Consider the following 128,567-nt stretch of genomic DNA (forward strand, 5'->3'; position numbering starts at 1 on the left):
ATTTTCTTCTATTTTTTCCAGCCTTCTGGCTTTGTTTTAATATTTCTTGTTCCCTTATGGAATCATTGGCTTCCATGGGGTCTATTTGAATTTTCAAGAAGTTTGTTACTTGGGCAAGTTTTGTTCGTCATGTGCCAAACTGTTAATTTTCTTTCCAATTCTTCTAAGGCTCTCATTTTTTTTTCAATTTTTTTTTCAAGTCCTCATATTCCATTTATAAAAAGCTTCTTAAAGCTTTTTTTTTTAATTCTTGCTTCATCTCTTCCAGGAATTCTAGTTGATTTTGTACCCAAGCTATGCTTTTCTCTGAGGCAATGTATAGATGTGTTGGACTCCTCTTCTGTGTTTGTATCTGGGTATTTGTCTGTATTCTGAGTATCCCTGCCACCATGATATTCCATTATGGTAGTATTCTCTTTCTGCTTGCCCATTCTTCCAGCCTTTTCTCTCACTTCAGACGTGATGTTTAGGCTTGGGTCTGTGGTACTTCTGAAGGAAAGGTCTGGGCTGGTTCTACTGCCACTTTTTTTGACTATTGAAGTTTTGAGGATCTCAGGGACAGGGTAAAGACTTGAAAGTTTTCAATGTTCCCAAAGTGGTCTGATCCAGGGCAAAGTCTGATTACTTCCCTGGGTTTGTAGCTGAGAAAAATAGATATAGATTACTGCTGGACTCAACCCTTATCAGACAATTAAAAAACTCTTGGTTCAAAATGGCAGAAATCTAGACTCCCCTTTGGTCTGAGATTCCTGCCCTGGTTATTCTTCTGCAAATTGGGTTAGATGGTGGAAGTAAGACCCTACTTTTCATTTGAAGTCTAAACCTTATCACTTCTGTTGCTTTTGGCTTCTGAGCTTGTTCCTTTCTCCAAAAAACACTAGCACCTCCTTATCTTCTACAAATTCTCTTCTCAAACTGGATCTACAACTTGGGACTGGGTAGTAGGCAATAAAGATTCCAGCTGACACTTGTCCCTGATGTGGGTCTGGGGGTTCCCTGATATGGGTCTGAGTCCTGATATACAGCATCCCCATGGGCACAAGAGTGTTTCCTGTACAACATGCTCCTTACCCAACCACATCTCTTGTATCCAATAATCTCCCTGTCTGTCTCCCTATACTAAACTGGACTGGTGTAATGGTAATGGGAATTTGAAGATCTTCCCTGCTTTGAAAATAAACTCTGCCTCCTAATAGGCTGAATGTAATCACATGGAGCCTGTGGTGAGAGGAATTTGCTGAAGGATGGAACAGAGCCCACAGGAAGCTTCGAGTCAGAGCCAGTTAGACTGTGAGAGAGAGAGAGGACACTGAAGGCAAGGAGTCAGTCAGACTCATGATTAAAAGTTGTTTTTTTTGCCACCTGCTGTGACAGGATTATATTGGTTTGTGGGAAGGCTAAAGCATGGTGTGGCTCTCTACTACATTGTGGTGCATTAACTTCTATGTTGCTATGATGGATACCATTTCCTGGTGTTGTGATTTGGTTTTCTGGTGTCTGAATAAATGTTTTGCTTCTGTGTTCTACATGAAGAACCTGTTATATTTTGTGATCGAGTACCATGCAGGAATATTTATAGTCATGGTCAGTATATTTATTGTGATTGTGGGTGCTGTGAATATTGCGTTGGTGCTACAACTGTACAAAAGACTCACTGTGATGGTTTTTCAGACTCCCCTTCAAGATTCAGTCTGGTGCATGTTCTAGATCTGTAAGGTAGAGTTTGTGGAGAAAAGCTTGTTTAATTGCTTCCTATCACTCTGCCTTCTTGGTTCCACTCTAGCATATGTTTTTGAAGGGGATCTATTAGTACTCTGTTTGTGGCTATCTCCCTTACTATGAAAGTCCATTATCAGGAATTTTCCTTTCTAGTCACCCATAAGCACATGCAACTCTTACATACCTCCGTCTCAAAGTAGACATTTCTAGTTCTTGAGTCCCATAGGACAAGGCATACTTTATCTCATACTGATCTGTCTTCTCAAATACATATATACACATACACACATTCATACATATATACATAGACATATACTTTTCCTAACAAATTTTACTTCTTATCTCTGTTTTTCTGTTTGTGCATATCTCTTATTTCCTATCCTTTCTAATTTCTCTACTTTACTTCTACCTGCTACCTTCCCCTCCTATCATTTAACGTACCCCTGCCTCCAAAGATCCCTCCATTATCCTCCCATTCCTATAAATCTAAATACACTTCTATACCTACCATTGACCTATTCCCTCACCCTCCCCTCTAAAGATCATCCCAAAGATCTCTCCTTTGTCCTCCCTTTCCCATTAATCTAAACAGCCTTCTATACCACTCCCTTTAACCTATTTCCTCACGCTCCTCTCTAGAGATCCCTCCCTTATCCTCTGCCCTCTCCCTATCCCCTTAGTGTTTAATTTCTTTCTGAATTTAAAAGACTTTTATACTCTTCTAGCTATATATGTATTGTTCCCTCTTGAACCCACTCTCACTGAAAGTAGGTTTCCAGAACTAATAGCCCTCCTCCCCCATGTAATTCCTCTGTGTCAGTACTTCCTCTCACACCTCATTTGTATAAAATAATTACTCTTTTTAGCTGTCCCTAAATGATTTTACTTTTTAAAGTCATATCATACTCAGGTCTTCCCAAATCTTCCTTATGAACTACCCAGTTACTAATAACAATCTTAGACATATGTTTTACATTTTACACACATAAAAGATAAATAGTCTGTCCTTATTGAGTCCCTTATAATTAGTCTTTGGTATGTACCTTATATTTCTCTTGGCTCTTCTATGTCAAATCTTCTATTGAGTTCAGTTTTTTTTTTAAACAAAATCCTGAAAGTCTGACAGGTCATTAAATGTCTTTTTTTCCCATTCAGGATTATGCTTAGCTTTGCTGTGTATAGTACTTTTGGTTGGAACCTCAGTTCTTTTGCTCTTTGATATATAGTGTTCCAAGACCTAGGGTCTTTTAGTGTTACTGCTGCTAGGTCTTGTGTGATTTGAATTGTGTCACCACCATATTTAAATTATTTTTTTACTTGTTGCTTGTAATATTTTATCCTTGAGCTGATGGTTTCAGAATTTGAATATAATATTCCTAAGGGTACTTTTCATAGAATCTCTTTTAGGTGGTGATTGGTGGATTTTTTCTATTTCTACCTCCCCTCTTCTAATATTTTAGGACAATTTTCTTTAATTATTTCTCATATTATTGTATCAAGATTCTTTTATTTTTTGGATCATCGATTTTAGGTAGTCCAATTATTCTTATCTTTTCTCTTCTTGATGTGTTCTCCAGATCAGTTGTTTTTTTTAATGTCTTCATTAATTTGTTTGTTTACTTTTAGTTTACAAGATTCAGTTCCACAATCCCTTGAATTTCAAATTTTCTCCCCCTTCCTCTCCTCCCCCACCCCCCTCCCCCATGGCAGTATGCAATCAAGCATAAGATCTGCAAATACTTTTCACATTAGACATTTGTCAGGTTACAAAGAAAGATTGTATCAGATGAAAAAAAAGGGAAAGAGGAAACAAAACCAAACAAGAAAAAAAAAGAGAGCAGGTAATTTGCTTCAATCTGCATTCAAACTCTGTTCTTTCTAGTTCTTTCTCTGAATGTAGACATCTCTCTCCATATGAATCTTTTGGAGTTGTCTTATAACCCTTCATTGCTTAGAAGAGTCCAGTCTATCAAAGTTGATCATCACACATGCTTTGTGTCTGTAATTGTGTACAAATTTCTCCTGGCTCTGCTCTTCTCCAACCTCCTATAAGTGCCCCCAGCCAGTGGTGTCTCCACACCACTGCTTCTGTACTCACCAGGCATGGACTGGCTCTGTCTTGCCTAGTGTCTCAGCAGCACAGCTGGGTCTGTCAGCGGAGGTTCCCTTAGTCTTCTCTGCCTTGGATGCCCAACGCCCCTCACTGTCCCAGGGATAAAAGTTCTTGCAGCTGGGGCCAAGGTAGTTAACCCCAGGGCTCACCACTTGTTGTTTAAGTGGATCTAGGACATGGCATAAAGATGTTTACTCTTCACTGGCACCAAATCGCATCCTGGTACTTTTCTTCAGATTTTCTCTAATTGTCCCGGGAAGACTCCTGTTCTGATATTACTCTTATTTATTTTTACTGCTCAATAATTGCCCTAAGGTGCTATTTCATCTCTTTTTGGGGGGAAAATCTCGGGAGCTTGGGATTTTCTGACCTACTCCACCATATTCTCAGAATCCTCCTGATCTATCTTCTCAACAGGGGAATGTCAAAACAAAGTGAATTAGTGAGAGAGAGAGAGAGAGAGAGAGAGAGAGAGAGAGAGAGAGAGAGAGAGAGAGAGAGAGAAGGAGGAAGCAAGTTGGTTCATCAGGTCAATTTTATAACCTACAGAAAAGGATGGTTGCTCTTATAAAAGTCTGGTTTCCTGAACCCCAACTAGGCAGTCACATTGGAGGCAGCTTCAGTCACTAGGGACCAGTCAAGAATTCTCTCTGCCTTCTTAACAAAATTCTAAGGGCATGACCACTCTCTCCATGGGGATGCAACCCTCAGATGCCTTTAAACAATGTACCATTCACACATTGTGTGGCTATTAATAATACCTTTGTAAAAATAGCTCCTTCTTTTCCTTTCAATTATGGCTTTAAAATACTTCCCAGCAGTGAGATTAAAAGATTAAAGAATATGGGCAGTTTCTTGACAATCATGGCTTACTTGACAGATTGATTTTCAAAAAGATTTCATCAATAGTAATGGATAAATGCACCTGTTTTCCTAAGTCTTCTAACTCACACAAAGGAAGACATGAGGCCTAAGTTCCAGAAAAAAATTACTGCAGTGGATTGGGACAGGGTCCTAGTTCTGACACTTATCAGCTGTTATGACCCTAGAAAAACCATTTTGGTCTCTATGTTCCTCATTTTCCCCATTTACAAAATAGGATTAATAATATTTGCACTACCAACCTCACAGAGTTATTGTTAGAAAATCATTATGGGGGTGGGTGGCTAAATGGTGCAGTGAATAGAGCACCGGCCCTGTCTGTAGTCAGGAGGACCTCAGTTCAAATCCAGCCTCAGACACTTAATATTTCCTAGCCGTGTGACCTTGGGCAAGTCACTTAACCCCAATTGCCCCGCCCTCCCACTCCAAAAGAAGCACAAAAAAAAATCATTATGGGAAATTTAAAGCACTATGTAAATGAGAAATTAATTTCTCTTTTCTATATTGTCTCTTTATGTCATTTGACTCTTTATGCATTGACCTTTTTCTTTGTCTAAAGAGCTGACATATTGGTCATTGTTTTTTATTGTCTCTCTTATTATAATCTCCATAATCAATACTACTGGAAGCCCTTCTGAAATGGCAATCCTAAACTGGCCAATACATTCTTGACTAATGACAGGATAGGAATGGGCCATTTCTGTGTTTATGCATTTCAGTATGTAGAACTGGATCTTCAATTAAATATTCAAATTTGTAAGTAATAGAGCATTCAAAGTCCTGAGCTAATCTTATTTGCCTGGGTCTGTTTGCATGGAATTGCTTGTTTCTATTGATGACAACAACAAGAATAAGAAAAGTAGACTCCTTCCAGATGCCAGCCAAACTTTTGAATGTCTCTAATTTTGAAAAATCAAGGGAAAGTAACGGAATACAGAAAGGCCTTTGACACTCATTCAGAAGATGGTGAATAAAGTAAAGGAAGTAAAAAATTACCAGTAAACTTCAGTTGGGCAGCCAGGCTAGTTTTGAGGTTTCCAAGAACCCAGTGGGATGGTACTGTCTGCCCTAAAGAGCTAGTCTTTACATCAGAAAATCTATAAATCTGGGACCTTTGGAATTTTCTTTTGAAAACATTTCCCTTCCACATGACCTAAGTCATTCTTCTTGAGCATTAAGCCTATTTTTTTTGCATTTATATACAGTGAACAAAGGAAGAGGCAAGCCTGAAAAGAAAGAATAGAGCATGTAATTCTCTGTCTTGGTTATTATGGAATAGTCATAATGTTGAGAATAGAAAAAAAGAAAAAGAGAGACCATCTGGCTTTTTTCATGATTGCCCTTTCTTTTGGTTCCCTGTGATCCCAGTTTCCTGTTTTTTCACTGTATTTTTCATTCACTTTATTTTAAAGAAACAAACCTAGATTTCTCTTGAACTCATTTATAGTTTTGGCTTCAATCACCTTCCCTTGTAACTCAATCCACATGTGTTCATTTCTTTGCTGATTGACAATCTCCTTGAGGTTCCTTCTTAAGCCAATTGGAATTTTCAAACATGTAGATTGGTGGTTCTTCTGGGAGTGGCCTGCCTCTCCAGAGTAATCAAACATTTTATTTTAGTTTATTTTGTTGTTGTTCAGTAGTTTTTTCAGTTGTGTCTGACTCTTCATAATCCCATTTGGGGTTTCCTTGGCAAAGATGCTAGAGTGGTTTTTCCATTTCCTTCTCCAGCTCATTTTATAGATGAAGAACTGAGGCAAACAGAGTTAAATGACTTGCCCAGGGTCACACAGCTAGTATGTGTCTGAGGCCAGATTTGAACTCTGGAAGATGTCTTTTCCTGACTGTAGACCCAGTGCTCTATCCATTGTGCCACCTAGCTATACCCACCCCACCCAGTTTAATTGCACTTGCTAATTTGCTTTGTAGTTACATGATGATTTTTTTTAATTCAGCTCTAAACAGAGCATGAACACAATGTTGATTCCACACACATACCCCCAAAGTTTCTTGGATTCCAAGGTACATACAACATGTACATTACTAATTATAAATATATTCAAAGGCCATAAGGGTATCATATATGGATGAAATTTTGGAGTCAGTTTTATTATATATTTAAATTGTATTAGCTATCAATAGAATTACATTAGGATTCTTGTTTTAATATGGCTTTGTAGTAACTTCATTGAGTCTGAGAATACTACAAGGTTTCTTCACTGAAATCTACAATTAAAAAAAATTAAAAGATTGATCAAACTGTCCATAGTGAAAAAACAAAATGGATGAAAAATTCATATGAAACCAGGCTGACAACTCATGGATATTCACATATAATTTGGATAGTGCTACACTCAGAACTGAGTAAACAGGAAATTGAACTGGATTGCATTTGAAAAATTGTGCAATATTTTCAATTATCACTGCTGTAAAATTTCATCACCCTCACATTGATATTCTCCTTGTGATATTTGACTATAAATCATTCTGATGAATCAAAACTGAATTTAGCCCAAAGGACAATAGCAAGATAGAAGATGGGCTGTGTAGGTTGCAATTTATTACTAATCACATATTAAGGAACAAGAAACGTTGTAAAAGATATCATTATCAAGGATATGCATAACTAGAAAAGATAGACTAGTCATATAAAGAAAGTAGAGGATAAATAGTAGATGGATTGCCCAAAGGCTGCAATGACATTGTCAGATAAAATAAGAATAAGATGAAGACCGCAAATTTGTGAGGTATATACCCAATGGAGGATTTATAGAAAGACACTCATGTAGGATGAAATGAATAGGATGGGAAGGGATATAAATTGCTAGAAAAAAGTGTCTATACAAATGAGAAGACAGATTCATCTAGGCATGTGTATGTTGTTTGTGAGTATACCTATCTATATGTACATATGTATGAATATGTGGATGGATGTATTATGTATGTTTGTATGTATGTATTACACAGACACATATTTCTTTTTGACAGTTTGACAAATCCAGCAGGTTTTATGGAAATTTCTGATGATCCACCATGTAATTAACCCCAACTTGAAAACTCTTGACCTCTATAAAATAATATCTGATCTAGTATTAGATTTGGTCAATGGTAGGGAAGCTATTGACACCACTTATTTTACTTAGAAGACAGAATGATAGGTAAAAGGAAGAAAAAATGAATAGGAAGATGAATAAGCAAAAGAGAAAGAAAAAAATGAAGTCTACATATTCATGTCCCCATCTTCCTTTAAAGAGATATGTAATCTAATCTATCTTTGAGTGTTTTTAAAACGTCATGTACTTAGAGTGAATTGCTTAAAGGAATATTTGTCAATGATATAGAAGAAAGCATCGAATCTGTAGATTATTTAATTCTGGGCAAAAAGAAAAGCTAACACATTAAGTAGATTCACAGACTATTAGAGCTAGAGATCATATGGTATAGTCTTTTCATCTTACACATGAAGAAACTGAGACCTAGGGGCATTTCCTAATAACATTAATAACAGTTGCCATAACTAAAATAAATGTAGCACTTTGTGTTTTCTATAGTTTCTTTCATGAATCATCTCATCTGATCCCCAAAGCACTATGAGATCAGCATTATAAATGAGGAAAATGAAGTCCAGAAAAACTGTTACTCACCCAGGAACATACATGGGAAAGTAGCAGAACCAAGAATTGAACTCATCTTTAGATTCTAGTGTTTCTTTTTCTTTTAACTATAGCAGCCTTCCAGAGTTTCCTTTTCATTCCACAGTACTTTGTACCTTCTAAATAGATGTATGTAATGTTGCAATGATTTCCATTCTATAGTATATAATTGTAGTGATGATGGAATCATGATCCAAAATGATCTTAATAGGTTCAAACAATGGACAATACTCCAGATCTCAGGATTTAAGGCTTGATTGAAGCGTAAAAATCATATTGTCCAAACTTTTCATTTTATGGATATGCAAATTAAGCCAATGAAACTTAAATCACTTGCCCAAGGTCTCATAGGTAAGAAAGTAGCAAAGATGGTATTTTTTTCTCTCCCTCACAGTACTTCTAATAACACAAAATATAATAGGAATAAATGCAAAGTCCTACTTGTAGGCTCAAAAGATCAACTGCAGAAATCCAAAATGGAAGAGGACTTGCTTTTCATATAAAAAACAATAAAAAATAAAAAGTGTTTTCCCTGTCTATAGCTCCAAAAAAGATACAGTAGTATGGCATGGCCTGAGATAGTTCTGTTATCTTGGAAGATGGTCTCTGGTGAAGTCTCTCAGTCATCTGTGCTTGACATTGTTCTCTTGAACATTTTAATCAGTAATTTGGGGGAATAAATTCTTATAATATTTACAGATGATAAAAGCTAGGAAGGATTGAGAATACATGAGATGACAGTATTTTATAAACTATTGAAAGGCTAAACCACTGGGCTGACTCAAATGAGGTAAAATTTAATGAGAATAAATTTGAAGACTAGCACTTGGGTTAAAAAAAACAGCATCAACTATAAGATATGGAAAGTGTGATAGTAGGGTATTTTATCGCAGTGATAGATATTAGTTCACCTAAAAGAGTAACTTGTTCAAGAAAGTAGCAAAGATGTTAATACTAATAAACTTCTGAAGCTCAATATAAAACAACAGACAGCCAGGAAAGCTAATACAAATTAAGACTAATTCATTGTTGGTGGAATTGTGAACTGATCCAACCATTTTAGAGAGCAATTTGGAATTATGGCCACAGAGTTATTAAATTACCTATACCCTTTGACCCAGAAATGCCCCTACTTCACCTATTTTCAAAGATGATTAGGGGAAAAGGAAAAGAACCTGTATGTTCTAAAATGTTTATACCACTCTCTTTGTGGTGGCAAAGAAATGGAAATTGCAGGAATCCCATCAAATGGGGAGTGGCTGAACAAGTTATAGTATATGATTGTGATGGAATACTACTGTGCTATAAAAAATGATGAGTGCAGTGATTTTAGAAAAACATGGAAAGACTTGTATAAAATAAGCACCCCATTAGTGAAGGATATTGAAAAACTGAAGAACATCCAGAGAATAGCAACCAGGTCACTGAAGGTACTTGAGTTCATGCTATATAAGGATCAAGGAAGTAGTTAGGATAGTGAGGGATCTCAATACCATACTCTAGGTGTGATCTGACCAGTGTAGAATAAAGCAGGACTATCACATTTTCTTTTTCCCTCTTAGTACTGATATGTAAATATAAGAGGAATCTATAATTTTAGTCAGTGTGTGGAAATCTCTGCCAATGCAGATTATAGCCTGTCATTTACAAAATAAGATCTAGGCTGGATAGCACAGTGTCTAGAAGATGCTGGACTTGAAGTCAGCAAGATCTGAGTTCAAATCCAGTCTCAGACACTTGCTAGTGGTGTGGTCCTGAGCAAGTCAACTTCTGTCAGCCTCCACCATCACATCCGTAAAATGAGGCAGTTGGATGGGATGCCCTCTGAAATTCTTTCTAGCTTTAAATTTATCATCCTATAAGTTTCTTGAAGTGTAGCAAGTTTGAGTGATTTGTCCAAAGTCACACAGCTACTCTCACAGGTGGGAGTCAAACCCCTATCTTCCAAATCCACTACTCTATCCACCATACTGCATTCCCTTCACCAATAACTTCCAGCTAAATTCAGAGATTTTAAATCCTCTCAAATCTCAAGGGATTAGATTTATTTTATCTAACTTTAGAGGACAGAATAGGACCAGTAGCTCTAAGTTTCAGGGACACAGATTTTGGTTTAATATGAGGTGACATTTTCTAACAATTGGAACTGTCCAAAACGAGAATCTTGTGAGGTAGTGAACTTCCTGTGACCAAAAGCACTCGAGTAAATGCTAGTTAATCCTCTATCAAGAGTGTTTTGAAAGAATTTGAAGGAATTCCCACTTTGAATGATTTGAAGCCCATTTCACCAGTAAGATACTGTGATTGTATGAACCATGAGTACTGATTTCATTTTACCTTGTCTGCAAGTGCTCCCTATACTAGTTTGAAGGGAAAATACGTGATCTGGCAGGAAAGAGAGTGAGGAATAAGGTCCAGTGGGGATTACTCCTTCTACTCTGCCATGGTCTCTCCCAGTTCAGATTTGGCCTTACCACTGGAGACATGGGGAGGATAGGAGGGAAGTTCCTCAACCAGTGCTTAAGCCCTGCTTGTCCTGTGGTTAGTTTTAGTCTGGCTTCTTTCACAAGCCCTGGTTTATAAACAAACAAAAAAAGAGCAAATAAAAACATTATCTCACTCTGGTTTGAGTCAACAGGTCAAGGAGTCCTAGGGGAAATGATAGCAAACAGGGCCATGCTCATGGTGTTCCCAGAGCCAAGCTCAAACAAATACCCTGTAGCATATAAAAACAAATTAGAAACAAATCCATCCACAAATACCCTGGATAGGAACAAGGCAAACACTGGAGAGAGGAGACCTTCTAGGCTAGCTATGGCAGAGGCCAGGAGAAACATACCACACAGCCTAGTATTAAAAGTTTAGAGTAGCTTTCATTGTCAACCTGCCCATTGTAACCAACCTTGGAGTAGTTGGCTGATATTCTTAGTTTGAAGCTCTTGGGTTTACCCTTTGACTCTTTCTGGTGGAGATCCCCTGAGGCTTCTTTCTGGTCACTATGAAATCTCTAGGGGAAGTGGACCCCACTTAAAAAAATGAGAGAATGAGAGAGAGAGAGCTAGTGTTTACATAGTACTTTTCTCAGTGGAATTAAGAAGGGTTTTCCTGATATTATCTATTGAACATGTAAGGTTGGTGTGTGTTTATGTGTATTTTCCCAGCAGGTCTTCTTCCACAGCTGCTGAAGTAACTGAAGCATGAAGTCGTTCAGGGCCTTGTTCAAAATCCCATATAGCAAAAGCTGACAGTGTATCTGGGAGGATTGCTTTGCCCCCCCCCCCCAACTCTAGTATTTATTTCCCTTCTACATGACTTTTCTCCCCAAAACATTTTTCTCAGCCCTAGATAATCCACAGAGGAACCACGTTCAGTTTTCTTCTTTGTCTTGTATTATGGGTCTTGGCCCACAGGAAAATGCCTCTTCTCAGCACCTCATTCTCAAGCCATGATTCACTTGAGGAGTTTCGTTACATGCAAAGACATTTTCCACCCATCTGAAAGTTCTGCCTGTGAGCCCGTTCTGTGGTTATGCTGCTGTTTATTTGTAATTATTAATTAGCACTGGGGACAGGAACAAGAGTTGCCTCAAGCATTTCTGAAAAAGCCAGCCGCCAGAGGATGTGGAGGAAGGAGAGACAGGTCAGCAGAACAGTGAAGACATTTAAAAAGCTCTGTTTGTAAATGGTAGAAAAACCAAATCGAGAATTTGGACAGGATTTGTATTAAAGAGACCCGAATACTGAAGTTGGTATCACAGGAACTGAATTTGAATCCCAGCTCTGCCTTTTACTACCCATGGAAATTTAGGCAAGTGGTTTTTACCTCTCCAAGTCTCAGTTTCCTCATAAAATGTAGTCCTTTCAAAGTTCTAGATCTTTAATTCTGTGACCCTATGATTTTATAATGTTGTATATTTGTGTATGTGTGCATGCTTATACATACTCCTTCCCTTTCAACAAGTCGTTTAAATAGGCATTTAAAGTTTTAAAGGCATTTTAAGTACTTTAGCCCATTTGAGCCTCACAGAAACCCTTTAAGGTGTGTGCCAGAGCTATTGTCATCTATATTTTACTTAGGGAAAAAAACAAAGGCTAATTAAGTCTGATTAGCTTGCTCAGGGTTAAATCCCTAACAAGTATCTGAGGCAGGGCTTGATCCCAGGACGTCCTGACTCCAAGTGCAATACTCTTTCCATGATATTAGAATGTACTGCCACTTCCCTTAGCTCAGAGTGTTTTCTCTTGCCTCAAACACAAATACTTTCACACATACGTTTTAGGGGAAGGAGATAAGTAAAACTTGCTGAGATGAATGAGAGAGCTTAGTGACTCTTTTGAATCCATGGGGAAGGCATAGCACCTCCAGAGAATGTCACCTAACTAATAACAGGACTGATGAGTATTGCTTCACAGGTGGGCAAAGGTATTCTTTCTGCAAATTTTCAGAAATCCTCCAATTTCCCTTTGTACCGTGTTTCCCCGATAATAAGACTTATCTCGAAAATAAGCCCTCCCCTTACTGTGTAAGATTCCTCTAAAATAAGCCCTCCCCCGAAAATAAGCCCTATTGAGATTGCTACTGTAGTGAAGGTTATCCCCTGCGCTACACGCTACATTACAGTACCCTCTGTATGCACCGACCCCCCCACCCCAGGTGAAACGCACGCCGCACTCTGAGCTGCATCCAATCAGAGCTGCAGCAGTGAGTGCGTCATCCTGTTCTTCCCCAGTGATTTGCTTGCTGGTGCCATTGAGAGCAGTGCTGCGGAGGAGAGCTGAGGCAGGACAACATAAGCCCTCCCCTGAAAATAAGCCCTATGGTGTTTTTCTTTCCAAAAAAAATAATAAGACAGTGTCTTATTATCGGGGAAACACGGTATTTATTTTTGTGTACCTACTGATGCACATGTTGTGTAACTCAATGGAATGTAAGCTCCTTGAGGTCAGGGACTTTTTTATTTTTATCTTTGTAAACCCCCTTCCCTCCCCAGCCCCCAAACCATGACTAGCATAGAACCGGGAACATTGTAGGTATTTAACAAATGCTCCTTAAGTGAATGATGGTTCTGTGATACCATCCCTTATTTGATCTCCATGGCCCCAGAAACATCACCAGGGATGCTGTGTAAGAGCTTATAAGCAAGGAATGATGTTGGTCCTTTAGGAGATTGCCATCCTTATATGAAGAGACCTTAAGTAGTGCTGTGATCATGGCTAGATAGCTAGCATGAATATAATGCTTTAAGGTTACAAAGTGCTTTACTAATATAATCTCATTTTATCCTTACAACTATCCTGGGAGGCCATGTGCTACTCTTATCTTAATTTTATAGTTGAGGAAACTGAGGCAGATATAAATTGACTTGCCCAAGGTCACACAGCTATTAATATATCTGAAGCCACATTTGAACTCTGATCTTCTTGACTTCCAGGAAGCTAGGTGGTACCGGGGAGAGAGCACTGGGTCTAGAATGAAGAAGTCCTTAGTTAAAATCTGGCCTCAGACACTTACTAGCTGTGTGAGCCTGAGCAAGTCGCTTAACCCTGTTTGCCTCAGTTTCCTCATCTGTAAAATGAGCTGGAGAAGGAAATGGCAAACCACCCCAGTATCTTTGCCAAGAAAACCCCAAATGGGGTCACAAAGAGTCAGACATTGCTGAAATGACTTAACAACAACAACAATTTCTTGACTTCAGGCACAGCACTCTATCCACTGAGTCACCTTGATATTTATGTGTTGCCAAAAGAAGTTAGTATATATAGTATCCCGATGAAGAATTCTCGGTCCTCAGAAACACTAATGTTTGCCTTAGTGATATGTCGTTGGTAAAGCTGAGGTGAGAGCATTCTCCATTCCTGAAGATAAGGTACCCTGATAAGCATTTTCTAACACTGATGAAATACACTCCAAAAAATTCTCCCAAAGTGCCACCATAAGCTTGGCAATGGGCTATACTCCTAAGAGGGAATCAAAGACAAGCCTCATTTTCCAGGGTGGCTTTTATTGTTGTTGTTGTTTTTTAATGGAAGACAAACTTGCTTAGCATCTCTAAAATTGTCAGAAATGGCCTTTGTCACCAGTCAGGGAGCATTTTACAGACTAATCTACTCAAGACAGACTGAATTTAACCCATATGCCAACATTTGACATTTCAATATCATTTATGATTATAGAGATAACATCCTACTACTTCTGGGGGAGCAGTGGGGTGCTGGAGCCAGCTCATACCAGCTCTTGAGGGCTGTTTACATGTTGGATATTGGCAAATGCTACAAATCAAAGTTTGATGTATTGTTCTGTTGATTGTCTTGACTTAAGGGAGAAAATGTTAATGATTAAGATTAAGCTTAAAAGTATGTTGAACATTTTCAGAAAGTCAGTTTTTAAACTAGGACAACTTTGAGGACTTTTAAAATTTGTGCTAATGGTTAGATTTGACCCAAAGAATTTAGGAGTTTTCCTCTATCATAAACCTATACAGAATGAGCTTTTCAAGGAGGAAAAAAAATAAACCAACCTCCTTCCAAACAAACTTAAGCCAAATATACATATAAATATATGTGTATATGTATATGTCTAGCTATACAAACACATACACACTTGTATAGATATGTGGGTGTATCCTCAAGTTAAATATATATGTATATGTACTTTATATATGTGGGTGTACATGTGTCTATATGCTTTGAGAAATTATTTGTTAGAAATATGTATTTTATATATTAATCAATTAATATACATTAATGTTTTTTGAAGACATAAGAATATTGTTTTATCCCCCATGAAGAAAGTTGTCCTTTCATGGACTCCTGAAAATATGGTACTATAATTCATGAATAAAAGGAAGGAGGGAAGAAATAAGGAAGGGAGAGAAGGAGGGAGAAAGGGAGGGAGGGAAAGAAAAAAGGAAGGAGAAAGGAAGGAAGAAAGGAAAGAAGGAAGGAAGGAAGGAAGGAAGGAAGGAAGGAAGGAAGGAAGGAAGGAAGGAAGGAGGGAGGGAAATATTTTCATAGAAGAATTCTTTTGTAATTTTACTACTTTGCAAAGTGGTTATTTTATTTTTTCATGAAATCCCTGTGTAATTTATACCTAGCCAGTTCCTTAGAAAAAGGATACTTAAGCTAAGGAGAGATCCTGAACATTATCTGTTCTCCAGGGCTACTAGGACAGAATGCATATTACAATAAGGGTATGTTTCACTTTTCCTGCTTTCCCACTCTCCCACTCTCCTTTTCCCCCAAGCTGTGCCTTCCCCCCTATCCCCACCCCAGCCTGGCCTGGAGTTCTTATCCTGGCTCTGCCCTAGATTACTTCAAACAAATAAACCCACTTTGTTGAAAAGAAGAGCGATAATCTCAATTTTTCAATATTTCTGATCAATATTTCTGATTGGGTGAGTACTCTGGTTGGCAAACACTCTGGTTTGATAAGGGTTTCTAATCTAATCTTGGGGTTAGCAGCACCTAGTTGCACCAGGAAATGTCACTCACCATTCACCTGCTCCTTTCCCCCTACCCCCATCTCCATTCTCCATTCATTCTGGATAAGTGGGAATCATACTGTTAATTCCCTGACATGTACAGTAAAATATTAGTGCTGGGAATGGAGTAAACACCTGGATTTTTTTCTATTTCTATTTATTTTATTTTCATTTTATGAAATAAAAGAAGTATTTCCATAACATAGTATAATAAAAAAGATGATTTGTAATTTCATAAACACCTAGATTTTAACATATTGTGGCTACCTGGCTTAACTAGAATGGATTTATGTAGATGAGCTGTATAATATGGACAAAAAAAAAGCCTGTTGACATCAATAGCAATAACTCATATTTATATGATGATCTAATGTTTGCAAAGTACTTTTCTCACAACAATCTTGTGAGATAGGTAATATCATTTTCCCTACTTTACAGATGAGGCAATTGGAAAGTATAAAGGTATGAGATGAGATATTAAACAGTGAATGAAGTCAGGAAGATCTTAGTTCTTATTCTGCACCAGACATATACTAGCTGTGTGACCCTGAACAAGTCACTTAACCTCTGTTTGCTTTAATTTCCTCAACTGTAAAATGTAAAAAATAATAGCACCTATATTGCAGGGTTATTGTAAGGATCAAATGAGATAATATTTGTTAAAAAAAATCTTTTAAGCATTTCACATGGCACATAGTAGATGTTATATAATTGTTTATTTCCTTCCACTTCCCATGATCACACAGCAAGAAAGACTGGATTAAAATTCATATGCTCATTGAACACTCTCTTCCCTATGACATGACATCTCTCTGTCAAAATTAGTGATTTAAATCGATCATTATTTTTAAGTAGTCCCTAACTTTTCAGCCTGAGCCAGATGTAGTCTGATCACATATGGAATTTTGACCAGTCTGGGCACCACATTTTAGGAGAGAAATTAACAAGCTTGAAGAAGAAAAGACCTTGAGTGGGAACATGACAGGTGTCATAAAATATTTGAAGGGCTGTCACAGGAAAGAGGAATTAAATTTGTTCTGTTTGACCCCAGTGAGCAGAACTAGGACCCGTCAATGGAAAGGACATATAGAAAGATAGATTTCCCTAGGTAACTCTCTAAAACTGAAAGTCATAAAGCAGTTATTACATTGCTTTGAGAGAGGGAGTTTCCTTACTGGAAGCTCCTTATACAATTACAGTTCTGAAATCACCAGTCTTAACCAACATTAAAAAAAAAATAAGGAAGAACTTTGAGGAGTGGGGTTTGGGAAGCTTAACTGTCCTATAATGGAATCATATGGCTACAGGTAGTGAGTTCCCCATCCCTGGATGGAAGTCAAGTGGTAAAATATAATCCCCTAGCAAATGACACATAGGCTTTAAAACCTTCACAGTGATGAAAGCACCACTAATGTTTTTGGAGCCACTTAATGTCTGTCACTAATCCCCCCACTGCATTCTTTACTGTATGCTCATGTATTTAAATCAACTATAATTATATTGTCCTCAGGTATGTTTGTCCTCCAAATCACACTGACATAGCTTCAAAGGCACCCAGTAATTGCTTCTGAACCTAGGAGAGTTTTAATGAGCATGTAGAGCTAATTTGGGGTTACTGACCTCAAAATGCATATGCTAGGAATGGAGAGAATAGCACCCAGGCAACTTGGAATTTGTTGTTGTTGTTTTGTTTTTCACTTTATTTCCTTTTGGGCTTGGGAAACTATGGGGCACTGGGGCCAAGCTTAGAGCCATTAGCAATACTGCACCAGAGATAGCTCAGATTCAGAGATGGAAAGGACCTTCAAGCTTCTTCTAGTCCAATCTTTCATTTTACAGGTGTTTAGACAAAAAAATATTATCCCTATCTCTTCGTGGTGCCATGATAATAATTCTATTTCCTGAGATAGTCTTTTTCCATTTACAAAGTACTTTCATAGCCAGTATTTACTTTGATCCTTAGCACAACTTTGTTAGGTGGGCAGGGAAAATATTAGGTCCGGATGGCTGAAGACAGAACAGGCTTAAGTGAATTTAGAATAGCAGTGTCAGGATTAGAACCCAGATCACAGAGTCATAGAGTGAGAGCTGTAAAGGACCTCAGAGGTCATCTAGTTAAATTCTCTCATTTTATAGATGAAGAAACTGAGATGTGAGTTGACTTGTCCAAGATCACACATGTGGCAGAGGCTATGGTGCTATTCCAGATGGAGGTTAATGAATGTTTCTACTACAGAAGGATAGAGCTAAGATATGAATACAAATATTTTGATTCCTAAAATATGTCTTGTACTTGGTCTTCTCTACCCAGCCCAGAACTTTTGTATTATATTATGTTGCTTTTTTCTAAACTAGTGAAATCCCCCCTCTAGAAACACTAAACTCTGCAATGATGCAGGCATAGAGTTCAGGGTGATGATGGGAACTCTGGAGAAAGTAGGGATTATTTTTTCTGCAAAAACCATTCAAAAACCTTTTTATTTTTCTCCCAAGGTGAGTTGGTTTATTTGTTTCCTGACTTATTTACCTAAGGAAAGAAGTGTGTACATGAACACATACACACACACACACACACAGAAAGAGAATTGGACTAGGAACTAGAGTTTCAAATTTTGGCTTCATGCTCTTGATCCTTTATAGATTTTTATTTATAAAAATCAAATTCTTGATTTTTAGATCATTTCTTTAATAATCACCAAAGGCCTATCTAGTGCTAACATGTCACGATTCTATAGAACTTCAAATCATTCAGTCCCCAAATCTTCTCTTCCTCCCCCTTCCTTACCTTTGCTTAGGTGCTAAATGCCTAAAGTAGTTTGAACTCTATAGAATATACTTGTGACTTTTCTGAAAAGATTGCCTCTTTGCCTTTGGCAGCTAGGTGGTGCAGTGGATAAAGGGCTAATTCCAGTCCAGGAAGACTCATCTTCCGAGTTCAAATCTAGCCTCAGACATTTACCAGCTGTGTGACCCTGGGCAAGTTACTTAACCCTGTTTACCTCAGTTCCTCTTCTGTAAAATGAGCAGGAGAAGGAAATGTGAAACCACTCCAATATCTTTGCCAAGAAAATCCCAAATGAGATGGAGAAGCATTAGACACGACTGAAAAGACTGAACAAAGGTCCTCCTAATTTGGACTCTATTATCCTTTGAAAATTCTGGTACTGTCATAACTTGATGAGTTAAAGATAGTTATGCATGGGATAAAGCTCTGTTCATCTGGCTCGACATGAGATAATATATACAAAGTGTTTTGCAAATCTTTAAGTGATACAAAATATGCATTGCTTATTATAATCATTTTTTTCCAAAAATTCCAAGTTCAAAAGATTTTTTTCAAATGTATTCCACCAAAATTAGGTAAATACAAATGGCAAATTTAATGACTTGTATGAAGAATTTGTTTAAACGTAAGTAGCTCAGGTAGTATTTCACTAACTTTTAGTAGTGACCGGAATAGTTCACTTTTAATAAAGTATAATTTGGAATCCTTACAATGAAATTTTTAAAAAAGATTTTTCTGAAAATATCCACTGATAAATATGCAATTTGGGCAGGTCTAGGCATGTCCAGTTTTGCTCACATGTAACCCCTTTTTACCACATGGGTCGAGGTAGCCTCCTTTGATTGGCTGCCTCAATTTTTAAACTAGCAAGACAGGTGTTTTCTCTCTCTTTATTTCATTCTTTGGGGGTTGGGTGGGTGAGTGGGAGAAGCACAATTCTTGTCTGTTATATCCAAAATGTGAAGATCCCAGATCATCCACAGCATGGGTGCATTGAACTAAATATTGAGATGGGAAAGACTATCCTTGTCTGTTCTTTCTCTTTTACCCTCACTGAGAAATGGGCAGAGAGGATGGGGAGTGGAGGAGTGAGAGTGTTTCTTTTCTGTGTTGTTTATCTTCCTCAGTTTCAGGTGCCAGATAGATGATCCTCATGGGACCTAGAAATCTGAGCCATGGTGAATTTGGATCCCGGATTGCATGGCCAAATGGTACAGTCAGCCAATCTGGTACGCAAATCCTGAGAAGCTTGGGTGCCAAGAATTAGAACCCAAAGGATGGTTTGGCCTTGGAATTGGAAATGTGCTCTATAGGGACTGAGCTAAACTGTAAACTTAATTCCCTCACTTTAATTCCAGGATCTGAGGTGTAAGGGAGGAGGAGAATTATGCCTCCCACATGTTGGGGGAATAAGTGTATATTTGTGATTGTAACTTTTGAATTAAATATTTCTGCGTAAAAACTAATCTGACTGCTATTGGCTAATGGAATTGGAATGCAGGGACCACAATTGAGGGAACAGCATCGGAGGAGCCTAGAGGTATTTGCAGAAAGCCTAGGTACACTTAAACCCTCTTCAGGATGCCCACAAACCCTGGAGGGGACAATAAACTATAACAGCCTCGGTTTGAGGCATTTAGTGTTCCAATTTGAAAAACAAACAACAGATTAGAAACAAAGTCGGGTCCTATCCACTGGCAATGTCGACATGAATTGTGTCATTCTAATGTAATAGAATATTATTGTGCCATAAGAAATGATGAATATAAAGAATACCGAAAAGCATGAAAAACTTAGATGAACTGATGTAAGGAAGCACAACCAGGAAAATAACATGTACAATGATTACTTGTGGTAAATGGAAAGAAAAAGAAGAAATTGTGAACACTGTGTGATTGTAACCACCAACTTTGATCCTGGAGGAACTATGGGAAATGATATCTTCCTCCCCTCTTTACAGAGGAAAAGGTAAGGGGGAAGGGAATGAGTAATTATTAAGCACCTACTACAATACTAAGTGCTTTTTAAATATTATCTATTTTAAAGTGGGGGAGCTATGGATTATGGAAAATGCATAGAGTGTCAAACTTGGTTAGCTGGTTTTTACATTTATTTTTTTTATAGGGAATGACTTTCTTAGTAGGAAAAGAGGGACGTATATATTTGGAAATGATTATAATAGAAAAGCAAAAGCTAAGAATAAGTTTTTTTAATTACCTATGGCTAATGGTACATGCATGCACTGTGTACACACATACACACACCAGAAAGCTGTTTTAAAAAAAAGAAAAATATCTTTTCATGTTAATTTTCTTTTGCATCTATCAATAACCGAAAAAAATTAATATGGTATGTTTGGTTGATTGTTTTCAATCAATATTTCAATGTTTTCAATCAATATTTCTTGGGAACCACTTTGTTTATGATAGCTCTTAACTTCTAAGAAGCTTCCCATTTCCCTGCATATTTGCTTAATCTGAGTTTTGGGGGTAAGGGTAGGACAATTGTTTCAATTCTCTTCATTTTCACAAAATACATTTCACTGTGTCTGGCACATAATAAGTGTTTATCAATAATTGGTTTTTAAAATTCTTTGCTTAGTTTGTAAGTGCATCTGGGGTTGAAGTAAGAAAGCAGAACTCTTCTTAATATTGACAATGTAACATACACTGAATGTCATCATCACAAATTGAACCTTAAGCAATCTCAAATTTATATTTTCTCTTTATTTTGTTGTTGAACTAAATTGGTTTATGAATGAACATTTGTTTCATTATCAGCTTCTTGGTCATGAGTATTTACTTTTTGTCTTTTCACATTTCCCATTTTTACCCAATTATTCACAATGGACATTGGTTCCAAAAATACTAAGCAATTAAAAAAAAAATTAACAAGGATATCAAATGAGAGGCATTGTGGAGTAGTAGATAAAAGACCAGCCTTGTAGTCAGGGAGACCTGGGATCAAATTGTACTTCTGACACATACTAGCTTTGTGACCATGGAGAAATCATGTAAAATCTCATTGCCCTAGTCCACTTTCTATAACTTACAAATATGTCTCTGATCTGAATCAGGGAAGGACATTTTCATATTAGGACTTAGCTATACCAAGTAAGTCATAGGTCCAGAACTACCAATTCTTCCAAAAAGAAAAAAAAATAAAAATAGCTTCTAATTATTTCATACATGATGGGCTAATACAGTTCAAGAAGAAAATTTAATAATTATGGATAATAAAAATTAATGAATTAAGAATAAATAATAAAATAATTAAAATTAATTATTTATGGACCATAAAACCATGGGCACACTTAGTGTCTGATTCCAGACTCATGACAAGCCATATTTCCCTCCCACATACACATTATTGATTTTCTTCAATTCCTGATAATTTTCCACATGGGCTGAATGCACACATATATAACTAACACAGAGAGCAAAGTGAATGCATTTCTTCTGTGGTGTTGACTTTCATGATATTTTTCTTTGCACACTCCTTGGCTGGCTTTGATATTATTGGTAACACTGGTGAGAAAGGCTGCTGCACAGTGTGTCACATGGTTGATCACAAATAAGGTACTCCATATGTCAGTCAGACCTCTCCTCACCCCTTTTTCTCTGGTTGTCTCCCATTCCTGGGACACTCTCTCTCCTCAACCCCACCTGCTGGCTTCCCTGACTTTCTTTAAGTCCCAAGTAATTCCCACCTTTTATAGGAAGCCTTTTCAAACCTCTCTTAATTCTAATAATTTCCTTTTGTTAATTATTTCTTATTTATCCTATATAAAGCTTGCTCTGTGTGTGTGTATGTGTGGTGTGTATGTGTGTGTGTGTGGTGTGTATGTGCACATGAATGAGCATAAAATTTGTTTACATATTGTCTTCCTCATTTGATTGTAAGCTCCTTGAAGAGAGAAACTGTCTTTTGCCCTTTTTTATTCATAGCACTTAGTGGTGCCTAGAATATGTGCCTAATTAATGTTTATTGATTTATTAGTTGAAAATACTGTCCCTTAAATATGTTTGTGGATAAGTTTGTTTTAAATTAAATTCCTTAAACATTTACTAAATATGATTCAGGTTCTGGGCATACAAAGAATAAATATCAGTTCCTAGTCTCAACTGCTTTACAGTTGAGGGAAGGATGGGGAAGAATAATGTAGACACACAAATTATTATATCATAAACTAAATGCTATAAGTGCACACAAGTCAAACAGAGAAGCATTACAAACTCAGGGGAAAGGGATTTATTTCTAGCTGAGGACACCAGGAAAGGAATAGTTTATGTGTAGGTGAGAGCTGAGCTGGACAAAGTTGCAAGGGAAAGATTTCAACAGATGGGGAAGAGGAGCATCTTCATACCAGGAATACAAAGTGCTGGATGCAAATAAGCAGAGGTATTAAAGAGCTGGTGGAGCCTGGGGCGTGGTGATTAGTCCAATATAGCTGGAGTGTGGAGTACATGAGGCAGAAGCAGCAAAAAATAAGACTAGAAGGGGAGGATGGAGCCAGTTGAGGGACAGCCTCAAATTTCAGGCAAACTGTACTTTCATAGAAATCACAGAAGCCATCAAATTGAATCCTTCTGTCCTATAGGTAATCCTGAGATACTGATTTTTTTTCTTTTTTTTTTGGACAGGAAGAATGCAAGGTCAGACCTATGAGTAAAGATTACTTTGGTAGCTCTGTGGAAGTTGAATTAGAAAAGAAAGAGATGGCAAGCAGGATAAGTTGGAAGGCTGTAACTATTTGCACATCATAAGAGGGAACAAATGACCAGTGGAGCAAGAAGGCAGGAAGTGTTGCCAATAACCTTGAAAATAACACTTTCACCAATAATCAATCCAGAAGAGCAAAGTCAGCCTGAGTTTCTGGCCTGTGTTTCTAAATGAGATCTTGAATTATGTAGTTGAGCATATCGTTAGGAAGAAGGGTTAGAGAGTGAGATGAGCTTCTGTAGTGTTCTGGATTGTCTGTGGTTCTGGGGAGAGTCTCTTGCAAGCTGCTAAACATATTAAGACACAATATACTGGAAAGGGAGGGCATATCAGATCATCAATAGCTATGGTCTTGCTAATACCTTTGGAATCCTCATGTAGTAGAAAGGATAAAGTCAGTGAACCTACGTTCAAATCTAAGCTCTGCTCCAGTTTGTGTGAGCTTGGGCAGATGATGTCCTCTCTGAGTCTCAGTTTCCAAAATTGTAAAACAAGGGAATGATATTGGATAATGTTTGAGGGCCCTCACACCTTTTAGTCTATAATCCTTTCACACTTGTTTTCTTGAAGATACTTCTATTGATCAGATCCTAATAACTGTACTTGTCTGGGTGAGAGAGGATACAAGCCTGAAGCAGAGTGGTTGTACTGAGAGTGGATATAGAGATATTGTGCAACTAGAAGCAATAGGAATTGGCAATATTTGGCCATGATAGGCAAGGGAGAAGGAAGAGCAATGAGTCTTTCTCTGAAACCAGTTCTGTTCAGTTGTAATGAATTACTAACCTTTCTTTATTGAACAATCAAGGTATAAATGTTCTTGGATATGTAAGCAGCACCATTAGAACTGTGTCTCAGGAGCTCCATGGGGGCAATAATATTTGTACCCTATCTATATTATAAGCATTTTGGGGGGAGAAGGGAAGGGAGAGGGAGAGGGAGGAGAAGGAGAGGGAGAAGAAGAGAGAGAAGGAGAGAAAGAGAGAGACAGAGACAGAGACAGAAAGAGGGGGGTGGCCAGGTAGCACAGCAAGTAAGAGCACCAGCCCCAGAGTCAGGATAACCTGGGATGGAATCTGGGCTCAGACACTTAGCACCCACCCAGAAACACCTGGCCATGTAACCTTGAGCAAGTTACTTAACCCCAATTGCTTTAAAAGAGAGAGAGACACAAAAAGAGAGAGAGAGAGAGAGACAGAGAGAGAGAGAGAGACAGAGAGAGAGAGAGAGAGACAGAGAGAGAGACAGAGAGAGACAGAGAGAGAGAGAGAGACAGAGAGAGAGAGACAGAGAGAGAGAGAGAGACAGAGAGAGAGAGAGAGACAGAGAGAGAGAGAAAGAGGGAGAGAGGGCTCCATGTTTCCTCCTAGTGGTCAAGGGGAGCAGGTCATTTGTATAAGGCCATGTGTTCTAATAGTGTGGAGAATGGAAATGATATACCAACCCATTCTTACAAGGTTGCAAAGTCCAGAAAGAGGCCCTGTTAAATAAGAAGGTTTACCTTAAAACACAATTTAAATGACTTTGTGACACAGTAGCTATAAGGTAAATAACTTCATACTAGATAGGAACTAGTTAAAAATCATTCATTCAACAAATATTTGATGTTGACTATGTGTGAGATGTTCTATTCATCACTGATGCTGTAAAGGTGAAAAAAAAAACAACACAACAACCCATCATGGTCTCTCATTTCAAGTAGCTTAAAATGTTCAAAGATGAGCTGACATAAAGCATATTGAGAGACTGATATAATTTGTTGCTTAGGGGAAGTAGCACAAAATTTGAAAGTTATTTTAACTATTTTCAATGTCCCTAGTCTTTGTGCATAAAACAAAGAAGTATAATGGGAATGTGGGGGGAGATTAAAACCATTTTCTTCACTACAGTTTTACTCACCTTTTTAATTTTTCTTTCATTTAAGGAAATAAAGTCCTGCAGGGAGAAGCTTATTAACCAGTGCATATATCCCCTCCCCTCCAAGGTACAGTACAAATGAATGAGTGAATGGGGGAAAAAAAGCATTTATTAAGACCTTTCTTGAAGGGATCCAAAACATCTGATCCACGAATCAGGTTGGCCCTAGATAAGTTTGCTCCGGGTTTTCACTATGGCCAGTCAAAAGTAACTGGTCTTGGTTTTTTCCCTTGAGAATCAGCCATTATCAGAACCTTTCTGATGTCCTGTGATACAGGGAGGTACCCTGTTCTGGGATTATTGCCAGAAGATGTTCTTTGCCTTTTATACATTTTTAGATACTATATTTTGGGACCTGGTTATCTCCAACGCCTAATAGTTGACATCATTACTTTACTGAACAAATAAGTATTAAGAAAACCAAGTGACCTATAAATTACCTTCTTTGTTTAACTTCTCTATAAAAACCTTGCTCATGGTATCAATAAAAGGATTGCTTGACAATTACACCTGGACCACTATTTCTCACACTTTTATGGGCTAGTGTTGAAGAGGTTACCCACTAAGAGGGTTAGGGTTGCTCTGGAGACCCCAAAGTACCAACACACTGGGTCCTGCCGAATGAATTCGACTTGAGTTTTCTCAGCCAAATAAAAGTAAAGTTTATTAAAAGTTCACTTGTATTAGACACAGAGTAAGTCTGTGCTAGCTCATTCTATGGCGCTCTCACTCTTCTTTGGCTCTCTCACTATCCTATGGCACTCTCACCCACGTGGCATTCTATGGTGCTCTCACAAACATGAATACAGGATGGGGTCTTATATACAGAAGGGGGTGGTGTAGAGGAGGAGTTTGGGGAGGGTCTTCAGGAGGAGTTAATGAGGTCAATGAGTGATTAAGGGTGGGAAGTCCCAGGAGGCCACAGTCAATGGTGGGCTAGGCCAGTTCAAGGGTGGATCCATATTTTGATAGGCTCACGGGTGGGAAGTAGATGAACAATGGAGGGCTAGGCTAGTAACTAGGCTAGAGTTAGTAGTTAGCAGTTAGTAACTAGGCTAGAGGTCTTGGCCCAGCCAGAATGTAAGGCTTATTACCTCATGCAAATGCCTCATCAAATGAGACAATTTAATCAAGAGTCCAAGGGAGGTTCCCAGAGCCTGTACTTCAAGGACTCAAGGAGAGCTCAAGGGGGCTCCCAGAGCCCCTACCTCATCAGTGTTTAGAGCTGGCTTGAGAAACCACTCAAGATATGTCTATACTTTCCATGAACAAAACATTTTTTTCTGATGTGTGCAGGCCCTAGGTTCACTCTTTCTACTGAGGGTCTGTGTATTTGTGGGAGAATGAGCTCCATTTTTGGAATGGTGTTGTTGTTACTTCTATTACTATGAGATCTCATTCAGTGCCTTTGCTTTGAACCAAGTGTACTCTCTAAGTGATTAGTAAAAGTAAACACCAAGGGTTGGGGCTCATGAGATATCCTCTACAAACTTGAAGAGGATGTTGACCCACAAAGGACCTAGAACCTACAATAATTTTCTGAGGGTCGTCTCAGGTTTAACATATTTTTTTTTAAAAAGGGGCAGCAAGATGGTGCAGTGAATAGAGCACCAGCCTTGGAGTCAGGAGGACCTGAGTTCAAATCTGACCTCAGATGCTTAACACAAACTAGCCATGTGACCTTGGGCAAGTCACTTAACCTCAATTGACCTCCAAAAAAAAGCAAAAAAAAAAAACATAAGGAAAGCTGTTATAAGAATAAAAAGAGATCCAGACAACACACTAAAAGACATTTGTGATAAAGAGATCACTTTCAGCTGAGGGGAGCAAGGAGGAAGTGACAAGTGACCGGGGCCTTAAAGGAAGAGATAATCTCATCCTGAAGAGGTGGAGTTCCAGTTATCAAGAAGAAATCTTCATGAATGTTCAGAGACAGAAAAGCCCAGGATGAGTTCAAGGAACAGTCAAATAAGGTCATCTTTGTAAATTGCTTTGCAAACCTTAAATCCCTATATAAATATGGGCTATCATTATAATTATTCTACTTTCAATGGAATATAGATTTTGTGCAGTTGAAAAATGTGAAATGCAGTTGGAAAGGGAAGATAGAATTAATGACCAAAATTCCTCCTGGAATAGTTATCTTTCCTTAGAATTATGGTTCCTCTCACTGTCCTCTATTTTCCTCCCTTCCACTCCTGCTCTCATCCATATCAAAGCAAGCCTCCCTTCTATCCACAATGGAGCTGGCACCCCCTAGTCTCCAAATATCAGACTATGAAAAGTAGAGTTAGAAGGATGATATAGGTTTCTATCCTTCTGTTTCTTTTAGAAGATTTGGGTCTTTTTGAATGAAATATGCCCTCTCATTACCTTATACTGGTGATGATTTCCAGCCTACCAAGTCTTTGTGATACCTATAAGGCCACATTTGCCTCCTTGCTTTAAAATATAAAGGTCCCCCCAATATTTTTTCATATTTATTCATTTATTTATAGTTTTCAACATTCACTTTTATAAGATTTTGATATCCAAGGGTCCCCAAATATTAAGTTGTATGTAGACACATAAGAGTATAAATATTGGTTTAAGCCTTCCTTTTTTTCCTTTTGCAAATTACTTCTTTTTTTCTTCTTATGACCAACCTATTGCCTTCCTCGTTACTCATTTTAGTTTTATTTTGTATTAATCCATCCCTTTCCATTTTCAATTTAAAAAACCTTCTTGTTCAGGGCAGCAAATTTCTACCCTAATGTCTTCTTCCCAGACTTTTCTAAGATGTATTTTCTTGTCTCTAGCCAGGTCATCATTCCAATATCTTTAATTTTTTTCTTAATTTTTTGGAGAGGGGAAGGTAAGACAATTGGGGTTAAGTGGCTTGTCCAAGGTCACACAGCTAGTAAGTGTGTCAAGTTTTTGAGGTTAGATTTGAATTCACTTCCTCCTGACTCCAGGGCTGTTCTATTCATTGTACCACCTACCTGCCCCTATCATCCCAATATTTTAAACCTTGGTTTAGAAAACCAAACCCCATTTTTCAGGACTATCCACATAGCCAAAAATTGACTACCTATGTTTTTCTTTTAATTTTTCATCTTGACTTTAAGTTGCAAAAAAAAAAAAAAAAAAGAAAAAGAAAAATACCACCTTCAGTCCTAGTTTCGTTTTCAAGTTTTCAATCACCAAACATGCTTCCAGGTTTTCTTCTCATAGAATCGTTTCTTCACTTAAGATAGCTATCTGTGATTTCAAATTTTGTCTCAGTTGTCAATAATTTCCCTGGCACATATTCCATTAAGACTGTATACCTCAGGTGCAGCTAGGTGGTGCAGTGAATAGAGTACCAGCCCTGGAGTCAGGAGGACCTGAGTTCAAATCTAGCCTGAAACACTTGACAAACTTATCAGCTATGTGACCTTGGTCAAGTCTCTTAACCCCAACTGCCTTGCCTTTCCCCCTCCAAAAGAACAAAAAAAAAGTAAAAAAAAAATGCATACCTCCTGACTGGTCCTATTGAATAGCTTCATCTGTGGCCCTCAGCAGTGAGTTAGCAACCACCTTCATGCCTATCTCCTTCCTGGAGACAGCAACAGGGTTCCTTACACTACTATCATTTGTGGGTTCTCCTTTTAATTCTGGAGTATATGAGACACTATTTCTTCTCTGAAAAGTCTAGATACACCTTCTATGGGAAGGGCTTGAAACCTGTTATATAGGTATAGTTGCTCAGATTTTCTTTTTCCCCCTTTTTAATCTGCATCATTTACTTCCACTTAATCTCATGGGTCTGGTTTTAATTATCTTTCATATTCTCAGAAACTATATTTCTGGATTTCTGTATGTATTATTTCTTCCATCTTGTCATAAGGATGTTGGCTTCTTCTGCTAGTCAATGTCTGACCTGGTATTCAAACTCTAGTGTCCTGCCTCCAATACCAGCAATCTTTTCTTTGTCACCTAGATTTCAAGAAAGCTATTTTAAAGATACACAGATAAGTGATAAGTGTCATCTGAAGTCCTCCAAAATATAATTTCTAGGATAGGGGACTCTTAAAGGCAGAGAAAATGTTCATAAGGCAGACCCCTTTGTCCTCAATAAAACTTTTTCTAAAAATTACCACATGGACCATATAGAACGAGAACTAGCTGTATAATGTCTGTTCAATCATAGGTGAGAAGAATTAACATTATTTTTTTTGCTTTTTGGAGGGTATTTGGGGTTAAGTGACTTACCCAAAGTCACACAGCTAGTAAGTGTGTCAAGTGTCTGATGCCAGATTTGAACTCAGGTCCTCCTGACTTCAGGGCCAGTGCTCTATTCGATGTGCCACCTTGCTGCCCCAACATTTCTTTATTTAAAAAATGTTAGAGAAATATAGAACCAGAGGCTAGGATGCTTGTGTATGAATCTATCTGAGATAAGATATCCCTCCCAATTGGTTTCTTGGTGGCTCCTGGAACTGAGAATGTATGTGCATTGAGGGCAAGAGGGGGGAATGTCCTGAGAGAATGAAGAGGATGTTTTGTTATGCCTAAAGGCACCCCCTTCTATAGCTCTTCCCCTGCCCTTCCTCACAAAACCTAGTCTGATATAATCTGTTTCTTTTACCTCCAGATTAAAATTGTTTTTATTCATTGGAAATCTATTAACTATTTTATAACAGAAATATTCACATATGATTTGATGTTTAACATATTCCAGTATAGTTCTGTGAAAAAGGAAGATTATAGTCCTCATATTCCCGAATATCAAAACATTAGAGAATCCACCACTTCTGAAATGATTCCAGTTTGTCTACATGCTTATTTTCCCACCCCTCCCCCCTCCCAATTAATTCAATCCTTTGTAGGACAGAAAACAAAAATGTATCTAATGGTTCATAAATGACTGATGAAGCTGATAGGAGATTGGCAAGGTTTCATAACCTGGCACAGACTTACCATTAGAACAAGTGTTGCCAGTTTATTAATTAGGTCAATGGCATACCTCTTATGTTAAACCCAATTTTATTGGCCCTGCCATCCCTAATGGAGGCTATCTTCAGCAATAATTTCCCATAAATTAGATCTATGCTATATTTTATTATGATGCATTGAAAGTTATATTGGATATCTTTCTTTGCCCTCTTATGAATCAGGAGTGAACTTAGAAAATAGATTTTGCTGCTTAGTGGTAATTTTACCAAAGTAATGTTACTTAGTATTGCTGATGATTATTTAATATTAAAGGGTATTGAATTATAGATAGAAATTCAGATGGGTGCATAGGATTTTTAAAAAATACTCTAACATTACTGTTACATAATTTTACCAAGACATTTCCAATGTCCTAAGAGACGTCCTATATATTATCTGTCAGGAGAATCTCAGGATCTCTTGGAAATCTGGTGTGGACTTGAAAATATTGGTGCTTAATGGCTCCATTGGTTAAGTAAAAGAAAAATTGTCAGCCAGCCAATAGCATTTAGCTAAGTATTGGAGATAAAAAAAAGTAAAGGGCAAAAACATCTCCTTCCCTCTAGGAGTTAGCTTACAATCCAATGAGGGTGCTAACATGCAAACAACTAGGTACAATTAGATATATACAAAATAGATTGAGAATAATCTCTGATGGAAAGCACAAAAATGAAGGAAGAAAAGCAAAGTCTTCTTGCAAATTCGTTGTTGTTGATTCTTTTCAGTCATCTCCTCTTGCAGAAGGGTCAGACTTTATCTGAGCCTTAAAGGAAGGCAAGGAAGCTAGGAGATGAGGAGGGAAAGAGTTCCAGGCAAGGGAGAGAATGAGTACAAACTTTTGGAGCCAGGAAATGGAATGTCATGTCATAGTAAGCAACTGAAATTTTTGGTAGCTGATGAGCATTTATGGAATAGCTATTCTGTCCTGAGAATTGTAACAGATGTTGTTTTATTTCAACTATTTTTAAAATTTTATTTAAAAACTACATAAAATTATAAAGTCAATTCAGTCATTTTTCAGCTGCGTCCAAATCTTTGTGACCCTATTTGGGGTTTTCTTGGCAGAGATATTGGAATGGTTTGCCATTTCCTTCTCCAGCTCATTTTATAGATGAGGAACTGAGGCAAACAAGGTTAAGTGACTTGCCCAGGGTCACACAGCTAATACATGTCTAAGGCCAGATTTGAACTCAGGAAGATGAGTCTTCCTGACTCTAGACCCAGCACTCTATCCACTGCGCTACCTAGCTGCAAAATTATAAAAACTGGCATTAATTATAAAATAAAAATGAGCTATGTAAATCTAAAAAGAACATTAACCTCACCAGTAATGTTCTACCAGGGCCAGAACATATCCAAAGCTTTGTATTCAGTTCTGAGTGAATGTAACGATAAATTAGAGAAGAAATTTTTAATTAGAATGGGGGGGGGGGGGACTCAAAGGAAATGGTTACATTTAAACTGGAGAAGAGAAGACAAGAAGTCATGTCTTCAAGTAACCAAAGGGCTACCCCAAGAAAGAGGAATTAGACTTGATAGGGGAGACCCTTGGCTCCCTAGGGGGCAGAATTAGGATGGATGAAAGTGACAGAGGTAAATTTAGGTACCATATAAGGAAAATTTATTAACAATTAAATCTATTAAAAAGTCTGATGTTTTTTCAGGTGGTGGTGAGTTTTTTCCCTCCTCATTAAGTCTTCAAGTGAAAGTTGAATGATCACCAGTGAATCTTAGAGAGACTTATGGACATTAGTTAAATTAATTAATTAAACTCCTGAGTTTTTCAGGAAACTATTTTAGTGGTTAGCCAATTAAATCAACATTAAATGTTATATGAATATACATTTGTTAGGTAACATTTTTGTTAAGTAACATTTCAGTACCATACATGTCTTATTCACTGCTGCCTCCATTGTAGCTCCAATGTTAGATAAAGTTCTTGTCACCATTTGTAAGCTTAAACTTGTCAAGTCATAGTGTTCAATTGTTGGCTTAGATCTTTGTACAATCAATAAAAGGAGATTGTCTTAACAGCACAATAAGCTGCACAAATACTGGAGCTCCTTGTCCCACTTCCAAGGCTACTCCAAGTCATGTGATTTTATCACTTTATGGTTTCAATAGGCATCATCAAGGCATTTAATGCTTTTTTTCCAAGCAGGACATACACTAAAAAGCAACTGAACGTCAAAACAACTCAGAGACAAGAGGAGAAAGACAAAATCCAGGTAATTTCCCATAATGAGGAGTATCCCTTTTCTGCCTGGCCATTTGAAAGCTAATGAATTGAATAGGGGGAGGGGGAATGGGACAAAGATTAATCAGCATTTTGTCTGACCCAATTTGCCTTTACAGTATGCTCATTGAGACCAGCAACACTGCTGACACAAATCATTTGGGTTCTTCTAGTGTCCATTGAGATTTGACAACACATCTTTTTTTTCTGCTGTCTTCTCATTTGCCAAAAAAAAAAAAATGGTTTAAACTAAGGTAACATTTTGTAGTAATGGAAACCATATGAGTTAGTGACTGATGTCAGTAAAAATAGCCGAGATGGTAAATGTGGTCAAGCTGAGAATCAAGCACAGAATGGGAATAGGAAGATAGACAACTGAGTGTATGTCAAAGAAGGTTTGACAAAGTAGAGTAGAAACCAATACCAAGAAACCTGTAGAACTGAGCACGTCTTCTAGAGCTATGGCAATTATGCCAAAAGACTTGTAAACAACTATGACATGTACATGTCACAACAACTCTCTGCAAGGCACTGTTTGCAACACAGTCATACTACAATTAAGAGACAAGAAAGGGTATTCTGGGTCATTGCCCAGTGCTGGTTCATTTTGCTTAGATGAGGCCTTTGAAGATCTTGGATTAGGAAACATAATCATCTCCTATTTTATTATCACATAGGAGAGATAGACCATAATTGTCAGAGCATAGTGTCAGCAAATAGAATGGAGTCATAAGAGTCCAGAAAGGGAGGAAGGGATTGGTTCTTACTCATGAGTTTCCTTTGATTACTAATTGAGTTTCTTTAAGTTGTTTTGGAAATGGGTTTTAGTTTAAGAAGCTTAATAGGTTCTGAGGGATTAAAAGGCAATGAGTGACAGTACTGAGAACACAGAATATCACTCTCAAAGTGTTTAGGAAATTCCATTGTCATATTGGGGGGGGGGGGAGGTATTAACAGTACAGGACCCCAGGTATTAAAAAACAAAAGATATTTAAAAAAAAACTTTTTTAAAGTGAAAAAAGGAAAAAAAAAAGTAATTTCACTATCTATTTTTCCACACTACTTTATATAGATTTAAAAGACATTTTTAAAAGATATGGTTGAAATAAAACAACACCTGCTATAATTCTGTGCACATAGTAGGCATTCAACAAATACTTTTCAGTTACCCGAAACAGGGATAGATACTGCCTTATGACAAATTTCCCCCCAAAACCCTAATCTATTCTTTTCAGATTAGAAAACTGACTTTTGAAAAATATTTCATCCATATTTCAATCTGTGTTAAAGGCCCTGCCAATTACATAGTAGACAGAATCAGTCTGAGCTTGTCTAGTACAAAAGGTAACAATGCAGGAAACAAGAGGTAACGTCTGATTTTTGTAAGGTTGTCAGTTTAAAGAAGCTTTTGGGTATTGTTCAAAACTAGCTGAACTTGGGACATCTAGGTGGCTCAGTGCATAGAGTGTTGGGCCTGAAGTCAGAAAGACCAGAATTTAAATCTGACCTCAGATACTTACAAGCCATGTGATCCTGGGTAAGTCACTTCACCCTGTTTGTAGCAGTTTCCTCATCTATAAAATGAGCTGGAGAAGGAAATGGTAAGCCACTTCAGTGTCTTTGCCAAGAAAACTCCATGATGGTCCGTGGAATCACAAAGAGTTTAACATTACTGAACAACAAGCTGAACTTACCAAAGACTGGATGGTCACTTTTGGGTACTTTTATTGATAAGAGTAATGCGTTAGTTCTAGGTCTGATTAGATGACTGTGATTCTGTGAAGTTATGAAATTTGGAGAAAATTTTAAAAGTTTTCTCTGGCTAGAGGCACAGAGTGGATATGAACCCAAGTTTTATTCCCCTCTGAGTTCAACATACGCATTAAGGAAATAGAAGTGTCATGAGAACAAAACCTGTCCCAAAACCCTGTGGCTGCACAGAGCCTTATATTAATCAAAAATTCCTCCCTTCCAAAACAGCCCACTATTCAATCTCACTTTACCTTGCTTATACTCCACCTCTAGAGTGGTTAAGTAAGCCTAATCTACATTTGAATGTTTCATTATATCTGTGATCCAAAGATATGGGGATTCCTTTCAGTAATGCAGATAGCAATCCATTCAGACCTTGGATGCTATTAGACTTTTGTCCAAGTCCTTCCATAAATTTTCCATAGTGGCTCCCCTCAAAATGCTAGAGAATTTGTCCTTGGCTTTTTACCATAATGACTGTACTCATGCAGCATATAGAATATTCTCCCCTCTATTGCTCTTGCCTTATGACTAATTCGTATCTATTTCTTACACTCTTCATGTACCTAAAATAATTTCAGTAATATGTGGTTGTCTATTTATACCTACCGTACATTACTCTGTTGCCCTTTGGACCAGTCATGATTTTGATTCTTCAAAGGTTATGTGTGTTATTTCACGGTTCATGAATGTATAGCATCACAGCTATAAAATAAAATTAAGGCAATAGTGTGAAAAAAATGGGTTTTTATTTGGAATACAGCTCAGGATTTTGAAAATACTGCATAGTTTTCCAGACGCAGTGCACCCTAGTCTCTTCCTCTTGGGCCAAACCCATTGTCCACCCTCTTTGACTAAGCAGCTCGCTGGGTAGTCCATGTTACCACACACTATAATCTATACAAGAGACATTTTTTGATCCCTTTAGTGTTTTTTGCCTGAATTGTTAGGCAACTCTTTTGAGTGGTCATGGATTTGTAGTATGGTGGACTTGATTTAGTCAACATAGTTTTATTTGCAAATGCATGCTTGAACATTAATAAATGTTGAATGCAAGTAGGAGCATATATAGGATCTCACCATCTTACCATCTCATGGATAGCCCCTATGACAGAGAACACATTTGGCAAGTAAACATTTCCCTATTTTATGTCATGGTTGACATTGACAATCAGAGAATTATTGAGCAAAGTCAGCTCTGTTTTTGCATTAACTATATGAAGAAATATTATATGATCTTAATGGGCATCTTATTGAAGGAAAATCTGTAAGGCTAAATTTTGCTTGACCAAATCAATGTGTATTAATATAAAAAAAATAAGCAACAACAACAAAATAAGTGCAAAAGATGCTCCTTTCAGACAATGACATGAATGTGAAGACGTCTAGTCCATGATATTTTTTAAAAAGACATTTTATTGTTTGCTATATTTTTATGTCATTTTGAATATGCTGTCATTTTATATAGAAAGCCTTTTCTTTTAACAAGTAGGTAGGTAAAATCAATTGAAATAATGACATAATTTAATAATTTATGCAAGATTTTGATACCCATAATATCCCATATCCCTGTTAAAAGAAAACTATACATTTTTTTAGTCAATAAACATTCAGTAAGTGCCTACTATGTGCCAGGCACTGTCATTATAATTATACAGCATTTGACCTTATTTTAGTGGACTTTAAAAAAAAATTACATTCTTATAAGCATTGTATATATTGTTCTCTCAGTTCTGCTTACTCTATATACTTGTAGGTCTTTATTTCTCTGAATTCCCCTTAACCCTTATTTTTTTTTTTTTTTTTGCCTTTAGGAGGGCAATTGGGGTTAAGTAACTTGCCCAAGATTACACAGCTAGTTTTTTTGGTGTGTGTAGGTGTTAAGTGTCTGAGGCCAGGACCAAACTAGGGTCCTCCTGACTCCAGGGCTGGCTCTTTACTCACTGTGCCACCTAGCCGCCCCTTAACTCTCATTTCTTAAAGTTTGATAATATTTCATTATGTTCACTTATCACACTTTGTTTGACCTTTCCCCAATTTATGGACAAAAATTTTTGTTTATGATTTCTCTTTGCCACCATAAAAAGTGTTACTGTGAGTATTTTTGTGGCAACTATGAGGACAAAATGAGATAAAAATATGCAAAGTATTTTGTGAACATTAAAGTGCAAATGTTAGGAATTGCTGTTTTTTGTTATTTTTATTATTGTCTTTGTTTTTTACATCCTGGGGATACATATCAATCTCTTATTTCAAGGATATTAAAAATTTGTTGATTTTTCTCTGATAATTCTGAATTGTTTTCTAGAATAATTAAAATAATTCAGAGTTCTGTCAGTGCATTTAAGTGTGCTTATCCTCCCACAGCCCTTCCAATATTGACTATTTCCATTTTTTTGGTCATGTGTGCCAATTTGCTGCCCTTGAGGTAAAACCTTAAAGGTTTTTACTTTTTGCTTAAATTTTTATTTCTATCCTTATTAGAGATTTGTGTACATTTTACATGTGGTTGTTGATATTTGGCAGTTCTTTTGAAAGTTATTTCTTGTCTAGATCCATTGGACATGACTTAAAATCTTAATTAAGCAATATTAGCTCAACATTTTCCCATTTTAAGTATTCATAATTTATATGAGTTTTTATTTATATAATTTTTATTTATATTATAATATATAATATTATATATTATTTACTTTATATATTAATATATATTAATAATATATATAATATTATATATATTATTTACTTTAATATTATGTTCTAGAATTTTTCCAGAAATTAAAGTCAATTTTATCACCCTATAATCTTAATGTCCTACCTTCTTTACCTTTCTGAACACTGGGACATTTGCCTATTTCTAATTCATTTCAACTCTATATTCTCCACATTTTTTTTAGTCACTGAAATCACACTGAGCAGTTCTTTCAATATCCTTGGGTGTAATCATTCAGGGTCTGGTGGCTTGAGCTCCTTGAGGAAATCTAGTTATCCTCTTCCCATCTCTTTATCTGATTATCAGTATCCTCTCCCTTTTCATTATTTTCATTTTACATTTTGCTACTTGAAGGTTTTCATAGTAAAGAAAAGAGGTAAAATTGAGGTGAATTTATATCTTCCATTCATTTATCATCTCACTCACTTGACAAAAGTTTTATTCTTTCTTCAACCTTCAATCTTTAGCCTAACTTCAAAACAAAACAAAACACAAAGAATTTTAAAACTATGTATACCCTTTTGTCCAGAAATGCCACCATTAGCTCTATTTCCCAAGGTGATCAGGGAAAAAGGAAAAGAATATGTTCTAAAATATTTATAGTAGCTCTCTTTGTGATGGCAAAGAACTAGAAGTTCAGGAGATGCCCATCAACTGGAGAATAGCTAAAGAAATTGTGATGTATGATTGTGATAGAATATTACTGTGCTACAGAAAAGGATGAGCTGGCTGAGTTTAGAAAAACCATGAAAAGATTTGCATGAAAGAATGAAGAATAAAATGAGCAAAATCAAGAGAATGTTGTATATGATAACAGGAATATTGTTCAAAGAACAATTATGAATGATTAAGTCACTTTGAGTATTATAAGTACTCAAATCAAGGACCTATGAAGGAAGATGCTCTCCATCACCAGAGGAAAAAAAACCAATCAATAGAAATCTGTATAGTATGGTTTTACATATACACATACATATGTGTGTGTTGGGGGCTGAAATCATGGTCTTCTTTAATGCAGAGTGGAGAGGGAAGGAAGAAAATAAAAATAAAAAATGCACAGTAGAAAACTCAGAAGGAAGCATAGAAAAGCAGAGTAGTTTTGAAAACAATGTCTAGTATTTATTACATAGTTTAAAAAAAAGTAGTGTGAAATAGAGATTCATGGTTTTATATTGAATTCTCTTTTTTTGTGTGGTACTGTATACACAAAACTTATTTGTCTTTAAGTTTAAAATTAATTTTAAAAAAGGAAAACCAAAACTTTTTATTTGGCTTAATACTCATTAAAACCCATTCACAATGTTTCTGAATATTCTTACCAGTTGATGTCTCTCTTTTGTATTTGTAGCAGAATGTCCAATTACAATCTAAAGGAAAAGAGAAACAAAATGCTAATTTTTCTCTAGTAGATCATTACAAAGATGAGTATCCAAGACCAAATGTACTATATGAATAGTCTCTCTAGTTACTCCTTGCAAACGTCAAAGACCCAATAAGTATCATGCAAAAAGCCACCACAAAGTAATTTCCCCTTTAGGATCATGAGCCCCCACAGATGTGCTTAGTAGATCAAACTTAGTTAGCTTTTTAGCAAAATATACTTGCTAAAATTGGATATTAGTTACAAAACTAGTTATAACCTCGCCCAGAAACAACAACAACAAACACTGGGAGACCCTTTCCTACAAAAGCCCACAAGGTTTCTGGGAAGAGTGGGCACAAATTTAAAATACAAAGGTGAAAAAGTAAAGCACACACGTGGCAACAGGCTGCAAAGGGGTAAAAGGCAATGCCTGGTAACTCAAAGCTCTTTTCTTTCTTCTAAGACTCCTCATGGAATTCCCTTTAGGGGCAGCTTCCTACTGGATTCTTTGGGTAGCTCACTTGATAGAGTCCATAGCTGGTGCTTCTCACTACCATGAGGTTAGACTCCCTGAAACTGTTTTCCACAGGGGAAAAGAGGGACAGGGGAAGGGGAAGGGGAGAAGGAGAGAGAAAGAGAGGAAGAGAGGGAAAGGGGCAGAAAGAGAGGGAAAGGGGCAGAGAGAGAAAGGGAAAGGGAAGGACAGAGGAAAGAGGTGGAGAGGGGGAAGAGGGAGAGGAAGGGGAAAGAGAAGAGGGGAAAAGGGAGAAAAATGGAGAGAGGAAGAGGGCAAAAGGAAGGAGGGAAAAGGAGAGGGAAGGGGAGGAGAAGGGGCAGGAGGAAGACAGAGAGGGAGGAAGGAGAGCAAAGGAAAAGGTAGGGGGAAAGAAGGAAAGGGGAAATACAAAGAGGGAGAAGAAAAGAGAGGGAAAAGTGGAAGGGAGAGGGAGGGGAAGAGAATAGAAGAGGGCAGAGGGAGGGGAAGGAAGAGTAGAAGGTGGGGAGAGAAATGGAAAGTGGGAAGAGGGAGGACAGAGAGGGAAGGGGAAGAAGACCTCCCCACTACACATACATACCCAAAGTGATTCCCTCTCAAGGGGTTAGCTCCAACTTTCAAACTGGAATACTAAGAATTTTATTTTTTCCACCACTAGGCTGGATCAATGATTGTTGACTGGACTCTGCCTTTTATTCATAGAAACATCCAGAGATATTTCTCATGATCCAATTGTATGATATTTTTTATCAGATATCATCTGCCCTTAACTTAAGCACTCAAAACCCTAGAATTCTCTCAAACTAAGAGCTTATTAACACCTAATTTACATTTTAGATTGATTGATGGGTACTTCTTTTCAAAGTTAATATTTCTATTTTGGCCATTGGTCCACCTCATATTATATTATATCATATACTAATCTATGCTATATTGTGTTATGTTCTATTCTATTCTATATTATAGTTTTGTATTACATTAATCAGAAACAGGTCTGTTATACCAAATTCCTTTCTCTGCCTTCTCAAGGATGAATTGGGCTTTTGGAAGAGTTAGACATTTATCAGCTGCTGTGTTTTTTAGCAGACAGAGGACTCCAGCAGTTTTTTGGATAGATGAAGTCTGCTGCTGACCCCTTGCCTTTGTCACTGAAGTTGCTAACACCAATTGAAATGCTTAGAGTCCTTTAGGACTATTGTCCAGTAAACAGTTAAACTAATCAGCACCTTTCCTTTCCAGGGAGTGGACATTGGAACTAATTATCTTCTCTGATTCATGTTTACTGGTAGTCAAGGGCCATGTGCACAGATATGGACATTCTAAATTAATGGGAGTTCAATTGTGTGCAAATTGTAGAAGAATAGGAACAGACTCCTAGGCAATTGCCAGAGGATAAAACATTCATTTTTGATGAAAGATAGATAGTGGAGAAACTACTTCATTGTGATCTATGAATCCCATTGATGATGGGTGAGCTCACAAGGGGATGATTCTGGAAAGCCAGGAACAGGATTTGTGTAGATGGAAATGTAGGATGATGGGCAAAGAAAAATATCAGTGATTCACCTATAGCTGTAATACCACTGAGGGTAATGAAACCCTCACTCATGGTCAATCATGCTTTTTATTCACTAAGAAGGGAGAAAGGGAGCAGCAGCTACCCCAGTGATAACATTGCCTGGTTTCAGCATGTTATAGAGTCTTAAATTCACAGATTTTGAAATAGAAAGAACCTCTGAGAAGGCATAGCTTAGTTCCCTCCTTTTACAGGGGAAGAAACTGAGGCCCCAAAAGGTTAAGTGAATCACTCAAGGTCACACAGATAATAAGTGACAAAAGGACAATTTGAAGCCAGTCTCTTATCTCAATCCCATGTTTTTTCTACAGTACCATATCACTACCTTAAAGTGCCTATGGTAGTTTATATCCAAGGGTATATCACTAAAATTATGCAGAATAAAGAGCCCTTGGATATGAAAGGGGGGAAAGCTCTATAGACCCCATCTTTCCTCTAAAAAAAAAAAGCCTCTACTTGGAATGTAAAGGCAAGCTCTGATTCAGTCTCTTGGCTCTTCCACAGACTAAGTTTGACTGTCCCATGTCTATGACAGAGTAGACAACCTCTGGTTGCTGTCCTTTGTTCTCCAAGGGGACCAAAATGACATCATTATGCTAGAGTTAAATTACAGTGTGTCCCACAGGTTGGGCATAGATAGTCCATGTGAATATTTGGGGTGGATTCTCTGAATTTGTGCATCTTGTGTTTCTTTTGAACTGCTTCAATTCTGCTTTGCTCATAGAGCACAGCACCTTCTCTGATGTGGGCATGCCATGCTGAATGGTCCTGTGCCAGCGTCTCCCATGTCACACGATCAATTCCAAAGTTCTTAAGGGAGACCTTGAGAGTGTCCTTGTATTGCTTCTTCTGACCACCATGTGAGAGCTTGCCCTGAGTGAGTTCTCCATGACCCTAGAACCAACCAGAATCTCTTCTGTGACCTTACATCATTCAGTTAATGAGCATTTATTAAGCACCTACTATGTGCCAGACACTGTATTAGGTATTGGCAATACAAAGAAAGGCAAAAACAGTCCCTGCTGTCTATAAAAATTCGGGGCATTGGATTCTTCTAACTTCTTTCTCAACTACCACTTTTCCCCTCCCATTTTGGCTTTTGCAATGTATGGGGATGGAGATGAATTGCTGGGGATCCATGACTGTATCTGTTTCAGCCTTCACTCCCTTCTATACCCCAGAACCCAGAATTCTGTAGCAAGGCAAAAGGGACATTTTTAAAAAGAGCCTCCCACAGAATTACTGAGAGCTGGCTCAGTTTAAGGACTATATATGCCAGGTCAGATAATAATTCCTCCTTGGTGTCCCATAATTCACTAACTAAGGATTTACTAAAGGGAACTGTTGGGAGAGATTTCATAGAAGTTTTGATAATGATTAGGCGGTTGTTTAGAATACTAAATAACTCTCTTGACAACATATAGTGTAAATCTTTTTTGCTCTCTTGATTTGGTGTTACTCTCTTGCATGCTGGCTCCAAACAGTTATCTCTGATTTTATTCTGAGTATGGAAGGCACCTGGCTTGCCAAAAGTGAATACAGAACAGAATCCATGAATAGCAATATCAGAATAATAATCTTGGATCTTATTCATTCATTGAGAATGAACAGATGAAACTGGGGTTTAGCTGCATTTCTTTGTGAAAGAGAAAAAAAATATACATGAATTCAATAAACTTGGCTGCCTGTGTTCTTTGGAAAGCATGTGAAAGCAATGCCAGCACCTTGGCTAAGGTATTATAGAATTTTGCTTTCATATTCCATTAAATGTAAATCTTTAAGAATTTGAATTTTGACTAGTGAGTTGGAATTAAAGACAAAATGCAATGAATATACTGATAGAAGATAGAAGAAAAAAAAAAGTGTGACTGATAATAGAACTGCTTAGGAGTAGGCATGTAGTAAATGTTGTTTAAATTAAAAGCAGGATGTATTTAAAATATTTAAAAATCTTGTGAATCCCACTTAATGATTCCAAGAATGAAATACATTTGCATGAAACATTTGGACTGATTTGGACAGTGGATGGAAATAAATGAAGATGGAAAAAAAAACCCTAAAATAAATAAAACAAAGACAGGATCCGACTTGCACAGAATTTAGCTATTTGATATTGGAGAGCACTTTGTCCCTGCTGTCCTGAATCCAGACCAGAAATGCCTTACATAGTTATTAAGTGATTTGTTGATCCCCCATCTGCCTTTCCTTAGTTTGTATATATAGCATATTCATCTTGGCTCAGTCAGCACATTGGGTCATGCATGGCTAGTTTCGTTTGCTTTTAGGGATAGAAAGACCACTAGATGATGGACTAGTACTGGGGAGACCAGGATTCTTGTTTTGCCTCTGATGACCAGCTGTGTGACCTTAGGCAAGTCCCTCCCCTGTCCAGGTCCCAGTTTATTCATGTGCAAAATGAGGAAGTTGCATTAGATGGTCCCTCAGGTCTCTTCCAGCTGAGATCCTATGATTTTAGTTAGTTTTTTCAGCTGACAGTGGCTCACACCTCATGTCAGTTTTATGTTCCATGTGACTAGTCAGCATTTGGAATTGTTTAAATTTCTGGTTTAGTGCTTCAGAGCAATCTGGCCTCAAAAAATTTGTAGATGCATTTGGCCTAGGCTTTAGGACAATATGTCAAAGGTTTCCTCCGCCTATGGCAAGGATCTGTGATTTCTTGGGAAATAGCTTTGTATTGTAGATAGAGTCTTGGACTTGGAGTCATGACGTATCTAAGTCCAAATACTGTCTTGGATATTTAGTAGTTATGTGACTCTGGGTAGCCTCCCTTAGCATCAGTTTCCTCATTTGTAAAATGGAAATGATAATACCTCTTACCTCACCAGGATTGTTAATGAAAATCAAGTAAGATGAGTAAACTGCTTTGCAAACCTCAAAGAACTTATATAAGTGTTAGCCATCTTATTATTTATTCCCTGTAGGAGGGAATTATGCCCACACAACTCACAAACCATTTTTAACTTACCAGTTCTAGGGAATTACCTCAAGCTCAGGAAGGGCAAGTGACGTTACCATGACTGCATAAGTAGAAATGTCAGGATTAGAACCCAGCTCTTCCTGCCTCCCAGGACAGCATGTTAGCACACACACTGCCTCAAGGTACTAACTAAAACAAATGTAAACAATTTCTGGGCCAGGAAAAGGGAGAAATTTGGATAATACTCTTTTTGGTACTGTAGAAATTTCTGTGATTCAGGTTGTTGATTATTTTTATGAAAAACCCATAAAATAGATAAACCTTTCATTAGTTTGATTCGAAAAGAGGGAAAGAAGAAAACTGAATTAGCAGTATAAAAAATGAAAAGGGTGAATTCACCACTGATGAAGAGGAAATTAAAGCAATGATTAGGAGATATTTTGTCCAACTGTATGCCAATAAATCTGACAATCTAAGTGAAAGAGATGAATATTTGCAAAAATATAAATTGCCCAGATTAATAAAAGAGGAAATAAAATGCTTAAATAGCCCAATTTTAGGAAAAAAAAATTGAATAAACCATCTCAACAAACTCCTTAAGAAAAAAATCTCCAGAGCCAGATGCATTTGCAAGTGAATTCTACCAAAACATTTAAAGAGCAATTGCTTCCATTACTATATGAACTATTTGGAAAAGTGGACGAAGAAGCTGTCCTAGCAAATTCATTTTTTATAACACAAATATGGTGCTGGTATCTAAATCAGGAAGAGCCAAAACAGAGGAAGAAAATTATAGACCAATTTCCCTAATGAATATTGATGCAAAAAAATTTAAATAAAATGTTAGTAAAGAGATTACAGCAATTTATCACCAGGATAATACATTATGACCAGGTGGGATATATACCAGGAACGTAGGGCTGGTCCAATATTAGGAAAACTATCAGTATAATTGACCATATCAATAACAAAACTAACAGAAATCATATGATTAATAGCTGCAGAAAAAGCTTTTGACAAAATACAGCACCTATTCCTATTAAAAGCACTAGAGAGCATAGGAATAAAGGGAGCGTTACTTAAGACAATAAGCAGCATCTATCTAAAACCATCAGCAAACATTATATGCAATGGAGATAAGCTAGAAGCTTTCCTAATAAGATCAGGGGTGAAAAGGGATGCCAAAAAGTAATGAGAAGAAAATCTCCTCTTTATTGGTTCCTATCTCTGCAAAAGGCAGACCCACATCACACTCCCAAGTTTTCTGAGTTGGTTCACATTATTGATGTTCTGGTCTTGCACTCTCCTCTTACAGGGGGTTACATGCTGCAGTCTCATTACCTATTCAATTGTCTTGTAGCTCCACTATCCCTATGTCCTCTGACTGAAGTTTGGGGTTGACACCACTGGTCCTAAGAGTATTTTTCCTAAGTCCCTAGAAAGGCAACAATAATTACAATTGACATTTATATAGTTATATACATCATCTCATTTAAATTATTCTGTAAGGTTGGTTCTATCAGTCTCGTTCACATTTTATAGATGAGGAAACAGATTTGAGAAGAACGAGTTTACACATGGTCACACAATGCGTCAGAGGCCATATCTAAAGGTCTTTCTGGCTCTAAATCCAACATTCTATCCAGAAAAGGTCATTTCCTCTTTCCCCCTATTTCCTTGTGAAACATATCTCATCATTATATATTGGTGAGCTAATAAATAAGCCATGACACTGTGTCATCTCATTAGTCAGACCAGCTTGATAGCCAGTGATGAAATCTGGTGGCTGAGACATTCACTATATACTTTACCCTACCCAAAACCTAAACAGTCATGGAGGGCTTCACTAACACTCTGCATCACATAGGACTAAGTATGTTACAAGCTACAAACGACATCTGGAAGATCCCCAGAACATGTCAAAGATAATGAGGAACTAAAATTGAAGGAGAGGGGCTGAGGAAATTGTGGTATTGTTTTTCTAAGGTAAATTAACGTGTCTTTTTTTTCTTTATTGGATTTCCCTTATCTGTACATCCTTGGCATCATTACATTTGCTAAGCTATCCTCACCAAGGCATTGGCACTGATCCTTCCTTTACCGGCAGAATTTTCCCAAACAAAGCGTCACTTAGCAGTGTGAATACTGTTCATGGAAAGTCACCCAGGTCTCATTAACCAATTCAACCAGCTTATAGACCTTGCTGTCTATCCTCTAAAGAATCCTCCCAGCATACTTACCTCATTAGTAACATGCTTCTTAAGACAATTATTGATTTCAGGCAACATATTACGCTATAAAATCCTGATTGTTTAAAGAAGCCTACATAGTATCATCCAAAAATGAATATGAAAATAAACACTTATTAACTTCCTACTATGGGCAAAGCACTCTGCTAGGCACAAATAAGATACAAAGTTTAGATAAGTCATACTCCATGCTCTTATGGATCCTAGTACCCTTCTAAATTCAACTCTGTGATCAGCCTTTCTTGATTCCCCTATTCATCAATACTCACCCACACTTCCTGAAATTGCTACGCATTTATTAGTCTGTGTAAAATTGACCCCCCACCTAAATGTTAAAATTGCTAACACATAGGTATAGATATGTTTATAGTATTGAACTGAATGCAAATTAATACTGCATAAAAAAGTGCATTTGAAAGGTTCAGGATAAAGGAATATGTGAAATCTAAGGGGAGAAGTCATTACTGTTTGGAATAGGCATGCATTACTTGAAGAGAACAAATTTAAAAATTGGAGTAGGAGGTCTTACTCAAAAATGGTTCCTTAATCTCAGATGAATCAAGTTCAAATTTCCCAGTAAGGCATTCAAGGCCCTGAATTTTGTTACCTCTTTATCAGCCTAATTTTATCCCACATTATTTCCCAAACTGAGATTCTACTCTAGTTAGGACAGGTTCACCATTCCATGCACCCAACATATGTATTTCTACCTGTGCCTCTTTTACTCTTGCCATTCAGTCTGGAATCTTCTCCCCTCCTCTCCTCTTTCTTCCCCTTCATTTTCCTTCCTTCTCTTTTCTTTCCAAAATGTCCCAAATACCCCTCATTCTTCTAGTTGTAGTTTCATTCTACCCATTCTACCTATTCCAATTCCATCAACCTAAACCGTTTCTAAATTTCCTTAAAAAAATCACCTCTACTATAGCAGATTACCCAGCTCTGCTCAGTAAGGTTGCTAGTTATAACAAGATCTTTGAGTTGGAAAGGATCTTGAGAGTGCATCTTATCCAACTCCTCTCCCGAAAGAGTAATTGCGTCTACAACGTTCCCTGCAATGTTCCTTCTCTTGCAGTATCCACATGGCCAAGTAATAGTTTGTTTGGAAAATGTTAAGTGTATAGGCAGAAGCAGTGGCAAAGACCCAGAATGAGAGGAGATCCTATCAAGCACAACAATGGTGCCATGGATGTACAGAGAATGGGAAAAGAAAAACAAACACACATTAATTTACCTTGGAATCCTATGACTCCTTCAATCCCTCCTCCTCAACATTAGATCCTCATTATCTTTGACACATCCTGGGGAGCTTCCAGATGTGGTTTCAAACATCTTGCTCTTTGTGGTATAGAGCTAGTCAAGCCCCCTCCTGATTCCTCAAGACTTTAGGTAGAATAGAATTTCAGTATAGCTAATGTCTTGGGCACCAGCCTGCAAGACAAACTTTATCCCTGACCACCTGTGCTACCAGAGTCCACTAATGAGACAATTAATGGGCTAGCTTCCTAACAATAATAGAGGCTGCACTTTGAAAGTGAGGCAGTGTTCAGATCTAGGGAGAGGGTTCTATGGGACTGTCACCTCTTTCTGGACTTCCAGAAAAGCTTAAGTTACAAAACTTAATGCTTAAAAAACCGAATTTCTTATATCAGAGCAGAAGGGATCCGAGAGTAGATTCAGTTCAACCTCTATCTGAATGTGAATGAGATTGCCCTCTGCAACACCTCTGATAAGTAGTCATCTGGCCTTTGTTTGAAGACTTACATCACACTTCCTCACTTGGAAGCCCTACTCACATTTAGGAGGCATTCATTGTTAGTAAATGCCTTCTTCTATTGAGCTTCATATCTGATTTGCTGGATTCAAGTCTCTCCTCTTCTAAGCTCTCCTTTACATCCTAATGCATAGTTCTCATCATGCCACTTTCGTGCTCAGAAACTTCCAGTGGCTCCCCAGTGGATGCAGGATAAAATACCAATGCCTTAGAATGACATCCAAGATCTTTCACAATCAAAATCCAGACTACCTTTCCTAGGTTATTAGACATGACTCCCTTTCATGTACCTGATGTTCTAGCCAGATTGGGCTACTAATTGTTCCCTAATTTCATCCTGCATTCTCCCACCTCTATGTATTTATCCAAGCTTTCTCTTATATTTGAAACACAACCAACCCTCCTCTCCACCTGTTAAAATTGTTCTCTTAGGTCCCACCTCTTCCATCATGCTTTTATTTATTCTCTCAGTTGAACATGATCTCTTCCTCCTCACATTTCCTTCAGGGGTGGGGAACCTACAACCTCAAGACCACATGTGGACCTCTAGGTCCTCAAGTGTGAGCCTTTGACTGAATCCAAACTTCACAGACTTGGGCTCAGTCGTGTGACCTTGAGGCCACAGGTTCCTTACTCCTGTCCCCTCCTATCCATTTATATGGATCTCTCCAGATCTCTCCCATCTCAGTCTACTTTGCGTTACCCTTATTTGGGAACATTGTGCCTCCCCCTCACTTTTGGATTGAAAGCTAATTGACAGCAAAAACTGTTGTCTTTTTGTCTTCATATCACCAGCACTGAGCCCAGTATTTTCCACACTGTAGGAACTTGAGAAATGTTTATTACATTTAATTTATGGTCCCTCCAGGTTTAGGAACCTGTCAACCCTGAGTCTGAAAGATTTTTCTTTTCTTGTGAAAGAAAAAAAGAACAAATATAGAGGAACCACCAATCTAAGGAAATCCAATACACACAAATTTTAAAAAACAGATAAATGAAGGAGCAATTCTTACACTAAACAAGGATTCTTTATTCTAGTCTATTCTATACATTTGAAACACATTTACTTAGTATTGACTGCACAATGTCACATACTAGCCACAAGAAAAGAGGTAAAGATGAATACTACTTACCTCCTGCTTTCAAGAAGCTTATAGTTTGAATCAGTGGAATCAGACTAAAATAGAAATGGGCCACATATTAATTTGGAAAACCATAACTATGTTGTATTTTTAAATTTTATTTTTAATGTATAGGATAAAGCAAACAATTATATAACATAGTATAACAAAAAAAAGATTGCCTATAAAACTGCAAATCTATTATGTATAACTTACTATTCCTTTTAAATATATAATAAATTTATCATATAAATTTCATTTTTTTCTTTTTCCTTTTTTTCTTCCCCCCCTCCAACACATTTCCCTTTTCTAGAATGGGCTACCATTAAACACAAATGTGTATATGTATGTAAAATGATTCTATGCATATTTTTCTTTATTAGTTCTTTCTCTGAATATTGATAGAATCTTCCTTCATATGTCCTTTGTAGTTAATTTGGGTATTTATAATAGTCAAAATGACGTATTCACTCAGAGCTGTTCTCAAAACAATATTGTGCTGTTACTGTCTATAACATTTTCTTGGCTCTTCCCATTTCATTCTTCATTATTTTGTGCAAGTCTACCTATGTTTTTTCTAAGATCATCAAACTCATCATTTTTTATAGCACAGTAGTTTTCCATCACATTCATATGCCACAACTTGTTCAGCCATTCCCCAAATTGATGGGTAATTTTATTTATTTTGTTAAACATTTTCTAATTACATTTTAATCTGGTTTGGGTTTCACTGGGGAGTTTTGTTGGCCTGCTTCAGGCAACAAATTTGATACCTCTGATCTAAATAGAGGAATTAGATAGGAACAGAAATAATTATAATACATGTTGAAATAGGATAACTTCATCAGACAATCATGAATTACTATTAAAGCAAATAAGGAAGACATAGCTTCATCAGGTTTACAAAACAATCTGCCCCAAGGTCCTTTTAGATCAGAGGTTCTTAACCTTTTATGTTTCATGGACCATTCTGGCAGTCCAGTGAAGCCCATGGCCCCCTTCTTAGAATAATGTTCTTAAATGTATAAACTAAAATACATAGGATTACAAAGTAAACCAGTTGTACTAAAATACAATTTTCAATACAAATACAGTTTTCAAAATATTTTTCAAAAAATTCACAAACCTTAAGTTAAGAACTCCTGCTTTAAATACTGAATTGTCCACGTGTGTTTATAAATTATGATTGATATGTATAGGTCCTTGTACATGGTAGGTGCTACAATAAATAAATGCTTGCTAAATTAGTGAATATAACTTTCCATGAGTATGCTGAAGGCATAAAGTAAGGGATGCATGGATTTGTCTCTGCTGTTCAAATAGAAGTTCAAAAGATGCCAGGGTTCCAGACCAAGCACTGCTCCCTACTACAAGCCTAACCGTTGTCATGTGGAGTTTAAACAAGCCTGTTGGATAAAGCAATGCCTCTCAGTTGCCAATTCTGACAAATTCCATTTGAGTCCATTGCTTGCCATCCAGAGGGACAGCAGCTATCTGATCAGGGGGAGGAAAACATAAGCATGTTTCCATTTAATTTTCCTTAGGTCGTCTGTCTTGATTTATATCACACTGACCCAGGCCAAGTTGGCACTCAGAACAGTTCAGAGAGTGAGCGCGTCCACTCCAAGCCTCTGAGAGATAGATGTGCAAATTAGAAACAGATTTCCTCCGCCAAATATTTGGGAATTTGCAAATACAATGATATGCCTTCCCTGAGCAACCCTTTTTATATCTTTCTGTACCAGAGGTTCTTACTCTTTTTTTTGTGTGTCTTGGATATCTTTAGAAGCCTGGTGAAATCTATGGACAACTCAAAGTAATGTCTTTAAATACATAAAATAAAGCACATTAGATTACAAAGGCAACCAAACATATCGAAATCCAGTTATCAAAAGATATGAATTAAGAAAAAATGTCTCTCCAGATCTCAGATCATATCTCCTTTGGTTATGATGCAAATTTCAATTTCTGAGAGAATAGGAGATACTCCTAGTGGATAATTTGTGGAAAACAGTCCAGACTTGGATGCATATTAGAGTGATCAGTTAGGATGCTGTATCTTTATGGTACTCATTAAATGAATCTTAACTTTCTGGATTTTGTCACTACACTATCCTCCCTGCTCCCCAAGTAGGTATCTCTTACTTTTCCCTTCCTTCCCCCCTCACCTTTTTAACTCCTTTTTACATGTTGTTGACTGAAAGCAAAACCCAAAACTGAAGAAATTTAGAAAGAAGGTTATTAAGTCATTCAGGAGAGGGGAGAATCAAAATAGATGGCTTGCTCAATGCTCTTCTTATCCCTGCCCCACACCTCTAAGAGTTACACATTCTATAGGTTTCAAACGAAGGAGCAAAGAAATAGTCATTTGATTGGTTAATACAAAATAAGTTTCCAAACAAGGCACATAGTTTAATCGCTTCACATAGATTAATCAAAATGTACTTCTCAGGAAATTAGAAATTAACTGGAACTTCCAAGCTTCAATTTTGGGGTCTGTTAAAGTTTTCTGGGATTGACATGACCTGGGATCCTGAGTTAGGCATTAAATTAGCCTGGTCTCTAAGAAATATAAGTCTTATCATGCGAAGCCATACTCAAATAATCGGTCAATAATTTTCTTACAATTCAATAATTAATCATTTTACCTACAATGGCCTCTCCCCCCATTAGACTGGATCCTCCTAGAGGGCAGGGATTGTTTTTGTTTTTGCTTGTATTTAAATGTTTGTTGATTGATTGAGTATAAGCCAAGGGAGATAAATTGCATTAAAACTGCCAGTAGAGCACTGAAAGGTATTTACTGTGAAGCTTGGTTTACATAATAAACTCTAGAACTTGGAGAATCATAGGAAACTATGATGTCTGTGGCAGAAAAAAAATCTTTAGAATTACAGCTGGATTGTGATCAGGAACTAAAATACAAAATAAAGCACAGAATTAAAAGAAGTCTGGATAGGTGAAAAGTCTCTCCTCCCTAATTTTTACCTCAGAATGTATTTGGACTTAGTTTTCAATAATAATGATAATCATAATAATAAAATCTTTATTAAGCACCCACTATGATCCAGGCACTGTCCTACGCACTTGGGGATACAAAAAGAGGCAAAGGAAAGTTCCTGCCCATAATAACAACCATAATAATAAAAATTAATTCATATTTATCTGATGCTTCAAGTTTTGCAAAACTCTTCACAACAGTAACAACAATTATGAAAGTAACTCGTGTTTCTATAGTCCTTGAATGACTTTCATTTTGATTTGGGGATTAGAACTATGATTTCACTGGCATTGGGAACTCCAGGTGGCCGTGTGGTGTAGTAAATGGGTAGTTGGCCTTCAAGTCAGAAATACCTGGTTCACATCCCACTTCTAACACATAAAGCCTCTCTGACCCTCCACCACTCAGGGTCCTTAAGTCTCTAAGTTACAGCATAGCTGCTCATCTGTTTTGACAGAGGGAGTTTCCCCCACTGATGAAATCCCAGGTCAAGATCAAAACACAAAACCACAACAAAAATTCCATGAGGTAGGTAGAGGTATTATATAAGAAAATTCAGAGAACTTAAATGATTCGCCCATAGTTATATAACTAACTAATCCATCTAAAAAGTGAGAGTTTAACCCAGGTCTTGATTTGACTTATAAAACGATGCTTTTTTCTACCATACAATGATGCTTTTCATTGTGCCATAATCCTTAAGAGGTCCCTTTAACATAGTAGGTGTTTAATAAAATAGTAGTGCATTGTGTACCTTCTACATAGTAGATATTTGATATATCTTTGTTGTATGAAATCAATTTAAAGAAAGGAAGGGTCCTAAAAGTAACTATTCCAGGCCTGGAGAATGGATTGTGCCAAAGGTATAAAGATATTACTCATGGATGCTATTACACATGGTGGATAATCTTTTATTGTTTATTTATTTATTTTTTGGTAAAAAAAAGTACATGGAAAGGAGCTGGAAAGGGTAGTTTGGAGCTAAATTGTTGAGGGCCTTCAGTGATAGTTTAAGGATTCTATATTTTATTTGGAGATTCATAGGAGGTGACTGAAGGTTTTTGAATATAAGTATGGTATGATACAAGTGGTAAATTAGTGTTTTACATGATTGCACCTGTATAAGCTATATTGAATTACTTACCATCTTAGGGATGGAGAAAGGGGATGGAGGGAGGAGTATAATATGGAACTCAAAACTTAGGGCAAAAAAAATTAAAAATCATTTTTACATGTAATTGGGAGAAAAATAAACATTATATTAAAACAAGAAAAAAAAGTGGTACATTAGGAAGATTTCTCAACCAAAGGGGTAAAAAGTATACAAGAGATCTACAGGATTTATAACTGGAAGGGCCCTTAAAGACTATCTTAGCCCAATCCTCTTATTTTAAAGATAATAATCATCACTCATATTTACCTAATACTTTAAGGTTTTCAAAGCACTTTACATATATCATTTCATCTCATCCTCACAACAACTCTGTGAAGGTTGGATAATCCCCATTTTATAGATGAGGAAATTGCCCAGCAACTAATGTGTGGTCACACAGTCATCACGTGTCAGCAGCAGGATTCTGACACAGGTCTTTCCTGTATGACACTAGGTCCACAGCCCTTTTGAGTATATTGAGTTGACTCTTAATTTGTCTGTTTCATGAATACCTCTTACTCATGCCTGCCTTGGCACTTTGCTTCTCTCCAATAAAATCAAATGCAATATTGTTTATAAAGCTCTTCTCAGTTCAAAAGGCACTAGATAAATTGTCTGTCATAATCATGATAGTCATCATCATTGTTCACATCAGCTATCAGTATCATTACTCATACTTACCATGATCATTACTCACTCCTGTTGTTCAACTTGCCTCCATTCTGATCATTTATCCAAACCCTATCTACCTTCCAAAGTCCCACCTACCTTGCCATCTCCTCCGAGAAGCCCTCCCTGACTGTTCTAGCCTTCATCGGTCTCCCCCTTCTCTGCACCCTACAACGATTACAATCCATACCTCCCTCTGAATTGTCTCTTCTTTGTGGGAAGGTGCCAGTTCTTCTGCTTCTGAGTGTCCTCCAAAGTGTGAGTATATAGTAGGCTCCCATCATGAACTGTTCATTCACTGATGGATTGACAGCATGTCCATATCATCCCCATAATCCAAACCCACAGCAAAGGGAGAAAAAAAAAATCCTGACGTCTGAATGAGAGAGTTGGCAGCTTCCTGGTTTTTCATACTGTAGTTTCCTGGCTTCTTTTTTTTAAACCTTCTAGGTTAAGAAAGTCTTTTTTTTTCTTAAGTGCCCAGCAACCGTGAGTCATCAGGGTCTGTTGTTTATTTAGCAAATAGTACAAGTATAATTACAGTTAGGCATCAGCTGCTCTGAAGCAGCATGAGACAGCATGTTCACTGAGCTCAGCAGGGTGAGCAGTAAAAAACTCTACAGGGGGATCAATTATACACGGACCTCCCTCACTCTATCACCTCTGACTTCTGGCAAATGGAAATTCAGCACCTCCATAGCCTGGCAAATGTTTTCAGAAACAGATGTGGAAGCCACAGACCAGGAGGCCAAGGACATCCTTCCCCTTTCCACACATCCCTTCTCTCTGACCATCTTGAATTTGATTGTCTAATTGTTCTACTGGCTTCATTTATTGGTTCAATCTGCTGCTGCCAAATCTCTCTTCTCTTTAGATGCCCTATAGCAAGAAACTAATCATGGCTAACATTGATAGAGATTTGAAGACTGCAATTCACTTTGCACAGTATCTCATTTGAACCCCATGACACCCCCTGCTGCATTTTGTTGTTGTTATTGTTCACTTGTTTCAGTTGTGTCTAACTCTTTGTGACCCTCTTTTGGGGTTTTCTTGGCAAAGATACTGGAGTGATTTGCCATTTCCTTCTCCAGCTCATTTTACAGATGAAGAAACTGAGACAAACAGAGCTAAGTAACTTGCCCAGGATCACACAGGTAATGAGTGTATGAGGTCAAATTTGAACTCAGGTCTTCCTGACTCCAGGCCTAGCACTCTATCTAGGACACTACCTAGTTCCCTGCTAAATGGGTACAATTATATCCCATATTTTATCATGGAAAAACAGCCTCTATACTTAGAGGCTAAGAAAGGTTGAATGACCCAGGGTCACAGATACTTGTTATTTATCTAAAGCAGGTTTTAAACTCGGGGTTTCCCTACCTGAAGAATAGATCTTTGGGCACCAAGATGCCAGAAGAAAAGGAATAAAAATATCTGACAAGACCCTGGGCAAAATTGTTTGAGAGGAGTGGGGAGGGGGAGGGTGGGAGGTAATTCAAGCCTTCCAAATCAAATTATTTAAAGTATATAAAGTGCTTTCCAAATCTTTAAGTTCCATGTAAGTGCTAGCTTTGTTACTGTTATTTATTATTATTCTCTCGGGCCTTTTCTCTTCTCTGTGATCCCTCCTATCTTCTCCAATTCCTTCAGGTCTCCTCCTCTGTCCCCCTCTCCAATCCCTGGCTCCCTAAGGAGTAGAAACATTACTTCTCAATAACACAGAAATGACTGATAAGACCTTTTTTTTTCCTCTCTCTTAGGCTATTGATGGGTTAAAAGTGGGGTTAAAAGTGGGTAAAGTCTCATTGCTTATAATGGATGCCTCTCTATCTCTGGAATCTCTTATCTCAGCAATAGGATTATAAAGTAGAAGGAGGAGGAGAGACTGGCCTTTTTGAAATTCTGACAAATGACTGTCTATACCACTCCTTAGACCTCCTTTTCAAGCTATAGGGAATGTGCCAAATCTAATCATAGCCCTCAGGGGCAGCTTCCTGACTTTTTAGTCCAAAGATACTCTGGAATCCTAGGATAAGAGTTTCTTAACCTAGGGTCTTTGGAAAGATTTGGGGGGACAGGGGAATTTGTGAACTTGAAGGGGAAAGAAAATATATCTTCATTTCAATATAATCAGTTTCCTTTGTAAGCCTGTACATTTTACACATTTAAAAACATTTGAGAAAGGGACCCTGTGCCTCACTAGACTGCCACAGGAATCCATAATACTACTCCTACTACCAGACAGCATTTATATAACATTTATTATGTGCTAAGCAAACACACAAATTACAATTATTATCTCATTTGATTCTCATGGCAACCCTGGAAAGTAGATGCTACTGTTATGTCCACTTTACAGATAAGGAAACTGAGGCAAATAGAGGTTAAATGACTTGCCCAGGGTCACACAGATAGTAAGCATCTCAGGTTGGATTTGTTCCTGACTCTAGGTCCAATGCTCTATCGATAAAAAACAAACCAACCAACAAAAAAATTAAGAACTGCTGGCTCTGAAGGGACCTTAGTGATCATATAGTCTAGCTTTCTCATTTTACAAATAGGTAGTAAGTTGAAGAGCATGAATTTCATCACAGTTTTTTCTGATTCTAAATATCCCATGCTACAAATGTGTCAATCAAAGAGGGTTAATGGAGGCCACATCCCGAAAAAACAACTGAGTCGACTAGGACATGATACTGGCAAGGTCCAGACATCATAACCACACCAAGAGGGTCAAAGCTTTTTTGGAGTAGCTGCAACACGGCAATAGGAGCAGGTCTCAAACTGATTGAATATGAGCAAAGTCTGAAGGGCATACATACAAAATAAAAACAATCCCTGGCAAATCCAACCATCATGCAAGCTGTTGCCTAGAGCCACTTTTTCAAATAAACACTAGATTCATTTTCAGGGCTGACAACTTAAAGTAAACTATGGCAACACTGTTAGGAAAATCAGTATCTTCCATTCCCTGAGAGACCAGAGAAGGGAACTGTGAGTTCTACTGAGAATCTTTTCTTTAAGAGTATCTGGGAATAACAACCAGTACTCTCTGATTGGCTATCTATTTGGCAAGGGATGGAGGATCTTGGTCCTGGCGGCCCCTGGCTAACTTTGGAGGAAGGAAGGGGAGGAGGGAGTAACTCTTCTGAGCATTCCAGTTTACCCATCTGCGAAGTGGGATGATCATGACCTTGTTCTACATCATCGGGGGATTGCTTATTCAAATTCACATTTAAAACAAAAATTTGAGTCCTTCCACAAAAGGTACAAGGTCTTGAAAGGATGAAATTACTAAAACCAAAATACTTTCTCTAACATTAAGAGAGGTGATACAAGAGGTGGGCTGTAGTAAATTAATGATAATTAATTAATGATAATTAATGATTAGCCCCAATTTCCTGGGTAGCTAAGTAGACAGACTGTTGGATTTGGGCTCAGGAAAACTTGAATTCCAATCTTGTCTTGAGACACTAGCTGTGTAATCCTGGGCTGGCCATGAACTCAGCCTCACTTCACAGGGTTCTGGTGAAGATCAACTGAAATGACAAATGTAAAGCACATTGTAAATGCTTAAAGTAATATTTTTGTTATTATTGTTGAGTCATGCCCGACTCTTTGTGGATGCATTCAGGGTTTTCTTGGCAAAAGTACTGCAGGTGGTTGCCATTTCCTTCTCCAGTTCATTTTACAGAAGAACTGAGGCAAATAAGGTTAAGTGACTTGCTCAGGGTCACACAGCAAGTGTCTGAGTTCAGATCTGAACTGAGGTCTTCCTGATTCTAGGCACAACAGGCACTGAGCCATCTAGGTTCCCATATTAATGCTAGCTCTTATCGAATCTCTTTAGAAAAGGTTGTAAACATCAATCAACAAGCATTTATTAAGCACCTATTACTGTATAGACACTGAGGATATAAATATTCCAAAATGACAGACCCAATATGCCATTTTTCTTATCATCATAGACTTTTAGCATGCAAGGAGGCCCTAGAGATCATCCTTTCCAGTAATCTCATTCTACTGGTCCAGAACAGTAAAGCAACTCCACCAAAATCATGCTGTTAAAGAAAGAATCAGGACTGAAACTCAGGTCTCTTGATTTCCAAGACAGAACTTGTTTCTCTGGGAATCAAGAAGTCAAGCAGTCTCCTAAAGGCAGGCAAAGGGTTAACAGTCAGGCTTGTTCAAACCAAACCAGGACTTTAACAGTGAGAATACATAAATAAAAGGAAACATCCTTCTGTTTGTTTTCCTCTTTATTATTTTTTGTTGCTCTGTAACTTTGAGCCTCTGCCCACTCCCACCTTCCCCTTCCCCTCCCTTAACTATGACGAATATTTCTTAGGAAAAGATACAGTCCTTCAAGTCAGTTAGATGAAAACGTTTCTGCCAGCCTAATGATATTAGTTGTGTTGACTCACATCTGCAGAGGAACAAGTTAGTTGGGTTGTGAACCTCCTGAGTTCTATCTGTGTTTCATAAGAAGACACGAATGCTAACTGGTGCTAGAAAGAGAATGGACAAAGAGAGAAGGCCTATTTAGCTCATATCAGACTCATTAGACATGTTCATGCACATACATTTCTGTTCCTTGGTATGGTTCTGTGCCACACAATCATGACTCGTGACTCTCTGTATTTTTTCTTAGCTATGTTGTCTGTTATTGGAAGAATATTTGGTTTAGTACAAAAATGATCTTGTCTCTGAGGTTTATTTTTATTTCATACAAAAAAAGCAATTTTTATTATTTTTGTAATTGGTAACATTCCCTGCAGAAGATGAAGTATAGAAAAATTCTCTGAAGTTCTTGATTAGATTTTTCAAATTAGGTCAACATCAACCTTGATAATTACTTTGATATCAAAGTGAGTATAGGGGAGGACAGTGGAAACTGATGGAGAATGAAGTTTGAGACCACAAAACGAAATAGACCAAGGGGTTATAAGTGTATGCAGGGTCCTGCAGTTGTATCTTGGAGTTCATCCTGTAAGAAGAGAAAAGAGTTAGCTAAACATGGAAAGTACAATACATATATGTGTGTGTGTTTGCATACATATATGTGCATATATATTTTATATATACATGTATATCATATTTCAAATCAAATTTCTCAGATTTCTTTTGTCCATTCTGCTGTCCTTTCCCCTCCATACAGGCCATTAGTTCAGGACCAAAGAGCTTCCTGACGTATCCATTACACATCCAGAGAAGTAATGGTGATTATAGATGTAGCATTAATAGAAACTAGAAGACAACAAAAGGAATGAAATGAACAGATCAGGCAGTGTTTCTGCTGAAAATTATTCTTGTCATTGGTGACAGTGGAACCATTACCTCTTCTGTACCCATTGATGTCTAACAGTGACTGCTCTGGCCTTTGCTGAATGGGGCTAGATAAATTACATTTCACCTCTTCCCCAGGGTTCTCCAGTATTCTTTTTTTTTTGGGGGGGGGAGGGATGGTTCTAGTCTGGCTTTATTACAAGTAAGGAGCTTAAGAACTGGGTGACGCTGCAATGGCAGAAGAAGGGGACTGGAAAACATTAAATGGGGTTAACTCTAAGAGGAGAATGGGGAGCTCTTCATGGTGAGGCAGGGGAGGGGAGGGATAGGGTGAAAGTGGGAGGGGGGTGCAGCATGTAGTGTGGACTCAAAGGGAACGGCTGTAAGACAGAAAGCTAACAGGAGAGGCCTCAGAAAGGAGCTTCCTGGGAAATGCAAGCAGTCATCAGGGACTGTTTCAGTCGCTTGTAGATGATAAACATCACTATGTTCCAGGAGCCCAAATGGAGGAAGGAAGGTGTGAAGAAATTTGGGATATCTAGGCTTTCTGCCAATGGCTCCAGCCTCCTGCTGTTGTTCACCCAATTGGAGGGGTACTTCCTGTACCCTAATTCTGTTTAGTCACTGGCAAGATTAGCTTTTACAAAGAAATATTTACTTCAAAACATATAATCACAAATATACAAACTTGCTTTCCCAACCACATGAGAAGGGCAATCCACCCCCACAGTCTCTAGGGTGGAGGAATTAGGTTTATAGCTTAAATTAGTTCCTATAGAGCACAGTCCCAGGCCCAAGTTCATAACCCACCTTGGATTCCAGTCACAAGAATCTTGACTTCTCAGAAGTTCTCTGAAGGACTGGTTGGCTACAACATTTTGTGTGCAGTCCTATCTCCAAGGATGCCATGTCTCAAACTTGTGGGCTAGTGGGGACCACAACTGGCACCTAAAACTGAGAAGGCTGAGGAAATAGAAGAGAAAGAAACACTCCCTGGCCCTTTGCAAAAGAGCTGGGGAAGGAAATCCTTCCTCTATCTTTCAGTTACAGCACAGGCACTATGATTGAACTGTGATCTTCACCCTCTAGATCAAAACAAACGAAGTCACATTATAAAAAAGTTAGACAAGAATGAGAAGTCACATCTTTCACAACCTTGGAAAGGAGAACAATTTTTACCCAACCATGGAAAGGAGAACAGATATCCACTATCATGTCTATATCCCAAGGAGGTTCAAGGAAGAAAAGATCCATCTTTATAAAGAAAATATTTATAGTAACACTATTTGCAATAGCAGGAAAAAAAATTGGAAGCAATCTATATGCTTAGTGATTTTGGAACAACTGAATAAGTTGTAGTAATGATTGGAGTGGAATAGTATTGTACTGGAAGGAATCATGAATGTAAATAAAGCATACAAAGAAATATGGAAAGACATGAAATGATCCAAGGTAAAGGAAACATAACCAAATAAAGCTATACACATTTACTATAACTATGCAAATGCAGATACTATTAAACAATAAATAAAAGTCATGCTAAATTAAATACATAAAAACAATCTTTTAAAAATTTAGGTACAGAGCTTTCTTTTCTCTTATGAATCTGTAAATAACAAGATTATAGGGGTTCATGAACAATCATTCCTAATAAACTCTTGTGTTGTTTTTTCATAATTCTTTTGGGTTCTACAATTGCTACTTGTTTTTGTTTTTACTGCTTTTGTTTTTATTTGTAATCACTTTTGTGATTGCCATATATGTAAGTGTTTGTATGTGTCATTTAAAAGTAAAATTATTTATAAATACAATTTTTAAAAAGGGTGAATAGAAAGATAGATTAGCAAATCAAACTTAAATTAAACTTTTTTAACTTCATCTATTTATTTATCCAGTATCATTTGTAGCTTCTATCTCCCAGGACTCTGGTGGCATATCTCCTAATGCTTTTCTCCTTACCCTCCACTGTCACTAGGTTTCAGAGTTTAAAGGAATACCCTCTTCTACATTAATTTCTCCTTCCTTTATCCATCTTCCCAAAGGGCAGTTGGACTGGATTATTCAATTTATCCTGTTCTTCTGGGAAGTGAAAAGGAGATAAAAGAAGAGAAGGGAAGGGGAGGGAGGGGAATGGAGGGGAGAGTTAAAAAAACAAAGGGGAAAAAATCTTGGGCACAATAAATAACTATTATTAATTGCTGAAGAACTTTCAAACTACAAGTGCTTCTTTCCATTGTTCATTAAACTGTTAAAGGGAAAAAAAAGATGACAGTACAGTCATTATTACACAGTCAATTTTAGATATTCTGAATAATAAAGACTTGTTGGTTACATAAAGCTTTGTCTATTCACATGACTAAGTGAACAAATCTAAAATACTGTAAGACATAAAATAAGAGATCCTTTTTAGAAGTAGTAATTCGTCACATAGAATTTTAACTTGATTTACTTAACCACACAACTAATAAGTTAATCTTTATAAAACTATAATGAATATCTAGCTGCCTGAAAAGTTGTGATCAGGCCTATTAAAGAGGGAGGAAGAAAAACTAAATTATTTCTCTTAGGTCAGAAGCTCTTTGAGGACAAGAAATGTCTTTTTTAATTGCTTTTTGTTTGCCCAAGGGTAGGTGCTTAATATACTGTTTGTTTTTCAGTTGAATTTTCCAATCCAAATTACATTACAGATCGGTATAATATCTCTCTTGTTCTCTCTGGTTTAGAGGCGCAGAAATCAAAAGCCAAGGAGAAGGAGGGAAGAAGAGAAGGGGTCTTAATATTATTGTCATTCTTTCAAAGATGGAGGAATCAGTATTGTGAAGCTCAATTCTTCATTAAGTTCTATCAAGAAGAAGGAACTGATTGCTCAGGATGGAAATCAAGGAAACCTTGGAGTGACAAAATATCTCGAACTCAGAATTGGCAATAGAAGATAGGAAAGCCAGACATTGTTTATCTTTCATCCCATGCTTTAAAATTCTTCTAAGAAAGTAAACCCTAGAGGGGTGAGTAAAAAGTTCTAAAAAGAAAAAAATTCTCAAACAGAAAGGAGAAGTAATTTTAATGAGGAGAAAAATAGGGAACTGTCTTCAATATAAATGCAAAGGTAGTTCATCAAATAACTTATGTTTTTATAAGATAGGTAAAGAAGATGTAAAAATTAGCAGGGAACCTAGAGTAACTGTGTGTGTATGTGTGTGTAAGAGAGAGAATGTGTGTGTGTGAGAGAGAGAGAGAGTGTGAGTGTGTGGCTCTGTGTGTGTGAGAGAGAGAGTGAGAGAGTTACTGTGTGTGTGTGAAAAAGAGAGTGTATGACTGTGTGTGTGTGTGTGTGTGTGTGTGTGTGTGATGGTCCCATAAGTATGGTATCAGGAGCACCAAAGCTCAGAAAACAAAAAAGGGCTAAAACTACTGCTTGGAGTGGATGGGGTGATGATAAATGAAAATGGAGAGAAGGCAAAGCTGGGTAACTGATTTTTTTTTTCTCTGTCAAGCAGAAAGGACAGAATAAAAAAATGAGAGAGAGTTGCTTTACAAGTTATTTAGGTCGGTAATGACACCATTTAGTTGCTGTTGATGAGTTCACTGTATCTTGTTTATGTAAAGGATGAGAAATGGAATTGCTAAAACACGGTCAGTAATCTTTGAGAAATCACGAAGGACGGCAAAGGTGTTGTCCAATTGATAATGAATAACTGTCCCCATTTTCATAAAAAAAGAAGTTGCTACATTCTTTAGTGTTGAGGCCAGTGAGCTTGAATTCAGTTACTAGCAAAACCCTAGACTGTGTTTTTAAGTGAAAGGTAGTGAACATTCAGAGCTGGAAGCAGTTATCACAAAAGCCCACCAACATCACCTCACTGAGGCCAGGTCATGCCAGACTAACCTTGGATGGTTTGTTTGGGGTATGTGTGTGTGTGTGTGTGTGTGTGTGTGTGTGTGTGTGTGTGTGTGTGTGTGTGTCTGTGTCTGTGTGTGTCTGTGTCTGTGTCTGTGTCTGTGTGTGCGTGTCTTACAATGACAGGACTACTACATGTGGATCATCATACACTACTGTGTAGATCATTTACCTAGATGTCATTAAAGCATCTGACAAAGTTTCTCGTGTTATTCAGCTAAGCAGCTAGAGGGTACAGTGGATAGAATGCTGCACTTGGAATTTCAAAGATCTGAATTAAATCTGGCCTCAGACTCATTGGCTGTATAAACTTGGAAATTTGCTTAACCTTCCTCAGAGTAGCAGTTTCCTCATCTGTAAAATGTGAATAAATAATGGCACTTAGCACACAGGCTTAAGGCAATGATCAAATAAAATCATATATGTTAAAAAAAACTTTTCAAAACAAAGTGCAGCAAAGGATTCTGGGAAGATGGTGGGATAGATCAGAAAATTCCAAGCTCTCAAGATTTCCTACACAAAAGAGTTAAAATAGCACCTTTGGGCGAACAAAATGTGGGTGGAGATAAATAAGAATAGGGGAATAACAGGGGTCCTCCTGGCACAATTTGAGAAGACCAGAAGAAAAATCCCAGGACCAGGTTTGGTTCCTGTGAAGAGTAAACACCTCCAGGCTAGGTTCTGTTTTACCAACAAGCTGTAAGCCCTGGGGTTAGTTGGTTTGAGAGGCTGCCCCCATTGGGAGGGGAGTTGGGTGTTTGAGCCAGGGAAGACTGAGGGAACCTCTGCGACAAGGATCTCCATCCAGACCCAATTGTTCTATAAAGAATGTTGAGGGCAACAAGGAACCAACGCACTGCGGGTGAGTGCAGAAGCAGTGGGGCAGAAAGCCCCTGGCTGTGGGCACTTACAGGAGGCTGGAGGTTTGGCTTTGATTCCAGGGTAGAGAGGAGAACTGAAGATCTGAAGCAAGAGGCACTACTTCCCACACCCCAGGGCTAGAGGCGATTACAAAAATTAAGCTATTACCACAAAAAATGCACAGGCAAAAGAGAAAGAATACAACCACAGCAATATATTATGGGAATAGAAATAACCAGGGTTCATGTTCAGAGGGCAACATTGAAGTAAAGAAAACCCCAAAGAGTAACGTCAAATGGTTACCTACCCAAAAAGAATTCTTAGAAGATCTTTAAAAAATCTTTAAAAATCAAATGACAGATGGAGGAAAAACTAAAATAAATAAGAATAATCCAAGAAAAACAAAAAGGGTATGAAAGGAAAGTCAACAAATTAGAAAAGGAGATCTTAATAAGGAAGAAAATGATACCTTGCAAATTAGAACTGGGCAAAACTAAAAGTGCTTTATAAGTGCTAGCTATTGTTATTTAAATGAAAAAATTGTAGAGATGTGGACGAGCACAGTAGAAATAGGAGGATTTAGAAGTGATTAAATGGTGGGATCCAAAAAGCAGTCATTAATTGGTGGATATCAGCTTGAAAGGAGGTCTCTAGTTGAGTGATCAGATATCCATGCTTGCTTGACCTTTTGTTGTTAAGAATTATTATTAATAATTTGGATGAAGACATAGTTGGCTTGTCAAATGTGCAGATGACAAAGTTGGGAGAGTTAACTAACATATTGGATGACAGTAAGAATTCATAGTGTAGGCTAAAGCTTTGGATTGAATCTGATAAAATAAAGTTTATTTGAGATAAAAACTGTCTTAATATCTTACAATTGGCTTTAAATCATCTTCATAAATAGAAGATGGAGGAAGAATGAGTAGATGGAAAAAAATCCAAGGGTTTTATGGTACTACAAGCTCAATACAGATCAACAATGTTATCTAGCAATTTTTAAAAGTATCCAATGTTAGGCTGCATCCAGACACACAATCTAGAACTAAGAAATGATAGTCCTATTGTTTTATGCTCTCATTCTGACTACAGCTTGAGTATTGTAGGAAGTCTTGGAGACCACAATTTAGGAAGGACATTGATGATCTGGAGAGTGTCCAAAGGAAAGAAACCAAATGAGGATTTGTTGGGGAATGTTGTTCTTCCTGGAGAAGGTAAGAACAAGGGCGAAGGGGAGATGTGAGATGGGACTCAATACCCATTGTCAATCATTTGAAGAGCTACCATGTAAAAAACTTTTGCTTCATTCCAGGGGTCAGAACTAGAAGAAATGGGTAGAAGTTACAGAGAAATCAATATGAACACAATATAAGGACAATTACTTCCCAGCCATTTCTAAACCATGCTTCTTGCACTCCACACACACCCACTGCCACCAGAACCTTTTAAGATTCTCCCTAGGTTAACTAAGTAGGGGCAGAGTGGTGAAAAAGAGACCCATATAGGAAATGTTGTGAAGGGAACTATTTGGATTTGTGATGGAAGTAAAAGTGAGGCATCTAAGGATAATGTCGAGGTTGAGAACCTGGGAGATTGGCAGAATAGTGGTGTACCCTCAGCAGCAATATAGAAGCTTGAAAGAGGGCTGAGGCTTTGTGGGGAAAGAACAAGCTCTGTTTTGGACTTGTTGATTTTTAGGTATCTATGGAACACCCAGTTGGAAATGGCCACTAGGCCCTCAGTGATATGGGACTGAAACTCTCGAAGAGAACAAGAGGCAAGCTATATAGTTCCAGGAGTCATCTGCTTAGACAGGCCAATTGAACCCATGGGAGGAGGTGAAGTCATCAAGTGAGAAAGTATAGCAAGGGAAGATAAAAGGACCCAGAAAGGAATACCATAAAAAACCAGTGTAGAGAGTATCCAGGAGAAGAAAGTGACCAGTCAGGTCAAATGTTGCTGAGAGATCAGTGAGGATGAAGTTAGAGAAAGGATCATTAGACTTGTAAATTAAAAGATCACTGGCAAAACTTTGGAGAGATCAGTTTTAATTAAGTGATGAGGTCTGAAACTAGATTGCAAAGTGAATGATATGTGAAGAAATGGATGCAAAGACTATAGAGAGGTGGTTCCCCTGGCCCCCACTCAGGATCTCAGCTAAACAAAGGAGGCAAGATAATAGGATGCTAGCTTAAGAAGTTGGTAAGGTTCAGTAGCTGTTTTGTTTTTATGGATGTGACCAATCTGGGCTTATTTATAAGTAAAGAAAAAGTGGATTGGGAGACATCTAGGCTAGAGTGGGGAAAATTTGAGAGGTCAAGCTCCTGGAAAAGATGGCATCGAGGACATATGTTGACCTTGACAAGAAGAGCCACCTCAGCATCAGAGTCTGGAACAAAGTAGAATAGAGTGGGAAATGGGATATTTCAATGATATTTTTGTATGAAAAGGAGAGGAGGGGGAGCTCCCTGAAAATGGCCGTAAAACTTCTGTCTTTCCCAGGCTTTGGGAAAAGTTCATTTTAGTTTTCCTGACATCTTAACGGTGATTCTAAGCATAGCATTCAGTCATGGAGACATTGAATAGGGCTAAGCTAAAGTCCTTTTTGTGGAATCTTTTATAAACCAGTTTCAAGTCAGTAGCTCTTTGGATGTGACAAACTATGGGCTGGTTTATTTTGTGTTGTTTGTGTTTTTTTTTTTTAATCTACCTAACTGAATCTCATCTGATCCTGAACTTGCATTTGAAGCCAGTGTGTATCAGATATCTTCTCCCACACTCTGCTGAGGATTCCATACACGTTGTGAGAAGTTTGAATAGAGAACAGGTTTTGAACAGCCTATTTGGGCAGTGAGATAGAGATTAAGTAAAAGAAGCAAAAAGGTTGCCTTACCATACTGAGAACCAGATTGAGGTCAGCTAACAAATTAGTAGTGAATTCATTCAGCTTGAATGTATGACTTTTTCCAGGTCCATTCAGCAGCACTGAATAAAAGAGGAAGAGGCCAATGGTGAGAGCAGTCAGGGGTTGGGGTTAGTATCATCCCAGCCATAAAAAGACTTAGTGATGAACTACCCTACACCCCTCCTACCCTACCACTGTTGTGATTCCTCCCTATCCAGACTAACAAATCCCCAACTGTCTTGTTTTCCTCCATTGGAGTGGAAGCTTGATCACTGTGCCTATATTTGGATCTTTAGCGCCTAGCCCCAAGCCTGGAAGATACAATAATCCAAACTTAATAAATGCTTCATCATTCATCCATCCATCTATCCATTAACTCTTCCTTGATTCCTTTCTCTGCTCTAGCCTGGAGAAACCTTCCCTCTCCAAATTAACATAACATAATTTTGTAGCTCTACTGTACTTTATTCTATGATACTGTACCTTGAAGTTAGCACTATATGTGTCAAACTTCAACTAGAACATAAATTCTCTGAGGCAAGGGACCAGGTCTTATCTAAATGTTGTATCTCCATGAGAGTTCAGAAGAGCACTCTGCTCCAGTTCCTCAATAAATGATCCCAGAATTAATGAATGAACTGACACTGACTCTGCAGATGATTCTACTTATGCCTAAACCACATTTTCTATTTTTCTGCCTTTGGGAAGAACTTTTTATACTTTAAAAGGCCTTTCTTTGAGTTTATATTTAAATGAGCTTAAGCATAGCCCAGGGAAGCACTGGGCATGGACTCATCAAGAGTCATCTTCCTGAATTCAAATTTGGCTTCAGACACTTATTAGCTGTGTGAACCTGAGCAGGTAATGTCACCCTGTTTGCTTCAATTTCCTCATTTGTAAATGAGCTAAAGATGGAAATGGCAAACCCCTCCAGTATCTTTGCTAAGAAAACTCTAAATGGGGTCAGGAAGAATCACACGTGACTGAAAAAATGCCTGAAGAAGTAGAGTCACCCTCTCTCTTCTCTCATCTTCCTTTATCCATAACCTTGGGACCTGATTTCAGAGATTCCTTCAGGAGAGAACATTGTATGGAGTCATTAGTAAAACAATTTAGGGTCAGAAAATACCTTGAGGAAATCTATTCCCATTGCCTAATTTTGCAGAAGAGGAAAGTGGGGTCCAAAGAATTGACATGGACCTAAAGGACCTTATCTCCAGTCTAGTGAAGCAGTTTTCTTCAGGCTTTCTGTTGTAGTGAATTCACCCACCTTGTGAAGTACATGGAATTGCTCTCATCAAAACCCCACAGCACTTTCTCCAAGTGAGATGGTAAGCTTTCCAATGGACAAACTGAGCTTGAGAGATGTGGAGAACATTTGGACTTACCAATTGAGAGTTTGGGAATAGAATTCTGAAATCTCTATTCCTTGTGCCCTGTTCTACAGTTTGATTGGAGCACATTATTATTGGCCTTCACTCTCTGAATTTATTGTAGTAGTTGGAATTTCAAAATTAGGTAATAGTCATGAAGGGGATTTCCCTTAGGAAGTCAGAAATTTTGAGATTTGCAAAAGCTAAAAATAAATAAACCAAAGACAGTGGAACCAAAGGGAAAGGCAAAATTAAGACTTGAATTCTATGAGTCTATGATTCATAGGATTGGGATAGTTTGGGTTTATTTCCCTCTTTCATCCTCAGTTGATTTTAAAATGTTTAAGGGGGAGATATTTTCTCTAAGTGGGTACTTAAAACAACTGGCTCCTTCAAGCTCTGTGTGACTTTCAAACTTCATCTGACAATGGCATTTAAATCATCAATCAAAGAATAAACCCACTTTCCCACATAAGAGAAGATCTTTTTTTCCCTCATTTCTACTACCATGGCTTAAGTTAATTAGCACTCTGTGGTGACTACTTTGAAAGTTCAAGGAGTTTATTTTGTCTTAGTCTGTCCAGAAATTCTAGAAAACATGGCTACTCCCTTTAGTACCACAAACCTTGAATATCCACATGCCATGGCTAACAAACTCTTCACTCTAGGATCCTATTCTGCCTTGAACTTTTAGCAAGGTATAGCAATTACTGACGCTTCCAAGGTGAGCTCCTCTGAGACATGAGAACATTAAAGAAGACCCCAGTAAGCCAGGCTTTATAGTATTATATGGGAAAAAAGAGTTGTAAGGTCTAGCATTTCACGTTTTCTAAAATGTTGATTTTTCTGATTCAAAATAAAATATTTATATGTATATACATATATGTATAAAATAATGCTGGAAATTATCTTAAATAAATAAAATTAGATGACCAAAAAAAGAGCAATATAGAAAAATAGGAAAAGTGAAAATAAAAAATCCTTGTTCTCAAAGGATTATTATATTATTATATATTAATTATAATTTATATAATAAATTTATATTATATTACAATATATTAAATATAAAATATAATAAATTATATAATAATAAAATATAATAATAGATAATGTAATATATTATAATTATATAATATCTATTATTAATATAATACCACTTAATAAAATTGGTCTTAACAATAGCTACATGTTTTTGTTTTTTCCTTACTCTTTCAAATTTGGCTTATAAAAAACCAGAGTTTAGATGACAGTAGTACTTGTAGTACCCTAAACATAAGTTAGTCTTTAATATTCTCCCAGCAGAGGCAGAAGCATGATCAGCATCCCCTCTATAGACCAGAACTAAATCTATGTCAGGACAACCAGAGCACTCTCCCAGAGTATTGCAATTTAGAGGATGAGAATAGCACCTGTATTCCTTCAGCAGATGGAAACAACCGAGCTTAGCACCAAGTTAACAAGAATTTTGGTACCATGTGATACTTGGAATGAGCTCCTCTCTAGCTCCTCTTCACCTTCTTCCCTCCCCTGATAACAGCCTTCCCAACAGGAAGTAGGTGTCTAGCCTATGAGGGCAGTATGCTGGAATCACTGTCCTGTCTTTTCCCTACAAGACTCTGAGTCCCAAGGTCTTATGTATTTCCCCAAGGTTTCTCTCACTCCTACCTCTACTCAACTCCTTGCCCCATGTTCCAGCATTGCTGATTATGGCACTGGGACAGATATCTACAATACTCTAGAATTCTCTACTGTTGGCAAATGAGGCAGATTGTTCTCAGAGACAATATACCAAATACTGTTCCTAGTATGTTCTGAGCCTGTTTAAAGTAAGGCGGCTATTGAATGCAACCTTAAAAGGTGCTACCTGACCCAGACCAAACAGTCAGAGCAGACTCAAACCAGTTGAGAGTGGTCTTGTGGTTTCTCTGGAAACTCTCCATTCCTGCACCTGGAGCCCACTGTTCTAACCAGATGTCACCACTCCCTCAGCATCCAGAGCCTTCTCTATGAACTTTCATCTAGTTTGCAAAACAACTTATGTAACAGCTTTGAGAGGCTGTGCCTTTCATGAGATTCCCTCCCTGCTGAAGCGGATTTAAACCCCACTCCCTCTGTATCTCCTGGGCACTCCAGTACTTTGGTGCTATGTAGAGTCCTGAATTGCCATTGCCTTGACTAGATTAAAGTCCCTTGTTCTTGCTACTTCTTCGGTGTCCCTCTTTATTTCAGGTTGACATTGGTCAGCTTATTAACTATCTTTACCTATGCCCCAATTCTTTAGAATGGAGAGGACTACTGAGAATGAGTTTAGAGAAGGGATCCCCATGAATACCCCTCTCCAAAATGTTTGTACTCCCCGGCCTTGCTTAGACTGTGTCTCTTCCTTAGAGAAGGATTCCATACAGGTGAAACTCATGAAGGTAAGTAGTAAAGTAAATACACTTCTGGATATGGTGTGAGGAAGACCTGAGTTCAAATCCAGCCTTAGTTACCAACTAGGAGCCTTGGGCAAGTCATTTACACTCTGCTGCCTCAGTTTCCTCATTTGTTGTTGTAAAAATAAAATGAGATAATATTTGTAAAGCATATTTAAAATGTTGTGTAAATGATAGCTATTATTATAATTATCATCATTGTTGTTATCTTGGGGCTTGTGCTTATGGCTCTGTGGGTGGCTCTATGGATGAGAAAAGTAAGGAGAAAGGAGGAAGGAAAGCAGACATGATATATCCAGTAAGTTTCCAAACTTAGCAAATGAATTAAGGGCTGCCCTAGGAAAGGAGCCAGAGCATGAGGAATGGAAGAAGAGAGGGCAAGTCAGAGTTACCTTTCTCTATGATCCTCCCTTCTCAGCCAAGGAAAACTCAAATTTCCATGTTTCTTTGATATTCCAGATTTAGTAAAGTAAAGGGAAACCTGCTTTTGTGGGTTCTCTTTACTTTGATAATGGGTTACATTTGTATGCAGCACAGCCTGGTTTCTCCTAAATAGGTCAATGGTTTTTTTTTTTAATGTAGTAATTATGTGCAATTAATTTTTAGTGTGTGCCTATATATGGTCTTCCTTTCAAACAAATTCCATTTTAGGGTTGTGGCCTATATTCAGATTTAAATCAGTATGGCCCTGTGGTTTCCCATACCACCTGTCCTTAAACATTCCCTCTTTCTCCAGTCTTTCAGCTGCATCCTCACTCCTCAAATGCTAAGAATAGATCACCTGTCTTTCTACTGCACTAAAAAGATTAGGGAAACTCCTATAGCCTTTGTGCTGTAAAGTCAGAGTCATCCTTGGTTTCTCCAATTTCCCTGGTGTCTTAGAGTTTCAATTAAACATTAAGTGCCTATTTAGAGGCATAGCACTGGAGAGTGACCTCAAAGTCAGGAAGATTTGGACTCTGACACATACTGGTTATGAAATAATGGGCAAATACACTTGGTCAGTATCCCTGGGCATCTTCCTAACTGCTGTAAGCTGCAAAGTAGTTGTTAAGAGTAACAACAACCACCAAAAAAATTAAAAGAAAAAAATATATATAATAGCTGGGATTTATATGATGCTCTAAGGTTTGCAGAATGTTTTACAATTTATTTTAACCTCACAAAGACCCTGGGAAGTAGAAGCTAGAACTATCCTCATCTTATAGACAGGAACTTTTCCAGGGTCATAGAGTTTATAAGTGTCTGAGGCTGGATTTGAACTCAAGTTTTCATGACTAGTTATCCACTGTGCCACCAAGCCTTTACCAGTCTTTAATAGAGAAGGGAATTTCTCCACCATGTTTTCCCCACACTAATTAAATCAGAGGTAGGGATGAAAACAAAGAAACCCCCCAAAAGCACCTTCTATTCTATGTACAAAATATGTTAGGTGCTCAGGACACAAAGAAAAATTCCATTCAATTGCTCCCTAAGGCCCCCTGAAGGTTAAACTTTCAGCTGAAATTAAAGACCTCCCAGAATCTGCAGTCATATCTCATGATCTCCTTTATTTCTCTACTGTTGTGAAGCTATATTATTTGCCACCCCCTCCTATATGTCCTCCATGCTTTCTTACCTCTTTTAGCCTATGCTATGCCTTAGGCATAAAAGGTTCTCTGCTGTTGAATTTCATCCATCCCTAGTAACCCAATTCAAACAGCTCATTATACATTTTCCACCCCCTAAGCATGGGTATTCCCCTAGGCATGTCCTGAACCTCTTTTCTCTATCTTAAACACCAATCTCACTACTAAACTTGTATTACCAATAGTATGATTATTTACCTTGATGTCTCACCAGCATCTTAAAGTCAATATAAAAAAAAAAAAAGGTGACAACATTTCTTCCCAAACCTGCCCTTCGTCCAGATTTTTCTGTTCTGTTAAGGACATCCTCCTAATTACCTAAGTTTGAAATCTGGGAAGTCATTGTTGACTCTTCCCTCTCATTCATTTCCTTGTATCCAAACTAGTTTTCAAACCCCCTTTACTCCCTATCTGAACTATTGCAATAACTTCCCAGATAATCTTTCTGATTCTAATCTCTTCCATCTTCAATCTGTCTCCACAAAACTGTCAAAATAATCTCCCAAAAGCATAAATCTGATTATGTCATTACCCTGCTCAAAAACCCAACTTAGTGGCTCTGTTTTGGTTCTGGGATAAAATACAAACATCTTGACTTAGCATTTGAAATTTTCCATAATATGATTCCAAGATACCCTGTCCCACACATCTTATTTATAGCCAAACGAGAGGGACAATTGCAGTAGTTATTCCTCAGACTTATGATTCCAGCTTCCATTTCCATGTATTTGTAGATTTCCTCCCATACCTGGAAGACACTTTCCCTCTTAGAATGCAGACTTTCCTTCAAGGCTCAGTTTAGATCTCACTGTCCACATGAAACCTTTCCTGAACTGGTCATTTGTTAGACTTCTTTCCCTTTCAAATTGTTGTTCATTCTTTGTTTTTGAATAAGACCAATGACATCAGATGATGTCTTAACTCACACTTGAATTGCATTTAAGTGAGGCAGAGTAGCACAAAGTCTTTAAACTCAATCTCTATTCCAGAATCATCAAAGTACCCTGGCAAGACAAAAGTCAAGATGACTGGCAAGAGTCCCAGATGCAGTGGATGACCTTGGGGTCTGTGATGTCTGACCAAACTCTAAGTGCTCCATAGTGCCTGCTTCAACTGCCTGCATGGCCATTGGAACAAATTCTTCTCTTCTATCCATTCCATCATGAGAAGTCTTCACATACTTGTGATGATGTGTAGACATCCCTATAACTCACTGACAGGTTTGAGGCCTCTTGGGTGCCCTCATCCTGGTTCAGCCTGTCTGCCAAGAAGGTTTTACTGGGCCCCTGTGCATACTACAGCCTCTCGGAGCTGCAGGTGAAAGTTGGGTGACAGGTGGACACCTAAGGTGGATAAGCATCCCCGAAAAGCCCTCACACCAGAGGTGCTGGTCCTTTCCGAATACTCCATATACATCATTTCAAATTACCTCTTACTTATCTGCATACACATTGTACCCCCTCATTAGAAAGTAAGATCATTGAAGTTAGAGACTGTTTCCATTTTTCCTTAGTATCTCCAGCAACTGATACAGTACCTTGTACATAATGACCCTTAAGAAATGTTTGAATTGAATAAATCACCTTCTCTATGAACCATCCCTGATTCCTTCAGTTTTTTAGTTGTTAGTTGTGTCTAACTCTTCATGATCCTGTGGCCTTTAGCACATCAGTACTGTCCAGGGGGTTTTCTTGGCAAAGATACTAGAGTGGTTTGCTGTTTCCTTCTCCAGTGAGTCAGTCACACAGTGACTTGTCTTACCCCTGGACTTGAATTACTCAGGAAAAGAGAGTGAGGCTGAAAACTTTTTGTAGCTCTGCCTCACTTAAATGCAGTTCACATGCAAGACAAGACATTACCCTCATAACATCATTGGTTCTCTTTGAGAAGGATGGAGGAACAAAATAACATCCAACAAAGCGCAGCTGGTAAGTGTCTGAGGCTGGATTTGAACTCAGATCTTTCTGACTCCAGACCAGTCCTCTATCCACTGAGTCACCTCATTGTATCTGATTCCTTTAGTATCCATCACCTAATACTTTATTTCTACCTTTTTCATGTACTTGTCATGTGCAGTCTGAGCGCGACAGCAACATGCCCTCCATATAAGGAGGCCACCCAGGCCAGCCATCTCTTCATTTCCTACCTGGCTGCACTCCTCCAGACCTCTCTATCATAGCCCTGCACAGGGAATCTCCTCCCACCTTTTCAGCTTCCTTTTGTATGTTGTCTTCCTTCATTAGGTTGTAGGATAGATATCATTTCTTTTTCTCTTTGTATTCCCTGTGTTTAGCACAGAGTCTGGCAGAGTTGGCATTTAATAAATGTTTATTGACTGACTATTAACTATTGCTATTGTAATTATCCATGTATGTCATGCACTTCCTTATCCCCATAAGACTAAGCTACTAAGCTCCGTGGGGGTAGGGAATGTATCTTATCTAAATTTTGTGTCCAGGAGGATGTGGGTAAACCCCTTCTGAATACCTCTGCTCTCTCCTTAACAAATGATGAACTTTCCTTGACAAGTTTAACTCATGGATAAGGGATGCCCAGTAACTGCCGTGGCCCTTGTTGCCCTATTGATGAGGTCTTTGTACACAGACCATAAAAGGTTAATTAATAAGTATATCTTGAACTGAGAATTATAGTAGAACTTCTTGACCCACCTTTAGTAGGGAATGGGACTGGGCAATATTTCTTGTCCTGGCGACAACTTAATATTAATCTATCCATATATCTTTTTCTACCAAGACCACACATTTACAAAATATTTAGCAGGGGATAAGTCTTCAAACCATGTCCATTGAATAGAAAAGCATTTTAACTTATCCTTGTCAGAAATCAAACCTTTGACTTTGACCTTGGCCTTATAAGAACCCCTTTTTTAAACTAGACTCCGTGATATACACTTAAAACCTGTTAATCCCACTTTAAAGCAATGAATCATTCTATGACCTCACCTTTTGATGATTCAGTATCCTTATGTATAAATGAGGTAAAAGGGCAAACTACTGCCCAAACAGGCTCTTCATGGCTAGAGGGCAGTTACACCACAAAAAAAAAAAAAAAAAAAGGTAGAGAGAGAAGGGGGTTTGGGAATCTTCTCCCTTGGAGATCTGTTTATTTGATAATAACTTCCTAAATGGTGTCCTAGATTACTCCCTCTCTCTCCCTAACCAATGCAATCTACTCAATGAAACCCAGATTATCTCTCTAAACTCTAACTTTCAGTCATGTTAGTTTCAGGTCCCCAAACTACCAACATCTCCCCACTGGTTATAAGGGAATTTAAGCACCTTAATCTGGCATTCAAGGCCTCACCTCCTTTGTCTCCTATTACTTTCTTACAAAAAAAAAAAGTCTCTGCACCCCATCTGTCCTCATACTTCTTAAAACACACTTTATACATTTTTGTTTCTCTGCCTCTGATCCTAATTGACTCCCTGTTCAATTCAAGAAATATTTCTTAGCATGATCAAGCATTGTAGCATCAACAAAAATGCAAATGGTGGGAGGACCCCTCCTAACAGGTTGGAGAGGGGGTGACTAAATGATGATTTCAGTTTCTATGATGTTGATGTTGAGATACTGCTGGGGTTGTCCTAAAGAAATGTCCAGGAAACCGAAAACTCTCACACATTCTCTTAGTTTGTCTAATTTTTACTTTGTATACATAAAAGCCAAACATGTTAAACTGAATGTCTCAGAGTCAGAAACAGAGAATTTTAGAGCTAAAAAAAAAAAACAACCTTGAATCAAACAATTTACCACCAAGTATTTATTATGTTCTTACTATGCTAAGAGCTGGGGATACAAACAAACAAAAAAATTAGTCTGTGCCCTCAAGAAATTTATATTCTAATGGAGGGAAACAACATATATAAATTAGAATTTATAAGATGAATACTAGTGAACGTCTAGTCTTTGTTGTTATTTAGTCATGTCTGACTCTTCATAAGCCCATTTGGGGTTTTCTTGGCAAGGATACTGGAATGATTTACCATTTCCTTTTCCAGCTCATTTAATAGATGAGGAAACTGAGGCAAACAGGATGAAGTGACTTATCCAGCTAATCACACAACTAGTAAGTGTCTGAGGTCAGATTTGAACTCAGGAATAATGTCTTCCTGCCTCCAGGTCCAGAGTTCTATCCACTGTGTCACCTAGCTGCCTATCCAGTCTTTGCTTTCAGAGGAAAACTTTCAATGACCACTCTAATTCAGTCAGTGAAAACCAACTAAATGCTAGGCACCTTGCTAATAGCAAAGAGAGTGACCAAGACTGTAACAATTATCTGATACTTAGTATACATCCCCTTGTATTGTTATCTATCTCTTTACATGTTTCCACCTCATTTTCCACCTTAGGTTGAAATCTCCAAGAAGGCAATGACCATGTCTTTCTCCTCTCTGTATTCCCCATAACACCTAGTACCTTCATGCTCTAGAAATACTGTTTGATTGATTTCTTGATTAGGGAAGTTCTTTCTAATGTCTTTACTTATGGACCCAGTGGCAGAACATAAAATGCTAAATTGCCATGAATTCTGACTAGTGAAGTTGTGAATTAATGTGCCATGGTATGATAATAATGGGAAGACAGGAGATCTGGGTTTGGTGTGCACTCTGAACCCTATCTATGACCTTTGTCAAGTCACTTGTCACTTGTAAGTCTCCATTTCCTGATCTGTAAGTAGGAATAATAATACTCACATTATTTACCTCATGGAGTTCTTATCAGGATAGCATGAGATAATGCCTTCCTATGTAACCATAAAACATTATAAAAAGTCAACTATTACTATTACTTGTTGAATATGTCATGTATATGTATTTATACACAGACATATGTTTTACTCATTTGTTTTGATCACATCTGACTCTTCATGATCCCATTTAGGGTTTTCTTGACAGATATTAGAGTGATTTGCTATTTCCTTCTGCAGCTCATTTTACAGATGAGGCAACTGAGGCAAACAGAGTTAATGACTTGCCCAGGGTTACACAGCTAGTAAGTGTCTGAGGCTAGATTTAAACTCAAATCTTATTGGCTCCAAGCCCAGTGCTCAATTACCGTTCTGCCTAACTGCCCCTATATGTTTACATATATGTCTGTATACACACATGCATATATGCAGTACATATCTGTATGCACATGTATATGCATTTATATGTCTATACGTGATTGTATGTATGCTGTTTCCCAAAAGTCTCAGTATAGTTTTAAGCTTTAATAAGTTTTATATAGTAAGAATGATAATAGCTAAGGTTTATGTAGGGCTTACTATGTGCTAGGCACTGTGATAAGTGTTTTATAATTATTGTTTCATTCAATCCTCACAACTCTAGAAGCCAGGTGCTATTATTATCCCCATTTTGTAAAGGCTAACGGAGGTTAAGCAACTTGCCCAAGGTCACAGGGCTGCTAAGTATCTAAGGCTGAATTTGAACTCAGGTCTTCCTCAGGTCCAGTATGTCATCCTTTATATATCCTACTCCTAAATAGAATATGTGCTTATATCCACTATGCCACAATGCTTTCATTATTGTAAAAGCTGGAACTAACTCTTAAAGTTTATTTCTGGTAACTATTTCATCTGTCTTTTTAAGATGAAATATATCAAAGAAGGTAAACTCTCAGAGAGAAGGGGAAAAAAATGGTATTGGGAAATACCTGTTTGCATCATGGGAGTGGTAAGTAGCACCATGAGGAAAGAGTAAAACTTGGTGAACTTTCCTTCTCGAGGATATGAATGACAGGGAAATTGGGACCAAATGTAATTTGGTTACACCCATATGCTCCATAGAAAAGAAGCATGAGGAGCAATAAAAAAATAAGGGGGTGGTTTTTCAGGGACATTTTATTTTAATGTTTAAAAGGGGAAAGTCTCAAATGCAGTATCTTTAGGACATCCTGGGGGAAAATGTAAAGTCCTATGTTGTGTTGCTTTTCAGTGATTCCTAAGTTAAAGCATAAAGTGGAATGTGTTGCTGTTTTCTAGAACTTAGAAAAATCTGTGCTTGCTAAAACATTTTCCCCCTTAAGCATAATTTCACAAAATATGGAGTCATAATGTGTGAGTTACAAAGCAGAATTTTATTTCAGTTCATTAAAAAAAAAAAGTATGTTCCTATGGATAGTGACGGGGCCATACCATCACATAGCAACCACGGTGCCTGACTCTTAAATGGAAGGTTTTTATGTTATTAAATAGACTCTGATTATATTTCAGAACATCAAATAAATAAACCACTTTGGTGAGATCAGAGCCTCTTTTGGTATGTAAGTATATTTTTATTTGAATTATTAAGCAAAATATCAAGGAAATTAGTGGCCATAGAGATTGCATTTCTTCTTCTTCACCAAGCTCACCAACCAACAGAATGATGGGCTTCTATTGCAAAGGAAACTTAGCTGAAGTCATGAATTCCTGGATGGTTTCTAAGAACTCATTTGCTTTTGGTGAAAAGATTATTTTTCCCAAATAGAACCAGTATTGGATTTGTCAATTACATGCTCTAATTGCACCAGAGAGCCAGGGCGTGTTGCTCCGCTAGCCATCTGTTTTGTTGAGTCTAACTGGAGGGAGAAATAGAAGATGGCTTGATATCCCTGGCACTCTGGAAACTATCCACATTCAGTCCATGGCCCAAGCAAAGGCATTTTTGCATTTGGCTCAGTTGCCTATATAGCTTGCCAAGGAGAGCAGACCTGTCCTAAAATGATGATAATTACAACCAACATTTCCACGGTGTTTTAAGGTGTATAATGCACTTTTCACACATACACACACACACACACACACATTGCCAAGGTTGTAGGATAAGTATTGTTATTCCCATTCTAGAGATGGACAAACCAAGGCTTAGGGAAATGAGATAAGTTCCTCAAGATCACAAAGCTGATTTGGAACAAGACTTTGAACCATAATCTGCACATATGCTATGTGATACATTTCCCTTACAACAAAATTTTGAGGGGGAGGGTTGGGGAGGAGTATCATTATTTCTATTTTACAAATAAAGAAACTGAGGCTTGGAGTATCTTATCTTTATTGCACAGCCAACAAGTGGCAGAGTATGGGTCTGAACCCAGATTTCCTAACCCCAGGTGTAGTAGTCTATTCACTGTATGATGCTACTTCTCAAGTTTAATAAATTACAGTGGAGAGAGCATTGTATTTAGAGTCAGAGGGCCTTGGATGGAATCCTGGAAGCACAATTTTCTGTCCATGTGACTGACTATGGACAATTCCTTTAACTCTTGTGGGTCTTACTTTTTCATTCATAAAATGAGCAGCTGATCAGGGCTTCTTAAACTTTTTCCACTTGTGACCCATTCATCACTTCCTAAACTGTGAGGCAGCAAACCATGGAAGCACTGAACTAGATGACCTCTGAGGTCCATTTAATTTCTCAATCTATGATCCTAGGAAATATTTAATTAGTGGGAGGGATCTCTTAAGCCATTTGCTGGGGAGTGCACATTATTTGTATTGGATGGGATTGAGGAATCATCTATCTTAAGTAGTACCCATATGGGATACTAAGCCACCATACTCCTGGGTGACAAATGTTTGCCTAGCCTCTATTTAGGGACCTCCAATGATAAGAAAACCACTACCTCCAGAAGCAGCCTATTCCACTCTGAGTCAGCACTAATTGTTAGGAAGCTTTTTTTTCTTTAAATGAGGCCTGTAGTAGTCTCTCCTCAATGTCAACCTATTACTCCTAGTTATATACTCTGGGGCTAAGTGGAGCACATATATTCCATATCAAAATTTCTCAAATGCTTCAAAGACAAATATCATTCTCTGCCTAAATCGTGTCCTCTCTGTGCTAATCATCTCCAGTTGCCTCAACCAGTCTTTACATGGGATGGTCTCCAGTCTTTTCACCCTCCTGGTTGCCTTCTTCAGGACATGCCCTAAATTGCTAAGATCCTTTCTATGTTGTGGTTCCCAGAAGAGAACTGAATACTACAGATTTTATCTGATCTGGGCAGAGCACAAAAAAAGCCTATCACTGTCTTCATTTTGGAAACTATGCCTTTCAGTATGGCTTAAAATTACATTAGTATTTTTTTGGCTGCCATGTCCCACTGCTGATTTATATTCAGCTTACTTTTCATTAAATGCAATATATTTGATGTGAGGAAAATCTTCCTATCATTCAGAAGTGGAGTAGGCTACCTTGAGAGGGAGTCATTCTTCCTTGTTGGAGGTTTTCAATCAAAAGTTAAATTATTACTGATCACTTAGGTTGTAGATGAGTTTCTTCTTGAGATACATACAGGATTAGATGAGTTCTGAAGGATTCTTCCAACTCAGATTATGTGATTCTGTAGAATTCCCAGTTCTTTTGCGTGTGAACTGTGATAGAAACACAATTCCCCCAGTCTAAGCTTGTATAGTTTATTTTTATTTGACTCAAGTGAAGGAATTTTCATTTATTTAGTATTTCACATTGTTAGATGTGGCCCATTAGTCTAGGCTGTCAGAATCTTACTACCAAATTTTCACATGAGACAGGTGCCCCCTGAGCCTGTGAATATGGACTCCTAACTGAATGTGAATCACACTGGATCATATGAAACCACCTCTCTTTGCATTGATATACTGTTCGTTCTCACCCAGTAATTGAATGACTGGGACTATTTCAATTGTCTCCTGATAAGAAGTATGTCTAAACAGGCCAGGAAATAGAAACAGCTGTCTTAGTACTTTGACAATTCCAGTTTCACCAGCCCTGCTCTGCCTTATTTATATTTAGTGAAGACCCCATCAAGAGTACAATTGGAAAGCTCAGTTGGAAGGGTAATTTGCTACTTGACCACTATGTCATTCATGGAAGGAAGCAGGTGCATTTTCTGATAATATATTTATCAGCAACTGCAGTTGTCTTTGTAGTTAGTCATCATCAATTCAATTCAATATAATAAGATTTTTAAAAATCATATGCTAATCGCCAGGCATTGACCTAAGCTCTGGGAATACAAAAACACTACCCTCAAGGAATTTACATTCTACTAGGGGAGAATCTCTATGTGGTGAAGTAAATACCAAATATCTACAAAGACTTAAAAAAAAATTTTTTTGAGACAGGTATAGAATGCACTAAGGAGGGATCTGGAGTTGGCACTTAGGCTAAGTATAACCTATGGTGAAGGGCTTCCCAAGACTCCTAGAACTTCATTCAAAACTCATAGTTAGATTTCAAAGGATCTGTGAACTTGGAAAGGAGCAGGAAATGACATATTTATTTCAATATGATTGGTTTCCTTTATAATCTTATGTATTTATAAAAAAAAATATTATTCTGAGGCATCCATAGGTTTCACCAGACTGCCAAAGTGGTCCATGAAACAAAACAGGTTAAGAATCTCTGCCTTAGAATAATTTTTTCTCTGACTCTTTGCCCTATGAGAGCTTACAAATCACATGTTTCCACTGTGTTAGATTGTTTCAGCAGAGTTACGATTCTGCAGAGCAGGTTTGCTTGGAGTAAAAAGTAAATGCCAGATGCTTGTGAGCATAAACCCTTGTAAGGAGGGGAAAATCCTCTCACATCACTTAAAGTCTTTTGTAGCACAAACTGACCACCCCCTCCTCCTCTGTTCAAACATTTGTGCAAGTTCAAGAGTGTTTAAGAGAACCACTCAATATGATCCCATCACTTTAGAGTTGGAAAAGACCTTAGAAAGTGGTCATTTGGTACAATCCAATACAGCCAGCCCCAGGATGGCATCTAGAACCAGTACTTATCAAACTGTGCTTGAAAATCTACATTCGGGGAAATCTTTCTATCAATTCCTTTCTTATCATTTTACCATGAGTTACCAAATGGTAAATCTGGTCTGAATTTCAACATGATCTATTCTTTCATCCCCATCCCTTTGGGAGAAAAGCATCTGAGTTAATGAAGGAGGAAGATGAAGACAGAGGGGTTAAAGGTGAAAGCTTTCCAAGCATACACAGTGTTGGTCCCTAACAAACAAAAAGGGGGGAAACCACATTACTTAATTAGTAATAATAACAAAAAATAATGAATACTTTGAACTTCTATGGTACCTTTCATCCAAAGTTGTCAAAACGCCTACCCCTAATTATATTCACTCTCATTATCAATAATAAGGCCTCCTCTCGAGTCTTGATGGTTATCTCTGGGATGGAAAAATGGACCCCATGGCAACCAAATGGGGTTTCTTCAGCTAAAGAGATGAGCCCCCACATGGGTACATACAGTAGTTTGAGTAAGAAAAGCTTCCAGGGGGCCTCCATGTGGCCACTTTATTCATATTTCTGAAGGTGAGGTGGCCTTAATGAAAACATAGAGGGAACAATCCTATCCTGACCAAAATAGTATCCAAAGCCCTGGTTTGAATGATGTTCTGCACGTTGCACAACAGAAGGATTACATAACACTTACTTGTGCAATCAAACCTGGTTTCAAACTGATGGTTTCTCAACTGCATATTTTATTTCCAGTCTTCACTGCATTGCACTAGATCTATTTGTCAGAGCCCAGATAAATCAGGTCACCTCCAAAAAAGAGCAAGTCTAAATTTTTCTGGGCTTGATCAAATGACATTTGTTTTTCATTTTTTTTAATCCATATCTCAGTTTCTTCTTGCCTTTGCAAGAGTTCAGACCCAGATACAACTAGAAAGCAGAATAAACCTTTGGGGAGAGCCTGTCCTTGTAAGATTTCTAGGCTTGAGAGATCCGGCTAAACTTTGGATCAGTCCTTATCTTTGAAACTCTGGAGCTTCATTTGGCATGATTTAATAAACCCTGGCTCTGGACAAGTAAAATTTGGATATTCTATCAGTACTTGTAACCAGTTTTCAATGATAAACATTTAACAGAGACCTATCCTTGTAGGATGATCTTTCCTTGATAATATGCAAATATCTCATTTGCTGCTGCCTTTGTGGGGGCATCAAATTGCTTACTAGTGAATTTCTCTCTCTTCTTGAGATGAATACTTTGAAGTCAATGATGTCACTAGAAAGCAGCTAAGATGATAAAGATATATTTAGCTTAAAATCCAAAAGCAAGATCTAAAAAGTTTAAAAGTCAATGGCAGGTGGCAAGAATAATAATAATAACTGATATTTACAAGGCTCTAAGGTTTACCAAGTATTTTACATATCACATTTCTTCCTCACAGCAACCCAACCCAATGAGAGAAGTGCTGCTATTATCTCCATCAAATTGACTTTCACAGAGTCTAAGTGGTTAAGGCAGGACAACATGGTGTAGTAGAATGAGTACTGATTTTCCAACCTTGGGTTGGAAGCCTGGCTCCACGTATGACTTTGGAGAAGGAATGGAATCTTTGGACTCAGTTTTCAGATGCAAAAATTAATCTGATGAAATGAGACAATTTCTTACCTTTTTTTTTTTTTTGGAGGGGGTAGGCAGGGCAATTGGAGTTAATTGACTTGCCCAAGGTCACACGGCTAATAAGTGTTAAGTGTCTGAGGCCAAATTTCAATTCAGGTCCTCCTGACTCCAGGCCTGGTGCTCTATTGACTGCACCACCTAGCTGCCCTGAGATGATTTCTTAGGTCTCTTCTGGCTCTAAATCTGTGATCGTATACTTTTATGATGACCAGCATCATACAACTAGTGAGTATCCAAAATGAGATTCAGACGAAGAACTCCCTAACTCCAAATCCAGAACTCTAATCCACTAGTATGCAATGGAAACCAGGGTGCTTTTGTAATTTAAGACCTTATTGAGATCTTACTTTTACGTTACCTCGAAAAAAGCCCAGAGTGCACTGGAGGCACATAAAAGAGAAAGAGCTATTTCTCCACTACCCATGACAATAAAAGACGATAGTGTCCCAGCCTCTGACATCCTCAGTTCTGTGCTATAAATGAGTCCTAGTATTATATCTTTCCAGGCAGTATATGGTTTTCACAGTGAAGAAAAGCTTCACTGACCTTATGTGGCCTCTGGCTCCCCTCTGGGCCTCAGGCAGAAGGACAGCCTGAGGAAGAACTAGCAGAGTAATGTTATGTTATAATGTTGGCCCAGAATGGAGTAGATTTACTCCCTCCCTGTCCTCTTCGTGAATTAACTTCCCACACCTGGTCCTCCCCTCCCCCACACATGTGGAAGGAAGAACACAGCTCAAAATGTCTTGATTTCAACCATATGTACCAATTTGTATAAGGGGAACTTTTGCACAAAGAAAATTAGAGTGAGCTTAACCACGAGGAAAGGAAAGAGATGACGCATGGCAAACACCCTCTTTTCTTCTCTGGTTAGATCTAAGACCTGCCAGGAGAAAAGGTGGTAGATTAGATGATCTTTTGATGTCCCTTTAAATTCCAAGATTCTCAAATTCTATTGCCTTTAGGAACCTTCTGTAAACCATTGTAGACTGTTTTACAGTTTTCCCTAGTACTTTTCTGGATTCTTGTTTTTGGTAATTTTTCAACCAATAGATTACAACGTTCTAAGATTCATGGTCCTCCAAAAGAACCTGGCCTAACTATCCAAACAGGTAAAACTAAGTGGATGAAAAATGGCTGCTCTTCATACTCTGATTTTCAGTTATACAGATAGCCTATGGAGCTTTTCTGTCAGTGTTTATGAATGTGGATGTGATGAACAGAATCAGAAACAGAAATGTCATTGTCATCGAAATTAATCAACAGACAATCTGGGAAGAATGAAGGAACAGGAGGAAGTTCAAAAGCAGACCCTAAGCCTGGCACAGAAGTTTGCTATAATAGTCCTTCAATTATCAGGATAATTTCCTGATGAAAGCAGAAAGCAGCTAGTGATTTCTTGGCTTGACATTATCAATTAATGATTACCTCATCATTTGAAAGGTAAAGGGATCAATGAGGGTAACTGTGAATTCTTCATATTATTTATGCCAACAAGAAAGAATTGGCTTCCAAAAGGAAAATAATATAAACCTTGAGGGGAAGTGTCTACTCTGACCTAGAATTTTTGAGACAATCAAAAGAAAATCATTGTTTGAAATATCCCTTGGATTTTTAAGAACACTTATCAAGGCTGAACATAAATTCAGAGTAGTTGGGAGTATTCCATGGACTAATGGAAAGAAAGGTCTCACAAACGAAATTCTAAAGACACAAAAACACTTGTGATGACAGAAAAAAAAAGTAAACCAAGCATAAAACACTTGTAATGAAGAGGAAAAAGCACGGTCTAAAAGTGTGTGTGTGTGTGTGTGTGTGTGTGTGTGTGTGTGTGTGAGAGAGAGAGAGAGAGAGAGAGAGAGAGAGAGAGACAGAGACAGAGACAGAGACAGAGAGAGAGAGACAGAGACAGAGACAGAGACAGAGACAGAGACAGAGACAGAGACCGAGACAGAGACCGAGACAGAGAGGGACCAAGACAGAGGGAAAGAGAAAGAGTAAAATTATCTGGCTTCAAATCTCAGCTCTTCTACTTACTACCTCTATACTCCTGGGCAGGTTATTTTTAGCACTTTGAGCCTCATTTTTCTTATCTGTAAAATGGTAAGATTGGCCAAGGTGATGTCTCAGGTCCCTATAGACTCTAAATCTACGATTCTATGCCCAATTTAGATTAAAAAACAACAACAACAACAAACCCTGGAACAGAATATAGCATCAAGAACAGATAGCATAGGACGAATGTAAAAGTGTTAGGATTCTGAAGAGTAACTAAGACTTTTAAGAAATGCTAGAGGCAACAAAATAGATATTTTAAATTGTGTAGAGGAAAAGTGGAGGGCAAAAAAATAGAGCTTTTTCTTGAGGTGGTTATGACGATGATGATAACTGATCACTGAATAGGTTAGAAATGATTAACTCTTATTTTATCTCTTTTTCTTCCAAGGGAAAATAGTCTTTGGACTGGAACCAATAGAACAAAAAATGACTGATAAGAAAATGAAACATGAGATAAACAGGTGGAAGTAAGAGAGTATCTAGGTGTCCTTGATGAGTTCAGTTCACCCGATCTAGACAAACCCAGTACTCAACTCTAATACTTCTCTCAGTTCTTGGGGCCTCCTCATCCTGGAATATTCAACCAACTCCATGGTCTTCTCAATCTGGAATACCCCTTTGTAAAATGTTGCTCCCTTTCTCCATTGGTGAATACATCCTAGGGCCTCCATTTCTTAGAGGAGCTCAAGGGGGTCTTCATTCCTCTCCTAGTCCTGTTCTTGTCTTTCTGACTTTAAAAATCATCCTCCCATGTGGAGTAGCTTCTTCCCCCATGCCTTTTCAGTTCCCTTTCTGTATATGTATATTGTTCTTCATTAGAATATAAACTAATTGAAAGCAAGGACTATCTGTCTTTTTGCTTGAATGTTTATCTTGGTATTGAGCCTGACATATAGGAAGTGTTTGTTTCCTTCCCACTAATGTACTAAAAGAATTGTGAGTAGGATTAGAGCCAGTGATCTTTGAAAGATCATAGGGAAAAGGAATAATGATTTTAAAAACAATTGAGAAAGCAAAGGTATTCCAAATTTTTTGGGGAAAAAAAGCAGAATTTGTAAACTATGCTTCTATGAACTTTATGTCAATTCCTGGAAAATTTCTAGTATCCATTATTAAAAGGATGGTTAATGAAAATTTAGAAAAGAAAATGATAGTCACAAAAAAGCCTGGTTTCACCAAGAACAGGTCACACCAGATTAACCTCATTTCTTTTGTAGATAGCATCACCAAACTGATAGATCAAAGATGTTCTGCAAGTTCTGTTTACATAGATTTTAACAAAATATTTGCCAATTTCTTTTGTGCTGTCATTATGGGAAAGGCAGAAAGATGTGTACAAGATGATAGTACAATTGAGTGGATATAGAAATTGTTGAATGGCCTGACCCCATGGGTAGATATCAACGTAGAATGAGGCAACTAATAGAACATCAGTACCCTACCCTGTGCAGTTTCACATTTTTATCAATGACTTATCTATAAAAAAATAGCATATTTATCAAATTTTCAAGTAATATACAGGCAGAAAGCATAAACAACAGATAGGATCAAGAATTAGGATTTAAAAAGATTTTGACAGGCTAGTTTTGAGTGGTATCTAATAAAGTAAGACTAAATAAACATAAATAAAAAGGTGAGTTATAATAAGACAATAATTCATCTAGAAAAAAAGATCTACAAATTTTATTGGACTACAAAATCATTTGTTTTTTCTTTTGGCTTAATCTGTGATTTCAACATAGTAGGGATTTACTGGAATGGAAACTCCCTCCAGCAATTCAGATCAACAATTTATCTATAACTCATAGGCTGTATCAACAATGAAATATTCATAATGCCTATGGTAACTATAAATATTCTGATGTGGTTATTAATCACAAAATATACCAGGCTCTCTACATGGGGAATAAAGCTAGAACATTTATTCAAATACCAGAAAACTGAGTCCCAAAACCAGAAAGTCAAAGCCATCACAGTAGTTATGAAGTTGACACATGTATTTAATGTAGTAGAAACCCATATTCTCAAGCCTTCAAAACAGAACAGGCTACCTCAGGCTAAGATCCTCCTCTCCTCATTCAAGGCAACTGCTCAGCATCCACAAAGCATGCTCCCAGCAGCTTTGACCCTGCAGTTTCTGTCCTTAGCAGAAATTCTGGTTGGCTCAAAAAAAAGGAGTTTGTGCTTCCGCTTTTGCTGCTGAGCTTCCAGCCACCTCACACATGCTAGCTTGGCTTCTGCTTCCTCTTGCCCCACTCCTTCCTGCTATGTCAGCAAGTTCAAGGGGCACAGAAGACCTTAAAATCCCATAACCATTATGTAGGCTTAGAGAGTTGTGGGGCAGCATGGAGAAATTAAGTGACTTGATCATGGCCCTCCGGTCAGTATGTGACAAAGATGAGAGGACAAGAACCCAGGTCTTCCTGACTCTCAGGCCAGATGTCTATCCACTTTATCATGCTTCCTATAAGTTCAATATGAATTAACAGGGTAATACTTCAGGGAAGGAAGGAAGGAAGGAAGGAAGGAAGAAAGAAAGAAAGAAAGAAAGAAAGAAAGAAAGAAAGAAAGAAAGAAAGAAAGAAAGAAAGAAAGAAAGAAAGAAAGAAAGAAAGAAAGAAAGAAAGAAAGAAGGAAGGAAGGAAGGAAGGAAGGAAGGAAGAAAGAAAAAAACCCAGAAAATTGTTTTAGGTTGCATTAAGACAACATCTAGTACTAGGGAGTACTAGACAACATCCTTCTGCTCTTGTTGGGGGCACATCTGGAATATTGGGTTCAGTTTTGGCCCCCCATTTTAGGAAGGGTGTTGATATACTGAAGAACACACAGAGGAAGGATACTGGGAATTTTTATTATTATTATTATTATCCCTATAACTTTCTAAATTAAATGACTCTTCTCTGGCCACCATTTTCCTATAGGTGTTGTTTTCTCCATTAAAATACAAGTTCCTTGAGGGTATGGACTATCTTTACTCCACACAATCCTTACTGTTTACCAGAGTGTTGGCACATTAAGGGTTTGATAAGTTTTCATTCATTCATTCATCTTCTCTGAGAGAAAGCCTTCTTAATCATTCCCTCTCTTTCATCTTCAACCTTTCCCACTGGTTCCTTCCCTGTTGCCTACAAACAAGCTCAGGTCTCCCTTATCCTTAAGGTCTTTACTTATTCTCCACCCACCTCCAAGTGATCATCCTATAATCTTCTTCCTTTTACACATACACTATTAAAAACACTTTTCTACATGTGCTGCTTCTGCTTCCTCACATCCTACTCACCTTATAATTCTTTGCAATCTGTCTTCTGACCCCACCACTCTCTGGGAACTGTTCTCACCAAGGTTAAAAATTACCTAAATGGTGTAGTGGTGTCAAAAGGATGCCAAAATTTTGAAAGCCTTCATTAGGTTTAGTTGAAGGAACTGAGGATTTTGAACCCACAGGAGGGAAGACTCAGGGGCCACAGAACAGCTGTCTGCATGTATCTGAAAAGCTGTCATATAGAAGAGGGATTTTACTGATTCTTCTCAGTCCCCAGAGGACAGATAAGGTAGAAATTGCAACCAAGAATAATTTGACTTGAGATAGGAAAAGTCTATTCCAAAAGTGGAATAGACCATCACAAAGGCTCCATTACTCTCCAAACAAGGAATGATCATTTATCACTTATCAGGTATGTTGTAAAGGAGATTCTTGTTCAGATGTCCCCCTTTGATCCCTTCTGACTCTGACCTTCAGTGATTCTATTATCTCATTATTCACACCATAGTCCAATGAGGCGAACACAGGAAGCACTACAGTCTCAATTTTATAATTCATGTGTGACTTAGAGAAAGCAATATGCTTAGAAATCACTTAGTCTAACCCACACTTTTATGCACAAGGAAATGCAGCTTAGAGAGGTCAAATAAGTTAGTCCAAGGTCAGCCATCTCATAAGCAAAAGAGCCAAGTATTAAAACCCAAGTCCTTGAATTTGGCCAGTCCTCTTTTAATATACTAGATGAAAAAAATGGAGGTATAAATAGGTTAACTGATATATGTGGGGTTGAGATGGTCTCATATATGAGAAAGAATCAGTGCTTTAGGCAAAGAAAAGGGGGCCATTGAAACTGTGTCATTGATTTTAGTAATGCTGCCCTAGGAACTCCCATTCCAAAGTCTTGCTTATGGCCTGACTAATTCAGGATTCAGTCTATGGCATAGTCTGTCATGATTAAATAGAAAGTTCAGATTTGCTATTGTGAAACTTATTGGACCACTTTAATTTTAGGCAACATAATAAAAAAAATACACTAAATTTCTTACCCAGGGGCTCCTGCAATACTTGAACCTCAAAACTGAAGGGTCTGAAAAAGCAAAATAAAATTTATTTTGGGTGACTTCCCCTTATCTGCTCACAATTTCTGTTTCTCTAATATGTTTTCACTTTACACATAACTTCCACCTATACATGCAGATGGAAACTTTATTCAGTTGCTGAAAATCCGTTATTCATCTTGTTGAAAGTTAATTTTTTTAAATGGGGCTGATCTGCAATGGGGAAGGGGCAAAAGGTAATGAAGAGAAAAGTGGAAGCTGGACAAGAGAGAAATATCTGCCACCTACAACTTTTTTCTTTCTCTATAATGATAATTATTGCCACTCTTCCTCTGTATACAGATGTCAGTAAAAATAGATATAAATTAACTACAAAAAAAATTGAAGGAGAGAACATTAACAAGTAAGCAAATTGGAAAAGGTCTTACATTGAAGGTATCACATGAACTCAGAGGCCTTGGCAGGAGGAAAATTCTAGGGAAAAAGGAGAGAGAGCATTATATAGCTTTCCAGTGAGAAGGGAGGGCATTATAGCATTTGGATGGTCTATGAAAAAGTATGGAGTCAGAGGATGAAATGTCATATGCAAGGAACAACAAAAGATCTGTGCTGGCTGGAATGTGGAGTGTGTGAGGTGAGGAATGTGAAATTAGTCTGTAAAGGTAAGTTGTAGTTGTAATCAGATTGTGAAGGATTGTAAATGCCAAGCAAAGCCATTTGTTTTCCATTCTAAAGACAATAAGGAGCTGTGGAAACTTCTTGACCACGGGAGTGATGAGGTCAGACCTTTGCTTTAGATTATCAATTTAACAGCTCTTTGGAGGAGAGACTGGAGAGAAGAGACTGAAGGCAGAGAGATTGATGAGAAGGCTGCTGCAACAGGCCAGGTGAGATTCATCCAGGTAAATAGAGGTGATGGTCATGTGAGCTGAGGGAAAGAAATAAATACCAGAGATGTTATGGAGGTAGAATTAATAAGGATAAGGTTTGGCAACCGATTGGCTATGGGGGTTAAGACAATGTACTGTGAGTTAAAATTAGTTTGGTTTCATGGTTTACCCTTCGTTGCAAGAGTCAAAGATCAAATCCTACATCTGCTCTGCTCTGTTTACACAAATCATTCTACCCTCTAGGATCTTTAAAGATGAGTTTCCTCGTTTTAAAAACTGAGACAATAATATCAACATTACTTTCTTTAGAAAGATTGTTATATCCCCACTCCTTCTTCTGCTGTTAATCAGCAGCAAGCCCCTCCTCCCTTTCCCTTGGTGGGCTCCTCTGTTATTTACCATTGAGGAAGATTTTCACTCTAAGACTTGAGCCCACCTCCCCAACCAATGGGAGATGGGACCCCATTAGGGTATAAATTCTTGTTCTGCCTTTTGTAAAGTGCCTCTTCCTCATTATGTGTCATGGAGAAGACTGCCCTCTTCACCAGGGGAAGAGAATAAATTCCTGTTCCTATCCTAAAAAAATAAATAAGGTTGTTATAAGAGCTAAATACAATTATGCATACAAAGCAAGTCGCAAATGTTAAAGCATTGTACAACTTGTCAGTTGTCATGTTATTATTGCATAGTAAGTCATTATACAGAGCCTGATGTGAAAGTGAAGTGATGAGAATTTCCTCCCACGGTACTGAAATCGGTGGAACATACCTCCATGTGGGGGTCTTCTGCCTTGTTTTATGCAAAAACTGAGTGTCCCCACTTACCCCACTGCATTACTACCACCTCCTCCTAGGAATTGTGGGAGGAGCTTCCTTGGACTTTTGGATGATTGGAAAGCTTCACAAAAGAGGCTCAAGCTAGACTTTCTAAGAGGTGGGCTACTGTCATTCCCATTCTGATTTTATCCACCCAATATAGACTTCTTCCACCCAGCTGAATTTGTTCGAGGCACCAGAACTCCTAGTTATGGCTTTAACATTTGGAGCTATAAAAACAACACACTTTCCCTTCATATTCCTTAGTCATTCTTTCCTAAGTTAATTTTTTAAAAAAAATTAATTATAAAATCATCTACTGAACTTTCTTTCCCCCCCCCCCATTTTATTAGCTGACTGACAAAAATGTTTATTTGAAGGGTTTGGGACAAATCTGAATTAAGTTATATGAAAGTCTTCATCTGCTATGATTAATCTAGTCCTACTGTGAAGGAATAATTAAGATTATTCCTGGTTGAAAAGTGAAGATATTAAATCACACTTGAGTCCTCCATTGCAGGATGTCTGGTCCATGAAGTTTAGGGAAGATCACCTTACTAATGAGCACAATTATTATACCAGAATGTGTCCTCAGAAATGCCTAGGCTTAAGAGAAGGATCTGGTTCTCTCCGAGGGAGAAAGCCTTTTGCCAAACTGCAGGAATGCCCCTCAAGCTGCTCTGCCAACCTCTTCTGGCTCATCTATCATTCAGTAATGATATACTTTCTGGATGCTGATTTACAGAATGGTGTTTAGGATGCCAGTTGCTAGTGGTCTTGGAGAAAGGGGAGGGGAGCCCAAAGTGAGTTCCTGTCTGCTGTTTGTGTTGTCAGCCTGTAAGCAGACCTGGAGCAGAAAAAAGAATCACATTAAAGAACTTTGAGGTCAAGTGTGGAACCCAAGCTGTCTTTTTACCTTTCTTCTAAGTGGTTCCAAGAGACTTCATCCAGGGCCATCTCCAGTTGTCCTGATCTGTGTCTTGCTACTGGACTCAGATGGCTCCAGAGGAGAAAGCCAGGCTGGTGACTTTTGCACAGCCCTGCCTCACTTAAATCCAATCCATTTGCAAGTCATGGCATCACCTTCTTGATGCCATGGTCCTCTTTGAGAGCAGAGGACAAACAACAGCAACAAGGACAACAATGATGGCTCCAAGGTTCATTAAGTACTCCAGAGACACAAAATGGCAACCAAAACCAAACACAAAATGTGAGCTAGTCTGGCTGTAGGAGAACACATGGCAATGTCCCTCCCATGAGGCAAGAGAGGGAGTCTTGTCCAGGATTCAAATCTAAATTCTAGGCCCAACAATTCAACCAACTATGTGACCTTGAGCAAGTCAACCTTCTCTGGGCCTCTCTTTCCTCATGTACAATGAGGGGGCTGAAGATGACCTAGTCTAATTCCCTGCCCCATTTTACAGATTAGCAAAGGTCCAAGAAAGTTAGGTGATATCCCCAATGTTGCATGGACAATAAGTTTCATAGAAATGATTTTAGCACAAGTCCTCTGATACAAAAACCAGTGTTATATCCACTGCACCTTGATGCTTCCCTGCTTAATAAACACTTTTGTGTGACAATGACTGATCTCTATAGTTTCTTCCTATGTCTACATTCCATAACTCCATAATCTCGATGGACCTCTATTTCATCAACTACAAAATTAGAATAATAGTAGCCAGGCCCTTCTTATCTGACAGGGATATTATGAGGATTAAAGATGATATGTTTAAGGTTTGTGAGCCTTTGGGGAATGGGTTTTATGTAAGTGAAGTCTAACATGGGTATTTTTGTGGATCCCAATTTTACAGGGTGCATAAAAGTCTCATGGGTTGTCAGGCTCCCAAAGATGTTGTGAAATGCCATAAATTAACTCAGTGAACCTTGATACTCCACCTCCTTCCTTTTCCAGAAGAAACCATGAATTCCAAATAGGTCTTGATTCACTAATAGACAATTAAGCATTTCCTAAAACTTATGAATTACCCATCCAGTCAGCATCAGTTGAGTGTGGCTGAGCATAAAAGGAACATTTAAAAAAAATTATGCTGAAGTTAAGAAAAAGTGATTTGTTTGTTGTCGGTTTTTTATGGTAGTTGTATCCCAGTGGATTAACAAACTATTGCAAGTCATGGAGCTCCAGAATCTTCAAAGAAATCAACATTTCAGGAGATCTAAAGGGAAATACATGGTGAATATGAATAGGCCATAGCATATTAATAATGAAGTCGGTTCACAAAAACTGGTTCTTCAATCACAAATTAAAACAGTATTTCTGCAACCAAGTCTAAGATGTTTACAGTGGGAATGGAAAGACAGGAATGGGCACAAAAGATATTTTAATACTAAAGTTTATAGATCTTATAGGTAGAGGTATTGGACTTGTGATTTCAATGTTATTGACTCTTTAACACTGACTAATGTAATAAGCTCAATGGGGCTCAAGATAATAATAGATGGATAGAGAGTCAAATTTAGATTCAGGTAGATCTGAGTTCAAATCCAGCCTCACACTCTTATTAGCTGTGTGACCCTGGGCAAATCATCTAATTTCTGTTTGCCTCAGTTCCTTCATATATAAAATGGGGATAATAAAAGCACCTCCCTCTAGGGTTGTTGTGAAGATCAAATGAGATAATAATTGTGAAGCATTTTGCACTGTCTCTGGCACATACTAAGCACTAAAAAAATGTTAGCAATTACTAGCAGCCATTAGAAAAGGGACATTTATTGTGAAGGTCTAGCAAGAGCAGGAGTTACAAAGCATCCTCCCTCTCCAACACCCGAGCGCACACTCTCTCCTGTACCAAGTGCTTAAGGAAACGAGGCTCAAGCTTAGCATAGTGGTAATCCCACCAAACTCACTTCCAAATTTGGCTTTGCTGATAAATCTCTGTCTCTGTTACCACTGGGCTGCCTTCGATCTATGCTGGGCTAAAGAGCTCTCTTAGCGCTTTACTCTTCACTGTCTGGCTTCTGACAAAATCCTAGCCTATGATCTCATCTCAGGACTTTAGGTTGCTCCTTCCCCTGATCTTTGGAAGCACTCAAGTTCATGGCTATGTCTGATGTTCTACCATCTAAAATCAGAATAAAACCATAGAGACAAAAGTTAACAACTGGACCATGTGCTCATGGGTTACATGGCCACTACCTATGGGTGACAAAAGCTCAAGGACTCTCCTCACTCAGCCAGCAACTTATCGTTCCTCTCCCCACTCTCCACTCAAACACAGCTAGGTAAGAAAGGAAGGGATTTGGCTTTGGGTAGTTAATATTGTTTGAACCCATCCTGGTTCCATGTCAGCAACCAATCAAGAGTCTATCTCTTCACCATGTGGCTAAGAGGTCAGAACTAGGAACAGAATGAGGAATTGGACCTTTCCATTACAAATTATCAAACCTTTCTGGAAACAGGCTGGTCAGGTTCTTCCATGTGGGGAAATTACATTAGTCAAGTACACTGAATATTCGCCAATCCCCCTATTACTTATATTAATAATTACCAAGTCCTACTGATTACATTTCCATAGCATTTTTCCTGTCTATGCCCTCCTTTCTTATTCTCACTGTCACTACTCTAATGCAAGTTCTTATTACCACCTTCCTGGCATATTGTAGTAATTTGTTAACAGGTCTCCTTACCTCTATTCTCTCCCCTCTCCAATATATCTTTCTTTCATTCAACTGTTTGATCTTTTCTTTTAAGTTTTATTTATTTTTAATTTATGAAGTAAAACAAGCCTTTCCATAACAGTAGAACAAAAAAAAAGATGAAACTGTAAATCTCTTATGTACAACTTGCTATTCCTTTTAAATATATAATAAAATTATAATGTAAATTTCTTTTTTCCTCTTTTTCTTTCTTCCCTCCCTCATTGTGCATAGATCTGGTCATGACACTCCTCTGCTCAAACATTTTCAGCGGCTTCTAATTGCCTACTGAATGTATTTCAAGAATTTTTGCCATTTTTTGTCACTCAAACCCCTACACAACCTAACACCCTCATATATTTATAGCCTTATTGCCTATACTTTCCCTGACACTTTCTATGTCCCTGCCAAATTAAACAACTCTAGCCTACATGTTCTTAAGCCTATATCTTTGCTCAGGCCTAACTGTAGTCCTTCTGTTTCTACATTGTCTGGATTCCTACCCACCTTTTAAAGCCCAACACAAATGCCACCTCCTCCAGAAAGTTTTCCTTCATCCCACTGACAATAATGATCTTCCCCTTCAGACATCATATAGCACTTTATTTTGAATTTCTTTAATACTCTTACCACTATAATGTTGCATTTTGTAGTTTTTGTATTTCGAAGTTCCATCAATGCAGAAGACACATTTTATTTAAACTACATTCCCCACAGTTCCTTACTGTGAATATTTAATCAATTTGATCACTGTCCTTGAATCCAATTCAAGGAGCAGTCCCCCAACCACTGTGCCAGATTGCCTCTTGGGCCACAGTTAAAAAAAGATGAAACTCAATAAGCATAAATGTGAAGTTCTATATTCAGAACCTAGAAATCATTTGGGAAAATAAAGGATAACAGGACTCATACCATTAGATGGGATAATAATAAAGAAACACATTGCCCTTTAAGGTTTATGCAGCACTTTTTTTTCACAAAAGTCCCATTAGATAGTAAAAGTCTTAGCTAAAATCCTGCTTTCTACAGGAAGCCTTTCACAGTCCCTCTGTTGATCATTTCCTATTTCTCCTGCATATCGCTTCTCTGTACATATTTGCTTGCATGTTGTTTCTCCCATTAGATTGTGAGCCCCTCAAGAGCAGGGATTGTCTTTTGCCTTCCTTTGTATCTCCAAGGCTTAACATAATGCCTGCCACATAGTAGGAACTTAATAAATTCTTATTGACTGACTCACATAAGCATCATTATCTTCATTTTACAGCTCAGGAAACTGAGACTCAAAGAGATGAAAGCAATTTGCCCACAGTTATATAACTAATGAATGTCAGAATTAGTAAATACCAGACCCAGATCTAATGACTCCATGTATTGGTTCAATGTAAGGAGGAACTTTCTGAGAGCTAGAACTGAAAAAAAAAAAATGGCATGGGCTGCCTGAGGAGTTACTGAGATTCCTGTCCCTGGATGTGCCAAGGAAAGGCTATAACTTGCCTATTAGGTTGTAGAAGTGACAACTTTAGGTTGGTATTTTTACTCCACAGCCTCTAAGGTCTCTGGCAACTATGAAATTCTCCAATTTTCTTCTGCTATGGGCTCCTGAATCCAACCTAAACATCATCCCTTCAGGTATGAAATATATATGCACACATATGTAGATATAGATGTAATTATTTGTATCTATAATATTTATATAGCATTATTTCAAAGCACCATACCTCTCTCTTTCTCTGTGCCTGTCTATATCTACATGTATATGTAGTTTTGAAATAATAATGTTGTATGAAAATTATTATTTAAATTTACTTTTAAAGACTGTATCATCAAAAAGCTATGTGGGGGGTGGCCATGTGGCTCAGTGAGTAAGAGCACCGGCTCCAGTGTTGGGATGACCTGGAGATCGAATCCCGGGCTCAGACACTCAGCACCACACCCAGAAATAACTGGCCGTGTAACCTTGAGCAAGTTACTTAACCCCAATTGCTTAAAAAAAAAAAAGAAAAAAAAGAAAAGAAAAAGCTATGTGGAAAATCTGGTCCTGCATCATATCTGTTTTGTAAGAAAAAAAAATTAGTGGATATATTCAGTTCAAGCCCTTTGAACATCTGACCTATACAATCAATACAAGATTTCAGTCTTGGCAAGATTGAGGTATAGAGGGGAAAAAGAATAGATGGGACTGAAGGAGGCAAGAAAAACTAGCAAGGAGAATAAAAACAAAAGCAGATCATTAAGAGAGAGCTGCAGTCCAAACCTTTCTCCAATTCTGAGCAGTCTTGGTCCAGTACCATGCAAATCTCCTGAAACTTCCAGTCAAAACTTGGCAGCTCCCCGTCTGTGATAAATGTTGAAGGGATTAAACACCTGCCTTTCTCTGCCTGTGTCACCATTTTAACTTATTTACAAACATACATCTCAGTGAAAATCAGGAAGAATAGGGGAGATCCAGAGCTGAGGGGAAGAGAAAGCTATGTCAGCATTGAGCTTGCCTGCCATAGGGGCACCTAGCAGATTATTGTTTCTTATACAATGAAAAAATGCCACTGAAGCCCCCCTCCCAAGACCCCAGGAGGTACTAGAAATTCCTGGGGCTCCCCAGATTACTTTTACAAAGGGTCACCACCTAAAAAAACCGTTTCTAGTCCAAGGACCTGACAAGGTTATTTATCCACTCAGGAATGTTTTGGGGGACCCAGCCCTGCTAAAATTCTCTTAGCAAGTCATATTAAGAATAGGTGCTAGATTCGAGGAGAAAGGGGGAAAAATCTCCTCCTAAGGATTACCCTTCTTTCTTAGTCTGCACCCAGATTCTTTGGTACTTCAAGGAATCTTGTAATTAATTGCCAGTGAAGCAGGCAATTAAATGTTTACGATGTCCGAGGCAGAAAGAAAGACAGCCTCTGTCTTCAAGGGACTTATATTCTAATGGAGGAAGATAACTTATAAAGAGGAACTGAAGAGGACAGGAAAGAAGTACCATCGTGGGGAGCATGGTGGCAAAATCTGTAGAGTTAAAAGTATCACCTGCAAAGGAATTAATCACGGTTAGCCTGGGTCCATCCCCAAAATGGAGTTCCCCTGGAAGAAACTCACCAGTGGGAAAAGGGGGCCAGTATAGCAGGGGGAACAAGGGTGAAACAGCCCCAGGCCCTCCGACAGCCCAGTACTTAGGGAATATACAGATTCAACGGGCCACATGGGTTATACAGAAAATGAACAATATTTTCTGCTTGGTTTCAATCCAATATGTGAAGGCTTGGTGAACCTACTTCCCACCATAAGTGACTGCAGACTTGGTATTGTGGTGACAAACAGTCTTCTAATTATCTAAGAAACCAGAACTGAGGGTGCATACAAAAGGATCAAGCAGGTGATCTCACACTTTCTTCTCTGGTGGAGTATGATTGCTGTGAGTTGGCAGAGGAGGGGCAGGCTGCCCTATCTCCCATCTGGCCACCATGTGTCTATGAACACATGGTACCCCTATGTTTTGGGGGGAGGGTGGGTTTGGGTCTGTTTGTGTTTATTCTTTCTTGATTGTAGGTTAATGGGTATTTGGACATGGAATTGACCAGGTTATGACCTTGTAAGCTTTGAAAGATTGAGGAAAGCCATCAAAGTTCCCCTCAGCAATAGGAGTCAATAGCAGGGACCATCAGAGTTGGCAGTAGTAGCTGCAGCAGCAATTAAACCTAGTGAGGCCAAGCCCAGAGAGAGATTGACCCATCAGTTGAGATACTGTTTCCTTCCAAGTACTAGTCCAGGTGACCAAGGGTGACTCATTCATCTTCCATGTCATATCCAGAAGTCAACTTGGTAAAAAAAAAAAAAATCCAAGAGGAGAAAAAAGGATTCCCAGGGCCAGGAGTCACTGGGTACTTGGCCTCATGTATTCCCTATAAGACTACTTTAACAGCTTGAGCCCACTATCCCATGGAATCAGGTACATGTAGATGGAAACATACATCCCTATTTTGGAGGGTTTTTTTTAAATAACTTCTGTCCTTGATCTTTCTAAATAAATATTTGTAAAAACTAATTGAAAGCAACCAATTAATTGATAAGGAATGTGGGAATACCACATGGAGGTCCATTGGCAGTAGTATTAAAATATCCAAGCTCTTAGAACCCTGAGTGGAGAAGTAGTCAGTTGCTTCTCTGGGGACATAGCCTGATAATTTAAGTGGGGGTTAAACAGTGAGCCAAGATGGTGTGCCATACAATTTATTATAAAATGAAAAGACTCTTCCAAGACTCTAGGAGGAAGTAGTGATGCCTTGGCTACAAATCTACTATTGCAGAGGGTCATATTTCAATTTCCAGCCTAGGGGTCATGCCATGGTCTCTTATTTGCTCAGGAATGTCCTTGGGGATCCAGTTTTGCTAAAACTCTCTTAGCAAGTCATATCAAGAATAGGTGCTGAGATGGGAAAGAGAAGGGAAACATGTCATCGATTGCCCTCTGCTTCTCTTCTAGTATGTCCTCAGATTGTTTAGATAGCACTGAGATGCTTGCAAGTACTACATTGTCAATGAAAATATATTCTTACAAGATCAAATCCATATCTATTGGCCTAGGTCACTACAAATTCCATATGATATTTACATGGCTACTTATGCTTTCCCACAGACACTAAAGGTCTGTCCAAGACCCAAATGGATTTCTTCACTGCCAATTTTTTTTTAATATTTATTCAGTGGATAAGGCAACTTAACACTGAAGGTAACTTTGACTGTGAGACTTTGACTTTGACAGGAGAGATATAGACATGAGTTGTTATAGAAAGAATGCTGATCATACATAGCTATAGACAACTAGGTGGTAAAGTGACTAGAGAAATGGGCTTGGAAACAGGAACATATGAGTTCAAATCTGTCCTCAGTCAGACATTTACTAGATTTGTGACCCTGGGCAAGTCATTTAACTTCTGTTTGCCTCAGTTTCCTTGATTATAAAATAGGGTTATAATAACAGCATCTGTATTTCAGGGTTGTTACAAAGACTGAATGAAATAATATTTGTTAAGTTCTTAGCAAAGTGCCTGGAACATAGTAGCCATCATATAAATGTTTATTCCTTCCCTTTCTTTCATGAGACACAAGTTTAATTTTCTACCTTTGATATTAATTTGTGATCATTCACCTCAGTGGCCCTCAGTTTCCTTGTCTGTAAAAGGAGGCTATTTAATTGCACTGCTACTTGGCTGTTTTGAAGCAGGCATGTTGAATTTAATTCTGCTGAACTACAAATACATGAATTAATAACAATATCTCTTTCTTCATCTTAGATCAATACTTAGGAGTCTACATAGAGTCCCAGGAGAGTTAGCTATGATTTTTCAGGTGAAGAGAGATGAAGGGAACTGAATAACAATTGCTAACTGATGGTAGGAAAAAAGTGGGAGGAGCTCAGCTGTAATTCAGCTGCCATTTCTGCCTCCCCTCCCAAATGCCATGCAAAAGGGACACAACCATGTACTTTAGTTATGCAGAACGAGGCCTAGGCTACAGTGGAAAGGTTCTGGAAGTCAATTCAAATCCCTTTCTCTGACCTTTATTACCCATGTGACCTTGGGCAAGTCACTTAAACTCTACTGCCCTTAGTATTTTCCTCAGTGAAATGAAGCCTATGGACTCAATGACCTCTATGGGCCCTTCCAGATCTACATCTCTTACCCAAGAGATCCTACTCCTGCTACAGAGAGAGGATCAAAAAGCATTTGCTGTGTAGGCTTGGGCCTTCTGCAGAAGTCACTGAAGTGAGATCAAAAAGAAAGCCTTCTTACAGCAAGTCATACACTTTTTTTTTTTTACTTTTTGGAGGGCAATTGGGGTTAAGTAAGTTGCCCAAACATGGGCTAGTTTTTTTGTGTAGGTGTTAAGTGTCTGATGCCCAAACCAAACTTGAGTCCTCCTGACTCCAGGGCTGGCGCTTTACTCATTGCACCACTTAGCCATACACTTTTGACTTGGAAATTGCTTGATACTCAGAACTTTGTGATGGTATCAACTATTCTGGGACCTTGTCTGGAACTACCCACTACATCTTTCATATAATGGTGTTATCAAAAGTTAACCCAAGTCTAATAAGATGAAAAAGGAATAAGTTAGATCTTCTTTACTGGTTTCTGCTACCCATTTTACAGTTAGCTGTATCCTGGAGTCAGTACAATATAGAAGAAAGAGTACAGTGTAGTAGAAAGAGTCAGATCTGGTTTCAGGTTTCGGTTCTGCAACTTAGCTTGTAAGTAAGTATTAGAGAAGTCATTTTGGTGGCACAGTAGATAGAGCACTGGGGCTGGAGTCAGAATGGCCTGAGTTCAAATCTGACCTCAAATACTTGCTAGCTATGTGATCCTGAGCAGGTCACTCAACCTCTGTTTGTTTCAGTTTCCTCATCTGTAAAACGGGGAAAAGAATAGTACCTACCTCTCAAGGTTGATGTGATGATCAGATGAGATAATGTTTACAAAGTGCTCTGCACAGTACCTGGCACATAGTAGGAACTTAATAAATGCTTGTTTCCCTTCTCCCCCCTCTTCCTTACTCTTCCATTCCTTCCTTACTTCTTCTCCTTCCCTACTATCCCCTTCCTCACTCCCTTCCTGCTTTCTTCTTTTCTTTCTCTCCCTATCTCCTTCCTACTTTCTTTCCTTCCTTCTTTCTTTCCTTCTTTCTTTCCATCCTTTTTTCCTTCCTTCCTCCATTCCTTCCTTCCTAATTTTCTTCCTTTTTCTCTCCTTTCCTTCCTTTTCTCCTTCCTTCCTTCTTTCCTCAGTTTCTTCATTGGAAAAATGATAGAATTGAATAAAATGATTTCAAATATATCTTTCAGCTCTGAGAAGCCATGATTCTATACCTGTTCAGAGATCAAGGGGTCAAGGTCAAAGTATGTCCTGAAAATGTCCTGATATGAATATTTCCTCCTCTATTCAGTCAACTCAGCAGCTGCAGGGCTCAATGGGATCAGAGACCAGAGGCCTGGAGCAGTGTTTTATATGGCTTGCCTGTTTCAATAATGAAAGAATTCCTTCCCTCTCCAATAACAAAGAGGAGGAGGGGGGGACCTTGCTAAACAACCCATAAGATCATGTAAGTATGTTTTAAAAAACCTGTTTGGAAAGAGCACTAATAGACATGCACACAAAAAATGTATTGACATCACTTCAGTGATGGGCAGGGCTCCAAAGATTACCAAAGGGACAACAGCTTGTTCCAATCAGGACAGGGAGAGTAGGGCTAAGAGGCTACCTCATACTGGGACTCCTCTGCACAAGCTGGTTTCAGCAGGCTAACCAAAGAACACAAGTGCATTTAATAGGAGACCAGGGTGACTGTGTTGACCACCCTGGCTGTGGATGACAGGTCAAAGTGGTTACTCAAGTAAACACTTTCAGCTTTTTGTGAAAACAGTTTCTCTTTCTCTTCTTCCTTTCCTAGTTTAGGAGAGTGTGGTCCAACATTAGGACTGTCTGACCTGCAGAATTTTGGGTTCCAGGGCTAGAATAGAGAAAGATAAACAACATTTCAAGAAAGATTAGTGTCTTTCATCTATAGTATACAGAATAAAAAATAAAAACAACACTGGACTCTTGAAGGCAAATGACAAGAGAGAATTTAATATTTAATGCATTCTGTACATCCTAATGGTATTATATGCTCTGATCTGTTTGACTTCCCCACCCATTCTATTTCATTTATTTATTCAGCAAACATTTATTGAGTAAATGATGGGTCAGTAGAAGACATTATGAAGGAAAACATTTGATTCCTGACCTTAAAGAGATTGTGGTTTAGTTAGTAATGATCATAAAACGCCCAATTTAATTCAATCCAACAAACATTGATTGAATGCCTACTATGTGCAAAGCAAAAAAAAAAAGCAACTTGACAGAAGGGATAGAGGCTACCTTGGAGTTAGGGAGGTCCTTGGCAGTGTGACCATGAATAACAAGAGGTACAGTGAAAAGACTTCTGGACTTGGCCTGAATTTTAATCCCAGACCTGCTACTTGCTACCTGTATGAACTTGGCTGTTCTTTACAGTTTTTTCATCTATAAAGTGATGGTGTTCAATTAGATGACTTTTGAGGTTCCATCTATCTCTAAATAGATGAACCTGTGAGATTTAGTCATTTAATCTTCCAATTTCCCAAGCAAACTTCTTTTAAGGTATCTTAAAATTTTTTTTTTGGGGGGGGGAATGGGTCGTATATTCTTTAGTCAGTCTGATAAAACTTATGAATCCCTTCTCAGAATATTTTTAAATGCACAAAATAGAATACACAGGTAACTAATTATAATGAAATACAATTATTAATATATATATTTAAAAATCCAAGTTCACAAACCACAGATAATATAAAAAAAAAACCCAAGTTCACAAACTCCTGTAAGACTATATGTTACAGATAAGTTGTCACAAACATCAGTGTGACCATCCACACAGGAAGTTCATTATACCAATTAAATCATAGATACCCTCCCTCCCTCCTTCCCCCACCATCTCCATGTGACCCAAATGTACAGTGCACTATGTTAGGTGCTGGAGATACAAAGACAAAAGGAAACACGGTCTCTGCCCTTAAGGAGATTGAATTCTATTGGTAGGATACACAATGTAAAGAGATCAGTAAATTCATAGATTGATTATGCAGAAGGTGCTAACAAGGATATGAGGGAAGGCTTCCCAAGTATTGGAGGAAGAGCATGAGATGGGCTTTGAATGAAGCTAGGAATTCTAAGAAGCAGATGTGAGAAAGGAATGTGTTCTAGATAGAGGGATGGTCTGTATAGAAAGAGGAGATGCAAATCAAAGTCCAAGCAATGGAGAGTAAGCCAGGAATGTAGAAATAGCTAGAATCTGAAGCATTTTGCAATATGTGCCATAAGACACCCACAGAATCTTATGGGAGCCAAGAGGTGGGAGAGATGACGTTTTATTGAGAGGAATCAGGGAAAATTTTTTGAAGGTGAAAGATTTGGGGATAGCCTCTAAGAATGAGAACAATGCTGACAGATGGGGTGATGGAAGTAGGAAGATAAGAACCAACCCAACTTGATTTCTCTTTGACTTTTCTTCCTCCCTACCCACCCCACCTCCAACATACACTGCATTTTCTCATCCCTGTTCCCCACACCTGGAATCCTCTTGCTTCTCCAGCTCCTTCACCTGGGAACTCCCTATAATCAATGAAATCACAGATACAGTCCCTATCACTTTAAGAATAGCAAAGCTATTTACATAAATTATCTCACTTTATTCTCATAAAATCCCTATAAAGGTAGATACTCTCATTATACAGAGGAGGAAAAAGACTCAGAAAGGTGATAGAATTTGTCCAAGGTCACATAGATTTTGAGGATTGGAGGTAGCAGTTGAAGAAGGCAATTCTTTCCTCTCTCCTGCCCAAGAGCCCAACATTCTTCTACTTTCTTATTCTGTCTTTTCAAACTCACTTGAATGTTACCTATTCCATGACGTTTTCCTTGATTCCACATGTTGGCAACAATCTCCCATCAAATTTTATTTTGCAATCTCCTAATGTGCTTGCTCTGTCATACTGATTGTTATTGTTAACAGTGTTTGTTTTATTTCTCTAATAAACCATAAGGACAGAGGCTGTATCTTATCTACATTTCGCATATCCTGAAGAGCACAGCAGGCTGCTCTGTACGTAGCATAAATTAGGAAGTTATTAAATGTTATTAAATTAAAAGTGGAGAAAAGTTCTCTTTTGGGGGCTCACAACCTCGTTTTTTTTTTTCAAAATATGATAAGGTTGTACAAGATGATTTCTAATAGTCCTTTTGGCCCTCAGACACCATACAACTTAGTTGCTTTTGTGTTATGGACCCCATTGACAGTCTGATGAAGTCTGAGGAGTCCTTAGAAAAAAATGTTTTAAAATGTGTTAAGTAAAAATACATAGGATTTTAAAGGAAAACAAATTGAAATACAGCAGCCAAATACTTTTTTAGTAAGTTTGCATTTAACTAGGAGGGGAAAAGAAGATGACATGGTCAAGGTTTGAAGAGCCATTGTTGTCTGTCCTTCATTCTCTAAGAGCTTTCTTAAGGACTATGCCTTAAACCCAAATCACTCTGACTCTCATTGATTGAAGAGCCAAAGGAGGTTTTAGGAAGCATAAAAAAAAGGTTTGGAAGAGTTGCTGTGGTGAATGGGATAGTGTGTAAATTAAGGAGGTGTAAAAAGATCACCTAGTTGCAGTGAGGGCCCAGTTGTAATTTGTAATGGATCCAGTCAACACAGCTGTATGAATTTCTCCAATTTCATTCAGCAGCACATGCACACGATTAAAGGAAGCAGATGGTGAGAGGGATCTAAGGCTGAGTCTTTGGCAAGGCACAAATGGCAATATGATAAGAGAGCAAGAAACTCAAGAGAAGAACACACTATAGAGCATAACTAGCTTACCAAGGACTCAAAATAGGAGAAGCATGTAACTATGGCAAGGGTGATGGGACAGAATTGAGAGTTCGAGGGATTGGCGGTCACAGTGTAGATGAAGAGTATCAGAAGGCAGAAGAGGAGATGAAATGCCAATAGACTGTGATTAAATAAGGGAATTTAAGAGTTCACAAATTCTGGTGCATTTGTGGGTGATGGCAAGAACAAGGGTATGGCCACCACCGGTTTTTATGGGGAAGCTGGGGAATAGAGAAGTATGTCAATGGAAATGAAAAGTAGAGCAACTAGAAGATGGGAGGGCTTGAGGGAGTATCACTATCTATGTCGAAGTCCCCTAGTATGAAGCAGGAATTGATAAAGAAGGAGGGAATATGATCCAGGCACAGAATTCCTTAAAGAAGGAAGGGGAAAATTCTGGAGGTCTGCAGACAAAAGTCATCAGGGTTTTGACTGGTTGTAGATTTTGATTGGGAAAACCTCAGAGAAGGAGAGGTTGATGATGGTGGTAGATGGAGAAATTGAAAATGGCAGTGGAGAGCAGGGAGTATTCTAACTCCTTCATCTCAAGCACTGAATTGGAAATGAGTGAATCTGAAGTCCATTCCTGAAAGGGGGCTCAGAGAGGCTCTGTCAGTGCAAGAGAACCAGGACTTGGGAAGAGCCAGGAGAAGGAAGGCATGGAAAAGAAGAGATTTATGATAAAGTTAGTTGCCTATGGAGCAAGCATCCCTGAAAGTACAGTTAAAGGGGTGAGTATCTTTGTAGATATTCTTCTTTTCAGAGAATAATAGAGAATTGACTTAAAAACTACTTGAAATAATTAGCAACTCTAGTGGTTTCAGGATATAAAACAAACCCACATAAATCATCAGCATTTCCATATATTACCAAGAAAGCCCAGCAGCAAGAGATATAAATTCCATTTTAAAAAATTTTAGATGGTATAAAATTTTGGGGGAGTCTACTTACCAAGAAAATCCAGGAACTATATGAACACAATTGTATAACACTTCACACAAATAAAGTCGAATCTAAACAATTGGGAAAATATCTATTGCTCACGAGTAAGTCAAACCAATATAATAAAAATGACAATTTGACCTAAATTAATTTACTTATTCAGTGCCATGCCAATCAAATTATCAAAAAGTAATTTTATACAACTAGAAAAAATAATAACAAAATTAATCTGGAAGAAGAAAGGGGCAAGGATATCAAGGGAATTAATGAAAAAAATGCAAAGAAAGGTGGTTTAGCCTTGCCAGATTTAAGACTACATTATAAAGTGACAATCTTCAAAACTATTTGGGACTGGCTAAGAAATAAAATGGTGAATCTGTGGAATAGGCTAGGTATAAAAGACACAGTAATAAATGACTATAGTAATTTACTGTTCGATAAACCCAAAGACTCCAGCTTCTGTGACGAGAGCTCACTATTTGACAAAAACTGCTACGGAAAACTGGAAAATAGTATGAGAGAAACTAGGCATAGATCAACATCTTAAACTGCATACCAAGATAAGGTCAAAATGGGTACATGATTTAGACATAAAAGGTGATACAATAAACAAATTAGGAGATTAAGGAATAATTTTCCTGTCATATCTATGGAGAAGGGAGGAATTTATGATGAAACAAGAGATAGAGAGCATTATGAAGTGCAAAATGGATAATTTTGATTACATTAAATTAAAAAGGTTTTACAAACAAAGCCAATGCAACCAAGATTAGAAGGAAAACAGAAAACTGGTAAACAATTTTTATAGCAAATATTTCTAATAAAGGCCTCATATCTCAAATATATAGAGAATTGAGTCAAATGTATAAGTCATTCACCAATTGATAAATGGTCAAAGGATATGAACAAGAAGTTTTCAGATGAATAAATTAAAGCATAGTTAAATTAAATAGTATAAGTAAATACATACAATATAAAATAATATAAATAAATTAAATTAAACTATATTCTGATGAAAAATGCTCTAAACCACTCTTGATTAGAGAAATGCAAATTAAAATAACTCTGAAGTACCATGTCATACCCATCAGATTGGCTAATATGTCAGAAAAGGAAAATGATAAATGTTGGAGAAGATGCAGGAAAATCAGGACATTTAATGTATTGTTGATGGAGTTGTGAACTGCTCCAACAATTCTGAAGGGCAATTTGGTACTATGACTACAGGGCAATCAAATTATGCACATCCTTTGATGCAGCGATATCACCTCTAGGTCTGTGTCCTAAAGAGATCATAAAAAAGGGAAAAAAGAACAACATACAAAAAGTATTTATTTATTTATTTTTTTTCTTGCTTTCTGGAGGGGGAGGAAGGGCAGTTGGGGTTAAGTGACTTGCCCAAGGTCACATGGCTAGTAAGTGTGACAAGTGTCTGAGGTGATATTTGAACTCAGGTTCTCCTGACTTCAGTGCCGGTCCTCTAAACGCTGCGCCACCTAGCCACCCCTACACAAAATATTTAATCAGTTCTTTTTGTGGTGGCAAAGAATTGTAAATTGAGGGAATGCCCATCAATTGGGGAATGGATAAACAAGTTGTGGTATATAAATGTAATGGAATGCTATTGTGTTATAAGAAATGATAAGCAGGTAGATTTCAGAAAAAACCTGAAAAGACTTACATGAACTGATGCTGAGTGAGGTGAGCAGAACCAGAACATTGTACACAGTAGCAGCAACATTGTGTGATGATCATCTGACGACAATTCCAGAAGATTCATGAGAGAAAATGCTATCCACCTCCAGAAAAAGAGCTGAATGCAGATTGAATCATACTATTTTCTTTCTCTGGTTGTGTGTGTGTGTGTGTGTGTGTGTGTGTGTTTTTGTATGTTGCCTTTTTTTCTGTTTTTTTTTATTTCACAGCATGACTAACGTGAAAATGTGCTTAACATGATTGCGCATGTATCGCCTATATCAGATTACTTGCTGTCTTGGGAGGGGAAAGAGGAGAGAGGGAAAAAAATGGAACTTAAAATCTTATAAAAAGTAAATGTTGAAAACTATCTTAATGTGTAATTAGAAAAAAATAAAATGTTATTTACATAAAAATAAAATAAATTTACAGACCCCAGGTAAGGAACCTTTGGTTCATGCCATTATAACAATATTGTCGGCACATTGAAGTGACAGCTGTCTCAAAAACAGTTAACATTCAGTCTAGAAGGACCTGGCTTTCATTTAGGTATAAGTCTCCCAAATTGCTAACCTGGCTACTACCAAGGTACTATAGATAACAGTCACATAAATGAAAACACGCCTAAGATATGAGGTGACAATTAGTTGTCTGACCAGCAAAGAGTATAATGGTACTATCACCTTCCTTCTTCTGGATGCTATTCTTTTATTAATGTAGCCTAACATTAAATTTGTTGCTGTTATTATTGGTGGTTGTTGGTGGTGCTAGTGGTTGTTGATGAATCATTCAACTCTTTGTTACCCCCTTTGGGATGTTCTTGGCAAATACTGGAGTAGTTTGCCATTTCCTTCTCCAGCTCATTTTACATATGAAGAAACTGAGGCAAACAGGGTTAAATGACTTTCCCAGGGTCTCCCTGCTAGTAAGTGTCTGAGGCCAGATTTAAACTCAGGTCTTGGGGTGACTAGGTAGCACAGTGAATAGAGCATGGGCCCTAGAGTCAGGAGGACCTGAGTTCAAATCTGGCCTCAGATACTTAACACTTACTGGCCGTGTGACCTTGGGCAAGTCACTTAACCCCAATCTCTCTGCCTTAACCCCTCCAAAAAAGCAAAAAAAATTAAAAAATAATAAACTCAGGTCTTCCTGACACCAAGCCTGGTGCTCTGTCTACTGAGCCACCTAGTTGCCCCCAAACTAAATTAGAGATAGCATGTTGTTGAGTGTCCTCAACTTCAGAAAGACTTGGGCTTTCAAGTTCTGCCTCTATCATATATACAGTTAGGTGTTGCAGTGGAAAGATCATTGAGCGTGGAGTCAAGAAGACGAGTTCAAATCCAACCTTAGATTCTTATTAGCTGTGTGACCCTGGGCAAGTCACTTAATGGTGTCTACCTCAGTTTACTCACCCCTACAATGGGCATTATAATAGCCCCTACTACCCGGGGTTGTTGTGAGGATCAAATGAGATAGTATTTGTAAAACACAACACAGTGCCTGGCACATAGCAGGCTGTATATAAAAGTTAGCTGTTATTATTATTGTTTATTATTATTATTATAGAAGCTTACCCTCTCACTACCTCCAGGCAATTCTAATATTCTTAAGTTTCAGGTAGGTGCTTTCCTGCATTGGTAGAGTGCATTTCCTCCACAGAATTTCTTTACCAATGAAATCCTGGGTCCACTTAAAAATATATATATTGTTAGTTTTTCACATTAAAAAAAAGTTTCACATCTTAATGCTGTCTATTGGTCACCTCTAGGTTCAGGGTTTTAAAAGAATTAGAAGATAAATGATCATTTTAATATAAATTGATATTCTGTGCATATTCATGTGAATATTGAGGGGCCAGTGGTGCTAGGTTTGGAGTCCAAGAACCTGGATTCTAATCTCATCTCTGCTTAATCACTCACCTCTCCTGCCTTTAGTTTTCTCTTTAAATAAGAGGACAGAACCAAATGATCTCTAAGGATCCTCCCTTTTACAACTCCTATAACCCAAAGTGTTTGGCATATTTTCAGGAAAATTTAGGTGACTTTACAAAAACTTCTTTATAATTAGAGCTGTTGAAATGTAGAATGAGTTGCCTGTAGAGGAGGTGAGTTCCCATTTTTGGAGGTCCTCTAGCAGACATTAGATTAGAACTTTTTGGATATGGTATACCAAGGATTCTTTTGGGGCATGGATTAGACTAGACAATCCCTGGGGTCCTTTCCAAATGTACTTCTGTGATTCTGTAAAGCAGGTTTTAAATATAGTCAAAAAGTTATCATTGGTGCGTTTTAGCTATTATTATTCAGAATGGAAGGTCACAAGGTCAAAAATAATTAAAGGGGAGGTAAAATTTGGAAAGGAAGAAAGATAGGAGTATGGAATGCACAGGCAGGAGGGGAATAGGTACAGAAGAGAGATAGATAGTTACAAATTGAGGAGCATAAAAGAAAAGGGAAATGAAGACTGAGCAGTCAAAATGCAGAACCAGAAATCCAAATTGTTGACCAAAATGATTAAGGCAAAATGAAATGGGAAGAGTTGTAAAGAAATAAATCATAGCCAAACTAAAGAACAAGGACTTAAAAGATTAGATGTTGGGACAGAGAAAAAATGAGTCCTCAGATATGTTTAGTCATGTTTTAGGTATTTGACATAATAGTCTGATGAATACTTCCTTGGAACTTTCTCATCACTCCATCTACTTTTTGACCACACTGAGTCAGTCTTTGGTGGTATTTTTTTTTCTTTTTAGGATTATTCTCTGAAGGGAAAACACTCATAGTTCCATATGAACCATAAGGCACAACTTCTTTGGCACTATGACAAGTGTAAATAAAAATCATTTCTTGGGCAGTAGTTTCCAGTAAGATTATGAATGAAAGTTGGAGATACATGTTTAGGTTTCAAATGTTTTAACTGTGCTATCATACAATATTACAAATGTATGCTGCTAATATCTAACACATTACATTTAATACGTCATGGGCGTTTAGGAGTTTTGTTCATTTCACTTGGAAGTTTAGAAGAATTTCAGGGTGAGAATGTCCTTAAGATTTCATCTAGTTCAACTCTCATTTGGTGGGTGATTTAGAAAATGAGACCTAGAGAGGATATATGTCTTATCCAAGGTAATTTGACTAGAAGTGGTTAAGCTGAAATTTGAATGAGGTCTTCTGTCTCACAACTCAGTGGACGTTCCACTACAGCATGAAAACTCATATGGGCCCTCTCTCCTCTTTTCAGTTGTTTTTCAGTTGCGTCCAAGTCTCCGTGACCCCTTCTTGGATTTTCTTGGCAAAGACAGTAGAGTGGTTTGCCATTTTCTTCTCCAGGTCATTTTTTTAACAGATGAGAAACTGAGGCAATTGTGGTTAAGTGAACCAGGGTCACATACCTAGTCTGAGGCCAGATTTAGACTCATGAAAATGAGTCTCCTTGATTTCAAGCCCAGTGCCACTTAACTGCCCCCAGATGCCCTTTAACACTCTATATCTGGCTTGCCTGCATAATTATCTGATTTTTTTAATTTTAATGCTTATACATGCCTACCTTGATTATAAGCAACATAAGAGCTGAAACCATGTCATTTAATCAATAAGCATTTTCTAAATACTTACTATGTGCCAGGGATTCTTCTAAGTGCTATAGATATAAGAAAGACAAAAACACAAATGTAGTCCCTGTCCTTAAGATGCTTACATACTAAAATGGAGACAATATTAAAAAAAATAAAAATAAAGGTAAACACATGATAGATACAGAGTAGAAGGAATGTAATCTTAGAGGAAAGGACTCAGGGGACTGGGAGTGGGAAGCAGCTGAAAAGTCTTCCTGTAGATGGTGGCATTTGAGCTAAGTCTTAGAGAGATTTTGAAAGAAATGGGAGACAGTCAGTGGAAAGGCAGAGAGAGAATATGGCAGATCACGTTTGAGGAATAGCTATTAAGCCAATATTACATAATCAAAGAATGAATGAAGTCAAGTGGAAGAAGACAGGAAAGGTAAGAAGGGGACAGGTATGAAGAAGTTTGAATGCCAGAAAATATTATATTGGGAAAAGGGAGCTATGAGAGTTTGCTCAGTTCAAATTTGTGATTTTGGAAAATCATCTTGGCAGCTATGTAGAGGACTGATAGGAGTGGGGAGGGACTTGAACGAGGGACACCAATTAGAAGACTATTTCAGGGGCAGCTAGGTGGCACAGTGAATAGAGTCCTGGATTTAGGAGGACCTGAGTTCAAATCCAGCCTCAGACACTTAATACTGAATAGCAGTGTGACCTTGGGCAAATCACTTAACCCCTACTGCCCTCCAAAAAGCAAAAAAAAAAAAAAAGATTATTTCAGTAGCAAGAGGTAATGAAGTCCTAAAGTAGGGTGGTGACTCAGTAGGTGGGAAAGAGACACATACAACAGATGCTATGAGGGGAGAAATGACAAGATTTGGCAATGAAGATACATAACATAGGTGTATGGGAATGAAATATGCCAAGATTAGGAATGTGAGAGGCTGGGAAATCTCCTAATGGTAGGATCTCATTCATCTTTCTTATCTCCCTTTAGAGACTAGTCTAGGGCCTTTTAGACAGTGGAGATTCAGAACATGTTTGCTGAGTGAATTATTAGTTAATTAATATCGTGGTGCATGTCTACACTTAAAAGGAGCATTTGAAACTACTAAATCTTATAAAACATTGTAATGAAGGGTTTGAGAAGAAATATCAGAGAAGACAGATCAATTGAGGGTGAGTGGTCCCAAGAATTAGAAACACTGGGTGAATGATACAGTGGGAAGAAGTGAAGTCTGACTCCAAAGAGATTGTCTGCCATATGCATGATAGCTTGGCTATAGATAGGGACAGGAGTATGTTGGGAAATGTTTAAAAACTGGCTCTCCAGAAAAGGAAAATACATATACATATATATGTAAAATACACTTTTACATTTAATCTGCATTATTTTTACTTCATCACATTTTTAAGTCTAGACAATCAACAAAACAATAAATCAAGCCCTTATTTGTAGTGTTGGCCAATTTTTTAAGGTATTAATGTTCACACTGCAAATCTAACAATTGGCTTCAATTATCAATATAACTGGCTTAAGCACTCCACTGGGTGGGGATTTCTTGGAGATCAGTCTCTTTGAGGACTAGGCTGTCTAACAGATTTCCAATCCTCCCTGTCCCTTTCCCAGTTTCCAGATGTACTTCTGTCGAGAGTTTGAACGTCTTTCTATTCAAAGTCTTTCTTTCACATCTTTCTATTAGAACGTCTAATAGAACGTCTTTCTATTCAAAAAGAATATACATGGGACAATGTTGAAGTATCCCAGGAAGTAAGACATTTGGTGGGACAAAAGAATATAGCCCAAAGCCACTTAACCTCAATTGTCTTGCCTTGTCCCCTCCAAAAAGGGGGAGACAGTTATGTGGCACAGTGAATAGAGCATTGGCCCTGGAGTCAGGAAGATCTGAGTTCAAGTCTTGTCTCAGACATTTGACACACTAGCTATATGACCTGGGGCAAGTCACTTAACCCCAATTGCCTTGTCTTCCCCCCTAAAAAAAATAGCCCACTTCTTTCTTATAGGGTCAGAGACTATCCTAGGTGCTGGAAGAAGATAAATACCAAATGGAGTGTTGGGAAATAACCAAAGATTTGAAGAAATATAAAGGGAGATTGGGGATTGGGGGGAAAGAAGGGCTATACTGGGGCATCATTAGGTCAAATGGAAATGGGAAACTATTGGTTGGCAGAAGTTAAAGGGGATCTCAAAGAGTTTAGAAGTCTCATGTTTTCCTCAGAGAAAGAGTATTAGATTTGGAATCAAAAGGATTGAGATTCAAATCTTGACTCTGCTGTTTACTAACTGTGCAACTTTGGACAAATCACCTACACATTCTGAGAATCAGTTCCTCCACCTGTAAAGCAAGGTGTGTCAGATGAGATGTTAAGGCTCCTTCTAGTTCTGTATCTATAACGTTATGATTCTATGTGTGGAGAGCCATACTACTGTTGTACTGGACTACTTCAATGCAGAGAATTAAAACAACTCAAAAGATGACCAAAGTTTTGTACTATTGAAAGTGTTACCAAAAAGACAGGGGCAAATGCCAAGAATAATTCCTTCTTAAGCAGAGAAACACCTCAAGGTTCCAAAGTTTGCATTTCAAAGGGATTCATTACTCATTTGATGACATCAGTAGAATTCAATTCTATTTCCTTTGAGGCGACAGCCATCCCTTCAGTCAACCCAAATTAACAACTTTGGATTCTTCTTTTCCCTCTCTTTATCCTAATCATTCTTAGCAGTTGATATATCATGTCAATTACCTCTACAAGATTTCTGTCTCCTCTGTCTAACTAAAAATCTGTCTAGATGCAGGTCTCCTGCACTACTCTCCTAGACTCTTTTAATGATTTCTTAGTAGCCTCTTTGCTTCTGGTGTTTCCCTTTTGTAATGCATTATCTTTATAACTTCCAAATTGATATTTCTAAAAAACACCAGTTGGACCATAATTCTCCCCTACATGAAATTCTCAAAGGCACTGTTCCCCCCTGTAGTATAAAATATGAATCATTGGTTTCACATTTTATTCTCTCTATAATCTGTCTCCTGCCTACTTTTCCATCATATTTTACATCCTCTCCATTAACTCCCCTCCCTCCCCACCTCACTTCCTCTGTTCCAGTTAAACTGGCCTGTTGGCTATTATCTAAACACGATGTTCTATCCCCCACTGCTTTGCCTTTTCATGAATAGAAAACCATGTCTGGAATGCACACTCCTTCCCAGCTTTCATCAGAGAAATGTTCAGGTGCCACATCCAACAAGCCATACCTGATCCCCTTAGTTGTGAAGGCTCTTTCCCTCTTAATAGGACTTCTTTTTTCTTTGTATTGAGTTTCATAGATCAGAAGGATTTTAGAAAGAGTCAAGTCAAACCCTTTCATTTTACAGGTGAAGAAATTCCTTATCTGTGTATATAGTGTATCCCTCCCATCTCCCAATGCCTTAGTAGAATGTCATCTCCTTCAGGTTAGGGACTAAGTGGGTTTTTTCTGTGTCCCAAGTACCTAGACCAGTGCTTTACACTTGGTAGGCACTCAGTCAATGTTTGTTGAGCTGAATTGAAAACAAACCTAAGACTTCAGATTTTCTTAAATATAGAAACTTAAAGTAAATATTATGAGTGCTAAAGTATAGTAGATTCATAATTAAAGACCTGAGTTTTAGCCCCAGCTCAATTGAAGTAACTTTGTGACTCTGAGGACAGTCTGGTACAGTGAAAAGAATACTTGAACTTTAGCTAGTTTTAGAGTTAGAGAACCTAACTGGGTTCAAATCTCAGTTCTGAAGTTTATCACCTATTGTGACCTTGGGTAAGTCACAGCTTCTCTAAGATCTTAGTTTCTTTGTCTATAAAATGAAGGGGTTGGACTAGATGACCATTGAGTTCCCTTCAAGCTATGATTCAATTTCTCCAGACCTCATCTATAAAATGAAAAGCTTAAACAGTCTCTAAGTATCCTCTCAGCTCTGACATTTAACGATTCCATTTCTTTGAATGAGAAAGTGTTTGCTGCTCCCCATTCTTGCTCTGACAGTGAGCCTTACCTTGCAATGCTGCCTATCCCTTTAGATGGCCCAGAGCATCATTGCATCATTTGGGGTTTTCTATTGTGTTGAATAAAGAAGTTCATGATGTGTAAGAAGGAATGCACGGAATAATCATTAAGAACACACGCTAGTTTCATAAAAAACCATAGAGACGGCACAATCAAATGAGGGTTACTAGCTGCTGGGGTGTACACTCACTCAACTGGTTTACCGAGATAGAACAGGTTTGCCCCACCTCAGAGAAATATCCAGAGCCCTTCCTTTATTGCAAAAGAATTATATATAATAAAACACAGGGACATACACATATAGAACCATGGGCATACATACACCCTGAAAATCCAAGTACTGGAAAGAACAAGTTATTTAAACAGAAGCAGTTCCAATCCTGTGAAATGTTTAAACCTGAAGGTCATATAGTTTACTGTCCCCCAGAAACTTCATGGTCAGAATAATAAGTTTTTCCGGGAAGATAAGGGACATATGTAGGCATTCAGCACAGAAAAAAACAGAGGGATCAAAAAGGAAATATCTAGCAAATTAGTAAACAAATACTAATTGCAAACAATAAATTGTTAACAAAATGAAGAGTGATCTCTACACATACCTGTTATTCATCTTCATACGAGGACCAGTGACATCATGATGTTGGGGTCAAGGTACGGTATATCTGACTGTGACTAATCAGTCCAATACAAGCTCAGAAGGCTCTGCCACAGGTCAGGCTCAGATAGTTCATTTGAACACTTGGGATTGAGATGTTTCTATATTTGCATGTCTCATGGCTCCCTTGTGCTTCTGCAATTCTGCTTTGCTCATGGAGCATAGCACCTTCTTTGATTTGGACATGCCGTGCTGGGCAGTCCTGAGTCAGGGTCTCCCAAATGTATGTTCTTGTGATTACTTTAAACACATTCCTTCTACTAGATCTGAAAGATTCCACAGCCTAAAACAGTGTCTTCCATGAGGACTTTTATGAATCCATTTATGAATATGTAATCCTGAGGATCACATTAAGATGAGTGAAAGGGGAGTAGTACAGTTATATTTAATATTTCGATGGCTTAGTCATGTCACTGAAGTGAAATTCACTCAAAAGGGTCTCAATCTTGGCCTATTGCAACCTTATCCTGATCAATATTTTCTCAGATCCTCTTATGAGTAACTCCCAGGGCAAATCTATCCAATTCACTGGAGGTTTTCATCTAGATTTTTTTTTTTAACATTTTATCGGGGCAGCTAGGTGGTGCAGTGAATAGAATATCAGCCCTGGAGTCAGGAGGACCTGAGTTCAAATCCAGCCTCAGACACTTGACATAATTACTAGCCGTGTGACTTTGGGCAAGTCACTTAACCCCAATTGCCCTCCAAAAAGCAAAAAAAAAAAAACCCAAACAAAACCAAACCAAAAAAAAAAAAACATTTTATGAATCCCAGTGCTATGCCCAGACTGTCAATCTTTTATTTATTGCTTTTATTATATCCTGACCCATCTTTCTTTTTCATCATGTGTTTTGTGGATATTAGCTTTTCTATCAAGTCTTGTTACTCTTGGTAACATGTAGATGACTGCAAACCCTCTGCATTAAAATAGCATATAATTTGCAAATCATCATTCAACAAGTATAAAGCTACTATGAATGATACCATGAGGCAATAGAAAGAAGGCAACAATATACCTGGCCTCATGGGGTTCAAAGTCTCCTTGAAGCAATGACATGTTTACAGATATCTATAATACAAGGTAGAATGTGAAAGCACAATATTTAGATAATTCCATGTTATCAAGATTCAGGGAGAAGACAGGACTGCTTAGCATAATTATGGACATCTTTCACATAGTTTTCCAATTAAAAATGTGCTTTTTCTTGTTCTGATCTCCACATTGTTGGGTGGTTGTGGTTGTTGCTTTTCTTTGCCCATTTCTTTTCTCTCTTCTCTACTTCTCCTCAGTAAAATGAACTAAAACTCCCTATACCAGAAAGGGAAAGATCACAACTTCAGGGAGAGTGTGGATCATCAATGGTGATCAGAAACATTTGCTAAGACACAAATATTCCACTAGGCATAGTTATGTATACCTATAACCTAAAGAGTAGCCTGATGGGAAAAAAAATGGATCTAAATAATTTTACCCTTATGTAGGTCAACTATTTAATTTTCACATCTGATGTTGCATTGCTATGAAAATAATTTCATCTTCTCTTCTTGGGACTAATTCTATCCAATATCCATACCACCCCTGGGCTTTTGAATGCTTTTGTGCCCTTCCTATACTTTCAGCTTGAATTACTTTTTGGTTCCTGGTATTGTCTTATCCCAAGGTGAATGAGGAATAGATGACCAGAGCTAAAGAAAGAAGAGGAGGGAATTAAGTTTAAGTACCTTCCCTGGCCATTCTCTATAGACCAGAAGAGAGTAATGGAGTGAAGGACTCTTTCTGTCTCTCGAATTTATCTTGCTAGCCTTTATTCTTACAAATATAATTGCTCTAACAACCACTTGGGACTCTTGATCAATCAAGGAAGCTTCACTTTTCATATTGTTTGAGTCTTTGATAGGTTCATGACTGTAATTATGGTGTGTGTGTGTGTGTGTGTGTGTATGTGTGTGTGTGTGTGTTTCTAGTTTTGGTTGTCAACATGTTGCTCTTAGAAAGTATCTTATTTGGCAAAAGACCATGGTCATTAGAGAATTCTATTTCAAGTGAAGTACTTGGAAGTTGTTTCTGATGATTATGGAATAGGCGGAGGGAAAACTCCATTAGGTTATATTCTGCCTCCAGGAAACCCTCTCTATCTCCTTTAGGAGCCAGTGGGTCTTAGGTAAATGGATTGTGATCAAGGATAGCATCTGTCCCTTTGAGATTACCTTCAGGTCATTTACAGTCAAAGATTAATGGTGTGTGGATTATAATGCAGGAGTGATAGCCATCACTCCCAGATACTCATCTTAATCATTAGAGCTATGCAAACATCAAAAGGCTCACAGGTTTCTTGAAGATAGTGAAGATAATAATTAATAACAGGCTTTATTTATAGAATTTATACCACCATATTCCATCCTTGCCTCTGTAAAACAAGCAACCTAGTTTGAAGATGAAAAACACTGATGGTGATTATACATGTTCAAAAATAAATGAGCATTGTGTTGATTTGAAGAACCTATGTAGTGAAAATATTTTTCATTCTATCTACAAAATGATTATCCCATCATTAACCATGGACATAACAAAGAGAAAATATTTCAAATTCTAGTGAACTTCTTAGACCAATCATCATATGATCTGGTACAAAATTTAGAATTTTGTTGGAGTAGATATGCAAAAGCAGCTGGGTAATCTCCCTCCCATCACACAACCATCTTGACCAAAGATTCTTAGAAATATTGAAAGATAGAATGGACTTAGTATGACTATTCCCTCCTTCAGTAGAATGTAATCTTGTTGAGGGCAAGGACAGTTCTTAATTTTGCCTTTGTACCTTTGAGCATTGCTTAATGTCTTCATCATAATATTGTCTTAATAAATGCTTACTGAATTAAATTGACATGATAACTGGTTTTGAATTTGGGGAGAGTAGTTATATGGAGAGGATAGAATTTGTTACAATAAGTGGACATCACAAAGAATCAGAATTAAGTTTGACTTGAGGGAACTGCCTAAAAGTGAGAAATATCACAAAGTGAAAGGTATTGTCTTAGTAGGCACTGGGTTCCCCATCACTGGAGTATGTTGTAGAAAGGCTATTTGGCTGCATGTTGGAGTAGATGTTCTCTGATGTCCTTCCAGTCTGAGATTCTATGGCTCTCCATTCTGTGACTATGAAGAACCCTTTTCTTTTTCTTTTTGTTGTTGTTTTCTTTTCTTTTCTTTTTTTGTTGTTGTTGTCATGGGTTTTTGTTTGTTTCACCAAAGACAAGAATGTAGTGTGGAGGCTTTGGGGGGAGAACAGAGAAGAGTTTGACTGAAGGTGTAGTCATCCTAAGAAAGGGGGAAATCCAGCCTTGATAGGGGTGAGTGTAGAGAGGAGGGGGAAGAGGAAAGTCCAGAGATAATAGGATACTTGAGGAAGAAGCCTGAGGATGTCTGCACCCTAGCATTGAGGGCTGGTTAAAGCCTACTCTTCATTTTATAGTAAGATGACACTAGTTATCCATGATCAGCAGAAATATGTGTTTTGAGATGCTTTTCTAGGAAGGGAAGTGCACTAAGTGTACTAAGTCATCTTACCCATTCTCTTTTTTTGTGAGCAACATGTCCTTACAAGGCAGCTGGATTAGAATAATGTCAGTCCATTGAATAAATGGCTGAAGCTAACTATGTTTCAGACCCATAAACTCCAGCTTATTAATACAGTGCTTCAAAGTATTATGCTAACCTCCCCCCGCCCCCAACTAGGAGAAATCAAACTATACCTAATTTCAAAAGTTTGCCTTATATAGTGATGGGGGAACTTCCAAATAAGAGGCTTACCCCCAAAATTCTTGTGCTGAGCAAGAATGTAAAAAAAAAAGAAAAAACTTCTCCTTTCTTTTTAGTGAATAAGTTCTAAGACATATTTGTTTGCATATCCTCTCTGAGCTTCACTTTCCTTATCTGTAAAGTGAGGACATAGGACTAGGCATAGACTTATAGATGAGCCCAGGAGTTCTTAATCTTTTTTTCTTTAATGGAATCCTTTATTAATCTGAAGCCTAGGAATTCTCTTGGAGCATAATGTTTTTAAATATATAAAATAAATACATAGGATTACAAAGGAAACCAAATATATTGAAATAAAGTCATTGAAATGTTTAAAGAAAAAACCCACAAGTTTGCTGACCTCAGCTTAAGAGACCCTTGACTAGATTATTTTTAAAGTCACAGACACATTTCAAGTCTATGATAAAGTATATATTTGATTGAAAAGCTAGCTTCTATGGTTTATTCTTTGGGGTTCCCCACCCACACCCAGTAAATTCCTTGCTCTATGAATATTTAATCTCAATTGAAAAGAAGGAAAATATGAAGACTGAGAGCTAAATGTGATTAAAAGCACACATGCTACCAGAAGAACCACCTATTTTTATTTTTACTACCTTAGCAGGCTCTGGGGACATTGTAATAGGGTTAATGAGGACTGGTGTAGGTGATGCATTCTTGAGCTTGGTAATTTATTAGTCAATATGATTGATCACTCAGCTCAGTAATTTTATGAGAAATTTGCATTGTTGCTAACAAATTCCTGATAATATATGCATTATACAGCCAGGGTGTGTCTGCCTAGGGCAAAGAGGTTATTTTTTATATGTGCAAAAGGGTGCGTGTCCATTTTGGCAAATGAGTCAAGGAAGTGTCTGCTGTGCCTTGAGAGAGGATGTATATTTCTGCTTCCCAGTGTGTCTCTGTGTACACGTGTGTCTGTTGCGAGTGTCTACCTGTTGTGTGTATCTTTCTGAGTCCCTACAGTCTTCAAGTGAAGAAGACTGAGTAGAAATTAAAAAGAAAGAAAAGAAAAGAAAAGTACCATCTAACACTTATTGACTAGAAGCATTTGACCTGGATTCCAGATTTGGTTACCATAACTATATTCTCCAAAGCCTTAGAGAGAACAAATAATATTTACCTAGTGATTTTCAGTTAGTAAGAACTTTACATTCATTATGTCCTTTGATCCTCACAAAAACCCCACAAGGTAGCTAAGCATGTATTATAATTTCCATTTTATAGATGAGGAGGCTGGGGCTCCCTAGACACTAAATGTGAGTTGGCCAAGTTCACACAGCTAGTAAGTGGTCACTTGAGGACTTGATCCAGGTATTCTGTCCTCTTGACTGACCATATTATCACAAAGATGGGAAATTTTGCTTAGTGCTTTCTAAATAGTAAGGGCTCCAGAGACTCTTCAGATGCTAACAGGTTAGTGGGTAGCTACTACATTGTTTGTGTGCTAATAGATCATGTAATATATCCACTTTCCTGGTGTAGAGATTGTTTTTTTCACTTGGAGACTTTTTCAGTAGAGAGTTTGCGTGATGTGGCATGCCTCATTCAATGAAGTTAAATAAAGCCTAATATCTTATTATGACTCAAGAGTTTGCGAACCATCTCTGGCGCTTAATATTGTAATTACCCCCTCTTTTGATTAGAACGATCTTTCATAAGCAAATAAGCACAGTGGTTTGACAAGCTTGAGGAATTGTTTTTAGATCTCACTCTACTCGTTAGACAGCAGATTGGGCTGGGAACTGTAATCATCATAATTACCACTGAGGCAAGATTCCAGTTCTTGATGTACCACAAGGTAAATGAATAGCAGCCATAAACTGCACCCTTTCCTGGCTTGATGTAGACAGGAGAGATGAAAATATAAAGAGGAGGTGGAAGTAAATATTATATGATATGGGCAAAAGTTCGAGGACAGTCCATGCTCCTTCCTTGTTGGACAGGGACTAGGCCTTATGTAGATTATGACTTTCTGTATTGGAAATCACTCATTCTAAAAGAAAAAAAAATCCTCAATAGGACTGTAGGTTCTATGCCAACAAGGGGTGTGCTAGAGCTATTGCTAACTGGCTTGGCAGATCCTATTGTTAAAATTTCAATGTCAAACATTTTCATTTAGAAAATCAACAAATACTACAAATTAGCATTTGATTTATTTTTTATTGAGTGTCCAGGCTTAAGAAAGTGATAGAGAAAATGGTAATCCTGCAGATTAAACTTGAAAATGTGTTGTACATACTTTTTCCCCCCTGGAGAGCTGGTTGTTAAATTTTTATCAGCACATCCCCTTGCTAACCCACATGAAAAAGATGAATCTGATGAGTCAGGACATTTGGAGGACTAGAGATTGGAGCCCTTCTGTCCTGTGGCCTCCCAACTAATTGATGGGCACAGGGCTTATACTTTGGAGATCAGATCCCATTCCAATGCTTAACAGGAGCGTTTTCAAATAGTGCTTAAAAGGGAGAATGAAAGAATGGGTTTAAAAAAATAACCCAAGATTGTTTACATTGCCCACCCCCCAACTTTGTCTATTACTATGGAAATAGGATCATCTTCTACCCTTACCCCACAATTTGTGGCTCCTTACTACCCAGACTCTCCCGATTTCTCCTCCTGCTCTTCTCTCAGTTGTCCACAGTCTGAAAATTAAAAATGAACAACGCACGAGTAAAGTCCCCATACTTTCCAGATTGCTAGCAGATGCTCCTGGGGAATGTTAGCTTCGGGCCAGCAATCTGGCCAGGGGCCCACCAAGTGCAGTTTGTTTGGTCACTGAAAGAAAGAGTGAGGAGTGAGAAGCCAGGGCAGGGGAGGAAATTATGTGTTCATCTTACCTGATTCCCTTATGGCTTTCACATAGACACATGAGAGTCCAGGTGAGAATGCCTGCAACCTTGAATTATTAAGGAAAGTTGGGCCAGTCCAAAAGGTTATAATGCAGTATCTACAGAATAATAATACTGAATGAGGAACAGAAGGGACAGTTAATGGGGCTGAGTGCAGGGGAAGGTGAAGGAACTCTTTTAGACTCATTAGCTGATGCTTGCAATGTTTAACTCAAGACTGCAAATTCCTTTGTAGTTGGCCTACTCCCAACACATTTAAGATAACTGCTGTTCTAATATTTCTTTATTTATCAAATATTTGCAAAATAGGCCTGTCATTCTGTTGTCCTAATGCAAATAGAGCGTTTTCTTTTAGGGAAAAACCATTAAACTGAATGAAAACAATGAGACAGCCAGAAATGAAGTAGGATGAGCCAAACCAAACTGCTAAGAAAGCCTTCAAGGCCTTAGGCCCACAGTTGGAGCCTACCCTGTCAAGAGAGGAGGGAGATCTTGCCCATTCTAGAATTTGATGAGAAGAACCACTGAGATGCTGAGGTTAGGGGCCATTTTGGAAACCCTTTTTGTCCTGCCACTCCAAATGGAAACCAACAGCAAGGGTAGGCCATCTGTTCCCAATTCCCTTGACACTGTGTAAGAAGGCTGCTTCTGAGGGAGCCAGACCCCAAATTCCACTGGTTAATTGCTTTACTGTGATGTAGTACATTGGGGCTCATTTGAAACCCCCATTGATGTGGGATTGAGTTTAGGTCCTGAGAGTCAGTCCTACCTCTTCTGTCCAATCCCTTCTGATGAATTAAGCTGAAGAAAGGTCACATAGCTGAGCTGGAAGCAGGAACTCTTACATGAGTATAACTTGTAATAAGAGGAGATCTGAAAACAGGGAAGGAGGAATAACAGGGGAAGAGTGAATCAGTAGATAGTGAGGCTGTAGATGTTTTAACCTGATGGTAGGTATTCTGAGTTTGTGTGTGTGTGTGTGTGTGTGTGTGTGTATAGCATTCAAGAAGATAGCCCTGCTTTACCTTTGAAGGGTTTTTAAAATGTGAGGTCATCAAGAATAAGGGACCATGCTTTTGTCTTTTTTTTTTTTGGTCAATTCTTACCATAATGCTTTTCTTGGCATATAGTAAGTACTTAATAAATGCTTTCTGATTAACTGACTGCTGAGGTATCTTTCCCTAGCAAGAGTAACTGGGTGAAACACTTTGGAGATAGAGCGCAGTAAAAATTCCAGTAGAGTAATGAAAGTATTGGGTAACTGAGAGGACAGAGCTGGGATTTAAAAGAAGAGAAAGTGCCCTGGAAGAAGAAACCAGGACAAGAAAGATGATTGTCATTCTATAGATAGCAGGGGCCAGAAGTAATCCCAGGGCATTAGAAGGGAGGGAATAGGAGGATCCAGACAAGATTAGTTCAGAAGGGAGGGAACTTGTTAAGGGGATTTAAAGTTTACTGTTTTAATGACACTTTGTAGTTACATGGCGCCTTTCCTTCTAGAAGCTCTAAGTGCTTTGCAAACATTATCTCATTAATCCTCACAAAACCCCTGTGAAGTGGGTTGGTAGTGAATGTTATTAACCCCATTTGAGAGTTAAGAGAAGTAGGTGTTAGAAAAGGATTGGTACTGTTGCTCAGGGGACTGAAAAACCACCTAGAAATGTCATTCCCTTGACAGGCACGAGTCATTTCCCAGCTCTCCTTCCACTCAGCCAGCCCACTCCCCCACAAAGTTTTGTGGAAGAACAGCTAATGAAAAGTGACTGTGTTGCACTCTCTGTGTGGCCTGACAGCCGGTGGCAGCATCTACTGTGGAACCCAGCCTGATGATTCCCCCACCAAATGACTTCTGTTCATTTCTCTGAGGAAGGAATGGATGATGTTAGTGTATGATGAAAGGAAACCCCAGTCCAGATGGTCCAGGGCAGAAAGTTGTTGAGAAGTGATTTGGAAGGAGAGGTGGGAACTGCTGAAGTCAAGAATTTGAATCCTTTGTTGCTGGCTGACACAGGGAGAGGGTTTTAGACACAATTCCCAGAACTCAACTATTGTGTGTTTTTCTAAACATAATAGAAATCTGAGGGCTGCAAAGGGACCTTAAGATGTCTAGTCTTAACTCACTTAAGAAGAAGAGAGGCTGAGTGACATTCTCTCCCCAGGTTATCTGAATGCTTTGACAACTTTGTTTTGACCTTTTTCATACAACGATATTGAAAATTAACAAGAACTCTCACTAGGGTTAAAAAAAAATATTCAGAGAGAATGAGTGGTGGGGTCGATGCTAGGACCCAGGTCTCCTTACTGCTTGCTGGTCGTTAGACCCAGTTGCAATCAGCCAAGACCCACACATATATCAGCACCTAACTTGAAGCAGCCCACAGAAGTGGAAAGAACACTGGGTTTGAAGTCAGAAGCCAGAGAAGCAAACCCCTGCTCTGCTTCTTCCAACCTGTTTGACATGAGAGTAGTCACTGACCTCAGTCTTGTTACCTATACTTTGAGCAAGCTGAATTCATTAATTCATATGTGAGGTCACTGGTTCTAAAGCATATGACCTCTTTTAGGGCATTGCTCTAGTGCGGTGAGGTACACAAAGAGCTATGAGGCTTAGTCCTTTGCACTCAGAGACAGACGGAGGATCAAAAGAGAAACAGAGGGTGGGCAATGGAGAGACGTTGGGATACAGCCGTGAGCTGTCTCCTGTGACATGACAGAAAAAGAGAGACATGGAGAGAGAGGCAGAGACACACACAGAGACAGAGACAGAGATGGAGAAACAGACATGCTGAGCCAGAGGCATATAGAGAGACTGATTTATGATATGTCAGCATATGTGTATAACAGAAAGCTGCGGAGATAGGAAGTACTCTGAGCATTCAGAAGAATGACCACACTGGGAACTTAGTCAATCAGGACAGCCTCCTAGAGGAGGCAGAATCTCAGCTGGGACCTCAAAGGATGGGCAGTATTTAAATAAATGGAGAGAATAGGAACACCAGGTCCAAAGACAGCAATATGCAAAGACTGTTTAGGGACAAGGACTAAGCTGGTCCTGTAAGAGCACGGAGGAGTCTGAGAAGTGGACTAGCCATTAAGTACCTTAGGAGAGAATAATGGGGCCTTGTCTGTCAGGCTAAGGAGTTTCTATTTTCTTCAGAGTCAATGGGGAGTTGTTGAAAGGTTTAGAGTAAGTCTAATTCCCTTCCCTTATCAGGGTATAAATTCATCAGAAACAGGGTCAGTCTTGCCATTTTCTTTGTATCCCCTACACCTACCACTGTTACATGCATGGCCATAGCAATCTTTTAATAAATGAGGATTGTTGTTGAATTGAATAGTTTCTGGCCCCATTAGTCTTGTCACCCCACTCTGGAATACACTTTTTCAATGTTCACTCTAAAGTATGGAGCCTAGAATTGAATAAAATCTGTGTTTAATCTTTCTGAGCCTCAGTCTCTTTCTCTGTAAAATAGGAATAATGCTTGATTTATTTTATAGGAATACCATAAGTAAAGCAACTTGTTATTCATATATATGTATACAATTTTATTATATATGTTATATTATATATCTACATATAATTTTAGTCCCTTAAGCATTATAATATTAGCACTTATTAATCTTAGAGGTTTGGAAGTTGCAGGGAATCTTAAAGTGATTTTACAGGGAGAGATGTTGAGGCATAGTAAAATTGATTTATTATACAGGATATATACATTTCACAGAGGAAAATAGAAAATGGTTTAGGGATTTTCATAGATATGTTATATTCTGACTCATTTATTAAAGTGGCTATGATTTGCTAAAGCATTAGGGATGCTAAAACCCAAAACAAAACAATCTGGGCCTCAATGAACTTACATTTTACTCGTGTAAGTGAATAAAAGGTAATTTGAGGAGGAAGACAACATTAACAAGTGGGAGATTCAGAGAAGGTTTCCAGTAGGAGGAAATCTATCTGAGCTGAGTCTTGAGGAAAAAATGGCTAAGAATTCTAAGATGCAGAAAGGGAGTGTATTCCTGGCACAAGGAGCAGCCAGTCTGAAGATGCAGAGGCAGGTGGCAGCATGTTGAAATTGAGGAACTGCGTGAAGAATAAGACTAAATAAATCTGCAGAGATAGGTTGGAGCTAAAATTTAGGAGACTTTAAATGGAAGATGAATAAATTTGTATTTTATTCATCAGGAAAGAGAGAACTACTATTGGTATTTGAGAAGGACATGGACTTGGTGAAACCCGTACTATGGGAAGATGACTTGGGGATCTTGGAGAAGGATGAATTGGGGAGGAGAAGGAATAGAAGCAGAGGGACCAATTGGGAGACAAAGAATCCAGGTGAGAGGCAATGACAGCCAAAAGTGGGGTAGCCCTATGAATGGATGGAAGAGTTCATTTGGATATGAGGTTTCGATAGATATTATATGGATCTCCCTAACCCTAAGTCTAGGCATCCCTTTCTATCCCAAATCCAAACTCAGCTGCTGGGAAAAGACCTTGAATTATATACAGTAGGAGAGGAGAGGGTCTGACTACTCTTCTTCATTTGCTCCACCTAACTGCCAGGAAGGTTAGAATTATGGTCCCTTTAAATCAATCACATCTATAAAATTATTCTGTGATGTCAGGAGGTCATGAACTCCAGCTTATATTTCCTTTCTTACAATTCAGGAACTTCCATGCTCCAACTCAGTCTTACTTTCCAGTCTTACCTCCTTGAACTCTCCTATTTATGTTCTATGCACCAGGAAAACTAAATGCTCCCTCTTTTTTAAACATATTCCACCTTTTTGTCCTTTCATTCCTTTACTCATGTTCTTTCCACCTGAAAAGTCCTCACCTCACTATTACAACCTGTCAGAATCTTATGTGTACTTCAAGATCTACCAGCTCAAATACCAAGTCCACCATGAAGCTCCTGATGGCCCCACTAGATGTGATCTCTTCAGCCTTTGAACCTCCCTAGCCCTTCGTTTATTTGTTTCCTTATTTCCCAAATAGTATCTTGTTATCTGGATACTTACCTTCTTGACTTCCAGTAAGCTCCCTTAAGGCAGAGACAATGTCTTAGGCAACTTTGAAACATGTATGGTAATTAGCATGGCAGTCATGGCAGTACGTGCATAGTAGTATAGTAAGTGCTTAATTTCTTACTTGTGTGTTTGTTGAAAAAGGATGTCATCAGAGAAATGTAGGGATGAGGTCAAAAAGGATGAGCCAGACAAATACCCAGAGTGAATAGTCAGTCAAAATCATTTTTTAAATGCATACTATGTACCGGGCATTGTGCTAAATTCTGGGCATACAAATAAAGGCAAAAGGCAGTCTCTGCCCTCAGGGAGCTCACAGTCTAATAGGGGAGACAATATGCTAACAACTATGCACAGACAAGCTATATATACGGGTAGATAAGAAATAATGGACAGAGGGAAGGCAGTAGAAGTAAGGGAGATTGGAAAAGTCCTCTGGTAAAAGATGGAATTTTAATTGAGACTTGAAGGAAGCCAAGGAGGCAAGAGATGGAGATGGAGAAAATTATGGGCATGAGAGGCAGCCAGTGAAAATGCAGAGCAGGGAACTGGATGGAGGGTTATATGTGAGGAACAGCAGAAAGGCCAGTGTCACTGGATTCCAGAGTATATGGGAGTGAGTAATGTGTGAGAAGACTGGGAAGGAAGGAAGGAAGGAAGGAAGGAAGGAAGGAAGGAAGGAAGGAGGAAGGAA

The 128,567-nt window shown here is 38.1% G+C and overlaps 3 long non-coding RNA genes across 13 annotated transcripts; 2 read left to right on the forward strand and 1 right to left on the reverse strand.

The window, feature by feature from the left end:
• Positions 1–23,077: 23,077 nt before the first annotated feature.
• LOC138163171 (uncharacterized) lies at positions 23,078–73,246 on the forward strand. 2 transcript variants are annotated; one of them, XR_011168829.1, is made up of 6 exons: positions 23,078–23,232; positions 25,279–25,338; positions 32,389–32,455; positions 61,275–61,556; positions 64,403–64,524; positions 72,641–73,246. It is a non-coding gene; the product is annotated as an uncharacterized lncRNA (long non-coding RNA). The 2 variants fall into 2 exon arrangements; XR_011168830.1 differs by lacking the exon at positions 32,389–32,455.
• Positions 57,966–116,766, reverse strand: LOC138163169 (uncharacterized). 10 transcript variants are annotated; one of them, XR_011168820.1, is made up of 6 exons: positions 116,118–116,766; positions 89,868–89,913; positions 89,428–89,468; positions 66,204–66,295; positions 59,362–59,514; positions 57,966–58,252 (listed from the first exon to the last, which is right to left on the reverse strand). It is a non-coding gene; the product is annotated as an uncharacterized lncRNA (long non-coding RNA). The 10 variants fall into 10 exon arrangements; XR_011168821.1 differs by lacking the exons at positions 89,428–89,468; positions 89,868–89,913 and having other exon boundaries at positions 116,118–116,756; XR_011168825.1 differs by lacking the exons at positions 89,428–89,468; positions 89,868–89,913; positions 116,118–116,766 and adding an exon at positions 115,508–115,616.
• On the forward strand, positions 90,117–96,819 carry LOC138163093 (uncharacterized). Its single transcript, XR_011168788.1, has 2 exons — positions 90,117–90,326; positions 96,346–96,819. It is a non-coding gene; the product is annotated as an uncharacterized lncRNA (long non-coding RNA).
• Positions 116,767–128,567: the final 11,801 nt, after the last annotated feature.

The sequence above is a fragment of the Petaurus breviceps genome, unplaced genomic scaffold (assembly GCF_028583685.1).
Source record: "Petaurus breviceps papuanus isolate PSGF00001 unplaced genomic scaffold, PetGlider_PUasm1.0 187, whole genome shotgun sequence".
Taxonomy (NCBI): domain Eukaryota; kingdom Metazoa; phylum Chordata; class Mammalia; order Diprotodontia; family Petauridae; genus Petaurus; species Petaurus breviceps.